The 124809-nt window shown below is 49.4% G+C and overlaps 2 protein-coding genes across 3 annotated transcripts; both read right to left on the reverse strand.

Moving 5' to 3' along the window:
* Positions 1-15954: 15954 nt before the first annotated feature.
* REXO1 (RNA exonuclease 1 homolog) lies at positions 15955-76238 on the reverse strand. Of its 2 annotated transcripts, none has more exons than XM_067557595.1 (16): positions 76024-76238; positions 54016-55814; positions 49972-50073; positions 46897-47098; positions 43177-43340; positions 40836-40973; positions 39793-39916; positions 38290-38403; positions 37041-37178; positions 34218-34331; positions 32096-32169; positions 27598-27708; positions 26551-26666; positions 23566-23704; positions 21055-21175; positions 15955-19800 (listed from the first exon to the last, which is right to left on the reverse strand). In XM_067557595.1, the coding sequence occupies exons 1-16, from the start codon at positions 76187-76189 to the stop codon at positions 19712-19714; spliced, it is 3711 nt and encodes a 1236-aa protein (XP_067413696.1). In that variant the 5' UTR covers positions 76190-76238; the 3' UTR covers positions 15955-19711. The 2 variants fall into 2 exon arrangements, with proteins under 2 accessions (XP_067413696.1, XP_067413686.1); XM_067557585.1 differs by lacking the exon at positions 76024-76238 and adding an exon at positions 69176-69401.
* Positions 76239-93611: 17373 nt separating this feature from the next.
* On the reverse strand, positions 93612-110651 carry KLF16 (KLF transcription factor 16). Its single transcript, XM_067554277.1, has 2 exons — positions 110064-110651; positions 93612-95983 (listed from the first exon to the last, which is right to left on the reverse strand). The coding sequence occupies exons 1-2, from the start codon at positions 110482-110484 to the stop codon at positions 95697-95699; spliced, it is 708 nt and encodes a 235-aa protein (XP_067410378.1). The 5' UTR covers positions 110485-110651; the 3' UTR covers positions 93612-95696.
* Positions 110652-124809: the final 14158 nt, after the last annotated feature.

Below are 124809 nucleotides of genomic sequence, written 5' to 3' on the forward strand. Positions count from 1 at the left end.
TCCGACAGAAGAGATGCCAGGACCCAACATCCCCAGGCTGGCGCTGGCTGGGCAGCCCTGGAGCCCTCTGTCCATCCTGCCCACAGCGCCCGGCAATGCGCCCTGCCCGGAGCTGGAGGCATCATGCCAGGGCTCAGGAGGGGAGCTCAGCCGCCATCCAGCCCTCAGCCTCTGCTCAGATAGCCATGGGGGGGCGGGGGGCCCGGCAGTGCCAGCAGGCACCAGCTGAGAACAGCCCAGGCCCCTCTGCTGCCAGCCACTGGGAGCAACTTCCGCCCGCGTCCCCCCAGTATGGAACAGAGCCCCCAGCCCCTCGCTGTCCTGGTGCTGCTCGCCGCCCGGGGTGGGGGTCCTGAACAGATGATCATGATTGACTGGGGTGGGGGGATCCCCTGTCTGGGGGCGCCTCTGGCCTTCCCCTTTACCTGGTAAGATGCTGGTTCCAGCGGCACAGCCAGCCTCTGCTCAGAGGCATCTCCATGATCTCTGCACAGCTCATCACGGCACCCACCTGCCCGTCCTCTAGGCTCCTGGGGGGCGTGTGGGGTACCTGCCCCCCTCCAGCACTGACCCAAGCAACCCTCCTCCCCCTCTGAGGCTCAGCCAGAGCCCTCTTCTCCGGCCACCCTAGCCTCTCAGCATCCGTGGAGGTGGCACTGTTCTGGGGCACCCCCAAGAACAGGTGGGGGAGGTTTCCTCCTGAGCCGTAGCCCTGGACAACCCTGGAATTGTTGTCCCAGGGCTGCAGGCTGGGAACTGGCTGCTGCTTTGTTTCACTGCATCCCCACAGCAAGCGTGGTCAGGGCGAGGGAGGGCACCATCCATTGACAGACCATCAAACACAGGTGGGGCCTGGCGCCTTCCATCTCATAGCACGCTGGGTCGCCCAGTTAACCCACTCAGGGCCACTTGACGCCAGTAGTCAGCTGGGGTGCGTGAGCCTGTGCACCACTGCCCCCTGGTGGAGAGACTTGGACCTGCTGCCCTGTGTGTCATAGGCACCGTACTGCTGGGAGCCTGACCCTCAGCGCTCAGGAGAAGATACCAGGTCCCTGCTTTGGAGGGAGCGAAGAATAAGGTTCTCCAGCCCCACTATCCCCAAAGGGGCTGGGGGAAGGCAGTGGAGGGTGAATTCCCCCCCCCCCACACACACACACACCCTAAATGGGCCCTGGGCTCGCCTCCCCACAACTCATTGGCTAGATACTCTCCCACTTCCGGTATCTTCAGAGAGGCGTCTCGGCTGGTGTCTCAGGCCTCCGCTGGGCTCACTAGGGCAAGGCCCCATCTAGCAAACATCTGCGCGGTGCGGCTGGCTGCCCCACAGCAGTGGTGCCAGGATGGCTCATCCCAGTTCCACGGCGGCCTGAGACACCCCAGAGTGCATCCCAGTCCCAGGGTCCCACCCGTGCCAGAGCCTGGGACAGCTGGGGAAAGCTGCCGCTCAGTGGCCGGGGCTGGTGCCTGGAACCTGGGTAAAGACGAGGGAGGGAGGGAGGAATTAACAAAAGGGGAAGGGACACGAAGGCCACGCAGGAGGGGCTTGAAAACCCATTTTATTGGGACACACGGAAAGTCCATTCGTACAAACCCACTAACCCCCCTCCCCACCCCACGTCGACACGGAGGGCACTGAACCAAACTCACCGGGGAAGGAGACCCCCCGCCCAGCCATTGCTGCTGGGCTCCAGGCCTGGTGGGAGTTCACACAAGTGACATGACTCTGCTGGGTCTCAGCCCAGCCTGACGGGGGGGCTCCCAGGGTTTGAGGCAAGTGGGCCTGGTGTGGTGGATCAGGAAACGGGGTGGCAGCTGAGCAAGCTGATGTAGCATGGCACCGGGGCAGCCCCAGACTGCCTGGCTCCTGCAGGTGTTTGGGTCGCTGCATCCTGCGTCCTGGTCCCTACCCAGCCGGCCAGTAGGGCGGGAAAGGGAACGTCGGCAGGAAAGTCAGTCTCAGATCACTCCTGGGGCCAGCCAGGCCTCCGCTTTTGTGTTCTGCCCCCAGCCACGTCCCGTCCGGAGGCCAAAGCCTGTGGGCTGGCAGAGGGTTCCCAGGGCAACACCGGGAAGGCAGCGCCATGCCACCCGGGACCTTCTTTGGAGAGGCCGGGGGATGCTCTGCTCCTGGCACGCTGCCCTCGGCCACGGGCCGCAGACTCGGCCCCAGCAGGGAACCCGCCACTGCCCCGTCTGCCCCCCTGCGGCTCGTAGCTTCCATCTTCTTCGGCTGCAGGCGCTGGCCCTTGCGGAACCTGGCTCGGCGGTTTTTGAACCACACCTGGCAGGGAAGGGGCCAAAGGGGTGATTAATGGCGCAGCCAGCATCGCCTAGGAGGCGGCACCATACACATGGGACCTGCCCACGCTGGCGAGGGTGATCTCCCCCCGCAACGGGTAGCGCGGACCCACCCAGAGGCATTACACACACATATGGCGCCCTGTCCCACACAGCGTAGACAGGGGGGACACAGGCCAGCCCCATGGGGTGGGGCAGGCGGAGGAAATGCTGGGATTGCCCCCAGTGCCTGGCTCTCCCTTCCCCCTGCTTTGCCCACACCCCTCCCCCTGTAGTCTCAAGCATGCACCATGCTGACACTCTGCCCACTCCGAGAGCCAAGGCACGTGAGGGGTGTAGGCGCTGTGTGGGGCAGAGCGCTGGGCAGAGATCTCTCGCCTGGCCTGGGGCACGAAAGGATAAATTCCTGAAAGAGCCAAACCTCCCAAACCCAGCTCCCATGGGAACCACTAGAAAGACACCCCACCCACCCTCGCACCCTGGCTCCAGCCAGGTCTGCAGTGCTCCGGGGTGTGAGTTTGGGGCGCTCACTGGGGTTACCTGGACCCTGGCCTCGGGCAGGTTGACAAACACAGCCAGCCGCTCTCTGGTCACCGTGTCAGGGTAGTGGGTTTTCTCAAAGGCTCTCTCCAGCGCCTCCAGCTGGTGGACGGTGAATGCTGTGCGGCTCCGGCGGTGCTTGTGGGGGAGCCCATATCGCGCCTCCAGCAGGAGCCCTGGGGAGCAAGGAAAGGGAGGAGAACGAAAGAACTAAAATCCTTTGCACAGAATCACGTGCTGGGGCCTGCCCAGACACAGAAAAATGATCACATGGCACCTTTCCTCGTACAGCTCCTCAAAACACTTCACTTGGTATCATACACCCCGCATAGAAATGCAGCCACCTCTGGGGTAGGGCAGGGCAGCTGTTTCACAGCCCACAGCAATGCTGCACAACCAGTTGGAAGAGAAGCTGAAGGAGACTACTGGGAACGGATGTGGGCAGGCCCAATCGCCCAAGTTGGAATTTGGCCAGGACTCCTGAGCTCAGGAAATGCCACAGGATCATTAAAGGACAAACCCTTCCAGCCAGACAGCACTCCCAGCACCACGCTGGGGCATTGGCTCAGTCAGACCCCTATCAGTAGCAGCGCTTCTACCCCAGCGGTTTAGGTTTTCCTTGGAGTTTCCCAGCAACCACCCAGAGCAAAGCCTGAGATGCTACAGCGGCTGGCCATCCAGTAAGAGGCTTGACCATTTAGTCAGACTGGGAAGCAGAGGGGGAAACGTTCTGACCTCATAGACCCGTCTCCGTCCACACTGCAGCTGCAAAAAACCACTCAAATACAGAACTGCATGGAGAGGAGGGGGCATGTCTCGGCTCCGGGCACCCCATCCGCCACATTTCCTATATGGAAAGTGAGTGCAATAGGCCGTGTGTGTGTCCGCAGGTGCTGGCCCTGCATCCTTAGATCACAGCACCACCGTGCTTGACTGGTCCATGGCCGGTCTTGCTCCGGGCTCCATCACTACAGGACCTGAGCAGCTCACAGCTTTTGCTGTGGCTTTCCTCACAACCCCAGTAAATTGTCTTCCATGCAAAGCCTCGACCCGCGCCCGGCCCGCAAGCCAGACCCCAGCTCCTCGCCCGCCCTACCTGCTAACCAATCCACCACGCTCACTGCAGGCAGGGAGGAGGGCTGTGCGGCCAGGGTGGGTGGCAGCTGGAAGGGCTCCTCCCGCAGCTGGTGCAGGCTGTAGAGCAGGGAGAAAGGATGCATGGTGCCGAGGTGGTGAGCACCCCTGCTGAGGTAGGACACGGAGGGGCCCAGCTGACAGCCGGGGGTTTCACACCAGGGCCCTGGAAACAAAACATTTGGACTCATTAGAACTGGTCGAAAAGTTGTACGAGGAAGAGTTTTCCATCAGAAAATGCAATCCCGTCAAAATCAAAACGTTTTGAGGGACTGTGTCAGTTTGGACTGAGTTTCTGATGGGGGAAAAGCAAGACGAATCGTTTCATCCTCATGTTGGACGATCAGGCACCGACGGCTCGGCTTCCTTTTGGCATTTTGCTGTTTGTCTTATATTAAAACACTGACGGGATGTGATGCTCTCTTGACAGAGCCCATGTTCAAGCTGATTTTAGTACTTTACATTATCTTGTAACATTTCCACATTATCGAGCTGAAACCTTCCCTTGGGTCCCCATCTACATCTTTTGGGATTCCCATTTTGCTGAAAACTTCAACTTTTCATCCCGATTTGGAATGGGAATTCCGTTTCCCAGCTGGGTCTCACGCTAATCCTGCCGGCCCCCTCTCCCGTTTAAAGGGCCAGCTCTCCTCTGCTCAGAGCCACCGAAGCCGTCACCTGCAGGACTGAGCCGAGGTGGCTGGAATAGCAAAGGGGGCTGGCCGTCCATGGGGCAGCCCTACTCCGGCGTAGAACCACAGAAAGAGGAAAGGTGGGAGGGTCTCCTGGAGACCATGGGGATAATGGCCTTTCACCTCTCAGCTGAGTCTCCGTTGCCCTACAGCAGCGCAGTGCGAGTGCAAAGCGGCGCCATTCTGCTCGGGACGGGCTCACGCCCACTTTGCACAGCTGTGACTGCGCGCGGCACCGAGCAATGGCAAAATCAGGTCCCTGGCCTCTCTGAGCCCAAGCGGATCAGGACAAAGGGGCATCAGCAGAGCTGGGGGGGAGGGCGGGCTGGCATGGCGGGGCTGAGGGACTGATGTGTACGGGGGGGCCCAGGATGGGATAGCAGTGGCAAAGGGCAGAGCTGGGAGAAGGGAGCCTCGCTCTGCATCTCCACGATCAGCCCCCCACTTTCAGGCGCGCCGGCTAACCCATGTGGGTTGAAAAGGGTCATTTCTCTTTAGGCGCGTGCACTGTCTCCCCTCGGGGCAGAGGGAAGCCCACAGCCGGGTGGTCTCGCTGAGCTCCATGGCGCTTCCTGCCGGGGAGCAGGGCTCTGCTGACTGTGTCGCCCCCCAAACACCCCAGGGCTCCCCCGAAATCCCAGCTGAACCCAACCCCCCGAAGGCTCTCTCACCTCTCCAGGAACCCCGACCTGCCCAGGAAGGATGCCGGCCTCCTCTTCTCCCCACGACAGAGGGTCCTGGGGCTCCGGGGAACCACAGCCAAAACGTCTCCCAACTTCTCTCCTCTCAGCTATTTAAAAGCCCGTGGCCTGCGCCCCCCTCCGCCTGTGCAGCCGGCAGCCAATGGGTCCCGGGCGAAGTCTCAGGCCAGATTAGGGATTTGGTTTTCTTCCCCTCAAAGGGAATCGCAATGGTTTCTCAGCTGGGCTCAGCTCGCGGGGGTCCCATTATTCCCCATTCAGGCTGTGGATTAGACGCGGGCAGGGGTGGAAGAATGCAGAGGGTCAGGCTGCTGCCTCCCCCCTTTCCCCCCAGCCTCCTGCCCCACCCGCCCTTTTCCTGGTTCGGACAGCCGGCTGGTGACACTGCCTAGCGACCGGGGCAGCCGAAGACTCCTGGGTTCTAATCCACTGGCTCCTTGGGTGACCTCGGGCACTTCATTTCCCCTCCGCCCGCACCCCCACGCCTCAGTTTACCCAGCTGGGGAATGGGCATGGTCAGCATGACCTGCACGGCTGGGGGTCGTTCATGTCTGCAGAGTGCAGCATTTCACTGCAGAGCATCGAGACCGCCTCCCTTGATGTGCTGTGGGGAGAGGGAATTTAAAAGCTGCCACACCGCCTGCGGGGCCCAAGGCAGCGATGGGCCTGAAAGGGTCTGAGTCATACCAGGTCTGCCTTTATACTCCCCCCCCCCCCCACACACACACACCCAGACCCTTCACCAGCTTTCAATGGCGCCTCTCCAAGAGCTGAATCATTGGGTGGTTTGCCAGCAGCATGGATCGGCTCAGCCAAGCCCAGGGTCTCGTTGTGCCAGGCGCTGCTCAGACCCAGACTGAGAGAGAGCCCGTGCTCCCCCCTTTCCCTCCCCGATCTTCCAGGCCACCCAGACAAGACAAAGGACTAACTAACTCACACCTCTCCTTCGAGGCCGACAGGTGTGCCCCGGCTCCACGGCGCGTTAGCAGACAGTCCGGCATCCTGGCCCTGTAATTTCATCACAGGACCCCGCACGCCCCACAGCGATCAAGCCTGAGCACCGCACGAGTCACCAAATTTTGGCTCCTAGAATTTCATACAGAAAATTTTGCTGTTTCCTTTTGCATTCCCTGAACAACCCTATGATAACGAACCACAGTACGTTTGGCTAGTTCTCAGGAGCAACCCTACGATAACAAACCAGCGTACGTAGCCTAATTCTCTTGAAAACGCTCTGATGACAAATCAGATTGCACAGCCCAGCACACACGAGTGACCCTACAATAACAAACCAATGTGTCCCTGCTCATCTAGGGGTGGAGGGTGGGGCAGGAAATACACTCAGGGAAACAGATTTGAGTTTCTGGGCGCCACAGTTTTTTCAATCACAATAGTAGGGGGAGGGCACAAACTCCAAATACCTTGACAGCTCCCCCCAAATGCCCTTTGGAGCTGCACACGTCTGGCATGGCCCCGGCCTCTCGGGCAGCTCGCATCTCCCACATGCCTGCTGGGTCACCCCCAGCGGCCGCTCATTGACCGGCTTTCTCCAGCCCGTTCTGGGGGCCACTCTTTGGCTGTCAGAGCAAATTAACTTCGAGCTAAATAATCATTTAGCTGATCGCCTTCTCCACAATCCCCTGGCCCTTTAGTGAGAGGTGGGATTAGGGGTCAAGGGGCTTTTGTCAGCCTGCCCCCCTGGGGGATTAGCAAAGATTTACTGGTTAAAAGGGGGGGCCAGGATTTCATCCCAAGGTCTCCCTGCTCCGCTACCCCAGGGCTGGGCTGAGGCAGAGGAGGGACTCGAACCAACAAAGGGCCTTGTGGACTAAAGCTCACCCCCTGGGTGGGTGGCCAGGGCAACCCTCTGTATTCATCCCCCCCAGCCCCGCGCTTTGGCATCAGAGGCAGCGGCCTGGAGGGGGCAGGAATATTTCAGCTGGATGCTGAGCTGGCCACGGTTTGCCACGCAAAAAAAGGTGCCCGTTGGCACAGGCGGTTTGGTTGAGCCCGTCCTTTTCCGCCGGGAAGATGCACGTCGATCTCCCGGGCTGAGCAGGGTCCCCTCGTGCCGGGTGCCGGGCACAGAGCGGCAGTTCCTGCTACAAGGAGCCTCCAGCATAAACGCACCAGGCAGCCAAAGGTGGGCGACGGGACGTTTCTCCCCATTTTGCAGATGGAGAACTGAGGCAGAGCCATTCAGGGCTCTCACAGCCATTCCCAAGAGCGCAGCACACCGGGAGCTGAGTGGGCCCTCAGCCCCTTTGACAGGCCAGCTCCATGTCACTGCGCCACGGTCAGCCGGGGAGTACATGGCAGCGCAATTAACCGGATCCACAGCTGCTGCGGCAGCCACAGGGTCGCCCCCACCCCTCCCGCTGGCTGCAAAGCGCTCGATAAACCCCCGAGTCTCTGCAAGGCTGACGATCTGGCTGTACGGAGGGAAACTGAGGCACGGGGCAGCTGGAGTGACTTGCCCTTGGTCACACTAGGAGTCTGTGACAAAGCCAGGAATAGAACAATAATGGTGATAAGCATATTTCGGGCTTCAAGGCTTCAGCCAGGTATTGGAAGAGGTCAGGAAGGAATGGTTTTCCCCAGATGCACATCTGGCCAGATGTATTCTGGATCTTTTTTCACCTTCCTCTGAAGCATCAGAGTTTGGCCACAGCTGGAGACGGGACCCGTACTCTGAGGTGACACACGGCATCCTCTTTCCAGATGTCTGGCTGCTGGGTCTTGTCACATGCTCAGGGTCATACTGACAGTCAGATTTGGGGTCGGGAAGGAATTTCCCCCAGGTGAGATTGGCAGGGACCTTGGAAATGCTCTGATCCGACTAAAGTCTTTGGGTTAATACAGGGGCTGCGGACGAAATGCAATGGCCTGTGATATACCTGCTGTCAGACTAGCTGGGTTCATGGTCCCTACGGGCTTAAACGTCTGTTAAATTGAACCCCAGTTCTCCCAGCACGGCCCAAGCCACAAACTCATCCATCTTCCTTGGAACTAGAAAAAATGAATCCAGACTTTCGGGGGGAACCACTGAAAATGAAGGGCCGGAGCAAGAAGCCAGCCTGGGGTGGGGGCTGGGGGAGTGGACGCAGCAGCTCGCCCGGCTGCGAGAAGGGAGAGCAGATGTGGTTGGTGCGCCCGATCAATGGGAGAATGGGCCATGACGTACCGGTGTCACTCAGTAAAGAGCTTACCCTCTCCGCCGTGCCGGGCCGAGCAGATTTCTCGCCAGTTCCCCAATTTCTGATCAATACTTTCCCCCTCTCCCCCCCTCCCCTTCTGTCACTTTCCCTTCACGGCGTCAGTGGGGCCCCTTCCAGCCGCTCACACTTCTTAAGGGACCAGACAAAATGAGCTGAAGGCTTTTTAAAGACGGGATCGATCATCCCCGCTCACCTCTGACCCCGCGAGCCGCTTGGCTCTATGGAAAGAGGTCAGCTGCACAGACGCCCTGTGAATGCAGCGCGGCGGGGACCCGGCTTCACGCTGAGCCAGCGTTCTCCAGGAGAGCCCCGGACAGGGCCCGCAAGGATGACGAGTTCGGGCCCCCCCGCCCAAGTCCCTCCCGCCTCGGCTGACTCCCTCCGACAGGGCATTAAACAATCAACCAGCCCCGAGCCCAGCTCTGTCTTTTCCAAAGGAGACAACGTCCCCACCTCTGTTTAACCACCTATGAGAGTGGCTATCAGGGCAGTGCATCTTCCATGTGTAACAAGGGCCCCAGGAAGTGCTCTGTGCTCTGCCCTGCCAGCCAAAGACACTTTGCAAACGTTCCCTGATTGAGTCCACCCATTTCCCCCATCGTCCTTGCTGCCCCCATTTCACCGAGGGGCCGAGGCTCACAGAAAGGACGTGATTCACCGAGGCTTATCCAGCAAGTCATTGGTGAAGCCAGGCATTGATCTCTGAGTTCCCCGGAGTCCCAGCCCCGGCTTTAAACATAGAACCAGACCAGTGACTCCACCACTGTGCACCCCGTCATCGGGAGGGAGAGAACTCCTGACCATCCGCCCCAAAGGCGCCAGCAGCTACTTCTTGAGCAAAAGCAGCAGCTAGCACCCAGCAGCGCTCTGGTAGTGGTTGGCAGTAAAGGGCCTGTGACACATCTGATCAGTTCCAATTCCAGGCAGTAGGGGGCAGTGTGTTGCTTTCTCACACACACACCCACACACCTGCATATGGTAGTCACACAAACATATGCCCTGTGCTGCATTTGGCCCCTAGCCGACGGTTTCAGAAGCTGCTAGTCCCCGTTCAGGGTCTGATCAGTCACCGGGGTTGTGCCGCGGCGACCTGACGCTTCCCTCCACAGGGCAGCTCTCCAGCCATGCAGGACTTCATCCCCTCCAGCTCTTATTTAAACCCGGCTGTTCCTTTCCCCCATCGGACGCCCCACACTAACTCAGACTCGGGGTCCAGCCCCGTCTCGGACAGTGGCCAACACCCGCTGTTTCAGGGGAAGGGGCGAGAAACCCCTAGGGGATAATCTGCCCCAGGGGAAGTTTCTTCCTAACGCTCATCAGTGCGGGGCTGGGCTATGCTTTGAAGCAGGAGAAGCGCTAATAATCAAGTCCCATCCAAGGTAACTGCGGCATTCTCGCCGGCTTAATCTTTGAGTCCTGGGACGGTTAATTGCACCAAAGGCTCAGTTTATTTTCTTTGTTTGACTGCAGTCCCTTCCCCACTCCTCCCGTAAGCAGGACCCTGGGGAGGGCGTCAGCCAGGACTGAACCAGGGACTCTGGACCTAAAAACTCACAGGTCTAGCGATTGCACTAAAGAACCAGTCCTGGGGTAGCTGGCAGCCGCCAGCAGCCTCACACCTCTGGCCTCGCTGCCAATTTGTAAGTCAAGGTTGGGTGCTTTTCGAGACGCTCTGCACCAGGGATTGCTTTGGAGACGTTCTCTGGCCTGTGCGAGGCGGGAGGTCAGACCAGATGATCACTAGGGGCCCCTCTGGCCTGGGGATCTAGGAATCCAGCCAGCAGCAGGGAACAAAGCGCTGTAGCGGATTAATGGGGAACACAGGAATTGCTATAAAGGAGCAGACCCAAGGAGCGTCCAGCTCAGTGTCATTTCTCAGACAGTGGCCAGCACCATCGGCTTCAGAGGAGGTGCCAGACCCCCCCAGGAGCCGATGTAGATGTGGGTTACACGTAGGGTGACCAGACAGCACATGTGAAAAGTGAGGCGGGGGTGAGGGGCAATAGGGGCCTATATAAGCCAGCGCTCTGAATATCAGGATTGTCGCTGTACCATCAGGACACCTGGTCACCCTAGTTACACGTCTATGCTCTCTGTGTGTGCAAGGCCCCACCCCGGCCCTGGTTCTGGCTGGCTCCGCGCCTGCTTTGGGTAGCAATTCCCAAGCACGTAGCTCTGCCGTGGCCAGCCGCCCTGCAGAACCGTCCGTTCCAAGCTGATGTAACCAGGCCTGGGTCTCGCGGCCGGGGGATAAGAGAGGCTGGTGGAGCAGGTTTCCTGTCTAATCACACCCCTAGGGAAGCCCTGCCAAAGCTTCTGAGCTTGGCACTTTTCCTTTCCATCAAATCCCCCGAGTGTTTAGCCCTGGGCTCGCCGGCTGTCAAAGGCCATTTCTTCGGTTTTAAAATTAGTTGTTGAGTTAATCAAGGCCCCCCACCCCCCCAAAAGGAAGAAGCAAATCCTCCGCCAACCACTCCAAGGGCCTCCTGGCTTTCCAAAACCGAGGCAAGACTGGTTCCCATTCGAGTGCCGGAGATCAGGCTGGTGCCGTCTGGTGAAGGTGACACACCACATCAATATTCCAGCCGTGCTCGGAGGGGGACAGGATCGTAGCAGTTCACGGGTGGAGCCTTTGTCAAGCCAGGCCAGTCCTACGCCAGCGCCAGGTGAGTCCCGGCCCTACCTAGAGGCTAGTCCCAACACAAGCATGGGATGAATATACTGTACGGGCCGCAGGGAATCCACTGCACAGCAGGACACAGCCCCAGCGTGATTATCCGGTGGGCTGATCAAAAGGCCAGGAACATTCGGCAGAGCTAACGAACTCTCCTGAGTCCAGTGCCCTGACTGCACCCCCCTAAGGGTGAAATCCTGGCCCCACTGAAGTCAACAGCAAAATGCCCCGTGACTTCAGGGAGCCCAAGGTTTCACCCTATTTTCAGTATTGCTGGGGAGACTGGACAATTCAGGGGATTGACTTTAGGGCAACACAAACAGCAACTCCTCGGCTGCCACTGAGGTCAGAAAGAAACAGCCTCCTGGCTTCAGCTGTGCTTTGGAAACTCTCCCCCGCGCTGCACTTTAAAAATATATTAATTCTCTCTAGCGGGTGATTAAGCAGGCAATACGTTGCAATGAAAGCTCTGCAGACAGCGCTCTGGCACCGGCCTCCCAAGGGAAGGAGGGTTATTGACAACACCAGCCCAGGTTTCCTTTGAGTAAGGGGCATTGTCCCCTTGGATCACGTGCCAGCCAGTCCCCTCCCCACACACACACACTTCACAACCAGAGACAAGCCATGACAGCACTACCAATTCCCCAGCAGGTCCCTGCGTCCATGACAAACCCGCGGACACAGGGATCCCAGTGGCACGAATCAGCCAGTAAAGAGCTTACACTGGGAAATTAACTAAAGATAGGCTTTAAATCAGGCTCAGCCTCCCGGATCGATACTCAGCACAATGTAAGGCTCTGGGCCCCGAGCCGCGGCACCCCACGGAGCGAGCACCAGCACAACAGGACAAAGGGGTAGGAGGTTAATACCGGGGCTTTGCAGCTCGGTCACCTCTGACCTCCAACGGAGCCCTGATGCCATAATCAACCGGCACATACCCAGGGGACAAGTGGCGTTATGTCGTCTAGGTTTGTTTCAGCCTCTCGAGTCTGAAGATGACACAAATCCTTTCTCCGAGACCCTTTGCTGCGTCTTCATCCTGTCAGGCGCTGTTTAGGCGGAGAGTTTAAAGCAAGGCAGGTTGCTCTTGTGGTTAAGCAGCAGAGCTGGGATGCAGGAGATCTGGGTCCAATTCCCAGCTCTGGCACAATCTGACTGTGTGACCTTGCGTAAGTCTTTTCATCTCTCCGCATCTCAGCGCCCCACCAGCAAAATGGGGATAACAAGCCTCCCGGTCTCTATTCAGACAGCTCTCCCAGGTGTTTGTCCAGCACCTAGCACAACAAGGCTGCCATCTTGGGTGCAATACACATAATAAATTATTAAAAAGGTGACTTGGAAAAGGCTGGATAAAGAACAACTTGGTATATGGCTTTTTGTTGGTGCCTTATGAAGAAAAAAGAACCCTGAATATTTCTACTCCCGCTCTTTGAACTTCAGAGCAGCAGGGAGATCAGGTCTTACCTCCCCAGGCTTTGCTGGAGGACCCATTGGAGGACCCAGAGATATACATTTTGGGAGCTTTCTTAGTCCTTCACTGAAAAAGGGAGGAGGGTTGGATGTATAACAGAGACCCTTGCTCTGAACTGTTACTCGGGAGTTTGAGTTAATGGGGTTTGGGTAAAAACAAACCAAAAAATGACAAAGGGCTTTCAACAGCTTGAGTGAACTCCTCCCCCTTTCCACTTACTTGGGTTTCACTTTGTTAACGATGTCAGAACCCATCTGGTTTTGCAGCCGATCCAGCGTCCCGTGCAAGACAGGCTGGACCAGACCTGTATTTCCAACCCATATCGAGAAAAAAAGCCCACTGCCCATTTGTGAACCAGGACTGGCTGTTTTTTTAAAAGCTCTGCTGTAGGAGTCGGTGTGGGGCTGTTCTCTGGCCTGTGCTATACAGGAGGTTGGACTAGATGATCCCAGGGGTCCCTTCTGACCTGGGGATCTAGGAATTAATCATCTTAACAGCAAACAGAGCAACTCCTGCACTCCAGTGGCCTGTGTGGAAGGTCCCAATCCTTGCTGATGACCCCTGATTATAGGACCAAGGGACTTCAGCATCTATAGCACCAGCTTCTGCCTCTCGAGCTAACAGCAATATAAGGTTGTTATCCTCTACGTGGATCAGCTACAAAAGGGTGACTCACCCCATTTTCCCAGTGTCTTATATAAAGGAGCAAAAAAGAGCAGAGACTCGGGTTTTGCCCCTTTAACCGTGACCGACCCACTGTCACCTGTGGACATTGTTTCTGTCTCACACCTCGGCAGGTGAGCGGCCCTCAGTGCAACTGCCTTTCTGGAGCTTCTCCTTGGGGGCTAGGAGAGCCGGAGAGTTCAATGCAAGTCCTCAAGCCCCTTGCCAGCCCATAAAGGCTGACGAGAAGGGGTGAGACGTCCAGACAGCCGGGGAGGGCGGAGATTGCAGGTGAGCCACGACTTTTATGACATCCTAAGTAACCAGTGATCTTGTCAAAGACATAACGAGTGCCTTAAATAAAACGCATTGCCGGTGAGGTCATCTAATGGCCTATTATTTTTAATTTGAACTTTTTACCTTAACCTTCTCTCGGTGCTGAATCAGCTTCCCTGACGGGCACTTAACTTCTCCATTTGCAAGATTGATGGGGCTGGAGCCAGGGCAGGTGGGCGGAGGGGCTCGTGGAGAAGGCTCCTGGGATCCCAGCCCAGCTCTGGGACAGGATGGGAGCTAGTTACTAGTAAGCACAGGCGGACTGGCCGTGAGAACTGGGCGTAGGGGCGTGCTCTGGGAGCTAAGAGCAGAGCCCTGGCAGGTTGGACTGTGGCATCTATTCCCTGCAGGGGGAAAGAGCGTGGCCTGTGGCTTAGAGGAAGAGGCAGTGAAGCCCACGCCTGGGGTTCTGCTCCCAGATCTGGGAGCGGAACAGGAGCCTGGGCGGCCGTGCTGTGGCTACCAACGCTGTCCTAGCTCCGAAGGCAGGTTTAACGGCACAGCAAGCGCTTTGAGATCTTTGGCTGAAAGGGCCAATTACTTTGGCCTCGCTCCTGCAGGCCCTGGTGCATTGCAAGTGGCTGGGGGGCGAAAGTCTCCTGGCCGCGGCACACAGCTGTCCCTATGGCACAGGGTAAACTCAGGGCAGGGCGGCAGATGGGTGCAGCCGAGGAGACGGGGGGTGATGTAGCATCCTGGGCTATGGATGCATTGAGCGCCACGCTCCCTCTGCTGATGGAGTAGGCCAGCAGCAGCCCTGCACAGCGCCCCACACCTGTGCTGCCCTGGATGAAGTCCTAGCTCACAGCTGAGCCTCTCTCTAATGCTGGCGGGCATCACTTGGGCCGTGGCCACACCTTACGTGAGGGGAGGACTTTGATGGTGGGGTCGGGGTACCCCACTTCCCAACGAGCTCCTCTGCGGAGAGCCACGAGGCCAATCACCCCCATTGGATCGCAGCCCATCGGTCATTCCCGCCTGCAGAGGAGTCCCTCCCCTTGCTCTCCTCCCGCTGCCCTTACCGCAGAGCAAAGGCACTTCCCCAGTATCCATCCTCCCACCATCCGGCTGTCACCGCCACCTCCATCGTAAACACACAACAAGGGGGAGCTAAAGTGCTACCCAAGAGCAGTGGGGCAGGACTGGGAGCAGAACCCAGCCATCCAGCCTGCCAGGCGAGGGCGGGACCCAACCAGACAGCTTGGCCGCACGCGTAACGAAGCCGCAACACTTCCCGTAACTTGGCCGCGTGCTGCAGCATGACGTCAGTGGAGGGAAGGCAGAAGTTCCTCTTGAAACAGATCACGGCCCACCAGCCACCTTGCCCATTAGAAGATGCATTTCCCCTCTCCGGCTCCAGCTGGGCTCTCATTAGGTAGTAGCACTGGCCCTGCTCAGGCTTCGACGTGAGACGTAGAAGTAAAATCAAGCTGTTGGGAGAGTTAATGACTGAACGTAGCACCGTGGCCTGTTATGAACTGACACTGGTAGGGGCGCTATCCTGGAGGGGACAAGCTATGCCAACCACGCATCACGTATCAAGAGCCGAGAGGAGGCATGGGGGAATTTTCTGCTGTTTACTAAAAGTCATGCTTGGAGTTTCGATTGGACTTTGTGTTCTTCACTCCTAGCTTACCCGTTGTGTACTGTGCTGAGAATGGAAGTTCCACCCCAGAGCTGGCTGCATTTCAGTCATGGGTGGAATGATTCTTCACTCCATACAGTTTGCCTACCATTGAGGGGGGGTTTGATGAAAGCTCACTTCACCCTTTTTCCTTCAGCAAGAAAGAAATTAAACTCCAGGCGGTTTATGGGGTGGGAGTCTCTCTCCAAGGACCCCTGACAGCAGGTGCTTGGTACAGACACCAAGAGCCCTAGACATACTTAGCTTAGTGGCTTGGTCAAAATTTACCTTCGGGTGCCTCTTGTGCAGAGCAATGTATCCCCCCCTCCACCCACTGCTCTGCAGTGGTGCTGAATGGACACCAACTGCAAGATACTTTGCAAACCCGTGAGATGACAAGTGCTATATAGTGGTGTCAACTGTCTGATCCGGATCTACTCAAAGGCTGCTCCAAAGGAGAAGTGCAGAGAGCAATGGGCCGGGCTGGTGGGCCTCTCCCATCCATAGTACTGAGTTGAGCATAGCAGCGTGGCAGTGGCAGAGGAACAGTTCAGTTTTGGAAGCACACACCATCCATGAGCCTCAGAGCGAACAGCTCACATGTCTCTTCATCACCTTTTTATTAAAAATAATTACAAAAAGTAACAGGTTACAGTGTTTGTACAGTCCAAAAACCTATCCACGCGAGGCCTTTGCCATTACAATGTTACAGAGTCGCACGCGCTTCCAAGAGTGCATTCCTGCAAGGGGGGGGAAGGGAAGACCCCAGGCCAGCTGGTTAACCTGCAGCTAAATCTACAGTCCTGCCACGTTCCTGATGGGAGGGGGGCAGAAAACAGGTGGTGGGGAGGAGATGGAATTAGTAACAATACAGCTGTAAAGCAAGAGGCCTGATTTTGCAGCACACAGATGACTGCACTGAATAGGGACTGAGTGGGAAGTGCACAACATATGAAACAATGTGGAATATGGCTCTCAACCTCCTAGCTAGATGAAGGGGATCCAACCCCCGACAATGAACGTAGCCAGAAACCTCCTTGTAGAGTATTGTTCAGTCTGGGCTACTGCTACAACTGAAAGATGCTGGACAGAAAATTGAAGGGGGAAATGGAAGCGCCACAATTTCCACTGTTGGAAACGTGGCCTAAACCATCTCTCCCAACAGGTTTCTCTCTCAACCCTCTGCCCTCTAACCATTAGTGATGGCAGCCCATCAGAGTAGATGAGCCTTCTATACCCCTCCACCTCCCCGCTACATAGGCCCACAGGAACTTTGCGCTGGAGGAGTATAGCTGGGGAATGAACCTTTGCGCCATTCGCCCTCCCGGGAGGCCGTCCACTAAGTGGTGGCGATATCCACGGCCAAGGCCACTTCTGCTCTGGAACAAAGGGATTTTAGCCTTTCTGGGGAAAAGCAGCCAGGGCCAGTTCCCAGCAAAGGCGAGAACAAAAATCGGAGGTTTTCCAGTTCCAGCCTAAAGGAAAAGCTGACTGGAAAAACGTCCTGAAGGCAAGAGCCTGCCTCGAATCCAATGCTGCTCCCAGCTTTATTGCTAAACAGTTCATGTCTCGGCAGTAACAGGAGGGCCGCTAGGCTCACCCCTCTGCTCTAGCAGGCTGCTGTCTATAGCTAGGCTGTTAACCACAAGGGGGAGCAGATGCAGGCTGGTAACAGTCCCCACTGGCAGCCTATTAGCAGCAAAGACGGTGTTAACGCCTACGTTTTAGTTACTAGTAAGTGCCTCCGAAGAGAAATCTGTCCTCCCCCACCAGACCAGCAGCACAGCTCTCAAGATGGGCCTTGCGAACAGAGTCGGTAATAGCCGGGGAGAGGGAGTCGGCCAAGGTCACCTGCTCAGAAGTGTGGTGGGGTTTTGAGGACCCCCCCTTCCCATGCAGGCCTCATACATACAGCGAGAAGCTGACTCAGCCAGGCAGAGCTCAGCAGAGGGGTCTGCACTAAGGGAGTTGCTGCGACACAGCATGTCAGTGAGGGGGGAGATGGGCAAAGCTGAGCCACTTGGGGATGGATCTTCAGAGAAAGCGAATCTAGACCCGTTAGCCCTGGTTCCCACAAAGAGCCGGGATGGGCAGGGAAGCAATGGAGCCTTTTGAGTCCCCTCCGGCTGATGGCTTTGCTCAGCACTGCAAGCGTCTAAGGGCAATGCTGCAAATAAAGAGCCATGGTCGCCCCGACCAAGCCCCCAAACCAAGCAAGCCCCTGGGGCCGATACAGTAAATGCGGTGGGGGTTGCTGTAGATGGAGGGATGCAGCAGGGTCATACAGTCTGTAACCTATGAATGTTAACAGAATCTAAAGTACACAGAGACTTTTCTAGTGTGTGGGGAGGAGGGGGAATACATCTCACCCTGAACACACACAGCTACTCATTCGTACAGAGTTCAACCGTCATATTCACAGCCAGCCATTTTAGGAGAGGAACAGTGCAGCGGGGCGTACTGCAGTAATGCACAGTACCACACGTCAGCCCAGCCACCCACGTCTCCCATGCACACGGTGCCCTGGACTCCAGAGAGCAGACAGTCTGGAGGGTAAGGGCCAGCGTGCTCAGCACTGGGGAAAGACGGGACGGGAGTTATGCATTCTAGGACAAACCCCCTTCAGGGCTGCAGAAACCTAGAACAAACTGATGGCAGCTAGTGGAAGCGATTTTCTGTCTGCTGTATTTAGCTCCTGAAGGGGGTGTCAGCAAAGCAGCGTTCTGCCCTTCCAAAAGCCAGCGACGTCTGGGCTCAGCTGCTCCTCCGACCTCAGTTCAGACAAGACTCGGAGTCAACGGCCATTTCTCTCTCAACCCTGCTTGAGCCCTGAATGCAAAAGGGACTAGAAAGGGGCACCACGGATATGCTACATTTGAAGTCAAGCCATCAAAGCCCTGGCTATTCCTGTCACTATTATCTGAGTTACTATTCATAAATAAATATGTCTAGTATATTGAGACTACAGAAAGAGATGGGGAGGGGCGCTGTAAGAGAGGGAGAGAGAGAGAGAACTGGAGGATTTTTAAAAAAAAAAACCCAATTTCAGCAAAAGCCAGTTTAAAAACCACCCTTTTCACCTATTGCTTTGATCTTGCTAAATCCCCCACTAAAGGGGTCAGTCCGCAGGGATCCCTGAACACTGGCCTACACAGTAACAGCCAGTGCCAACAGCGCCCAGCTCCCACTGGCAACCTTTCCGCCTCGCTTCTTGTAAGCAAAATGGAGATGCTCTGGCAGCTCAGGGCACAACCTAGAGGGAGCCAGCTCCTGCTGTCCTGCGAAGTCACCCAGCGGCTGCAGAGAAGGGCACTCGCTGGATGCCACCACACAGCCAGCCAGAGTGTAAATCAGCCCTTTTAATGCCACTTGCCCCCTCACCAACTTAGTAAGGCTAAATTCCTCCTGTCCTTGACAGCTGGAGTCGCCCTATGGCGTCACAGCCTTCTTCGTTGTCCTGCGCACCTGCCTGCCGTATCACTGAAACTGACTGCCACAGCAGCTGGTGGCTTCCCTGATGTCCGTGGAGCATAAGACACTTCCGGCTTCTTCACCTGCCAGCTTTTTTCTGGTCACCACCCAGGATCTACACAGAGCCCTGCACTTGTTCAGAAGGATCCAGGCACAGCAACTACGCGAGTCTCGTGACGGTCATCACCATTCCTCCGCCTCCTCTCCTGCCCAGCCCAGCTCTTCCCATTTGCTGCCTTTTAAGGTCAGCATCTCCTCCAACACTGGCATACTCCCTTGCGATGGGTTCTTGCTATGATCCTTTCTGGGTGACCCAATTCTCTATCCACCATCCTTTCTGCAATTCACATGCCAGCTACCAAATGTTTCCCATTTCACACCCTTCCTACTCAACTTTTCTGACTGTTTCCCACTGTCCAGCCACTGGGAGCAGCTGTTTGCTTCATAAGACAAAGGCAGCTGCTGTGCAACCCTTCAAATCTAAATCAGAAATAAAAAAAAAGTTATCTAGCTTCGTAGAAAAGATCATTTCTGATGTATCCAACATGCCTCTAAAGGCTTCTCCTAGAGAATAAAGAGCCTCTCTCTGGTTGTACTACTCAAAGCGGCCTTGTCATGCCTACAAGGCAACTACTGCATCACAGAACATCCCTCTGGTGGAGTCGAGAGGATGTCAGAGCCACTACCTGGACACGTGACCCTTGCCAGCTGAGAGGCAGAACCCGTCAGCTGTGCCAGCAGCAGTCTCTATGTTCCATAGATACCAGCGAGTGCATAGGGGAATCTGGGATATGCATGCTGCTGGGTACAGGTGAACAGTGTTACTCTGACTATTTATTGCACTGCTTCAAAGAGGCGAAGGAGGAACAGGAGAGAGAAAGAGCGCAAGTCATCGTTTCACTTTAGCATCTTCTTTGATCCTCCAGATCATCAGCTCCATGCACGCGCTGGCGTCCTCACTGGAGTCATGTCCTTCCACTGAGAACGAGAGACACAAATGCCACAGTTAGCCACAGCGGGACAGGCATCCTAGGCTTGGCCTCTGTGCACGGACTCAAGAGTGCATGAGGGTTCCAGTTTATATTCGAAGGTGGGAGGGGACTAATGCAGACACTTAATCGGGAGCTAGTGGCCTCAAAAGCCCCTGCAATTACATTGCGAGCGTCATTCTCGTTGCACAGGGAGCAGCCAGCTTCCGAGGTTCTAACAGGGAAACAAAGTTGTCAAGTGACTGCTGTTCTACACAGCACTTAACCCATCCTCGGAGGGGAGCGAATCCGTGCTGGGCACCTCATTTCAGTTGGAGGCCCCAGGATTGTCTCGTGTGGGAGTCAGGAGCAAAACACAGCAGAGACAGTTTCACTCTTAGGGGGAAACTCCAATCTGACAGATGCCAGTGGGAGCTTCACACACCCCAGAGCAGAACAGAAGTACCGGGGTGTGTTATGTGACTCAGACAGCTGAATTCCCCCTAAATCTCAGCACTGACATCAGCTTGCTAGACCCCTCCCCACAAGGAGAAGGCAACAGCTAACACTTGCTTTACAGAAATTGGTCATGGGGCCGGCAGCCACTTCAAAGACGGAAAGCGCCCTGGAGCCTGCATAACGGCCAGACCGGAAAGCAAGATCCCTGCCCAGAGGAGTTTGCAGTCCAGAGGTCCCGATGGCTATGGTGCAACTGGACAGAGACGCGTGAATGTGACTCAGCTAGCAGGCTCACTGAGTGGGTTTTCAGAAGAGGTTTGGAGGAGAGGCGCTGACATCAGCTTGCTAGACCCCTCCCCACAAGGAGGCTGGTCTCCGTGCGTACAGGGGCATGACGGGCAGCTTCGAGACATGGAACAAAGAGGAAGGATGGCACAGACCAGGCCTCAGGAGATGTGGGGTCAACCTCCAGCTCTGCTATAGATTCTATTGGCCTTGGGCAGGTCACTGACTCTCTCTGTGCCTTGTTCCCCATCTGTACTGCGGGGACAACCGCTCTTCCTTTCTCCCATCCTGTGTGTTGTCTCTTAAGAGCGAAAGCTGTTTGGGGCAAGGACTGTCTGGGTAGGGGTTTGCACAGCACCTAGCGGAGTGGGACCCCACTCTCAGCTGCGCAGAGGCAAAATTGGGGGGTGCACACGTGGAAGTCAGGGCAGCAAGGGAGACAGGAATGGAGGCACTCGCCCAGTAGCTGGGATTAGATGGGAAAGCAATGTTCCCGTCTCCCCCTTCTCTGCAGTCTCACCATTGTCCTGGATGATGCGCTTGAGGTAGTCTGCCATCAGGGTCCGGAGTGCTCGTTTGTAAGGCAAACCCAGCCGGTGGGGAAAGACAACTGACGTATCCACCACTGTGCCATGGATAAGCTGGGGGAGGAAAACACGGTTGTTTGTTTCCCCTCCTTGGAGCAGTCAGTGCATTAACTGAGATTAACCACACACCTCAGGCAAGACCTTGATCACCCTTAGGTACCACCACAAGGCTCCCATCAAACCATTTCCACAGGCGGTTCTGGCTGAACTGAACAGAAGTGTCCTGAACAGAATCTTCTGCCAGCCAGAACGTCTGCCCAGACCATGCACGAATTCCTCTCAGCATTCAAAGCTGCTTAAATCCAGTCTCAATTCAGCCATTAAAACTCCTCCAAACAACAGGGCCGCTAGTCACGCAGCCTGGCTCCAGAGACGCTCCCATGCTCCCGAAGGAGTCTTCACACAGCTCGTTACACAGTTAGAGTCGCTCCTTGAGATGGGCCCTTTAGAACAGACTACACGCTGCTTCGGGACTAACTGGATTTAACCCAGGCCATGCCACACCTCTGCACGAGCAGGCTCTTGCCTCTTTCAGACAGGTCCATTGGTCTCTCAGCTGTGGCTGGGCCTTTGGAAGGGAATCACTTAAGTGCAGTGATTCCCAACCCTGTGGCCCAGGGGTCTTTCAAAGTGGCCCGCTGCTCCTCTCTCCTGCTGGCTGCAGAAGGGAGCCGCTGCCTAAGGACCCAGGCGGAGCACGATGCCGTGGGGCTTCAAGACCAGTGCAGACGCCTTGTTGCAGCCAAGGGGACAGATCAGAGCTCCCCTCCCCCCGGCTGTAGCAGGGAGCACAGCAAAGCGCTCCACCTGGGTCCCTAGGTGCTGGGGTCCCTGCTGGAGCCACAGAGAGGGGAGCGCTGATCTCCTGTCCCCCTGGCTGCAGAAGGGAGCCACTGCCTAGGGACCCAGGTGGATTGCACAGGGCTACAGGACAGGTGCGGTTTCCCTGCTGCAGCCAGGGGGACAGGAGAGCTTCCTCGTCTGGCTACAGTGGGGGTTGGGGCTGCTAGCAGAGACTGGTGGCCCTCCAGGGTTGTAAAAATGATATTTGTGGCCCTCGAGCCAAAAAGGTTAGGAACTGCTGCTTAAGGGAGTTTCAATTAGCTTGACTGGCTCTGTTCCTGTTCTATTTACAGATGGATGTAAAGAGGGCTGGATATTTGGATCAGTTGTGTCTTTTGTAGTTAATGTAGGATGCAACAGAGTAAGCAGATCTTATGCTGCAGGGCACAAGCAAATCACTGCAGAGGCCAGGAAGGAATTTCCTGCCAGTCACGTGCATAACGGGGGGCAAAGAGCCTTCTAGTATCAAGCACTGATCAGAGGATAATGGCTAGACAGCGGGGTACGTGATTCGATCCAGCATGATAGAGCCCAGGTGCATTCAAACCAGTATGTGTTCAATTTTGCTATACACTGGAGAACTCACACATTCATCCTCTGCGCTGGCCAAAGGAGTGTTTAACATGGGTTATGAAGGAGCTAGGTGTGAGAGCGGTTAAGCATCATAAGGACTGGATTCAAGAATGGGGTGTTTACAGTACATCCCGGAGACTGACGTTACTTTGTACGTCTGGCCAGAAAGGGCGATTCCTGGAGGGCTTTTTTTCCCCTAGGTTTATGATTCATGATACAGGATGACTTGAACAGGATTTTGACTCTTCAGCCTCCCATCTGCCCCTTTACCTTTCCTAGGCACTTGCTAATGTTGCGTGACAACTTGCCACTTACTCATTAATAGTTTCGTCGCTGAGCTATGGAAATGCTTTAGAACAGCTGCAGTTTAATGGAAACAACCTGCTGCGCTCTTTGAAGTGTAAAACTGCCAAACATTATGGATAATCTCCTCTATAGCACAGTCAAGTCTGGCACCAGCCCAAGCAGAATAATTACTTATGTAGATCAGGGAGACTGAGGAAATGGGATAATGTGGCTTTAAATATAAAACTGAAATGCTATTGCTATTTGAAGCTTGCTGTGGCCATTACTGGGATGTCTTCGTTACTGCCATAGCCTTTAGAGATCATGACTTTACACTGCACTGCCTGTAAAGCTTTGTTATATTGCTTTTGGGTTAGTTCTCTTGGCAGATTCTGTCATGCTAAGAGAAAATAATGACTTTAAGAGGCCAACACAGTCATCTTGTGCTGATGAAACTGTAAATGACTTTTTTTTATTGTGATTACTGATACTTTAAGATCCTGGGATGGTGGGTGCTATAGAAAGGCAAAGAGCTTTACAGACATTAACGCAGTAAACTTTCCCAAGCCCCCGTGAGTTAGTTAACTCTTACCTCTTTATCAAATAGGGCTACATGGATAAAGAAAGGAGGGAAGAAGGAAAGCAAACTCTTTCCACGCTACAAAAGAAAGAGACTAGGCACATAACAGTAAAGCTGTAAACACAAATTAATGGAAAGGAAGGGAGGGTACAGGCTTTGTTACCTTTAGTGCAAATAAATCGCTTTCTAAGCTGTGTCCTATCAAAATAGTGTCTGCACTGAACATGTTTAACAGAACAGCTTGGACGTCTCGCAGGGTGATGCTCGCGTTCTCCAGGTCCTCTTCCGTCACACCTGAAAACCTGCAGTGAGACAACAGGGGACTTCTCTTTAGTGGGGTGGAACCTCCCATGTCCTAGCAACACTCACACATTTGAGGCAATGAAAACTTCACATTCTCAAAGTTTCTCAAGAATAAAGCGATTCAGACCACTGACACTTGGAGCACGACACGGTGAGTGAGTCACCCTTTGGCACTGCAATGGCTCGTGTTTAAGGCTGCGGTTTTAGTGCGGGGGTCATGGTCATTGTGAATAAAGTCCATGACCCTCACAGTGGCAGCTGCTTTGCCCTCAGCGCACTGCGACCTGGCCTATGTGGTTGCTGCACTTCATAGGCTCTAAGGTCAGAAGGGACCAATATGATCATCTAGTCTGACCTCCGGCACAACGCAGGCCACAGAAGCTCACCCCCTCCCCCACTCCTGTAATAGTTTCCTAACCTATGACTGAGTTATTAAAGTCCTCAAATCATGATTTAAAGACTTTAAGGTACAGAGACTCCATCAGCAAGAGACCCATGCCCATTGCTACAAAGGAAGGTGAAAAACACCCAGAGCCTTTGACAATCTGCCCTGGGGGAAAATTCCTTCCTGACCCCAAATATGGTGATCAGTTCAACCCTGAGCATGTGGGCAAGACTCACCAGCCAGACACCCAAGAAAGAATTCTCTGTAATAACTCAGAACCCCCCATCTAACATCCCTTCACAGGCCATTGGCATATCTACCACCAGTAACCAAAGATCAGTCCATTGCCAAACGAGGCTGTCCCATCATATCATCCCCTCCATAAATTTATCAAGCTGAGTTTTGAAGCCAGCTTGGTTTTGTTTGTTTTTTTTGTCCCCACTGCTCCCCTTGGAAGGCTATTCCAGAACTTCACTCCTCTGATGGTTAGAAATCAGTGTCTAATTTCAAGTCTAAACTTCCTGATGGCCAGTTTATATCCATTAGTTCTTGTGTCCACATTGGCACTGAACTTAAATAATTCCTCTCCCTCCCTGGTATTTATCCCTTTGATGTATTTATAGAGAGCAATCATATCTCCTCTCAACCTTCTTTGGGTTAGGCTAAACAAGCCACGCTCTTTGAGTCTCCTTTCATAAGACAGGTTTTCCATTCCACAGATCATCTTAGTAGCCCTTCTCTGCACCTCTTCCAGTTTGAATTCATCTTTCTTTAACATGGAGGACCAGAACTGCACACAGTATTCCAGATGAGGTCTCACTAGCATCTTGTATAACGGGACTAACACCTCCCTATCTCTACTGGAAATACCTTGTCTGATGCATCCAAGGACTGCATTAGCTTTTTTCATGGCCACATCACATTGGCAGCTCATAGTCATCCTGTGATCAACCAATACGCCCAGATCCTTCTCCTCCTCTGTCACTTCCAACTGATGCATTCTCAGCTTATAGCAGAAATTCTTGTCATTAGTCCCTAAATGCATGACCTTGCACTTTCCACTATTAAATTTCACCCTATTTCTATTACTCCAGTTTACAAGGTCATCCAGATCTTCCTGTATGATATCCCAATCCTTCTCTGTATTGGCAATACCTCCTAACTATGTGTCATCCACAAACTTTATTAGCACATTCCCACATTTTGTGCCAAGGTCAGTAATAAAAAGGTTAAATAAGATTGGTCCCAAGACCGTTCCCTGAGGAACTCCACTAGTAACTCCCTCCAGCCTGACAGTTCACCTTTCAGTATGACCCGTTATAGTCTCCCCCTTTAACCAGTTCCTTATCCACCTTTCAATTTTCAAATTAATCCCCATCTTTTCCAATTTAACTAATAATTCCCCATGTGGAACCGTATCAAACACCTTTCTGAAATTTAGATAAATTAGATCCACTGCATTCCCTTTGCCTAAAAAGTCTGTTATCTCAAAAAAGGAGATCAGGTTGGTCTGACACGATCTACCTTTTGTAAAGCCATGTTGTATTTTATCCCTGTTAACATCGATGTCCTTAACTACTTTCCTCTTTCAAAATTTTTTCCAAGACCTTGCATACTGCTGAGGTCAAACTAACAGGGCTGTAATTACCCGGATGGACCTTTTTCCCCCTTTCTTAAAAACAGAAACTATGTTAGCAATTCTCCAGTTATATGGTACAGCCCCTGAGTTTACGGATTCATTCACCTCTCAGGTTTGATGCATCCAGCCCTCCACAGAAGGAGACAGAAAGGCAGACGCACCACACTTGAGTAGCATTGCGACCTCAGGGGCCAGATGCAGCCCCGCAGGACAGGAGCTGCTGCTGCAGGGTGAGTGCAGGGTGGGGCTCTTTCCTGGCCCGGAAACCCTGCTCCTCCGCTCTCCATGACACATCCTTGTTTTCCCACACCTCTGCCAGAAAATGTAGTAAACTTTTCTGGGAAACTATCGTGTTTTCTGGGCCGTTTCAGCACAGTGCTCGTCTGTTGCAACAGGATCCACTGAAATGAGGGCTTCACTGGAGTGGCAGCCACAAGAGTCAGCATAGCAACTATGTGGCTGTGCTTGAGTGGACATCTCTGTGCCCTCCATAGGAGAGGGAAAAGCAGCCACAAGTGAACTTTGCTATTTCATATTCTAATCAGAAGCCACACGCTGCAGAGGCAGCGAACTTGGCTGCTGGAGAGGAATGGCTGGAGGGGGCTTAAAAATGCCTTGTCATCACTTCTTGAGTCAACTAAAGAGGAGTGCTGACAAGCTGAGGGAGGGAAGCCATGCCAAGATTTTAGTGTTGGCCTGCTGAAACCATTTGTTATTAAAAACCTCTCTCCCCAGAAAGCAGAGTCAAAAGCCTTTTTAATGGCTCTGGCCAGGCTCCATCCACCCCTCCCTCCATCCATGCAGGAGAGAGGCTGATTTACCTGGTGTTGTAGTCCACCACTTTGTTGTCAGGTTTGACAAAGGTGTCATAGACCACTTTCAGGTCGGAGTTGATCACGGTTACTCTTGTCAGCTCCAGTCCTTGCTTGGTGTAACACTGTCAGACCCAAAGAAGAAAAGAGAGCTGCTCTTAGCATGGTGCTTGCAGTCCAAATCTTGTTATTTATGTGCCAGCCCTGTCACCACCTCATTCATCTTAGCACCAGTTATCTCCTGAATTCCAACAGTTCCGCTGCTGCATGGCCAGCTAGCATACATTGGCTAACACTGGCCAGCTACCGGGTATTTTTCAAAAGAAATGTATCATCTTAAATAATAACAGCAGCTGATCTCAATTAAAAATACATCTCCCACTAACCCATGTGACAATCATGCAGCCAGACAATCACATGGGCTGCCAAAGGAAAAAAAGAAGTCTTATTTGATGGTAAACATGGCAAATGAAGGAGAAGCATCACACAGTACCTAGCAGCTGTATGTGAACAGCATAGCAAGGCCTATAGACAGGTAGTTCAACAGTATGTGATCTTTGGAGCACAGCATCAGGGGAGAGTTAGTTATTCCTACAGCAAGGTAACCTTCTGGTATAAATATTAATCAGAGCTTCACAAAGAAGATAGCTACAGTTTATAATCCACTTTTTAAAATAACTTGAGAGGCAGCGATCCTGAACAGGTCCGCTTTTAATAAACAGCATCAAAAGGATGCTTATAAGCACAGGATTAGATTATCCTGATCTGTTACATCCTGAACCCTGGCTCCTCATGCACATGGATTAGAATGTGCTGTTCCCACTGTGATGGATAAGACTCCCACTCAGAGTAACTGTTGAACAGCAGCCGGCATCTCAAGTGCGGCTTTTCTTCTGTACGTGCTCTCCAGCTTTCTGAGGGAGGCTGAAAAGCAGAAACAGATCTCCACAGAAGAGTGCTGCAGAGAGCTGCCCTGTTCCACCCCAAGCTTCCCACAGGCCCTATTTCATGTGTAAATTCCTCTTTCAGTTAGGATTTCTGCTCCCAGATACCCACCATTTCACAGTCTAAGGCAAAGATTCCTGGACAGCAATCGGTAGTAGGCAGCTTCTCAAAAGTTTTCACAAAACCCTCAAGGCTCTCCTTCCGGCCATCTTGGACATGTTGCTTTAAAAAGAAAACCACACGCACTCGTAAGACAAAAAGCAAGTCCCTGAAATCCCATCACAAACCAGACACAAGAGTCTCAGAAGCAACTGTACAACAGATGAAATCTCAGATTTAAATAAGAGAATTTATTTGCTTTTCCAACAATTAGAAACGAAGACTAGTATTGGCTGGCAAAAGATTGTAACTGAGCAGGTATCCTGTAAAAAGGCAGAGGTTTTGCAGCGGCCAGCGATTATACAAGTGTACAGGAAAATGTTTTATAAAGCACCAGTTAGTGCTGTTACACCTCAGCAGCTGCCCCCAGGCCTTCAGCCTTGTGCGTTAACAGACTGGGAAAATGCAGGTGTTCTGCAGAGCTGCACGCCACGTGGTGATCCAATGCTTCTGATAACTTTATCACAGATGGCAAACCCGGCCACGCACAACCAGAACCTCACATCCACATGCATCCAGAGTTTCTGGCATCACATCTGTAGCTCATGTCTGAGTGACAAGTTACACATTCTGGAACAGGTGTAAGTGCGGAGGAATCTCTAATAAATAACATTCGTTCTTTCTACCCAAAGAAAAGTTACGCTGGGAAATTCCATAATGAGTTTCTCATACGGAGCCACTCCAGCTTCAGGCTCATGGTTTAGATCAGTGGTTCCCAACCCATGGCCCGCGGGTCTTTCAAAGTGGCCCGCGGCTCCCCTCTCCCGCTGGCTGCAGAAAGGAGCCACTGCCTAAGGATCCAGGCAGAGCACGATGCCGTGGGGCTACAAGACCAGTGCAGGCTCCTTACTGCAGCCAAGGGGATGGGAGATCAGCGCTCCCCTCCTCCTGGCTGTAGCAGGAGCAAAGCAAAGCGCTCCGCCTGGGTCTTTAGGTGCTGGGGTCCCTGCTGGAGACAGAGGGTGGGAAGCACTGGTCTCCCATCCCCCTGGCTACAAAAGGGAGCCACTGCCTAAGGACCCAGACAGACAGCAAGGGGCTACAGGACACATGTGGCTTCCCTGCTGCAGCCAGAGGGACGGGAGAGCCTCCTCGCTGAACTCCTTCCATCTGGCTGATGTGTGGGGGGCAGGGGCAGGCTGCTGGCAGAGACTGGTGGCCCTTCAGGGTTGTAAAAATGATATTTGTGGCCAAAAAGGTTGGGAACCACTGGTTTAGATAATCCCTAGAATCCCTTCCATGGGATGATATGCCAATCTTGTACAGCTGGCTACCTATTCCCTATCTTCTCGATTTAAAGTTATGCATAACACATCAAGAGACATTGAGAGGAGTATTCCAGGTATAAGGGAATGCAGGGAAATCGAGATACTGCGCTCAGTCAGTGCAATTCAGTTACCTTACTTCAAAACCAGACCACTGCAGACAAACGGACAGAAACACTGACCACATAAAAAGCAAAGAGCTATGGGCCTTCCATTTAACTTCTGGGCCTTATAACACTTCGGAAATTTGCTCAAATTATTGTCCTTTTATGAAGCTATAACTTTATTCTGAACTAAAGCTCTAAGGTCAAGGAGTTTTAGCCCAGAATACAGTTATGATGATTTAGCAGGAAACCCCCTCAAACTATTTTGACACATTCTCTCCATTCTCAGTTGGCTTCTGTAATTCACTAGGCTCTGCCTGGCTACCACCCTCGACTCTCCATCTATATACCCACAGCAAACACGGCTACCTCAATACGTCATCTTCATATACCAACACCCTACACTTGTCTCCTGCTCTTCTTTGTCCCATAAAGAATTGAATTACATCTAGGCCTAGGTCTGGAGACAGGGCACGAAGAGATTAGAAATCAAGGTGACTGCATAGATGAAGAAGTCCAAAGACAGTAGGTTAAGCAAAGCAAACATTTAAAAGAAACCCAAGAAAAGCAGGGAGAGTTGCCTGTTTGCATAAACAAGCAGTTACTGCAAATCAGATACATCCACAGCGCAGGAAACTGCACAACTGGGAATGAACTATGCAGCTGTGCATCAGTGACTGGACAGCTGCCCCACACTGCAACTGACAGAAAATGTCTCTTCAGTATCTGTACTTTCAAAGCCAACACTACTCCTGTGTACAACAGCTCAACCATTTCTATCCAGTAAATGGCAAGACCTGCCAGCACTGCATCCGTGCACACACATCAGGTTTATTTTGCTAAGAAATTGGAGGATGCAGATAATTACAAAGGCCAGTCATTGGGTATCAAGTGGATTTTTTCTCCCTCAACTAGGGCTGCAATATAACTGAGGGTCTGTAAAATAATCTAACAGGTTTGCTGGGACCACTGACAGCTAACCATGGTCTGACTGTGCCTTTTCCCACCCCATTTGGGAGTTTACTGCCCCACGCTCTCTCACCTCCATATTTTAGATGGCGGAGAGAAACCAGCCCTCAACAATTACTGTGAAGTACAGCAGCTCCAGATGAACATTTATACGAAAGCTGAAGTCATCTGTGCAGCTAGTCTGCCATCTGCTGTTAGATTTGCTTATCGCAATGCAGCTTAAGACCCGTGTATCTCAAGTATGATTGGCAGGAAAAGATGTAGAAATTTCATCAGGGAGACAAACAGCCAAATATCCCATTCACTTAAACAAAGTCTTGGCTATAGCTATATGTTGTTTACAATGCCGGACTTCAGAGCTTCTGAGAAGAGTTCTCTTCCCTTTCATCTCAAACATGCATATTTTACTTTCCTTCATCACATGCAGGCTGGGGATTACGGATATCGGTACTGCCATCAAGGGATGCTGTGAAAACTCACCCATTTTGATTAGAAAAAAGGGATGATTGTCGTTTAGCAATAGTACAATAGCAACCAGGAAACGGCATTTGCAAGAAGATGCCTCAAACCCAGAGAGCCCTGCAGCATGCTTCAGTGAATAAGAGGTTACTGGGGGATTGAATATTTCTTGAAAGGCTGTGAAGTTTTATGGCTTAAGATGGCCTAGAACAGCAGTACAGAAGCCTTCAGAGAAGTCATATTTCTACAACTTCTTGTCAATTTCTTCTGACTTCCACAGTATTTCTCCTTAGAACACGGTCAGATATAACTGATGATTAAAAAACATTTTCTCTTTTCTATTTGAGTAATAAAAAATTATAAAGAACAAAAGGCCAGTTAATGTGCTCTGAGGGTTAGGGCAGGATAATTTCTTACAGTACACATCCCAGAAGCCTTTTCTCTTTCGCAAAACCTTGAGTTTTTGTTTGTACTTCCTGCTATCAAATACGGCTGTCTTTTGTTTGTTTCTATTCTGCAAACACTATAATCAGGTTAACAGGATGTACAGACAGACCTCTTCAGTCAGTATTTCATCATTGCTGCAGGGCCAGCCAGGGGCCTCAAAAACAGGGGGGAGAGAAAATGGGCTCTATTGCTACTGATTTTAAAAGACATGGGGCATATCAGGTATTTTGAAGTTGATTACATTTGGGGCCCAATATTACTTGATAAACCCCTTCTGTGTTCCCTCTTGCTTAGTTCTATATGATGTTGCTTTGTCCAGAAAGAAAATATCTAGCAACAACAGAGTACAGAGAAGCCAGCGAAACAAATGACTGAGAAGCAACCCAGCAGACCCAATAAGAAGAGCTGATGGGAGAAAGATGTTTGCTGCTTTAGATAGTCACTCATTCCCAAGACTGGTCCTATGCCAGGGCTAAGATTTCAGTTACAAGTTGCACATAAAAAGAGAAGCACCTTTTAAAAATAAGCATTTGGGAGCAACAGTCTGCTCTCTGAAGCAAGAGACCAGAGCTCAATTCCTGATCTGGTTTCCTGCTTACTTGGATTCCAGTTGCTATGCCCCCAAGATTTTAGCAGTATTTATGGATTCCAAAGGGACTCTCTCTTCCAGTACGTGTCCAGAAGGGGGAAGTGCTGAGCAAGAGTATGAAGGACAGAATAACAAGGGCAGTGAGGGGAAGAAAACCCCATATTCCCCACCCCCGAAACTAGAGTTGCTTTTGTGGGCATGTGAGGAAGGGAACGCAAGGGGGAAAGCTTGTGTGCGTGAGACAAGGCTGCTTTGTGCCACAGAGTTGTTTTCAAGCACCGGTAATAGCCATGATTGTGTTTGTAGCTCTGTGTACCAACCTTCTCAACCTCCCTTTTACTATAGCTCTAACCCCCACTAAAAGCTGACCAGATTCGAACTCCCTGAGGGTGTCATGCATGAGGGTTTGCCTGGAATCATTCAGTCAAATTCCAGGCAGAAACCCCTCTCTTACCACATGGTATTTTTAAGGAACATTTCCAACCTTTTAGTAGCTGAGTAAGTTTGACTAGATCATCGTTCTTCCCAAAGAAACAAGCTAGTCTTTTGAAAGCACCCACAAGGTAGCAAGCGACAGATCACCAGTGTCATGGAGAGGGGAAAAAAGCGTAACTTACTTTGGCCACCTGGCATCCCGGTGACCCCACAGCTCCTGAACAGCAGCTGTAGTGTGTTTCCCATCCCCCCGGCACTGAAATAACAAGAGACAAGAGTCAGACATCAGAGACAGGAAGGAACCTTGTCCGCTAAAGGGTACATCGACACGGCTGCCAGGAGATGTAACTCCCAATTGGGGTAGGCAGACGTGCTAGATCCGCTTGAGCCACTGCCTAGAAACAATTGTGGGACCACAGTGGCAAGGGCAGCAGCTGGAGTTAGCCATCCCACTACAACCCCGCCTGACTGCCTGGGCCCACACTTGGATGGCTACTACGAGCTGCCGCCCGGGCCACCGTGGCCACACCGCTATTTTTGGGCACTCGCTCAAGCGGAACTAGAGTGTGTCTGTCCACCTGAGCTGGGCGTCAGACCTACCAGCTGCTATGTAGCCACAATTCAACACAACGTTTTCAGGATCACATACTAACATTTCTAGAGCAGTTAAAGGAAAAGATTGAGGAGCAAAGTCCCAAAACCTAGAGGATTCATGTCTTCCCCTCCCAGCCAGTCTGAACCAAGTTCACTAGCAGGGTGCCAGAGAGCCAGATATGATTTGGAGCTTTGTTATGGATCTGGTTAGCAAACAGGCTTGAGAAACCAAAGTATGGATTATGAAGGCTCTGTGCGCAAAGGGATATTTTGAAAGTTACAGCAAAGATTCAAATTAGGAAGGTTTCTATCTGGGAAAGAATTCAATTTAAAACTCTGTGCTGTTTGGAGCAGTGACCACTACTTTGTATTGTTTGCATAGCACCTTACAAACAAGGACCCCAGCTGGGACCTCAGGAAGCTACTATAACAACATGACTGATTCAGTAGATACCATTAGTCCACCAGGAACCAGCATTATTTCTTGATAGACCATATTTTCACCCATTGGTTCTCCTTCCAACAGTTACTCATTCTGAAGATAGTTGTATCGCTAGACCTGATTAGTGCATCCTTCTATACACTGCCGCCACCTCCCTTCTAGAAAGGAAATGACAAGTTCCCAACTAACTTAAAGGCAGAATTCCACGCACAATAATGATCAGATTGTTGGTACAGCAAGTCAGCTCTGTCCTCGCCAGTACAGTACATGTGTTTGCACTGAGTCCAAATAAATTATAATCATTTTTAAAGTTAGCCTGACCCTATTCTGAAAGTCCACAAGCCATTATCCTAAAAGGACAATGGGTTTAATAAAGGAAGACATAAGACGTGGGGGAGAGAATTGCCACGGGGTAATACAAAATCATAGAAATGTAGGACTGGAAGGGATCTCGATAGGTCCTCAAGTCCAGACCCCTGCACGGATGCAGGACTATGTATTATCTAGACCATTCCTGACAGGTGTTTGTCTAACTGCTTCTTAAAAACCTCCAATGATGAAGATTCCACAACCTCCCTAGGTCATTTATTGCAGTGCTTAACTACCCTGACCGTTAGGAAACCTTTCCTAATGTCTAACCTAAATGTCCCTTGCTGCAATGTAGGCATACTGGTGGTGACTAATGAAAATAATTTATCACCCTCCCCTTTATAACAACCTTTTACATACTTGAAGACTTATCAGCCACCGCCCCCCCCCCAGTCTAAACAAACCCAGTTTTTTCACTCTTTCCTTGTAGATCATGATTTCTAGACCTTTAATCGCTTTTCTTGCTCTCCTCCAGACTTTTTCCAATTTGTCCACATCTTTCCCAAATTGTGGTGCCCAGAACTGGACACAGTACTCCAGCTGAGGCCTTACCAGTGCTGAGAAGAGTGGAAGACTTACTGTCTTTAAATTAAATCTTTGCTCCAGCTACTATGTTACATTTCACAGATCACACCACCACTTGCCAACATCACGTTTTGCCAAGTCCACACTGAACTACTATTTTATAATGTGTTGCGCCACCAAGCGGCAAAATTACATATTGCCCGTTTATAGCTACAGCACACAATTTTGGTGAAACCCATAGAAAACAAAAAAGTGACAAAGCACAAAAAAAAAAAACCCGGCTTCTGTAGTGATTCAAATTTAATAATAGATCAGATGTTAAATGCCAAAGCACAGCTAATGTTTTGCTGAGACCTTCATTGAAGAGACCCTACCTCTCTGCTTGCGTAACCTTCCCCAGTGATGGAGACATTCCTCTTTGCGAATGCAGTTTCCAGATGCTGAGACCATGTATTCAGTACCACAGCGGCAGCAAACCCTGCAGGAAGCTTTAAAAATAGCGGAGTTAGCTCACTGGAAAGTCAGTTTACACAGCCAGTTTACACAGGACAATCAGTAGGTTAAACTTGTTCCTATTTCCACTGTCAAAAAGAAACACGAGACAGATTTGCCTAGTGTTTAGAGCAGGGAAGACTGGGAATGAGGAGGCCAGGATTCATATGCCCCACCAAAGACTCAGTAGGTGACCTTGGGAAATTCAGTCTCTCTAGCTCAGTTTGCCCATTTACAAAATGGGTATAAGTGCCATTTACATACCAACTTGGAGGTGTTAATGAGGCTTAATATTGGTCAATTGCTTTGCATTATCAGTTCTGGCCCAAAAGTTTACAAATACTGTATTGAACCAATTTTCTTCAAACTCAGCTTGCATTCTTCCCTTATGACAGACTGTAACACAAGCTTTGTGTGAATCTTCTAAGTTACAGGTATTTGAAAGCACAAAGTCTCCAATTAGAATATGCAGGGAAAAATCAGTATTTCTCTCACCATGGTCTCATCATTCAAAAAGGTCAAACTTACCCCCCAAAAATTAATCTTGGGCTGAGACCAAATATGGTAAGTTTCTGCTCAAGAGGAACTTGAGAAAGTTATAAGCAACTAAAATAGGAGTGGAGGTTTAGAATTGAAACAGTCTTAACGGTGACATTTCTAACTACAAATGCTATAACACCTTTGCAGGCACATGGAAATGCAGCTCCCTCTGGGGTGAAACATGACTAACAGCACACCACAAACTACCACCAGAATAGAATTTCACAGGGTATTTAGGATAAGCATAACGTGAATGTCACCATTTGGAACTTGGCCCAGATTCCTGAAATACTCCCCTCTCCTGCTCTTTCCAAATGTATCATAGAATTGTTAATGAGCACAAGTGACTAAGAACTCAATTTTGTGCATCACCTGAAAGGAAGCATGTCCCAAAAGAGAGTGCTGGGTGGTTTTTCGGTTGTGGTTTCTGTAGTGTTCACTATTAAAAGACTACAAGGGAAATTCCAAAGCCAAAAAGTTGATAGCAGTACTTCTAACCCCAATACAACAATTCCTTGCATTCTAGTGCAAACAATTATCCCAAAAGCACAATATCATTTTAGTCAACATGCCTGTACAGCATTCGTGTGTACAATTATCTACTTTATATTTTCACTCAGCAGATTGTGATAAGCATAATGATGTATGTTTCCAATGACTTAAGTTACTGACAGCATTAAAACCAAAGCTCCCAACACATCTGCAAGAAGTTGCAGAGACAAACTAGATGCACTGTGAATTCAGGACTGCGTGAGGGTAGGTGATGGGTCAGCTCAGAAGATAAAACATTTAACAACTAAAGTGCTTGACAGCATTAAAGCCAGCCAACTTCATTGTGGGATGCGCCAGTATAGTTCCAGTACAAATGTGGACAGAAGGTGTTAAATGGGTGAGCACTAACCATGCCTGAGCAGCTGTCCCTCCATAACCAAAGGACTGACTCGGCTCCACAGGATACCTCAAGTCCCTTTTCTGCTCTTATAAAGTCTGATGATGCATTTTTATTTTTCACTTTGGCCTGACGTTTTACTCACTCTATAGGACTCTGGTTTCCTCTTCGTTTAAAAAGAAGTTTAACTCCTCCTAATGGACACCATTTTTCGGAAAATCAGATCCATCCCTTATTAAAGTGCCTTTAAAATTGGCATCCCCAAGTGGCAGAATTGAAAACTGCACTTTTCTAAATCACGCTGGAGTGTTAGTGGGGACCCAGTCAGGCACATCCTGCTGTTTATTAAACCATCCCAGCAGTTCATGGGAACTGCAGCTGTTTGAGACAGTCCTAAAGTAAGTCTCCCTTCATTCCCTTGGATATGAACGTGCTTTTCAATGACCACAGGGAAGTCCTTAGGCCGCTCGATGAGAGGCTCTCTGTGAAACAATTTTGCTATTTGCTCTCCTCACATGCTGGATGGTCTGCAAGCCCTAGGATATTTAGAATTCCAACCAGAGAAACTCACTATTTCTGAAGAGAGAGTGAAGTAGACAGGTAGTCCAGGGGACCCGTTGGATGAGAGGAAGGGCAAGTGGGAACTCAATTAAAATGTGTTTCACCCCAACACTGAGGTCTAAACACATTCCCAAAAACACAGAACTTTTGCTGCCTTCAGGATTGGCAGAATACCCGCCAAAACTGCACATCAAATCAGACACTGACATACACTAACCTCTGGGGAGCTAACAAACTGGGGTTTTTTAGGTTTATAACCCAGAAGTGCTCCAGGAAGCAATGGAGAACAAGTGACTGCAATCGTGGCCATTTCCTCTAAGGACGTGTGCATCAGCTGGCCTAGGAAGGGATAGCAAAAGATTCTTGCTGCTGGCAGCACTAGAACCACTATACAAGGCATAGAAGGCTGTGGTGAGGCCAAAGGACATACACCCTGTACTGCAAATAGTTTTCCAGTACATGATGCCTTAGGAAACTGGTTCACCAGAAAGATAGAGAGTCATCTGCGGACACCGTCATCTTCAATATGAAGGGGCAGCCTGCAGGGACATTGGATCCTGGCATATGAAATTCTGTCCTGATGGAAGTGAATGAGCACATGCTGGGACCTGTAGTCTCCTCAGGCTGCACCTTCTTGAGGGACGAGGGTGGCTGCAGGCAGCACAGGGCGTACAGGCTGTACTTTGGCTATCAAACCTTGCTGAGCGGAACTTACAGTCAGTCATTTTCTTCTCTTCCACAGTGAAGACGACAGCACGGCCGGGTTTCTCTGGGTGTGGCATTGGGTAACCATTTTCCTTCAACTGCTCCTCCGTCAGGAGATATTCCTTCAGTCTCCTGTACAAAGCAGCTCCTAGGAACACCAAAGAAAACGCTGATGCCACACCACTGAAGCGGCAAGAATACCAACCATTTTCTTAGCAGCAGCAGCGCTGCTCATCACGTCTCACATAGAGAGTCCCATTGGATCAAACTTGTTGCTACATCTTCTGTTCAGTATTTAAATGATTCTAAGTTCAGGGACATAGAGTTCAAGGGCAACATTTTTCAAATTTGGTCACCTACATACATGATCTGATTTGTAGAGCTGTTCGGCAACTAGTTTTCGGCACACACTGTCTCAGAATTTTGGCCTACGACTGTTAAGGCAACCCAAAATGGAATGCCTCTGACGTGTCAGACTTCAGAATATCTCACTAGCTAGAGAGTGCACTTGGGAGCCTGATACATTATTTCAATCTTTAAAATGCTTTCACCAGTACGTGGTTAAGTGTGCCAAGCCACATGCCTCCCACCACTACCCACAGCCTCCTAAGATCACTGTCAGGAGTTTTTTTCCTTATATTAGCCTAGGTTTTCTTTCTGTTAATTTCATTCCATTATGCCAAGTTATAAGTTCTTGCACCACGCTCAGTAACTCCCCTCTAAGCTTTGTGTTTACACCCTTCGAATACTTGAACGGTTGTGTTTCCTTTTGACATTGTTTAGCTGAGCTATACAGATCCATTTACGTTTTCCTCAAATGTGACTCCCTAGCAGTTTTTGTGGCTCTCCTCTGATCTCCCCAACAGTCTGTCTACATCTCTTGGCAACCGAGGTGTGCACAACCGATTTGACTCAACAACGATAACGGCTGTGACACAATCCTTTGCATACAGTGTGACCTTTTAGTACAGTGTTAGTAAGCCATTTGAAAGAGAGTCCCTACAGAATATATGGAGATATTAACACTGAATATAGAAGAGCTGATGAGCTCAAAATAACCACACGCAAAGCACACACTGCTGGGGCAAAAGCAATTCCCAGTGCAGAAAATGCACTGTTCAGTAAGTGATAACGTGAGACATGATGAAGGAAGTCTCTTTGCCTCATGGATCAGCAAGATGCCGTCCATCCCTACTCCAGCTCTGTTTTACTCACACCTCTGACTTGAAAGATATAGAGCTAGAGAAAAAGGGACTTACCTGTCAAGTCCTCCGCCCGCAAACTCCCTGACTGGTTTAGTGTAAAGCTCGTCTTAGCCGCGAGTTTCCCTCCTAGCACAGCTTCATGGGACACCACTTTCCTGTTACCGGTCTCTGCAGTGAGGGGGGGGGAAGAGAAACAGGAACAATGAAAGATCAAATACTCATCCGCCACCTTTTGACAGCGGGAGTCTTTATTTCTGGAGTTTGGGGCACGACACAGAGCGGGAAGTTTGGGTAACTGGAAGAAGGATGGTTAGATTTACCCTCTTGAAATGTAGGAACTGGAATTTGTTTGGTGCTTTCAAGGCTGGCCTGTGCATTGGAATACTCCAATCTGTCGCAGGAAAACTGCTGCCTATACTGTCAGCCTACTGTGGTTTTCCCACAGGCAGCCAGGATGTCTGTACAATTCTACAGCATACTTCCTTTAGCTAGACATTCACGCTGCTCTACACCACACAATCCCGTCGGCTAGGTTAGCACAATCTGGTTTGTTTGCGTACAAGGGACATTGCAGCCACATTGCAGGCTTTATTTCAGCCCCGGGGACCGTGACCTCTTCTGCTGCCGAGCATCCTCCCTCATTTGGTAGAAACACCCCAGGAGTGCAAGCGGGCAATGCAGAAAAGAGAACCCACTGCAGCAGATCTGCAGCTAGGAAAGCGAGACTGTTTCCTGGAAAAGCTCCCCAGCAGGGAGGAGAGGATGAATTCATCTCTACAGCATTTCTGCCAAAGACCACCCCCCACCACCACCTTCTTTCCTGTCAAACAGCATCACCTCTGTGATGGTCCCAAGGCAGGTGCCACTCCACAGCAGGCAGCTCCGCCAGGAAGCCCCTGCTGACTAGACTTCCACACTGAATCTTTCACCCTTTTTAAAAAAAGAATCTAATGGCTTGGGAATATGCGCAACACATTAGATAATGGTTCACAGGTGCTTTTTACTAATCATTAACTGGCAGCTCTCCACAAGGACAGCCTCCCAAAATTCAGCCTCTCTGACTAAGGCTGTGAAAGTAATGGGAGGAGGGGGAGAGGGGAAGAGGGGAGATCGGAAAAATTTTTCACAAGAACAGCACAAATTGATTGTTTAATGTACCCTCTTGAGAGCCAATAATGAAATGTCTTAACCTTCTTCTGTTCTCTCTTGAAGCTTAATGCGTGTAACAGATTTCTGTGGTGATGGACGAGTCTTATCACTTTGAAGGCACCATGTGAAAGTTACTCCATTAGCAGGACTTTTCATTTAAAGAGCTAAAAAAAATCCCTATTCTTGTGGCATTATCTCCATTTAGGTATAGACCACCACCAAAGCATTGCAGGACCTTCCTCTTGAGGTGGTCTATTAAAGCTTGCAAGACCAAAAAGCTAGCTAGAGCTGCTTGTCTTTCAAGCACAACCCATCTGAGAAATGGGTCTGTCTTTTCAATGCATTTCACTCTGCTGCCTCTAAGCCCATCATGGTTTTGGATTTTAAAATCCCCAGCGCAGTACGTACTGTTTATGCAAGGCGGGGAATTGGGCACTAGACTTCTTAGCTTCTTTAACGTGTTCACTGCCACATTCAGATAGATGTTCCGGCTGGTACTGCGCTCATAAGCCACCTTCTCCTCAGACAGAGCCTGCAAAACACGTAGTTTATTACACCTGCTGGTTAACAACTGGTCATAGAGAGGATGCATTTGAACTCTATGAATTGGAAGTAGCCTTTTCCTATGCAAATGCTTCCTTGTCAGCTAGATTCATAGTGCAGCCCTAGACTCTGTCGTAGGGAAAGTTGCTCACTAGTCCTTCTGCAACAGCAGGAAAGTACAGAGGTCTGAAGCAGGCAATAAGGGAGAATATCCAGAATGACAGACCCTCAGAACTCTGTGTTGGTTGCAATATGAACATTTCCTACTGGGAATGGGAAAGGGGCAATGCCACAAAGAAAGTCTTCACAGAGTTTGTTTTGCACCATACAGACCAATGTGGCATATGTTGTTATGAATTTACCCAACTGACCACAGTGGTCAGGGTTTCTCAAAGTAAAGTACATTATTTTCTCAACTCTGCCTCAGGAAATGCTGATGTTATGTCCCAGGGTACTGTGCGGGTCCTTAAAATCAAGGCACTGAGACTCAATAGTGAGGTAACATGAATTATGATCTTTACAAATCACGTCTGCACCATATACATATCTGTACAAACTGACTAAAGCTCCAGAAGGCCTTTATCAGCATGCTGTGGGCTCAGGATAAAACTTAGGAAGGATTTTCTAGAGTCTGACTTTTTGGTTGTTTCAAAGTCCCTTCCAGGTTCCTGACTGAGATTTCCCTGGGACCATGCATGGATCTCCCAGCAGAGAGGAAGGTGAAAATCCACTGGAATTGTAATCTTTGTCATTTTTCTAAGGATCACGAGTTTTTAACATACTTCACTCCTGAATAAGTAGCACTGGCGGCAGCACGGCTAGAAAACATAACCCAAAATGATCATGACTGAAACAGAAAAAAATTCCCATGCCAAATTTCATACTTAAAAGCGAGTGCCAATACAGACCTTGTCAAACGCTTCCTGGGAGGAAGAGCAGAACTTCAGGCACTCATCAATGAAGAGATTGAGATACCTTTGGCGAATGTTGGTTGGGACTTTGGCACCAAACTCAGTGGGAATAACTGGCCTCTTTAAACTAGGGCTCTAAAGAGAAAAGGAAAGGAATAAACGGCTGTTGCAGGGCTCGAGAAACAAATTGCTTTGAGTATCTCATGTTTCCCATGTGTTATTAATAGTGTTATGACTTCCTTTCTGAAAATCTTCTCAAACCCCAGTATAATGTGTGTCATTTGCAGTCGCAAAAATAACACTTGCAACTGCTTTGCTCCCCCACAGTAGTTTTATTATAAAGAGGTAGTGATATTTTTAGGGTGTTTTGGTATAGCTGAGTGGAATCGGGCTTTAAGATTCCACAAGGCAGCCAAGTAGCCTCAGTGCTGTTAGACACAAAGCTAGTATGTCTACATAGAAAAGCCTCCCAGATCATGAAAATTATAGCACTTACATTAAAAGAGTCAAGGTTAGTGTGGTGACAAAGCATCACACTTCGTATCGGAGACATGACTGTATGAAACCAAACATAAAACCAATGGTCTGTGGTGCACATTTCCGATACTCCACCTGCAAAGAAGGGAAAATGGGAGGCTGGCAACACGCTAAGGGGCTGAGTTAAGATCTTTTGGCAACCTAATTGAACTTCCATACTCGCAATTTGGGGTTCTTGTAAATCTAATTACGCCACTGAATTTCCTGTCTTTGTACATTTTTGTGTGTGCCAACTACAAAGTTCTTGTAAGGACTTTTACCCTTAAGTAACTGACATGAACTTTCTATATCCTAAAGATTTTTGTCTTGGAATAAAAATACTCTTTGTATTTGACTATGGCACAACAAACCACTGCAGTTTTCCTACAAAGGTCTGTCTGCACTGCAATCCGAGGTATGAGTGCAGCACACGTAGACAAACCCACGTTAGCTTTGATCTAGTTATGATTGAATAACAAAAGCAGAGAAGCCCCCACAGGGTGGGCTGTGACACAGTCTAGCTGCCTGAGTACAACCTCACCCAGGATCCTGCGAAGAGGTCATCTGTGCGGCCATGGCTTCCCTGCTATTGCTGTTTAAACAGGCTAGATCAAAGCTACATATGCTGCAATCACAATTAATGACTACTTGTAGATATACTCTAAATACCAGCTTCTATCATAAGTGATATGCTTTTAGTCTTTTCCCGTGTCCACATCACAAAGCCACCCAACATTCTGGTACTGTTTTTGTCACTCTGTTCAAGAGAAGCCCAGGAACAAAATAGCCCACATGTTGCAGGTTAAGACCGAGGTGCACACTGGGGGGTAAAAAGGACCTGCAGCAACAATTGCTCCAACAAGAATGAGTTTGTTTTATGTAGCGCCATTGGCCCTGTCTTGGGAGGCAAAAAGGATGCTTCTGTCAGTTGTTTGTTCAACCAAGTTAACTAAACACCACTGAAAATCACTCTTACTGCTAGTTACGTTAGAGCCTTATCTACCTAGGAAAGTTTTTCCAACATAATCTAAGGTTTGACTTTAAACAGATGTAGCTATACCAGTATAACTTCCTCTGTGGACACCCATTCAATGTGCCTTTTTCAAGTTTAGTTAATGTCCTTGGGAAGGAGTCTGAGCTAAACTGAAAAAAGCCACTCTTATTCTGAAATAGGAGTATCCACAAAGAGGGCTATACTGGTATAACTAGACCAGTTTACATTCACATCTTAGGTAAAACAAAAAAACCCAAAACTTTTCTGTGTAGACAAGACCTCACTCAAGTGAGCTAACAAGACTGAAATGCACCCTTTTTGCCCAACAACAGAGTTGTAGCATATGTGGTACTTTTCAAACACACGGGATGACAAGGTCTGTGCCCCAAACAGCTACAAGTCTACCCAGACAATACAAACAGGGTACAGGCACAAGATGGGAGATCAGAATTGGAATAAGGTTACAGTATATTTAAACATTAGAATTCAGTTGCAGATACAGCCAGGTGGCTTTCAAAAGGTTATTTTTAGGACAGAAACCACTTTTGCCCTCAACGTCACTCTTAGCTGAATGATCAGAGGAGTAGTTGCTGAAGTACTTGTATGTGTATTGCAGCCCCACTAAATGTTACAGTTATGGTGTAATCAATCCTGTGTAGGACACAAACAATAAGAATGAAAAACACAGTTAGAACATAGCCGCTGCTCGCTGAATTTCACTGCTCCGGGAGTCTGCAGCAGCACAGTTACATACAATCAAACCAGCGTGGAACGAAGGGAAAAGCCATACTATGGAGATGGGTTTGACATGCCAAGAGTTTGTTTTACCTGCAGAGTAGGAACGTGTGCTATCCTTCTATGTACGGCAGTAGTAGTGGTCTTAGACGTCATCCCAGCTAGCGTACGGGCCTTCAAGGTAAGAGCATGTGCCTCAGAGTCATTGGGAGCTGTAACACTGCTGACTGGAATGGTTTTCTTCATGCCTACATTGACTACAAGGTAGAGAAAACAGGATTTTAGCCAGAAATCCCACCCACACCACTCATTTTCAGGTTTCAGACGGCGCACCCAAAGCTTAAGGACAGCGCTGCGAATAGGGATTTAGGAATGTTGGCAAGTTTAACTCCTTCTGCTTATCTGCCATGTCAATGGAGAAAACACTCAGAAGGTCTGTTAACTTAGGTGATGTGTCCAATCTGTGTAGTGATGATGGTGGAGGTTTCTGCTGGAATGTGCTACACAGTTAGTTAGTCTTTGACTTGGGAGCTAGTGTCAGAATTACAGACATCTTGGCTCCAATGCAAAGAGCCCTGACAGAAGTTAAATGCTGTCCCACTCCTACTCAGTGTGATCAGTATAAACGCTCCTGGGTTTTTCTTCTTCCACACTACCTAATGTAATAAAATAGCCACTTTTAGTTAATAAGGAATGCATGAATGTGATGACCTCAAATGGTGTGGGAAGGGCAGTTGAATCACAGTGAATAAGCGTTAACAGCATTAGAAGGTGTTCTGAAGGTGGACTCATTCATCACCTGACCAGAAGAGTTCTTGATTGCTATTGGAAGTACCTGTCCCCCTCCTAAAATAACACCTTCTATGAATACAGCAAGCAGAAGGGGACTCAGAGAGGCTAACTCAGCCACTACCAAGGACACTCAGATATCAGAAAAGCCATTAAAAAAAGATCTTACTGAAGCCACAAGTGCAGGAGAGGAAGGAGACAGAATACCCTGACATCTGTAACATGAAAGTTACATAGCAGAAACCACCTCATGATGAGTCAATACTATAACACCAGAAAAGCAAAAGGGCAAATACACTGTGTGAAATCCTGCCCCCACTGAAATCAATGGTAAAACCCCCACTGACTTCAGTGGGGCCAGCATTTCACCTTCCATATTTCTTTATATACAGATGTTCAGCTAAGTAGATTTCATCTTATGACTCACTTGTGCAATAACTGGGTCTTGGACAAAATATATGCCAACATCCTCCTAATCATAAGTTTATTAATATCCTTAATGGACTAAGAACTGTTTTTGGTAGTTCCTCTTCCCCAAAAATAGCCTTTCCAAAACACACCTGCAAGAGGAGTATCTTGCCACTAATATATTGGGGCAATTTTTTCCTCTTTAAAGTGTTTTTAGAGGATGCTGCTTTCACACTACACATGGAAAAGTGGCTGGCTTTCTTCTCACACATGGCAGGGTAGTTTTTATACGCAGAAGGAGAAACAGATGTCAGAGTTTGTGTTTCCAATGAACTAATGTATTGCAAGCTGCCTTCAACTTGTTAAGTGGCAATATGAGAAACACCTGAAGTATAGTGAAGGAAAGTAAATCTTGTTAAGTTTCCTTTAATATAAATGCTTTCTCTAACTTCAGTTTAATGATTTAGCATTTCTGACTTAACCCATTTACAACATTAGTTTGTCTAAGACAATGATTTGTCTCTAAAATAAAGAGTGGGGAGGTGTGATTTCAAGTCCTGTACTCCCAAGGACAGGTTTACAGATTTCAAAGGGTAAGAGCCTCAATAATTCCTACTATACCATGGTAACATGGAGGTGGAGTCCATGTTCAAACCAAAAAAAAAAAAAAAGTTAGTTTCGTAATTCTAATTTTTCTTTATCCCAAAACAACTGTATTTGTTAATCCATAGGTAATCCTTTAAAACAGAATACTACACCATCAAGGATGTTAGGTTAATATACCTTAATAATGTGGCATAAAAGGACAAAGAAAATAGGGCTCTCCTAATGATGGAAGTGTTAGAGATGCCATACGCAAAAAGAACCAGGAAGTTTTATCCCCACTGTCCTACATGCCATTCCCATGTCAAAGTCAAGAAACAATTTTTAAAAACTCTTTTTTCATCCCAAAAGTCCTAATTGGAGGATTCTGGATTCTAATCTGCAGATCTCCTTTGCCGTTGGCATGGGCTAGAGGTATCTATAGTACTGACAATACCCAGAATGGTCTTATAGTGGGGAAGCAATGCTTATAGAGTCGTGAAAGCTTTTCTCCCCAAAAAAAAAAAAAAAAAAAAAAAAAAAAAAAAAAAAAAAAAAAAAAAAAAAAAAAAAAGGCAATGCAGATTTTTCTCCTTTTTGAACTTGTGGCACTCTGAAGTATTTATATGAACCTGGAATGGGCAAAGTCATTTGTGACTGGAGAGAGAAGAGTAGCTAGTAGGAGTCACTGAATGTTGAAGAGAACGTCATAGGTGGACTTATGAATTGTTTGGGAGCTTGGTTTGCGAACTAGCTTTATAAAGAGCCACACCATCAGATGCCCTGCTCAGGGGACTTCGCATACTGGCATGCAATTAGAATTACTATATTGAAATTTCCAGCGAACACAAAAACTTATCAGTGCATAACACATGTTTTATACAAATGAGGAACTCAACAGAAAGGCACTACATTTCAAAAAGTAGATGTTTCAGAAGGACTTGGGAGATTAAAGGCTGATACTACTGTAACAGTCTCAGTGAAAATTTGGCTTGAGCAATTACAAAAGAATTGGAACTACATAGAAATAAAATCAAAGAACCATTCAGAGAAGTTACAGAACTCTTCCATTATTTTGCCAGTATTACTGATCCCAAATACAAAGATTATAGATTGAACCCTGGACAGGAGAAGTGACCAAATCACATCTAGTGGAATAAAGTTCATTCCGTCTCTTCTAGCACTTAAAACTGAAGATCCAGATTTCTACCACATAACTATGTTTGTGAAGGCATTAGTGCCACAGGTCATTGTATTAAAATGATGGAAAACTGATGAAGTGAAGTCACAGAAGACAGGACCAGCTGCATTCAGAATTTTGTCAGTTTTTAGAAGACCTGAACTCCTGTCCAGCCAGCTTAGCATCAGGCCAGCATGCTTTTAGAACATTCAAATTGGCCTGAACTTTGTAAAAAGGTAGATACTGAAAAAGCAAATAAGTTGGTAAAAATGCATCTATATCTAATGGCAGATACAAAAGTATGTCAGGCCTAACTAGTCAAGAGAGTGGAAACTTGATAACTACATTCTTGTTTTACTAATGGAATGGCAAAGCTTTTCATTCTGGACAATATGTCATAAGCATATTTATGCCTCAACCACGGATCATATAGCATGCATTTTGTGTTTCATTTCATAAAACTTGTGTGCACTTCCCAGAGTTTCTTACTTTTCAGAAAACAAACAATGGGATTTTTCAGTTTGGGGGGAGAGAGCAGAGGAAGGGAAAAATCACAACAGCCCTGACTGCTGGTCCAGCACACACAGATTTGAACTTGGCTAATGTTACCTCAAATGGAGGAACATTTATGTTTTCCTGTATTCTTGCTGTGAAACACCTAGAGTTTTACAATCTTTAACAAAACAGCAGGAGTTCTGTGGCACCTTAAAGACTAATACATTTATTTGGGCATAAGCTTTCGTGGGCAGAAACCCACTTCGTTGGATGATCTTTAAGACATTCTTAAGAAGATGGTGTCATTTTAATAAGAGGAAGTGAAAGGACAGTGGCTAACGGAGCTAGCAGTAACTTACTCTGTTTTGCTGCTGCGGAAAGCGCTGCATTTGGTACATGAGCAATCCTTTTCTTTTCTCCTGGCAAGGCAAGAGAGGCCCTTTGAACGGCCACAGCCAGCTGTGCTGCCTGCTGCTGTGCCAGCTGAATCCTCTGGTAACAGACCTCCTGGGCAGTGGGTGGGCGGTACGGCCGGATTACTGGCTTGCTCGGGACATCTGCCTGTACAGATACAAAGCATTCTAAAGCCAACTTGTTTGTCTGCTGAAGTCCACACCCTTTGGCCTTCATTCAGAGTAGAAAAGGGCAGAAGCTCCTTTACAACTCTAAATCTCTGGATTTAGGAGATGGCTACACTTCAGAGCTTACAGTAGCGCTGCTAGTGCAGATGCTTGAAGCCAACAGGAGAGAGCTCTCCCGTTGACTTAATTACCCCAGCCCCATGAGCGGCGCGCTAGCTATGTCAGGAGAGCTTCTCCCACCGACACAGCGCTGTCCACATCGGCACTTAGGATGATTTAACTTACGTAGCTCAGAGGGGTGGGTTATTCACACCCCAACTGACATAACTTATACCAACGGTTCCCAACCTGGGGAGGCAGGACCCCCTTGGGGGGTGCCAAAGATTCCATGGGGTCCATGAGGCTTCAGTAATATTGAGGTCATTTAGCCCCTCAAGCACCACACCAGGCACAGAAGCCTCAAGCACCGAGCCAGCTGGAGTGGAGGAGCAGCCCCCTTGCCCCAGCCCCGCACCGGCCAGGCGCCTAGCCAGAGAGGAACAGCCCCGCACCGGTGGGGGCCTGGAGTAGCCCCATCCAACCCGTCAGAGCCCGCCTTCATTACCCTCAGTCCATGAGGAACGGGAAGAGGTGGGGCCACAGAGGGCATGTGGTGGTGGCTGTGCCAGAGAAGGCTTTGCTTCTTACTCAGGTAAGAGTCATTTATTATTATTATGTAATTGAGTGTTATTATTATCATAATTATTTGTGTTTATAGGGGTTACATGTTTTTATGGCCAGTGAGGGCGCATGTTTTACCTAGCGTTAACTAGTGGGGCTTTCACTCAAAAAGGTTGGGAACCACTGACTTATACCAACCTAAGCGTTAGTGCGTACATAACCTTATTTTGTTTATAGAGGTTTCCATGTGTCAACTGATGGAAGTGGAGGTCATGCTAGTCTTCCAGAATAGTTATCATTACAGGCAGCTCCCTTCAGTTTTAGTTTGTTTAAAAACCCAATTCACTTGTGTTTATGGGATCAGAACAGAACAATTAGAATTCAGAGGTCAGTTCATACATAGGAACTTCTGAAAGCACATGGATCATTTCAAATAATACTCATGTACAACAAAGTTATATATGCGTTTTCTTTGGTGTGGGAGGTAGTGTTCAGGAAAGGTGCCAGAATGGACAGCACTGAAGACCGAAACCTTCTAGCAAGAGAAAAATACAAAAGTAGCAGCAGCAAGGTAAACTTCCCCATTGATGTAGCTCAAACTTGACTCTCAGTGACCACATCTAGTGTCTTTGAGAAGGGAAGGCAGATGCTATAACCCATTAAGTATGGACTCTTTGCTGAGACTGCAAACTAGGAAGTAAATTAGCATCTACTGTGTTACTAGTGTCTGATGTGGACACCCATCTACTGGAACCTGGAGTCAGAGTAAACAGCCAATAGATGATAACTTTAGATTACTACTGAACTGGATGTGAATGGCTTTCTACCTCCTCACCAGTCCCTTGACTTTGCACTCGAAAACTCAACTAAAAGACACCTCCTTTTTCTTCTATTTTTACTTAAGTTCTTTAAATGTAAGTGGCAAGGAACACTATGTGTACAAAACCATTGGGATGCATGTAGCAATATCGTGAATCTAACTCTGCATGCACACACACAGTAAATGTTTTCTGACAAAGGAAAAAGTTAAGAATCCTATGGCATGACATGAAAGCAGAAGGCAATAATACCACCTTCTAGACAACATTCTCTTTATATGTCAGGTTCTGATGTCCGAGTCTGGATGCAAACTGTTGCTGAGCACAACAAGATTGCTGTTTGCCTAGACAGTGACTGTACTATGGCTACCTCACGTCTTTGAAAAGTGTTTGGGGTCAAGAGCTGCATTAAGAAAATTTATCAAAAGATATGTAAATGCCTAAAGTGTACATATTTACAATGAATATTTGAGTTAATGAATTTCCAACCCATTTATTTCAATCTCTTATCTTGTTAGTGTATAAAAAAAGAGCCTTATCAAACAAGTGAACTGGCTGAAGATAGGTCATTAACTAAAATGCACTGCATTGACCTCAGGCCCTAAAATGTTAAAAACACCCTTTTCCAGGCTGACTGTAAAGGAAGAACAACTCAGATCAGTCAGTCAGATCAGTGCTTAAACCTCCACTCTTCTCCTGCTGCAATATAAAACTGAATAATCTGTTTTCAGCAGCTGGAGGGAAAAAATTATGGCAAACAAATGAAAAATCTGAAAGAAAGAAAATGACGACGTCTTTATGGCCTATTTTCTTGTTTTCTGAAGATACTTTTAATTCCGATGTGTAGAAAAAAGGTGTAAAATGAGATACTGAACTGGTTAAAATGGAGCAAATACAAACAAGGAAAACAGCCCCTCAGACTTGCAGTGCTTCAGAGTCAGGCAAATATGCTATGTTTACCTTCTTACTTTCACAAGACAAAAACCTAAATAAGCTGTGTAAAGTCAACTTTGATCTAAGAAAGCTACATTTATATTGATGGAACATGAAAATCCTAAACTGTTTCAGTGCATCACAACATGCAGAATGCAACTGCAGTTAAAGGGCTGGCTTTTTTTGATGGTCAACAGGAGTTTTGCCATTAACTTTACTGAAAGTAGAACTGTATTTCAGAGTGAAGTTATTCAGTGTGGAAAAGAAAAAGCTTCCATGAAACAGGGTTACACTGCAAATATTTCACAGTCAGCTGCCCTATGTTTTGGTTGTTCAACCTGGAGTGTGTGTTGCTTCCTAAAACATTTTGGGTCATATGATGGGAGAGAAATCCATTAACACTTTCTCAAATTATATTCTTGTTAAGGAGGTTTACACTTACATTTCCTTGCTTGGCAAGATGAGAGATTCTTCTTTTTTGGCCAGGAAATAGAGTGGTTAAAGTGTCGTCCATTTTTTCTTCACTTGCCTCCTCTTTCAGTGACTACAAAACAAAAGAGCAAACTTCCAAAATTGAATCGACTGAAGTTTTTGCTCCATGGGGATATTTGGAAAGCCTCCCTCTGGGATAATGGAATCATAAAAGGAAATTGCTTCCAGACAGCAGGTGAGTACAAACTACTACCAGCTGCTAAACTACTGAAAGAGAACTAGCTTTCAAAATAAAAGGCACCAGTGAAGCAAATGAATAACAGCATTATTGTTCCCAACCATGCAGCCCTTTCACAGATCTTACAATAGGATGCCTTAGTATAATCTATTACAGACACTATTCTCTTGGCTGCCCTTAAAGATTGAATGCTTTAGCCGTGCTGTTCACCTGCCAACCACTTATATACCTCAATGTGTTACCAACATTTTTTAAACTGAGGAATTTAATTAAACTCTAGATTAGTTAATTTCTCAGTCCCACATAATGATCTCTCACAGAGCAGGCCCTGAAAAGCTGCAGAGCATTGAGCCACAATGCCATCGTTCTGCATTTAAGAAATAATGCACCCCTGCAGCTATATACAAGACTAATCCATTAAGGGACTCCGGTGTCAAACCCAGAGATGCTTTGGTCACAGGGGCAGAAACCCAGAATAGAACAATAGCTTTGCAGTAGAGGAGATGTTTATTAAAGCTCCTGTTTCCAGACACTTGATTTACCAGATAGAAAGCCACTTTTGGGCTGACAACTCAGACTTGTTCCCAGCAAATAAACAACCATGTTTAGAAATGTTGATAACTCTATTAAGCTGTTTGAGTTATAACTGCATGTACAATAAGCGTTTCAGACTTTAACTTTTTTAGAGTCGCATCTGTGCTCTGATCATTCTTATTTTTAATGCTCCAAAAGACCACTGGCTGAGTTCTCAATGGAGCCAAGTTTGACATTTGTGAAGAAATGTTATTTAGAGACAAAGCTACAGCCTTATCTTAGGAAAAGCTCAGTACTCACTAAAGCATCTAAACAAGGGCCAGATTTTCAGAAGTGCTCAGCACCCAGCAGTTTCCACGGTGACACTTATGACCAGGTTTTCAAGGTTGCTCAGCTCCTAATTATTTACAGGCCTCAACAGATTTTTGAAAAATCTGACCACTTTCACAGAGTTTAAGGTCAGAAGGTCCTCTCAGATCATCTAGTCTGACCTCTTGCATATCACAAGCTATTAAATTTCACCCAGATATCTCTATATTGAGCCCAAATACTTTGGTTAAACTAAAGCTTTCCAGTCCTCAAGAGACTAAACTGTGTGCCATAGACAGAGGACAGGAGAGACCTCTGCCATGGCAGGGAACTGATTAGATGAGAGATTTACCCAGCTAATCCCAGCAGGATGATCCTGTTAGATCCCTAAATAGGAATTGTTGAGTGCTGAGCTCTTTTAAAAATCTGGCCCTATAAATATCTGAAGATTTCATACTGCTCGTAAGTATGTTCCTTCAAAATTAACAACTCACTGAGATCTGGGGCTCCAGGCTGCATCTGGAAGCCAGAGCCCCACACACAGAAATAAAAATAGGTGTTATTTCAGTGTGAAATCTTACATATATATAATTTTTTCTAAATAAAGCAGACCACACCTAAATAAGCCCCTACTCAGAGGATCTTTCCCTCTTAAAAGACAAATTCTCAATAAAATGACTCTCTCCCCATAATCTTCAATAGATAGAGTGTGCAAGAGAAGGAATCCTTCTCCAAAAAAGGAAAATTAAAGCCTTAATGCAGGAATATAAAATGCTGCATGTGCCAGGAGCAATTACTTGCTGTGGAAACCATATGAATGTTGTCCTATGAACATTTCCATTCTGAAGCATAATATTGCATTTACACAGTTTCATTGCAGTGAATTAGAGCCCTCACTTCAACACTTTTTTCAGAGGAATAAGAGTTCTAGGAACTCCACCACTTTTGTGCTGTCCAACATTTGGAAAGCTCTAAGAAGAGGATAAACATTTCTTGCTATAAATAAACTGGCATGCTGTTAAATTGTTTTCATTTAAAATTAGCAATTTAGAGTTTATTGCTATTGTTGTGACCTTCTTATTAAAGCACGAGGCTTTTGACAATAGGAGCACAAACAATTAAACAACCCTTACCTAAATACCATAAAAAGAATGCCTGTGTTTAAACAGTAATTATTTTTTTCTGAACTATTAAACCAGCAGAATCAAGTAAACTGAAAATTCCTTTCCAATTCTTTCCACCCAGGCTTCAACATCAGTGTCACAAATGTCATTACTTGTCAGCAAGAGACTGCATTAGGCTCTGATCAATGCCATTACAGCAAGTAATATCTGAAATCAGAGGCTTTATTAGCCAATCATTCTTTCATGGGGTAAAATTCTCTTTTCCATACAGCAATGGTGGCTTCAGCTGATGACATTCAGCAACTTCTCAGGCGCTTAGGAGCATTAGTCCTTGGTGTCATGCTTTGTTCAACACACGTCCAATGCATCTCGTTATCTCAACTTCGTCTATGAAGCCTTACTCCTGACATAGTGACTCCATACAATGCACCTGTTTCAGCTAAATGCAATTCTTTGGTACTCTCCATTGTAATTAGATGTGCCTAAAAGATAACATTAGCAATAAAAATGTCCTGGGGTTCTTTAAATAAAGGAAGTAACATTTTTTCTAAAGTCCATTCCCAGTTTGACTTCCAGAAACACCTGCTATGGTGCAAATGAAATGATCCCCAATAGTAAACTCAACAGCATTATGTCTGACATGAAATCAAGTGCTTCTGTTCATTTACAGCCAGCCATGCATTTCGTTGAAGGTTTGTTCTCATTGCCTAGTTAACTCAGATGTCAAAAAGACGGAGGATAAGATTAGTTTGTTTCTACCCCATCATCCCAGAGGCCATTAAAAGATTATTACTGACAGTATATTTTCTAGTTCTTTGCCCTACTTAGTTTTAAACCTCCCCATGGATGGGGCTTTCTACACTTCATTTGGGAGACTATACCACAATCACAGGGATCTCACTGTTAGGAAGCTTTTAAGACAAATGGTTTGTTTTTTTCTTTATTTTATTCCATTCCTGCAAATACCTTTTGTATCGTGCTAAGTAATCCTTCCCTCCACCAACAGTTTACACCATTCATGTATTTATGGATGGCAATCCTTATGCAGGAATTGAACTATGAGAATTTAAAATGGCAAACATATAGGCTTTGAGAGGTTCCCTTTCAAAGTATCAACTAAATAATATCCCAACATCCAACTAAATACTGATTATGGGCTAGGAAATACTATAGGAGGCCTGAGTGAATTGTTTAGGTCCTGGGCACTCAATTCAGTAAGCGTCAGCCATACTAGCCTACCTACACCACCAATTTATTGCTTTAGCGGTTGCCCTGCTGTTTGTGGTCCTATTTGCCATCCACCTCTCAACAGAACCTGTTGCATGAAGAAGTGAGGGTTCCCCAGGCTGTCAGCAATGATGCTGGCCTGAGTCACCTCTGAAAGGCCCGGAAACTCTCTCAGAAGCTTTTGATGTATCCAGCTGGAGTTGTCATTACACCTGCTGGAGACACAAACGACTGCCAACTCCGCTAGGGCAAAGCACTCCCAAACAGAAGGAGGTCAAAACTCAGATTCCAGTGCTGTCTCCACCCTGTGGCATGGAGGAACTTCCCCCAGACTTCTGGTCTGGTACAGCAGAACAAGAGTAACTAGATACCAAATTAACTACTGGTGGGACAGGAATGGGAATAGTTAGCACTCTCAAGCCACAAATGCTTTCAAGCATTGGTCAAAATTACAACTGGAATAGCAATTCACACTCTGTGGGGAAAAATCCCCGACTTTCCCTCCAACTCCTTGGGAGAGGCAACAAAAATAGAATTGTGACACTAAAGGCAAGTGGATTTCACATCTAGATTTGGAGGCATGGGAATGACTGTCTAGCACCGAATTCAGAAACAGCATTACCTGCTTCCCTAGTCTTCCCTTGTCTTCTGTTTTCACATCAGTGGATTCGTTAAAAATCCTGAGGCATTCTTCCATGGGGTCAGAGTCATAATCCAAATCTTTCTCCAGGACAGAATAATCAATGTCATCAGAGGCTGAGGAGGATGAAGGTGACTTGGATAGTTTGGAATGTTTAATGCTCTTTGACCCTCCATTATCACTCTGAACATCATAGGAGTCATCATCTCCATCTGAGTCTGAGCTCACGTTTGGAAATGTACCCAGGAGAGGTCGGCCCACCTTCTCCTCCTCCCCACTCTCGTCTCCAAACAGGTCAACATGGCTCAACGTCCGCTCTTTCAGCTTACGCTTGCCCTTTGATTTCCCCACTTCTGCAGGGCTTGCCTTCTTTTTTGGACGATCAGATGCAGAAGTCTTGCCCCCTTTGTCTTTGTGTTTATCACTAGAGACTTGTTTGCCATTTTTCAGATCAGCTGTCTTTAGTGTGGAGTCTTTCTTGCCACCTTCCAGCTTCTCTGTGCTAGTTCCCTTGCAGAGGCCCTCACTCTTGCCTTTCCCTGAGCTGGCTGCACAGCTGGTGGACTTAGACTTCTCTTTCTTAGCCACTTTTTCCACTTTCCGTTTTTCAGGTTTCTTTGAATTCCCATCTGGTTTTGCTTTGATGCTTTTCTCTTTACAGTTTTTCTCTCCATTTTTTATTTTCATTTTTTCTTCTTTCTTAACTATTCTCTCTTTCTCTGGGTTTTTACTTTTTTCCTTCTTGCCTATCTCTTTGTGGCAAGGGGACTTATTGCCACCCATTTTTTTCTTTTTCATTTTGTCTTTTGCAATCTCTTTACTATCTTTGTCTTCAACATCTTGTTCCTCCTTGCCAGAAGATGCCTTTGCCAATTTTGTATTCTTCTCCGACAAGTCATTGACCAGATTTTTCCGTGGACTTTCAATATCTTCCGTGTCATACTGCACTGCCATTTCTTTCATCTCCCGTGAATTTAGGTTTTCCAATTTGGTGCTTTTCTCTTTGATGGATAACCCATCACTTGATTCATTTTCAGAGCTGACTTTAGATTGTAAACGGCTAACAGAAGTTGGCTGGTATTTCAAGTCAACATCCTCTTCAGAGTCAGAGAATTTGGCATACGTTCCATAGTCATTTGATATATTACAGTGCTTCTTGCATGAAGGAGAATAAGATTCTCCACGACTAAAGACCCTTCTCCTTTTGGTCCCCTTCTGGTCTTTTGTGTTAGCTTTGCTCAAAAGCCTTGCTGAATAATTTGAAAGAGGGTCATATTCCAAGTCCGTAGAAGGCTTGGAGTCATCAATCACATACTTATTGTTAGTGACAATGTTGTTATATTTTTTAGGCTGAGCCACAATCTTGGGAACATATTCTAGTGAGCTACCTTTGGATTTTGCATTATCAAAAGTATCCAAGGTGTATTTACTTGAACGACTAGCAGCAGCCAAAGGCGTAGGGTTGTAGTCTGTGTTATTATTCAAGTTATAACCACCTGGGTTATATTCTAAAGAGTCTGTTTTTGTCACAGCAGCTGACACAGGTGTTTTGGAAATAAGCGAAGAAGCCTCAGATGTGCTGTATTCCTTTGTCGTCTCCAATAGCTCCTCATACTTTTTCTGCTCTCTCTCAACTTCATTTTTGACCTCTTCAATGGCCTTGTTGACCAACTCCAGCTGCAGAATGCTAGGGGTTGACACTGTGATGTCACCCAAAGCACCATTCTCTATTCGAGTCGAAGGCTTGGGAAGCTCAGGATTATAGGGATCATAACCAAGCTCTGTAAGGGAAGGAAAAAAAAGTATCTTAGATTCAGCAATTTTTCTAAAGTAAGATTATCCTTGATTATGAATGAAATTTCTACTAAAGTCTAAAAGAGAAGCTCCCTATAATCAGAACTCAGCATTGGAAAGACACGTAACAAAAAAACCCTCAAAAACATGCTCTTGCATGTGAAATGGGACACAGAGTCTGCTTGACATTCTCCAGCTTATGTTAAGCGGGAAGTCAAACTAGATGATCACACCGGTCCCTCCTGGTCTTAAAGTCTTTGAATATTATGTCTTTGTGAACACAATGCCTTCGTTATTTACTACAGTTTTGAAAAGCTCTGTAGGTTAAATTTTCATTTGGGGAATTTAAAGTTCAGTTCTCATCCAATAGCTAGAACTCCATCTTGTTACTGCACCTTTACTCCTTCTATTTCGCCTTGTCCTATCTATTTGATTTAATGACTTTTTACATTATTTTTCATTACTGCATGCACTGCAGAGTTAACATGATTGCACAACAGCAAGCTATATTTATTGTGACAAAAATCGCCAGCTACATTCTAATTACTTTTTATTGTTGATGCCAATGTCTGAAGCACCAAACAGCTCCAGTTTCACTTGCAGTACACTGAAGATTGTGATGGGGTGGGAGAAAACCTTACCCCGACTGGTAAACTGAGAAAATGTGATACAGAAGTCACTGAAATGGAACAAAGTACCACCCAACTAAAGGGTCCTTTAGAAAGGTAGAACTACACTACAATTTCATAGAGAAAGGAGATTAAGACAGGTGTATTAAGTACTCTCACAAAATTTAAAAGATAACCAGCAACGTTTGATATTTGTCTTTCCACAAATCTCTTTTCAGATGTTGCAACTTCCTCAGACAATTATAACATTAAAACTGTATGAGAATTTGGGAGATGCAGACTGAACAATCCACTTTGGCAATTAGACTGTCATTTCAGTGATATCCTCCCACTTCCTTTTATCTTTTACATAGAAATAGAGAAGAAAGGATTGCTGGGGAGAATTTTTTGGTGAATGCATTTTTACTCTTGCTGTATAACTAGTCTGCACACCACTTGAAAATTTTACGTCTATTTATCCAAGTAGAAGATAGCAACTTTCAATTCAGACAAAAATTCAGTAATACACGGCTTGATGTGGAATCGGCTCACAAGGCTTATCAAGGATGGACTACTGAAGTACCTGTATTCTAACCAGTGCACATCATTTTGTGGCAACTATGTAAGTCAGCAAGCAACTTGCTCCTTCGCTAACTAACAAGCACAGAGAAAGATAATTTTCTCCTGTATAATTAACAGAAGTTCATGATAACAATCATGATTCAGGGCCACTAAGCACTACTAAATTGGCCTGTTCATCCCCATACGTTTCTAAAAAATGAACAAAGATCTCAATCAAAATGATTCTGCTGAATCCACAACATTAACTTAAGAAAAACTTACTGCTTTATACTGAAAGCAGGATGTATTTTAAAAGTAATCAATAAAAATAATGGGTTTGTTCACGTTGAGAAACCACTGGCTAAGCTTTCGTGCAGAACATGCGGAGCTCAGGGCTCCGTGGAGATAAAAAACAAGACAGTTTTTCATGTTGCTGCCTGAACAATGCTTACTCAAGGTAATACATTAAAACAAACTGCAGAAATTGAGACTGAATGAGTGCAAAGACTCAGCTTACATTTTACTCTTGTCAACTGACTCAAAACTGGAACAGACAAATTGTATTTTCTTTCATGAGACTTGTTTATGGCCAATGATACGAATATAAGAGCTGCCACACTGGGTCAGACCATCGTCCATCTTGCCCAGTATCCTGTGTCTGAGAGCAGTCCATACCAGAGCTTCAGGGGAAGCGTACAGATCAGGGCAATTATGGAGTAATCCACCCCTGCTTTCGACTCCCAGGATAAATGATCATGCTTTTATTTCCGTATCATAGGATGGAGGCAAATCCTAGGTAATAAACTCCTGGAAAGATCAAAGTTGTCACCCTACTCTCATGCTATTAATCTGTTTCCAAAGTCCTGTTATACTTGCTTGCTGTTGGTTATTCCCAAATTAGTCACATTGCTCACGGTGTGTGCAAATGTGACACTGCTTCTCAGGCAACGTGGAAAAGGGGTGGCATTTAGAAGGGGGCTGTCTACTGTGCACCTTAGAAATGGAATGGATTTTGGCAATGATGTAGCATTACTTCTGACTGAACTGCAGAGCAGCACGTTTTGGGAAGTGCAGTCCCACTCAATGAAAACATGGACATAGGAGTAACCTGTGCGACTGTTTGCAACATGATACATTTCCAAAATGACCGGGTCAGCCAATGGATAGGACTGCTCTAGCAGCAGCCGAAGGAGCAACCCAAAGAAAAGAGGAGGACACACAGATGGTTGGTTGTCAAAAACCTACGCTCTCTTCTCACTGCCAAATCTTCAACAACAAGAACATATATTCCCCTCCACCCACTCCCACAGGCCTCTCTCTCTTTCCCTGTGGAAAGATGAGGTTTTATAGCTTTCATATATACAGCATTGGCAAATCCATAGGTGCTTTCCCTTCCCTTTCAATCTAGGGTGTCCAAACTTGGCACACTTTTTAATGGCGGGTTCACAATACTACTCCCCCATTTCAGAATTCTAGCTATGATGCACTTGCTACTAAACAGACACATTTTACAGAATACTTGAAGCTGCAGGAAATTACACAAATTGGGTGCGGCCGTCGGGCTCCTGACAAATCCCCATTGTGGCTCTCTTGTAAAATCCGGATGCTCTTATTCTAAAGGCAGCCCTGTCCTGTTCTCCTTCACTAGAAGGACAGTAACAAAGCTGGCTCTGACGAGTGGGTACATAAAGCAGGAGAAAAATCAGGGCCCTAACAGTCATGCAAAGGACTAATAGAATTTTTTTTAAAATGAACAAGTCGATATGGGCAATTTCCATCTCTTCCTCAAATGCTTACAAGCCTAACCAATCAAGGTTGTACGCTTCCTCGGAAAGGTGCTGAGCACCCTTATCTCCCACCGAAAAGAAGAATAGAGGGGGCTTAGCAACTCGCAGAATGAGCCCACAAGTGGATGGAATAGAAAGACTAGTTTTATGAAATACCTTTCGTACTCCAAGTCTCTCAAAGTTTTTTACAAAGTAATTAGTCTGATAGCACAGGGACTGTAGGGGTCAAGGCAGTATACGTCACTATGTTTCCAGTGACAGCTAAAATTGTCTTCAACATTAGGAATGCAGGGCATTTCTTTGAAAAAATTAATATTATTTTACATTTACATAGCATACCCTCCCGAAAGATCCCAAAGTGCTTTACAAATCAAATATAGAACGCACTTCTGCAATGCAGCCATTTTTGGGCAAGGGTGCCAATCTACCAGCCGTAAAATCTTTCATGTCCACACATAGTGGACAGGACTTCTGTTTTTAATACTTAACCCACAAGACTGCCATACAATGTGAACCAAACTCAATTTATCTTCCTCGGGAGGAGGAAGGGCTGAATCAGCCCTACAGGGATTTTAACTTGTAGTTATGGAGAGTCTCGGGCTAAGACTACGCTAAAAATGCTACAGCGGCACCACTGCAGTGCTTCAATGTAGACATTCACTACAGCAACAGGAGGGGTTCTCCTGTCAGTGTAGGTAATCCACCTTCCCGAGAGGTGGTAGCCAGGTCAGCAGAAGAATTCTTTCATTGACCTAGTGTTGTCTACACAGGGGTTAGATCAGTTTAACTATGTCTCAGAGAGGTGTGGATTTTTCACACCCCTGAGAGACATAGCTATGCTGAGGTAACTTTTCTTTGTAGACCAGGCAGCATCCCCCTCTCCATCAGCCAGCCCAAGCTTCTGCTCAGCTGCTGCACTTCAGAAGGAGAAACTAAGGCCATGTCTACACTACCACTTATGCCAGCAAAATGTATGTCACTTAGGGGTGGGGGAACACACACATACCCAGCAACATACATTTCACCAAGTGAGGTGGTTTTATAGGTCGATCGGACAGCTCTCTCCTGTCGACATAGAGCGCATAAGCAATCCTACAGCGGCGTAGCTGCATCGCTACATCTGTGCCACTGAAAGCTCACTAGTGTAGACACGGCTTGACTCCTGCTCCTCCTCACCAGTACTTTGAACATGATGCCTCTTCAGAGGGTCCGGATAAGACTGGAAGGGAGGACAGGACAAAGCAGAAGACTCCTCAGAGGAAGGTGGTACATACACCCAAAGTCTCAGGCTACCTCTACACTACAGAGCCTGTGCCAGCATAGCCCCCTAGTGTAGACACAGCATAAACCAAGAGAAGGCGTTTTTCTGCCAGTATAGAACACCACCTTCCCAAACTATGTTAGCTATGCTAACGGAAACCCTCTTCTGTCAGCATAGCTGTGTCTACACTGGGGGTTTTGTTAGCATAGCTATGCTGCCGGGAGAGTGGAGGGGGGGATTTAGGAGGAGGGGAAGAGTTCACACCCCTGAGCAACATAGCTAAGCCAGTGTAAATTTTAAGTGTAAACTAGGCCTCAGTCTAAAGGGAAGAAACTGGAAAGAGACTTGGATTGAAGAGGAAAAACAAGAGTAAAACCAGAAGCAAACTGTTTAATCTTTGGGGTGAGAACTGTATTTGGAATTTAATGTGGCTACTGATCTAACTACCACCAAAAAAACAAAAAACACAGAATCCTGGTAACCAAAAAACACAGAACTCTCTATGCACACATTTTTGTGTCTCAGTCCTCATCTACTCCCCCCATGCCTATTCCAACGCCAAAGAGAAAGAATGAGGTGGGGAGGCCTGAGATGCTAGCAAAGTTTTTCTTTCCAGTTTTTACACTCTAAAACAAGATGAAGACCCAGAGTCCAGTGTACACCATTTTAAGAAGAATGGAGGAAAACTGGCAGTTTGCACTAAGATAATATTAGATGTCTAACAAGCAACAAGGAAAGATGTGTGGGGACAGCAACTGAAAATTTGCAAAGGAGTCACTGAAACAAGACAGTTAATGCTTTGTCCACACACAGGAACTGTACTGCTTTGTACACACTATCCCTGTGTATTTAAAGCAGTACAACAATTCTTTGGTGTGGACATGGTTATACCACTATAAAAGTGCTTATACCAGTACAGCTTATCCCTGTACAGGACAGCGAATAAGCTGCACTGGTGTAAAGCATCTTTATGCCAGTATAACTGCATCCACTCTAGGATTGTATAGATAAAAATCACCTCCTTAACTGAAACAGTTATACCAGAATAAAATCTGTGTGTAGACCAGGTTTTAGACTAGCACACTCTAATTATGTTGTAATAATCCAGACTTTGTCTACACTTCCACTTTTGTCAGTAAAACTTCTGTTGGTCAGGGGTGTGACGCTCTCCTGCTGACATAGCTACCGCTGCTTGTTGCGGGTGATTTAATTATGCCGGTGGGAGAACTTTCTCCCGTCGGCATAGAGCGATCTTACAGCAGCGCAGATGCAGCAATATGGCTGTGCCACTGTAAGGGCCGTAGTGTAGACACAGCCCTAATGTACAAACCAATTTAATGTATTTGTACATCTTTTACTTCAGTGGAAATATCAGTTTGTGAGCTATAGAATAAATCCTGAAAATACCAAGGGTCTTGTGAAGTATCTTCTTAAAAGAGCTCTTTCGTATGTCAGTGGATGGTTTGATTGGATTACATAGAAAATGTGTTATCTGATCAGATTTACTCCTATAGAAGACACTTGCTGAAATGAGCTCCACTATACTAATTAGGACTGTTACCGTGATGTGTTTGCTGATAACGCACTAGAAATACAAGCAAAGATTTTTTTTTAAAATGAATGCCTAGAGTAAGGCAAACTAAATATGCAGCCTCAGGTCAGGCCACTTATTTAGGCATTATACTGCAGGCTTAATATGGAGCCTAACTTTAGACACTTACAAATCTTGGCCATACTATTAAATGCAAAAAAAGAAAAATCCTCATTTGCTTTTGCATTTGTTACTTTCAGTTTAGTACGCAAAACATTTAAGAAAAATCTTTATGGTAAAGGAGGATGATAACTGCAAAATGAGTGATCTAGTTTCTGTTATTTCGGCTACACAATAACCCTATGATAATTTGGGCAGATTAAAGGTATTACTTGATTAAATTTCTCTTTCTTGATTAGAAGTTAAAGAGAGATTCCTCCCAGGAATATCACAGGGCAACCAAACTTGAGATGGCAACTCTATGTCCGACGGTTAGTTTAATTATGATCAAGACTCTTTTTTAAAAAAATTCAAATTATTTTAAGAATAAATACATCTTAGAATGAACGTATTTAAAAATACATCTTCCAATGCATCAAAAGGCAAAGTAAAGCAAACAAAAAAAATAATTCCTTTAAAGAACCAAGTTATAGCCCTATATAAATGCTTATCACTAAAAACAGAAAATATGCTAAACTCAGATATATTCCAGAGAGACTAATGTCCTCTGAAATGAATTCCACTTAAAACAAACAACTTTTCTGGGCAAGAAGAACAGAAAATGTGGAACAGGCTTCCACAGAAAGTTAGTTTTTTCCTCTAGTTGAAGTTACGATCGGTTTTTTGGAGGGTAGAGGAGGTAAGATGCCAATTCTGCAATGGGGATGTTATTCAAACAGCTTCATTTAGGCTAGGAGCAAAAGGCAGTAGCATCTTCTCAAGTATACTGGTCATTCTAGTTTTTGCAACACAGATGAAGATAGTAAACAAAGACTGCCATTATTCATTAAACATGATGCAGCTAGTACAAGATCTGCTATTTAATTTAAAAACTTACTTTACAATGAATCATTCTGCATCAATAGATGCTTTGTTTAAAGGCAACCTAGGAGTGTATATATAACATGCCTAACGCAGAATACAGAGCCCTGCTGTTTGATCAATTGCTACCATTTAAGTTTATAATTTTGGAAGAAAACATACTGTTTTTTGCATCTCCACTGCACAAGGGGGAGCATATATGTTGCTCTCAAAGGCAGCACTAACTATTTGAGCTAAGAGGAAGCTGTAGGGTAGGAGGGAATCAGAAATATTAAAGTTTTGGGCAACTAAAGTCACAAAATGTAACACTTGTAAGCAAGACATTCCAATGACTACCAATCTCAGACACTCAACTGTTGAAGGTAGCTGTTCGTAGATTAACAGCATATAAACATATGTACTGAGCATACCAACAACCACCGTTATTACCAGAAAAAATTACTACTACTGGAAGATTATTTTTGAGCTTTGTCTTTAATAGTTCTAGAAAGAGAAAAGCAGTTCTCACAAGAAAATATTTTCTCACAAGAGGCTTTGCTTTTCTGTGAAAATGGCAAGATTTCTTCCTAGCAACAAAGGCTTTGCTCAGCAGGTTGAATTTAATCAAAAAACACCAAAAGTGTGTGCTGGCAAAAATGGTGACTTCTGGCAAAGACCTGATTCGCGAATACCCAAAGCAGAATTTGACAGATTTGCATCGCTCCAATGGTCACCTATAAATTCTAAAGCTTAAATTTCATAAAAGGCAGAAAATAATTAATAGTAGAACATTTCAAATAAATGGCTCAAGATTTAGTAGGTTTGGGGGATGGGGCATGAGAGGAACCAAAAGCAAGTTTTTTTATTTAAAGTATAATTGTAGTCAGCAAAATCACGCTGTATCCCTTCTTACTCAATGTACTTGCTTCCTGTGTGAAAGTCTTACCGACATGTTTATTTAATTCATTTATAATGCACCTAACACCATAGCATCCAAGCACATTACAAATAAACATTCAATTTATAAACAGAAGAATGAAAGAAAAGATAATGCATTAACAAGAGATTTGGCAAAATTTCCTCGTGTACTTAAATTGTCTGATTTTTTTTAAACATACTATTGTTACAAATAACACAATGTGTCTAAGTGGAAGATTGGAGAAATAGAGCTTTTTTTTTTTTTTTCAAGTTTGTTTACCTAGCACATCTGACAGCATTTAGTTTATAGTAGGTTCCATGGTTTCCCCTGTACAGACAAATAGTTTCTCCTGTTTGTGTGGATCTTTTACACAGTAACAGGGGACAGAGAAACACTTAAAAAAAAAAAAGGCAAAGTGCAATTGTAAAATCATTGGCAGGGGAGTTGGAGCAGACATGGTATCTAATTTATTTAACGTATGTTTTAAACTGAGTCAATTTCAAAGTGGTGCCCCCTTTAAACTCAGGCTTCAAGGGTGCATCCACACTAGGAAAAAGGTTAGTTTGCGTCTCCTCATCCTCCTCCGTCTCTCATCTTAGCTAACTTACGGTGGACAAGGCAGGGTTTTAACATGTAAGCAGGTCAAAATAAACACTAGATTTTACCACATGCTCACTAACATGTGGTTAAAAACCACCTTTTTTTCCTAGGGAAAATAAAGCCTAAGAAGCTACCAGAGGGAGCAAGGTTAACAGCCTCTACCAAGAATGTCTCCTGACAGTTCTCTCTTTTTGCCTCCAGTTCACAAGAGGGCATATCTAACAAAGTGCTTGCTTTACTCTCATAGCACTTTCAGACAATACTGCTGTGGAAGAGGTTGCTGGTTTCTATGCTGCTTCACACAGTCTCAGCAATGTCAGCTAAATCTTTATTGCTAAAAGATGCAAGAGGCCAAAATAACAGATAAAAAAAAGCAATAGACAGCATCCACTGTTTGTCAGGTAGTGACAACATCACTGGTCCTAACCCCATCAATCACACCATAAGGGGCTCATTCACCTGTACATCCAATAATGTTATATATGCCATCATGTGCCAGCAATGCCCCTCTGCAATGTACATTGGCCAGACTGGACTATCACAACGCAAAAGGATAAATGGACACAAATCAGACATAAAAAATGATAACATCCATAAACCAGTGGGAGAACACTTTAATCTCCCAGGGCGCACTGTCACTGACCTGAAAGTTGCTGTACTTCTCCAAAACAACTCCAAAAACAGACTTCAAAGAGAAACTGCTGAGTTAGAAATGATCTGCAAACTTGACACATTCAAACTGGGTTTAAACAGAGATTTGGAATGGCTCTTAATTACAAGAGGTAATTGCTTTGCTCACCCATTTTCACCTCCTACTCAATGACTGTCATTAGCCCTCAAGTACCCGGCTTTCATCCACCTCCCCCATTGTTCTCTATGCACTTGTATATCTATGTTTCCTATTTACTGTATCATTCTACCTCTGCATCTGACGAAGTGAGCTGAGTCTCACGAAAGCTTATGCCTACAAAAATTAAATTTGTTAATCTTTAAAGTGCCACAGAACTCTCGTTGTTTTTGCTGTATACAGACTAACACGGCTACCCCTCTGGAACAAAAACAATAGTTTCTGCTCCTTCCACTGCAGCAGTTATTAAACAAACAAGCCCCTAAGCTGTGATGATTCAAATAATACAAATATACAAGAACTACCAGATTAATGTCAAGCTTTATAGCAGGAAATAATCTTTCCAAAGGGGAGACTCATAGCAAGAAAGAAATTTTCAAACTTGGCAAAAGACACCACAAAGAATTTAAAATTTAAAACTATATTTAAAGAATGCTGGGGGAATTAACAGTAAAAGAGTGCACAAAGGGAAGTCTAGTAACCTAAATACTGGGACTATTGCTCGTGGATCAAAGAGGCCTGCCTATTCTAATCTTTTGTACCAGACTGGCTAGTAGTTGTCTGATAACTTTTTTACGCCCTGTAATAGGATATTAAATATGTTTAAATTCTTAAAGAGGAAATCTAAAGACCTTCAATTAGTCTGGCTTAAAAATAATTATTTTCCCTCTGGTATACAAAAAGAAAGTTTAAATTAACTATGTTGAAAAATTCCAGAGGGGTAGCCGTGTTAGTCTGTACACAGCGAAAACAACAAGAGTTCTGTGGCACTTTAAAGACTAACATTAAATTTGTTAGTCTTTAAAGTGCCACAGAACTCTTGTTGTTTTTAATGTTGAAAAAGCAGGAGCTGAGAGTAACTTTCTGATTCCAGAAAACAAAAGCACCTGTAAAGTTTACAGAGCCCACTACAAAAATGACAAGTCAACTTAAAACAGCTACTTCAAATAATTATTAGTAAGTTAAGTCTTGTTTACAGTTAGCAGAACCAAAATAAGTATCTTTTAAATATTCTGATATACTCTCTTCTCGTTCACATCTCTCCTAGAAGTTAACTTTTGCAACAACAGCCACCAGAAGCAATCATTTTCTCTATTTGATCTTCAAAGTCAATTCCTCCCTCTGGGTTTCTCATTATGTCATATCTTCTCAGTACTTGCTCTTCATTTTTTAAACTCTTTAGGGCATAAACAACCTTATTTTCTATGTCTTGTACAGCATGTAATTAAAAAGATGTAGTATTTCAGAGAAAAGTAAGTTTTTCAGACTTCTAGAGGAGCAAAACTAAAGTTAACTGACATAAAAAAAGAAGTCATTTTCAAACTAGAGGGTGTTACACGTTTTTAAAAAGTCAATTTACCTATGACAAAGTTTGACTAAAAACAAAACTCAAAAATGTATTTAAAAAATCCCACATTTCACTGACTCAAAGCCTATATTAGAACAAAGTAACTGTTTTACAGTTTTCAAACACCTGCAGCTCAAACTTTGCTGAAACCATGATCAGTTAGTACAACATTCTTCAAGTGGTTTTAAGGAGGGAACCTACAAGTTAGTTTCTTAGAAAAAAGGTCAGATCTTTAAAAATAATAGAAATATTATACATCTGTAACCTCCAGAAAAGGACTGAAGTTTTGGGTAATCTATTTATTCAGACACAGGATTCTATTCTTAGGGACAGACGTATGATATTAACACACAAAAATGCTGCAATAGACAAAAGCTTGCTTGTAGAAAACATTTATCTATACTGCTTCACGCACTGAAATCCACACCAAAACACAAACCAACTCCAAATATACAATAATAAAAATTTCAAAGAATTACCTGCTCTCTCCGGGGTTAATAAATAATGAAGATATTTGTTCATGTTTTGCTTGAGAATTTTAATATCTACTTTTTATAGTCAAGGCACTCAAACAAATGCTTATGTCACAATGTACTGCTGACCAGTACACTGACAGCATCTCCTGGGTCGCAAAGATAATTGTGGCAGGAGGGCAGGACATAGTAATTTGCTGAAGTCCCCGCCCTCACCCTCATTTACTCTAAAGCAAAATGATCGTTTCTACTAGTTTCTCCCTCCTCCTGCCCAACCTCCCAGTTTCCTTATCAGTGTTATTAATATCATCTAAAGGAATTTTTAAAAACCTAAATTTATTTTCAACATTTACTCTACTTACTTTTTATATTTCACTCAGCTTAGACATGGCAAATTGACTAGTCAATTTCACTTCCTGGTTCTCATGCATTAATGCAATGTTGCAAAGTTTGACTTGTGAAAATTACAGGGGAACCTTTTAAATATGAAACAAAATATTTCTAATTAGTGGGATCTATAAAAGCCTTTTTGTTCAAAAACACGCACAACATCTAATTACTGAGCCTAAATTACCTGAGGGTCCATTTAACCTCACAGGACAGGTCTCAATGGACAACAAAATACAAAATGTAAACATAGTCTTGTTGAGCTCAATGGGGCTAGTTACCCAAGTAAAGCCACGTATGCACGTACATGTTTGGAGGATTGGGGGCTAAATAATGGACATTTTACAATGCAGAAAATAAATTTAGGATAACAGCCTCCTTGATAGTACTGAGTAAATACTTCCAAATGAACACTTGCCAAAGAAGTCTTTAGAACAATCAGAGTTATACTGTGCTTGATTTTATGCAAGTGTGCAAGGCAGAGGGTGCGGGGGAGAAAGAAATAACACAATGAGCCTTCCTCTCCACCACTCCCCTACAGACCTGAGAAGAGGCTGCACATAATCTGCTCCTTGCACGAACTTAAGTACAAGGACTTCATGAGGTTAGCTGTGACAGCAGGACAAGACTCTGTAAAGTGAGTGGGGAGACCAAGGATCTGCCTCTACCAGAGACTGCCCTAGGGGAGCACACATTGCGGGTTTGCAAAAGGCGGCATAGTAATGCTCCGAGGAACTCCAGGAAGCATCATGTCTGCACCAGCTGAAGAAATTTTGCTTCAAATAAGTTTCACCTTGGAGCAGAGATCAAACATGGAAGATTTCCTCCCCCAAAAATAAACATTATAGGACATTATGAACACATGAAAACAGAAGTTTGAATGGAAATTGTTTTGCATCTTTACCAATTGAGGGTGCTACCAGCAGCCACTCTGAAAAGTGAGGTATTTTAAAAACTCCATATATTGACATTCCCCATTTACAGGAAAGCGAAAAACATTACGAAAGAATAAAACATTCTAAGGTGCAAGCAACATGTTGAAATCTTAACCGTTTTGCCATGTAACATTGCTACATAATTTACCCTATCTGGCAATTTAATGAAATGACAAGAAATCTCTGACTACTGGAAGACCATATTAAGATCAGTTTATTAAAAGAAAAGACATGCTCCTGACCTCGCTATCAAGTGGTCTTTTCATTCTTCATTTCAAAACTCACAGCTGTAATGATTACCTATCTCAAGCTGACAGTATTTTGTTAATTACTTTCTTGAATGCTAACAGAAGCAGATAATAAGACTTTAGAGCTACCGGCCAGCATGTCTTCCTAGAATCTTTAGAGCGCCTAGACAGAAGAATCCACCCAGCCTTGGAATCCACTTAACGTATAGAAATCCACAATAAAAGTCTGCATTTAATTGATTTGAACTCTATTCTATAGTTACCTCTACACTACAAGCTAAAGATATTATTTCCCTGTTTTCACATACACATGCTGGCACAAATACAAATAGTAGTGTAGCCACAGTATCATGGGCAGCGGAACCAAAGCTTAGCTGTGCCAAGTTCGAATCCACCTGAAACCAAGGGGAACGCACTTGGCACAGCTAAGCCTATGCCTCTGCTGCTGCTAAACATGCTACAGAGGCTATGCTACTATTTATACTCATTCTACCTTGAGAGTTAGTGCAAGTATGTGTCCGCAAAGAGGGGAATCACACCCCTAGTTGGTAGTGTAGACATAACCTACATTTTTTGCAATAGAAAAGTTTACCATTTCTGTTCATTCTATTTCCCTTTCCCTATAGAGCAAAAAAAAAAAAAAAAAATTCCCTGGGAAAAACAAAGGGCACTCCCAAAATACATTACTGAATGTAATAAGCCAACTGAGTATTAATTCAGATGCTATTGCAATATGTGATGTTTTAGAAACCATAGAGATTAGCCAGATAAAACATAGGCCTCAGTCCTGAAAACATTTATGCATGTGCTTAGGACTACTTACCTATGTGCTTAACTTCACTTGTATAAGTGTTTGCAGAATCAGGAAAATATTTTGTACTTGGCAGCATGCTTTTGTGGATTTCCTCACTATTCATGTTTCTTCCTCCACACTGAATACAAGTTTTGTTGTTTGTTTTTAATATGAGCATTTTACTCATTTCTTCCCTAAAGTTTATAAGAAATTTAAGAACAATATTTAATTTAAATATGAGAGAAATGCTAATGTTCATCAAGCTTTTCCATGAAAGAAGCAGCTATTTCCCTGCTCCGTATCCTACCTAAATATGTAAGAAAAGTGTTCTTTTAAACTTCCCAGTTGTGTTACTAACATCATCAGTTATTAAAACAAAGCATTTACATTTATCTCTCTCTCTCCCCCAATTTTGCATTTCATTCACCAAAACCAGGTCAATTTAACTTCTTGGTTTTTACTTTAGCAAAATTCTACAAAGCTTCCAATAGAGAGACTCCAAGAAATCGTGTTAGTATTTTCATTGACATTCTTAAAATGTAGTGAAAATATTTCTATTAATAGTTGTATCCCTTAATATTTTGTATATTTAGGTAATGAATAAATAAATAAAAAATAAATACCATGGCTGCTTCTATCACCATGGTAACTGAACACCTTCTATGTAAAACTGATGAGCAAGACAGAGTTCCTAAGGGACTTATGGCTCTCCAGATCTTCTCCCTTTGTGGTTTATTAAAATTTCTGCTTGGGGTAGAGTTAGGTTTTTGGTTGGTTTATTTATTAATTTTGGATGTCTCTGCTTGTTTTGAGGAGGGGAGTTTTAGGGAGAAGAGGCAGGCAGAAGGAGAGGTTATTGTAGTGTCATTCTTGTGATGACTGAAAGTCTTGGTCAAAAAGGAAGGTTCTGCACCATCTCCTAAAGGGAAACTGCCCAGTTGTTTTAATATTTAGGTTGTTATCTCCTGTTTTTTATTAAGTATTACCCTGCTCTTCTACAATCTAAGGCTCTAGCATTTTGCATTTGACCCTCAACCTTTCTGTGAGGTAAGTATTTGTTTTACAGGTAAAGAAACTGAGGAACAGAGACATGAAGTGAAGGGCACACCGCATCAATGACAAAGTCAAGACAAGAGCTAAACAGCCCTGGCTCCTACTGTCCCCAGCTTTAAGCACTAGACTATACTCCCTCCTTTAAAGGAATTCTCAAGGATGTGTATTATCTAAAGAATTTGCAAAATCCTTGAAAGTATTCTAAACAAATAACCCACACAGCACAAAAAAAAAAACTACCACAGGTTTTTGAACTTTGTTTAGCAAAGATGCTTTCTCATGGCTTAGTCTGGTCCACTACCATACAGATGTTCCACACAATGTAGCTATCAGTATATATTGTGCTACTGTAACTGCTTCCAGGCTAGAAGCTAAAACTTCTGCTCTTTCAATCCTACACTGATAGCAAAATTACATAGGTGTTGAGACCCTCAGAAACCCACAGCCAGTGTAGCTTTGTTTTGAAACCAGTGCAGAGCACACCAGTCTTCAGCATGTCTTCACCTGGTGCTATCAAAAAAGTCATGTAGAAATAAGGTTTGTTTGTTTTTTTAAATATTCGCAAACAAAATCTTTATTATGTTTTATGTCTTTTCAGCTCACACGAGCTCAAGATTTTCAAAAAACCTGAACAAATACCTGAGGGTTTTTTTTCCCCAAACCACAGCTAGATAAAGCATTGTTTTTGAAATAAAAGACAGTTCCTTGCATCCTGTATTTTCAAAGCACTTCACAAACATTCATTAATCCTCACAACCCTCTATATGGCAGGTGGATATTACCCTCATCTTACAGATGGAAAAGTTAGGGCAAGTCATTTCACTTACGATCACACAGCTAGTAAGTGGCAAAGTCAGGGTTAGAACTCAGAAGTTCCTGATGCCCAAATCCTGCACTCAATCCTTCACACATTGCCTTCTCCCAAAAGGCGTATCTGATCTACTATTTCAAGTGTATTACACATCACCTCCAGTAACTTACCCACCTTTCAGGTGATATTTTATAGCTACTGCCCTCAAGTCAGGTACTATTTCTATTATTGCTCAAATGGACCCTAATAGTTAATAAACAGAAATGAATATTTCCACTTCCAACTATTCATATACTTCAGTGTCCAGTTCAAACTTGCCCTCACTGGGCCAAATCATACATGGGTTTTTCCCCACAAGTAAGGGGACAGGAAACTCCCCAAGTTTCCATTTGCTGAGGTGCTTTTACGTCATGGAGGGGGATGATTGGCATTTGCAACCTCTGTGCAAGGGCTGGTGAGAGTTCAGCCCTTAGAACCAGTAGATATTAGGAGCTCTTCTTCTGGAGGCCAGGGTTCCTCCTTTGGTCACCCTAGAGATTAAATGTTCATCCCACTGAGTGTGTGCTATGTAAATTAGAGATATTTTATTGCTGTCCCCATCAATAATTTGGGGGGGAGAGGAGGGACACAATACTATCCGTGGTTGAAGAGGGAAGGAGAATGATACCATGAAGCAAGTATTCCCTCTTATGTCCTCCCTTCACCTAGATCTGCCTGAGGTTCAAACAGTCTACTCAGGACAGAGAAGTAGATAATTTGGCCCCTTGTTTTAAAAGCTCAGTGAACTTCCTGCAGTCAGTCAGTTGGACTCTCTCTCTCTTTCCCCACCTCCATCCCCCATGATTTGCCCTGGATAAACTACTGAATATTTTTGGATGGCACAATAATAATGGCATCCCCAGTGTTTTCTTGGGCATCGTGGTTTATCTCATCATCAGAAACAAATGCCCTTTATAAGCTGGATTCATTAGAGCATTTGTATTCTTTATCCTAGGTAGCACCCTTGGAAAAAATCCTGTTTGCAGGCTGCTTTTTTACTGTTCTTCTTGTCCAGGGCTTACTTTTATGGGAGGTATGCAAAATATTTTTTATTTTATTTTATTTATTAAACATCATGACATGGGCATGAAAGGAAATATTGTGTCTAGCCTAATAGGTTTTCATAATATTTTATAAGGTTCCTTTGTAATGCAAGCAATTTAATTGACAGGCAGCAACTCATCTTGAATAAGAGAAACTGTTTGATCTCAAAAGAGATGGTTGCTTGCTAAAGGAAGACTAAAGACTGCATCTGAAGAAGTAAGCTGAAGCTCACGAATGCTTATGCCTGCTGAAATTAAATTTATTAGTCTTTAAAGTGCTACAGAACTCTGGTCGTTTTTAAAGAAAATCAGAATACAATGGTGAAAAACACTACCCCCTAGTGTCAATCTTAAATGTAACCTCACAAATCAGGGGAATGACAATATTGCACGTGAAAGGAAACGCTAACAAAAGCATAGTCTAAATCCGATCAAATGAGCTAAAACAAAAGGTGTGCCCTCCCTTCCCCCCCATTTTAAAAGTATACAGTACTTTTTCATTACACACACTAACAGTAGCAGTGCCAGCAGCCTCCTATTAAATGCAGTACCTTGGAGTCAATTTATAATTACTCTCCACTTCTCAACCCAAGTCCACATACACCGGAAAGAATCCCTCACAAGAAGAATGATCAAACAACCAAGGTTCTTTTTCAGACAAAATGCTATATAAATGTATAGATCCTCAATCACCCAAAAAGAACTAACTCTAAGTGCTGTACATACTACAGAAATTGCTTCACCTACCACTGCACAAATACCTGAATAAAGTTGGATTTAGATTTTTTTTTGGAGGTGGGGGGGGAAAAGAACACCTAACTCAGTTAGGCTTTTTTGAAAATGCCAGCCTAAACCTTTTGGTTCAAGCTTTACACACTATAACCTTTACTTTTCAAAACTTCCCCAAAGGCTACAAACAATAAACAAACCTCTCTCACACTCCCAACAAATGCTCCAACAGAAACTTGGTTTTTCTCTGGGTCACCAGTGCATCAAACCTGTGTCTGTTTAGGCTGGTACAAGAATCACGTCTTATAGACATAAGTGTCTATAGTGTCAATCACACTCAATGCTTATATTAATGATTCCTTTTTCTATCCAATACATAATGACTGCAGAGACTTTCCAAGTTTTAGTTTTATACAAAATTTTCAAATACCTTAACATGTGTCAAGACAATTCATTAAAGACTGACTACTTCCCCGTGCCTTACCCAATAACCAGAAGCCATTCTGAAAACAACACTGGCCATCAACTTTGGGTTAAGTAAGAGACCATCCAGACCATGGTGCAGAATGTATAAATCCAGTTCCAAATAGATACTCTCAGACAATTCAAACTATACTGGGGTGAGCATTTGCACCAAAGATTATTATAATATACATACAGTTTTTTATACTTACCAGAATCCTTGAGATAAGGAAGTGCTTTTCAGACTTAAATGGGTATGCAAACAAAGTGAGAAAATGGAAAGGAGCAATCAACATTATTTATAAAGCATTTGCCTGTCACTCAAGCCCCTGGGCAAGTTGACTTCCCCACCCTTTAAACAATTCATTGGAACCATGGTAATTTGCCTTAATGCCTGGGAGACTCTGAATTACTTAATTTTGCAAATCTGTGAATAAGGAACAATTAAGCAAGCAAGGAAAAGAAATCATGAGGTGTACTTTATTTTGACAACTGCAATGCCTTAGCATACTAGCACCGGGTACTACATTTCATAAAATAATGTGCTATTAGTAACAGGAATGAAAAGTAGCATTTTGCTGAGAAACAGAAGGAAGCTTTTTCTTTGTGAATACTAAAGAGTACAAATCAGTAAATAATTACTCTATGTATATGCTTGGAAGGTTTAGATTTTTAAATGGTAAAAGTTGGTAAACATTGATTTCACATTCCTACCACGATATGTGATTATCTCACCCAGTGTAATAAAGGCCCTAATAACTATGTAGGTGAAACGAGAATCACTGTGCTCTCAAATGAGCTCACACAGAAAAATTATAAAAGACAGAAACACTGTATCACCCATAGGAGAACGCTTTTCACAGAAGAATCACTTTCTCTGATCTCTGAGTCCTTGCTCTCAAAAGAAACCTGCACACCTTTAAAAGATGAGTCTGGGAGCTTAAATTCACAACTGCTAGACACTAAAATTGTGGATTTAATAGAGACACTGGATTTATGGCTCATTACAACAATTTGTAACCCAATAACCCTCCTTTGTTGTACCACTCACTGCAGAGTTGATAACTGTCCACTTCACCTTGAACAATCTCTTGCAACATGTGTTAAGTCCTTATTTTGAACAATCTGTTCCACCTTGTATTTAGCTGTTACACTCTGAGTACTTTTCCCAGACCTGAAAAGCTCCCTCTAAAATCAGACTTGTCTCTTTTGCCAACAGAAGCTGATTCAATAAAAGATATTATCTCACCCTCCTAGTCTCTCTGATTCCACCAAACGCACACAAACTGATGAAAAAATATTTCCAACAGTAAGAATAGAAATTTACAGATAGACAAAATTAAAAAAAATTCTGCTTGAGAACGGAACGGACGTTTTATATTTTGTTTGTTATATTTTGTTACACATTGTGACGTAGGCAATTCCTTTTTTTTAACTGTTATAAAGCTTTAACTTTTTGAATCTCGACATTTACTTGCATCTGAACATTTAAATAATTACTGTTTGACACTCCCCCATAATTTCCCACAACTGTGAAAATTTAAATTAATAAAAAATGCTTAAAACCCATCATTTTGCACAACTGAAATTTTTAATTGATAAAAAATTTTAAGATGCTTAAAAATAACCATCAATTTTATCCATCAAAATTATAAAATAAAAATCAAATTCCGTGGAGTCTATGTATATAAAAAGATCACAAGAACAGTAGGAAAAACAGACTAGATGACTTAACAGGTCCCCCCTCTATGTCTAATACCTACGATTACTACTAAAGGGCCCTAGGAGCATAACAGGCTGGGGGCTACCCTCGGTGGGATTGCAGTTAAGAAATAAAAGGAATAAGGAACCCCGTCATTAGGGACAGGGTGACTGTGGATGAGGAAGGTGACCCTAAATGGAGCTGTCATTAGAGTGAGGGCTGGCAAGGGGTGAAGACGACTGTTCAACAAAGCTGTCACTCTGGAGAGAGCTGCGACCTATCACTATGTTGGGAGGACAAGGGGAAGAAGAAATCTGTGTTTTTATTTGGGGGGAGATAAGGAAACTGTTACTAAATTTTTGGAAGGGATGGGGGGGGGGGGCGTAGATTTTGGGTGCATGAGGCGGAGAAGGAACCTGCCACTAAATTTGGAAGGGGGATGGAGGGAGAAGGAATTTGTCAGTCTATTTTTCGGGGAGTGGGAGGAGAGATGGCACCTGTCACTATATTTTGTGGGGAAGAGGGAGAAGGCACCTGTCACTATATTTGGGGGGAAGAAAGAAGGCACCTGTCATTACATTTCAGGGATGGGGGAGGAGGCGCCTGTCGCTATATTTCTGGGGGTGGAAGATGTCACCTGTCACCATGTTTTTGGAGGGAAGGGGGGAGCACCTTTCCCTCTATTACTGTGCGGGGGAAGAGAAGGCACCTGGCACTATATCGTGGGGAGTCGGAAGGCACCTGGCACTATATTTCAGGGAGGTTGAGAAGGCGGCACCCGTCACTGTATTATGGGAGGGGAGACAAAGGGCCCATCACCGTATTTCGGGGGGGGGGGGAGGCACCTCTCACTATATTTGGGGGTGGAGGGAAGGCACCTGTCCCTTTATGTGGGGGGAGAAGGCACCTGTCCCTATACGGTCGGGGGGGGGGGAGGCCCCGTCGCCGTGTTTCGGGGGGCGGGGCGCGGCTTCGGGCCGCGGGCGGAGGGGTCCCGGGGCGGAGGGGTCCCGGGGCCGGCCGGCGGGCGGGGCGATACCTGCGCCGAGCTGGGCCCCGGGCTCCGGGGCTGCGCCGCGCGCGGCCGGCGGCGGGTGGCGGAAGTGGCAGTGGGGCCTCCTGCAGGGCGGGCCCGCCGCAGCCCGGCCGCCGGCGCCGAGGAAGGGGCAGTCGATGCCGCGGAAGAAGCCGCTGGATCGCAGCATCCCGCCGGCTCGGCGGGGCGCCGGGCGGCTCCGGCCCCGTCTCACTCGGACGACACCGGCCGCGGCCCCGCCAGCGCCGCCATCTTGGGGGAGCCGGGCCCCGGCCGGCCGAGGACCCCGGGGAGGCCGCTGCCAGGAGAGGGCTGCCCTCGGCGCGCCTGATTGGAAATCCGCCGAGGGGGGCAGTGAGGGCCGAGGAGGGGGCTCAGGTGGGGGGGAGGGACATGAGGTGCAAGAGGGGAGGGGAAGGGAGGGAGATGAGGGGCTGAGGGGGAGTTCAAGGGGCAGGGGGGAGGGGAGAGGGGGAGTCTCCACCCCATAGGACCAGAAGCAGCCAAGAAAGCAGGGCCTGCTGCACTAGCAGGGGGAAATGGGCCCCAGCGCCCCTCTGGATTGAGGTCTGCAGCCGGTATCCCCAGCTCTGGGGGCGCTAGCAGCCAGGCAGCATCTTTCCCCTCCTGCCCCAGCCCTGTGGAGTTGGGGATAAGCTGCAAGACGAGCCAGCCAAAGGCTCCAGCCAGCTGCACAATAATATCCCAATTTCACTCCAGATCCTCCCATCCTCCCGCAGGACCGGGGAAGGGACATGGCTGCAGCAGCCCCCAGGGGTGGGTATTTCACTGCTGGGCACGGGTGGAATCTGGTTGGAGCCCTTTACAGGGAATTCATGCTGGAGAATTATGTGACTGTGGCCCCGCTGGGATCCCCCTAAACCCCACCTGATCTTGCACATGGCGAGGAGGGGAAGAACCAGGGCTCCCCGATTTCTGGGGGGAGGGAGATCCTAGCCAGCACAGCAGGTGACCGGATGGTGAACTCCCCAGCCAGGGACATCCTGAGTCAGCAGACCCACACAGGACATTCTCGGGAAGATGCAAGGGGAACATCTGCCAGGAAGACAGCTGCCAAAATCAGGGCAGGTTGGAGGAGCACTCAGGAAGAAAGAAGATAACTTCCCTCTTTGGGAGTGGATTTTCAAGGAACTTGAAGAGCTCATTGTTCTTAAAGAGAACCACAATGGAGAGATGGAAAATGCAGGCACTAAACATGGACAAAGCTCGCAACAGATGAGAAATCAGGGAACCCATGGGGGAAAGACATCCTACAGATGTGGAGAAAGTTTCCATCAGAACTTACCCAACAAAAGAGCATCCCCATAGGAGAGACACTCCATCAATGCCCCGGCTGCAGGAGGAGCCTCCATCAGAGCTCAGAGTCTACATGACATCAGAGTAACACTCAATGGCTGCCCAGCCTGGGAAAAGTTTCTGTTGGAGAGAGCGCCTTCTGAGGCACTGGAGGGGACACACAAGAGAGAGACCTTCCGAGTGCAGGAGAAGCATCAGTGCCAGCTCACCCAGGATGGCCTTCGGACAACCCGCTTGGGGAAGAAACCCGAAAAAGAAAACTTCAGTCACAGCTCCAACCTAATTACACATCAGCGGCTCCACGCCGGTGAGCAACTCTATAAATGTGGTGACTAAGGGAAAAGCTTCAGTCTCAGTGCCTACGTGGCTAAGCCCAGGCAGATCCACGCCGTGGAGAGACCCCACCTCTGGATAGAGCTTTGGCAACACCTCGGCCCTGATCAAGCACCAACACATCCACTCGGGCAAGAGGCCCTACAAACACACCTGCTGCGGGAAAGTCTCCTGCTTGCTGGTGTATCTGGTGAAGCACAGCCAGATCCAGTCCGCTAAAACACCCAACGCTTGTGCTGATTGTAGGGAGAGATGTGCCAACACCCAAGCCCTGATCAAGCACCAGCGTGTCCTAGTGGGAAAGAACCTACAAATGCATCGCAAGTGAAGAAAGCTTCTGCCTGTGCTCCCAATTAGCCCTGGGGAGAGATCCTGTCCCGACTGCAAGGGCAGCTGCATGAACAGCATAGCTCTGCTCAAATACCACATGGCAAAGAGACTCTGCTAATGCCCTGATTGCATCAGGATGTTTGGCAGGCTAGTGCAAGGTAGATTTACACCCTGCTTGCTGCTCATTGACTGTTCGTCTAGAAAAGCCTTCAGAGCCAGAACTAGCTTTAGCCCAGTTACAGGAGCTCAGTGTGACCCCATCCACATTACAGATGCAAAGTGCATTGTATGTAGCTGAGTTGCAGGAAGCATGTTCCATCATGTGTCCTGTAGTGTAGATGGGATCAAGTTTCTCCCCTTACGGTTGGAAGGAAGAGCTTCTGAGTGTGACATGATGCAGTGCCATCATTTTGAGTCTACAGAGATAGAGTTCTGAGAGACATGAGCTATCCCCATTCATATCAGTTGGTTGTTGACTCTGAAGCCTAATGACTACAATGTAGCTCTCAATAGTAAATATTACTTTTCTGATCTCTTTATTAGAAATATTGAGTCTCTGTGGAATTGTTGGTGGATTTTGAGTAAACTATCATCAAATTGTCCACCCACTTCACTCTCTGAATATAGTGATATTTAGCTACCATTTAGGGCTGCGTTGAGCAGGGCCACTCCATTCGAACTTCATGGTCTTCGAGTCCAAGCCTGTGAGATGGTCCTCCTCAATACTAGAGTAGGTCAAAAACCACCAATTATTTTTCACAGGAAACAAACAAAAAAAATGTTTCTCAAACAAATTTCCCTGAAAATATTTCATTACTCCCTCAACCAAAATGAAAGCAAAAATATTTGGTTTTCGAAAACCAGGTTCAGTGAAAATATTCAGTTTTCCAAACCAATTTTTTTTTCCTGAAAGACAAATATTTTTACTACAAAATTTTCAGTGCCCGGTTTTTCTTTCAAGAACAAACTTTCAACCAAACTGTAAATTTTCTGCAAAAATTGTTGGAAAATTTGTTTTGATGAAAAATATTGATTAGTTCTCCTCAGCACACAACCGAAAGAGCTAGTTCCGATTGGATCCAATTCAGGAGTGAGGAGAGTTGCCATACTTCTCCAAAAAAACTTCAAAAACAGACTTCGAAGAGAAACTGCGGAGCTGGAACTCATCTGCAAACTTGACACAATCAGACTGGGTCTGAACAGGGACTTGGAATGGTTCTCTCATTACAAGAAGTAATTGTCACTGCTCACACATTCTCACCTCCTAATCAATGCTTGTGAATAGGCCTCAACTACTCTAATTGAATGGACTTTGCTTATACCTACCTTCCCCATTGTTGTTCCTTACCCTTGGATGTGTATATATATACCTCCTATCTGATTTCTATTCCTTACATCTGACGAAGTGGGTTACAGCCCACGAAAGCTTATGCCTGCAGAAATTAAATTTGTTAGTCTTTAAAGTGCTACAGGACTCTCCATTGTTTTAGCTTCAGTTCAGTTTCCAAAGAGCGCGTGTCACAAAAACATCCCCAAATGGGGACTGATTTTCAGTCTTGACTCCTGAAGCCGGAGCTATGAATCTTTTATGGCCCTCCATTATTGCAGTATCTGAGCACCGCCCTGCATTTAATGCATTTATGCTCACAATCCCCCTGGGTGGTAGTTTAGGGCTATTATCCTCATTGTAGAGATGGGAAACTGAGGTCCAGAGAGACTAAATGATGTGCCCAATGTCATGCAGGCAGTGTGCAGCAGAGAGAGAATTGAACCTGGGTTTCAGACTAGTGCTCTAACCACTGGACAATCCTTCCTCTCCTTTAGGGCTACTGCCTTCCCTCCAGCCCAAATTGGAGGCACATGGATGAGGCAGCATAGATGAGCACAGCCTGGCACTCCCCAAGCTGTGCTTGTCTCTGGGAATGAACAGAGAACTTTAGTTCTTCAGACAGGTTTTGGGAGATGAATCAACAGATGGAGTTCTGTACTTGGATTTACATGGCGTATTTTTATCTAAACAACATATCACACACCGCCAGCATTCGTGTCTGAGCGGGCAGTGTTTCTAAAGCATTGATCATTGTGATGGCTACATGCTGAGTACAGAGTTAAAAGATGCAGTGCAGTAGCCCAAATGCGCCCCCTGTTCTTAACTCCTTCTTCAGCAGAGGCATGTTTTCAGGGAGGATACCAGGCCTCTTTGTCTTCTTTGATTGGGCAAAGTCCAGAAAGGCCATCTGTTCTTAATGCTTCTACATCACCATCCCATCCACCCACCTCCACTGTAAAAGAAAATGAATCTCCCTACCCTGGACACAGACAAAGGATTTTTATCCTTCAGGAGGCCGTAATGATTCACCTGCCTAGGTTCCCGCAGGCCATCTCACTACCAAGCAATGGAAACCGAGACTTGCAGCTTGGTATTATGGAGCAGACGGCAATCCTCAGCGAGGCGGGAGATGTCACGAAGTAGCTGGAGATTTCAAAGCTGTTCTGTGAAGTGGTGCTGAATACACAGTGCGTGGGTAGGTGGACCTGACAGCTCCTTTATTGTCTGGAGCCACCAGATAAAAATAGATACACCCTGCTTGTATAACAGACCTTTCCTGCACACAGTGGTAACGTTATTCATTCTCTTTCGAACTGTGTAATCTGCAACAGGTGAAATAGATCTTCTCAATTAATACACTGATTAGAGAGTTCTCTACTGCTTTCTCGTTCGAAGGGTGGGCTTTTCCTCTTCATTTATGTTTCCTCTAATCCAGGTAAAGTTTGGGATAGTTACTGCTTTTGCAGAGCACAGAACTGCTGTGGCACATGCAGATCCCAGCTATTTGGATCTTAAAACTATGACCAGCCATGCTTCATGTACATTATAACACTGTAATAAATCTCTGGCCACCTACTAACTTCCTGGTTGTCGCTACACTGCACCCCCCAGCTCTCTGAATGACACAGGAGTCGTGGCAATTGAACCCAGATCTCCCTGGCTTGAAAATGTAGGCCTCTCACCTCAAGAGCTGAAGGAGAATCGCCATTAGCTGTTAGCAGGGTAGAACAGGGGACACTTAGAATCCTAGAAGATGAGGGTTGGAAGGGCTCGCACAAGGTCACCTAGTCCAACCCCCTGCTCAAAGCAAGACCAACCCCAACTACATCATCCCAGCCAGGGCTTTGTCAAGCTGGGCATTACAAAGCTCTAAGGATGGAGATTCCACCGCCTCCCTAGGTAACCCACTTTTTTTCCTAATATCCAACCTAGACCTCCCCCACTGCAACTTGAAACCATTGTCTGCTGCCCCCTGTGGCCATTCATGGGAACAGCTTAAATTGTTATCACCAGCATTTATAAGACACCCATCACCTCCGTATCTGGGCAAAATTCACATGGTTTAAACCAAGTCAGTGAATTGGATCCCAAATGAGAGAAACAGGAAGCCAGACACTCAAGCAGACACACACAGTATCACAGCTCCCACCTGCCAGCCTCCTCCTGGACCTTTGCATTGGGGCCCTCTCGCGTTCTCAGTTCTGTACTGTATCTTTATTCATCCCTGGGCTGTTCTATTGGGAACACAGGCATTGTCAGACTGGATCCAGTCCTCTACGCCATCCCCAACAGAGGCCAGGACCAGATGCAGCAGAGAAAGGTGCAAAAAGCCCTGTAGTGGCCAGTGTGGGGTAACCTGCGCCCAGGGAAAGAATCTTCCTGACCCACCTTAATTGGAAGTCAGCTTATGCCTGAAGCAAGAGGGTTTATCTCCCGGCCAAACTCCTGGTTATCTTAATATTTACAATTCTAGCTCTGGTTGTCCTCATTATCCATAGCAATCGCTTTTTGGAATCCTGCTAGGGTCCTGGTTTCTGAGCTCACTTTTGGCAATGAGTTCCACAGGTTAACTGGGCATTGTGTGAAAAGCTAACCTAAGCCACAACAGTTTCCCCTATACTGGTTCCAGTGCCAAAAGATTGCCCCAAGTTTAATGGACAAGGATGCCTGGCCTTCTATCGCTTCCTTTCCAAGGATCAGAGCAACATGCGGATTTGCCAGTCTGGATTAGATCATTGGATCATCCAGGCCGGTATCCTGCCTCCAACAGGGGCCAGAACCAGATGATCTGAGGAAAAGAAAAAAACCCTTCAACCGGAGAAGGAATCAATTCCTGCTTGACCCTTTTCAGTGATCAGTGCTTCAATGCCTTGATCACATGGGCCATTTTGTGTCCCTGCCTTTCCAGGCCAGATCAGCTAAGTATGCAGCATACTCAGGTCCTATATTTTCAAAAAGGAATAATGCTTTTGGGTACTGATCCAGCGCAAATCAGACCTGGCAACCAAAATCTTGACCAAGATAAGCTCTAGAAAGAGCCAAACTACCATTCAGTGTTACAGGCAAAAGGTGGTAAGAAAACTTTCTAGCAACAATTTTTAAATTCCTCTTTGTGTTTTCTTTTCTTTTTTCTCTTTTCTCTTCCCATTTTCTACTTTTCCTTCTAATCATTTGTCTCAGCCCAATCCCAGGAGATGCATAACTTTCTGGTAACCATTTTGGCTTTGACTAAAAGAAAGTGTGGTCTGACTACACAACCAGGAACTCTGATTCTACTTCCGCATCCAACGCTGCCTCTGTCTGTGACCTTGAGCAAGTCACAGGAACAAAGTAATTGCCTCATAGGATTGGCCCCAGGGTCCATCTAACCAGCTGTACTGTCTCTGCCCACGTGCTTCAGAGGAAGGTGCAAGTACCCCACGGTAGCACACGGGGAGAATCTGCCACCCACCGTTCTCGTCATGCTCTCTAATAGTGCTTGGCTTAAGTCCTCAAACATGAAGTTCAAAATCCCTTCCAAATTGTCTGTTGTCATTAATTATGATATCTTGTTATTTTCTTGGCTTCAACAAATTCCTGCAGCAGAAAGTTCCACATTTAATCAAGTTGGGTCTTACACACACCCTCACCATGCCTCAGTTTTCCCATCTGTAAATTAGGGGTAATATCACTTACATTCGTTAATGTTTGGAAAGTAATTAGGACATATTTCCTAATAGTAATAGAATGAAAACTTGGCGATGGAGGCCACTTGTTATCTTTTATTAATTGTTATCTGTAAAGCACCATTTTTGGGCCAGGCCTTTTACAGACAGGTTTGAAACCCAGCTTCCTGTCCTGGAAAGCTTGCAATGTACATAAGGAGAATAGATATGAAAAGCTGGATGGAATGATTTGTACACAGTTAATTTCCACAGAGTCACAGTGAGTAATAAATATGTTTTACTTTTCACAAAGGCTTTGGCGAAGAGTCGGGATCATTACATCCATTGCACAGACGTGGCACCTGTGACTGGCACAGAACAGTCTGACTCCAAAAGGTGACTATGGGAAAAACGGCATTGTGGGATTGCGTGTGTAGTGCCCCACAGTGACTGATAGAGAGGCAAAGTGACTCGCCTAACATCACACAGTGACAGAGTCGAGAGCAGAACCCAGACATCCTGAAACCCCCAGTCACACTCTAGCATGGTGTAAAGGCCCAGCCTTTGATGTGGCCGACGTGGGCAGTATTCCCAGCTCAAAAACCAGCCTGCTGGGTGACCTCAGACCATTCTCTCTCTATTTCCCCTCTAATCCTGGATCCATTTTCTTTGGCTAATAAGCCTTTGGGCCAGGGGTTGTCTCTTACTGTGCATAGGTGCAGCACCTGGCACAATGGGCCTTCTAGGTGCCACTGTCATGCAAACAATAGCCAGTGTCCCTACGTTGCTGGTTAAAACAGCCAACACTCATATCAAAGATGGGGCAGTCAGAATGTACCAGCTGGCAAGAAAGAAGGTTGCAGGCACCGGAAGGAATCTGCTCCTCCTCCGAAGCAAATTCCACACTCGGCTCCAGTTGGCTTTGCCTGGAGATGCACGTGAGCAGACTCCGCCCCCCTGAGTATTATCTAGAGTAGAAGGTTTCAGTATGAAACCACCTTTAAGCCTCTTACTTGGACTCCTCAACAATGGGGACAAACTGCTGCACTTCTCTGCTGCCCGTTTCCAGCACACTGTGGCTGGTGTGAACAGGCAGGGAGCAGTGGGTGGAGACGGCAGCTGTGTGATGGCGAAGTTCTGGAGCAGCCTGGCTCCAGAAATGATGAGGGCCTGCGTGAGTCCAGAACTACGTGGCAGCTGGCTGTGAACGCAGGTATTCGCCATCTACAAAGGCACTAATCCCAAGCTGTGGGCAAAGAGCATATGGTGCCCTCTGCACAGAGTCCATTGCCCTCCCCCCATCCAATCCCCCTCTCCCCAAACCCAACCCACCACCACACTTCAGCCAAACCTTGCTAACTCAGCCTGGCTGATCATGGTTTAATTTGCACCTGCGACCGTTGGCCGAGATCCACCGTCTGTATCGATTTAACGGTTTCAGTGAATGCAGTAAAATCTGTACAACCCCCTCCTATGGAGCCAGTTATATACAGTCAGCTGTAGAGAGGCTGAGGTGTAATATACTGTCTAGCAGCATTATTGTCCTTAAAGGAATAACTACACCAGCAGGAGAACCTCTCCAGAGGCAGAACCGCACCTGCGCTCAGGGGAGATGGTAACAGTTTAGCTACACCGCCTCGGTAAAGCCGTACTGTTGTGGATGTGGATCTACTGGGACTTGCTAAACCACGCTAACCCCTCCTAAACCCATACAAGAGGCCACACACAAAAGTTGCTCGGGTTTAACTAAACCCATTTCAATTTAACCGATGCAGCTTGCGCGTGTGTAGACAAGCCCGAGGAAAGGAAACGGGGCAGCAGTCAACCCACCCACCTTCGCAACAGGCGAAGGCTGCTTTCGGTTGCCTAGCGACAGGCGAGGGAAGCCTGCCTGTTGCCTAGCAGAGGGGCGGCATGGGTGACACTTTCACACAGGAAGGAGAGACTCTCAGGCTGCATCTACACTCCAGCCGCTACAGCAGCGGAGATACCGTGCTGCACCTTTGCCGCTCTAGTGCCGTAGCGCCCAGGCTCCCAACGGCAACGGAGGAGGGGGCTTCCCACTGGCGTTGTTAATCTCTCTCTCTGAGAGGCACCCACCAGGGGGGTCTATGGAAGAATTGATGCTCTCAGGGCACAAAACTGGCCCCAGCCGCGAACGCCGGCGCTAGGTTGCTCCAATGTTTAAGCGTAGACCTGGTCTCGCTAGCGTGCCGCTGCCCACCCCGGGCTCCCTGGTGCTCACTGAAGGAGGTGGGGTTTCCCTGCCGCTGGCCTGGCTCAAGTGTGGTGCCAGCTTTCAGCCCCCGCCATCCTTAGCAGCTATTGTAACCTGGGGCCAATGCACCCCAGAAAGGTTCAGCAGCTGGGGCGAATCTTTAAGCCCCCCCTCGCTGTGCAGCATTTGTAAAGGCGGCCAGGCAAAACCTGCCACTGATTAACAGAGAACTGAGTGTGACTGAAGGATGCTGGCTTGCCCGCCTTGCAGAGCGAAGTCCTGTTTGCCCACAGGACAGGTACAGCCCAGCCAACAGCAGGGCCGACTTCCCTCGCTGCTGTGCTGAGACTCACCTGCAAGGCCCATCTTGGGTGGAGAGGTCTGTTCTGTGCCATTTGGTCCCTGGCCTCGTGGGTGCCAAGTTGTGCCATTGGAAGGAGCTGTTTGCATGTGGTGACATCTCCACTGGGAGCTGCCTTAGACCAGCAGATTCATTGTACACAGGGCACGGAGGGCAGTTACTTGCAATCACTCCTGAATTTGATCTGGTGCCCTAGAGTTCTTTATCCCCAGGCCCCCAGTTACGTTAGGGCGTGGTCCACCTCTGGGGTCTTTGCTCTGCACTTGGAGATTTCGCAGACTAGTGTAACAATGCTTGAAGCTGCCTCTGCCAACCGTAACTCTGGTCACAAAGTTTTCTGGGGGGCATTTCCTAGGTTCTCTTTTTAAAATAAACAGGATTTTATCATATGTTGCAGGAAACCTTCAACTGCCCCCTGGGACACAGTTTAGGCTCGTGTGTCTATGTTTGGATAAGACCCTCTCCCAGCTGCCCTTGTCTAGATGTAAATACAAGCCTCCTAGCAACAGCACACATGTTTCTGTACAGAGGGTGCGCTCCACTGGCATGAATGAAGGTACCGATATGGCCCCCAGTAACCACAGCGTCTGAGCATCCCATCATCTCTAGTGGATTTATCCTCAATGCCCCATGAAATCGGAACAGTATTATCCATGGCAGTGGAGATACTGAAGCACAAAGAGACTAAGAATCTATGTTCACAAAAGGTCTTTAGCGTCCAACTGCCACTTTCGGCACCTAAATCCCAGAATCAGGCTCCAGTCGGATTCACAAAACATCTGCTCGGCTGCTGCCACGCCCTGTCGGTGCCTAAACTTCCTTTTACAGATAGGGAAACTGAGGCACCAAGCAGTGAAGCTACACAACGAGGCTGGGGTGCAGCTAGGAACAGAACCCAGAGACCTGCCCTGTGGGGGGCCAACCACCCTGAGCCCCACTGAACAGGAGAAAATGCACAGCAGCTTTCAGGAGGTGCCTGGAGTCTTTACTCCCCAGGCAGAGGGAGCCTGTCCCACCACCCAACTTCCAGTGAGGAAAGCTGTTACCAATTGGCACCACACGGCCTTCAAAACAAACCTGCAATCGCTGTATAACTGCAGGGCTCCATGAGCAGACGCGGAGCTGCTCAGCTGACTTGTACCCGCAGGCGGAGCAGAAGGGTCCCATCAACCCCAGTCCAATCCAAAGTCCTGGAGCTGAGAGCTGGAGCCAGGATGTGCTGCAGAGAGAAACGCCACTGAGCCTGCTCTCAAAGGAGCTGCAGGATCTGTCTGCAAGCGAAGGGAAGCTCTGCCTTGGGGATTGGTTGCTACCATTAAGAAGGGGTTGCAAACACACAGCAGGGGCTCCTTATGTTCCTCCATTTCCACCCTCTCAGGGACTCCCTGCACTTCCCCTGATCTCTCCCCTGCCAGTGGTTTGTGTGGCCCCATTCATACCTCCTCCCATCCCAGTGTCATCCCATGTAAGCAGCTGTGTGCACCCCCACACCCCCAACAGCAGGGCCCTCCAACCTTCCCCAGGGGTTCCATGTGGCTCCCATTCCTGCCTCCCCCCCCCCATAGCAGCACCTCCCATGTCAGAGGTTACGTGCACTTTCCCTCCTGGCTTCCCCCATAATTATTATTGTCTTCCGTCTGGCAGCTACACCAGGGTGTTGCCCTGCGAAACTCCATTGGGACGATGGGCAGAAGTGAGAGATGTTGTGATGCTGGAAGGTGACAATAGCTACCATCCACTGGCTGTTTGATCTACAGCCGCTTACAGAGCTGATTGAAACTGTGTGGCTCTGTATCCCCCGCACCCACACACGTATTTTTCTGCTTTTGGTCTTCTGACTTTTCCTGAAACCCAAGAGGCTTCCACCCATCGCTGCCCCTGACGTTTTGAAATTGATCCGAGGTGGTGTTCAGAAGCCTCTGCCTTACACACTTACAGAGACGTGCCATCACGTTGAGGGCAAGCCTCATGAGCTCGGTCAATGGCCAGCGAAGGCTGGGCGTAGAAGCAGGCTAGTGCACTACCCTGGGGGGAGGAGGATGCGGGAAGAAGGGACAGACCCTCGAAAGAAGCTCCCCAAATCCTGGAGCAAGAATTAAATGTGGCCACGAGTCAAAATACTTCATTGACTTTTTTATTTTAAAAAAAAAAAATTATTTTAAAATACAGCACCAAGACAGTGCAACATTCTCAACCCATTCTTCCACGCGCAGCTTCCAGGACAGCAAACTGAAGAATGGACACATGGTTTAAAAAGGGACCCACCAGCCAACCACCCATTTTGCAAAAGTCCAAGAGGCCTGCTCTGTCCCAATACCCGCACGAGAAGAGGACACCGGCTCCCGCTGTCCTGGCAACGTCCGGATTCGTTCCCGGCCGAGAAGCGGCAGGTCAGCAAACAAGACATTCCTAGGTAAGTCACAATGCTTTGGCTGGATTTGCCCAAGCTCCACCTGCCATCCCACAACTCCGATTCTCTTTCCCCGTCCTGTGCCCGAAGCGTCTGCCGCCGTTTAAATGTATTTCCGTGCGTTCTGAACACCTGCGATTGTTGAAACTGACCCTTAATGAGTGGGGCTCCCCGCTCATGATAGCATCTGAGCTAGTTCCACTTCGCTCAGCAAACTACGCTCCAGGGATGACATCACCCACCGCTGAAACGCGGCCTCCTCTGCAGAGGAATGGGGCAGCTGCTCAGCGAGACCATGCAACCGATCGGGAAAGGGAGTGAAAAAACTACCTCTCCCAGACAATGCTGCTTGGAGAGCTCAAAGGAGGATGAATGTAATGACTCCTGTGGGAATTTGGGCCAGGACACCAAGGTTAAACATCTGACTCTCATCAAACAGCATGGTCTCTAACAGGGAGAGTCGCACCTAGGACTTGGGATACCTGGGTTCTATTCCCAGCTCTGACCTTTGACAAGGCTCTGTGCCTCAGTGTTCCCATCTATAAAATGGTCACAATGATATTGACCTTCCTTCGTAAAGTGCGTTGAGATCTAGGAGGATAAGAGCTAGGTGATTATTCATATAAGGGCCACAGGCTCTTGGATGAGCACGAGTCACCCGGCCTGGTTTTTAGGTCTCATCCCAAAAGAAAGCTCTTCTGTCAGCGTAATTCTCCTTAACAGGCTGGCAATGGGCTCTGAGGGAAGGGCACGGCCCATCAAATCAGCTTCCTGCACTGCACAGACACTCCTAGAAGTCTCTGTCCTCACATGGACCCCCACCGACGCTGCTTAGCTTGTTGGTCGAGAGGATCATGGGAATGGCTCCCTCATGCCAGGGCCACTCTGCTGCCTTCAACACGCCAGGCCAGTTGACAGTAATGCTCAGACCCTTCACGACCCTTTGCAGCCGAGGATCCCAAAGCACTTAACTAGATTCCAGGTGATAGGGACAACACAGTCATTTGTGACCTGGGGGTCAGGCCTGGAGATTGGACAAAGGATAGGACGGGGGACAGAGGAGACCACCTAGGTTCATGAGGTTGGCCAGGATCCGCTTTGCTACAGGGAGACAGGCTGCCATCTGAGTGGCATTTCTATAGTTCTGTTAGTTAACTAGAGTAGGGAGGGTATTTTACCTCTGCATTTGGCCCTGATGCAACAGCTGCTGGAAGCACCAGATCTGGTGCCCACAATTCGAGGAGGATATTGATAAATTGGAGGGGGGTCAGAGAAGAGCCACGAGAACGATTAAAGGATTAGAAAGCCTGTCTTACAGTGACTGAATCAAAAGTCAAGGGGTGGCTTGATCACCGTCTACAAGTACCTACACAGGAAACAAATATTTAGTAATGGGCTCTTCAGTCTTGCAGAGAAAGGGCTAATACGCTCCAGTGGCTGGAAACTGAAGCTAGACAAATTCAGCCTGGAAATCAGATGCACATTTTTAACGGTGAGTGGATTTAACTATTAGAACAACTTAGTTAAGGGTCATGGTAGATTCTCCATCACGGACTATTTTAGATCAAGATTGGACGTTTTTCTGAAGGCTCTGCTCTAGGAATCATTGTGGGGCAGGTCTCCTGCCTCTGCTATGCAGGGTCTCAGACCAGATAACCCCAATGGTCTTTTCTGGCTTTGGGACTCTATGGGCTTGATCCTGAGAGTTCACATCTGCAGAAAGTAACAGAGCCCAACAGGCTGGCAGATGGGGTGGAAAGAGAGGAAGCTCCAAATTAAGGATGGAATGGGGAGGGGGAATTGGAGAGGAGAAATCTAGCATTATCAGGGCTCTAGTTATTCCCTTGGAGTGAAATTCCACCCCCGTGTAATCCCGCGTCTATGAGCCACTGAATTCTCCGAAGGCCTAAGCCCCAATTACGTCCCGTTTAAGCCTAGGCTTCCTGTTATCTTCTGCCTAAGGGGTCGATTTCACATATAAAGGTGCCCCCTCTAGCTACACCCACTTAGCAAGGGCCTCTGGGGCTCCGATTTCTTACCTCTCCCTGTCATTGGGGGGTGGGGGGATCAGGGTAGGAGGATCTGACTTAAAATAGAGGCTACGCGGGTTTTTTTTAAAGCTACTTTTCAAAGACGAAGGAGACAAAAGAACTGATCGACAGCTTTACCCCCAGCAGAAATACACAAAGAAATGCTTTCCAAACAACTCCTCCCATCACCCTCCCCCCTGAGAGCACAAAACGAGCTCCCGTCCCAACCACACTCCCTGGCCAGCCAGTTCCTCATCGCCCAGTCAGTCCGGGTTCCAAATAGCTCTGTAAAAGTCACACTAAAAAAGTAAGCTATCCCTCCCCCCCCCCCCCCCAAGCAGCATTTTATCGTACTGTATAGAGATCTATTTATATAACTTCAGCTCTGATAGAGAAGACTCTGTAGAAATGTCATGCGCACACGGCATAAAGTTATTCCCTCTTGTAAGAAAAGAAACCATCTCACCACGCTTATTAAAAAGCGCAAGTCAGAAAAATACCCATTTTGCATGGAATCTTGGGAGCCCGAACCTAAACCTGCCTTTTCAGATGCTCTTGGTTGAGACGGATCTTGGTTACACGAGGTGCAGGTTCTCAAGTCTCTTCCACACTGGAAGCCCCCTCCCGTGTAACTGAGACACATCTCCCCCACTTCCCATTTAGCAATACGGGAAGAGAGCAGAACCCCCAGGATAAGAATCCCCTGCACTCCTCTAAATCCAAAGCGACTCCACTGGAGTTATTCTGGTTTCTCCCCCCCCCCCATATAAACAAGATCAGAATCCAACTGCATAGACAGAAAAACGGGGGGAAGGGAAATTGGAGGAGGGGGAAATCTAGGAGGGCCCAGATCTTATGAGAACGCTGCACAACTAAGTGTGGCAGGGATGGACCCCTAGCGAGGGTTGCTCCCAGGAACAGCAGTGGCAAGATTATGCCCCCATGACAATGGGGTCTGTCCCATTTTCCCCCCAGATACTGGTGCCTTGAGGAACATTCAGGGATAAAGGAACCAGATAAATAAAGACACTGAAAACCAACCAACCCCTCCCAAGAAAATGCTGGGGGCAGAATATAGAAAACAACCCAAATACACAGCAGCAGAGAGACAAAAGCACAGCAGCTTGGGGCAGCCTCACGGCAGCCCCTGGGGCAGCGACTGTGACGTGTTTTTAAAGGGCCTAGAAAAACAAACACTGCCCAGCGCCAGAGAAGCTGCTCCAATGCACGGGGCAGAACATCCAACGGGCTGGGTTCGCCAGCCAGGAAAGGTGGCATGAAGCCGTGTTACTAGAGATGTCCCAATGCAGCCTCCCCTCCCCAGTCCAGGATTTAAAGGGAGGAGACGGGGGACAAAACACTCCAAAACGTGTTTGCCTCCAAAGCAGGAGTCATTGGTCTGGGTGGGGGAGGAGAACGACCCAATTCCAGTTCAACTCCTTCAGGAAACGGAGAGGGCGAGATCGGTAATAAATAAGGAGGAAATACGTGCATGCAGGTGGGGGGGAGGACCCCCATTGGAGCAGGAGGGGGAAGGCTAGCATCTGGCTCTGCTGGAGAGTCCCCACAGAGAATCTCCCCCATGCACTAAGGGGATATCTGCTGGTGGAGACAGTGTAGCCCTCCCCCACCCCAGCCAGCTAGGTCCCTTCCCTTTGGTGCTCTGCCAGGCCCTATCCTTGGTGGAAGGGACTACCCGGACCACACAAGTTAGAGCAGGGTCCTTCCTGATCTGGCTTAGGGAGAGGCCAGGTGGCCATGCTCCGTGATATGGCCGCCCTGTGGGAAAATCGAGGAAATCTTGGCTACGTATTCCTGCAGTGAAAGGCCAGCAGGGACCCAAAACAGCCCACAGGCTCCAACAATGCTTCCTGAGATCACCAACATCTGTCCTCGCGGGTGCCGTCTACACTAAGCAAAACCAGCCCGGCCTATGAGGGCCCCCCCACACACACACACACAGGAAGTTACCCCCGGAATCCCTGCACCCTGGCAATGATGCCAAGCGCTACAGGACACGGTGCATCGGGGATCCCAGTCGGCACTGGTACAGCACGGCTAAGGCGGACTGGGCCGGGATTGCTCCAGGTCAGGGCTATGAACCGGGGACACCGCACACTGCTGCAAGGCAAAGAGCAAACGACAGCCCTGCACCCACTCCCAGGCTTATCTTAGGCAGGGACGTGCCAGCCTCATCCACACCAGCGTCAGGCCACTAACCGCGGCACGCCCCAGAGCTGGAATCTCCCCCCCCACTCTGATTCCCAGCACGTTCCCCCCAGCGGCCATTAGAGCCACAAGCCCTTCCCATAAGGTCGGCTGGTTGTTCATAGATCACCTGGTTTTCCCTTTTCCCCAGAAGGAACCAGCCCATGAACTGCCCCACTTTTTCTTCCCCACTCCATCTACTTACCAGCCATTCCGTAAGCCACCCCGCACGTCCCTATCCCTGTCACAGGGGCTCCGGGACCTCCCCTGAGAATACCCATGCAGCAACACATCTGCAGGAAACAGCTGGTGGAAAAAGTTGGGCTCCTTTAACAGTTCTTGCTGGAAACATATTTCCCCTGGAGCGTAAAAGCAGAAGAGACACGCAACTCCCACAAGCCCAGTAAGTTTGCAAGCCTTTAAAGGCCGGCCTGATGGGCACAGACAAGAAAGAATCCAGAGTCCGAATGCATGACAGCTAATGCATTACGTTTCAGTGTATTCTACCCCAGGGGGGCCTTTCGCTCACCCGCTGCTCAGGGAGCAGGAGCCTCCAGCCGGGCTAGCCAGGACAAACCCAGCCAGAGGCGCTCTCCGCCGTCCTCTGCTTCTGGTGCTGGAACCCTGGCCGCTGTGAGATGGGGTCCGAGTCCCAGCAAACTGCTAGGTCCTTCAAGGCAGTCCAACGGCCCGCTCCGGAGTGTCATTCGAGATACTCCGACATCACCCAAGATTGATCCTGGGGAGCAGGGACCCAGGGGCCACACGGAATACGGAGACGGGGCAAGGAGTCCGACTCCCAGCCCTGCCGCGCTTGAGGTATTCCCGTCAGACCCATCCCAGACACGGCTCTGAAGCGTTCCAGGCGGCGAGGTTCTCTCCATCACCTGTCCCCCACCCTGCCCAGGGAAAGCACTGGGGGAGGGAGGGAGTTTGCTTCTGGATCTAAAGCGCATGGGGATTTTAATGCTTGCAAAAGGTGTGGGGCTGCAGCAGACTACCCACAAAACAGGTACAGCCTGGGCATTGGCATGGCAAGTTTCTCCACACGCTGCCCCATGCCATTTTCCAGGGCCGGTTCCCTCCTTGGTCCAACAGAGGGGAGAGCAATGCCAAGCAATGGCGATGGCTTTGTTTTACAGGCAGTGAGTGGAACACCGGGAACTGCCCGAGACCCAACAAACTCGCTCCAGGAAGACCAGTCAACCTGGGCTCAAGCCAAAGCCCTGGAAGGCTGCAGGCTTCGGTGGCAGCAGGCAAGACTTAGTGGGAAAAGCCAAAGTTCAATCTTTTCAGCTGCACGGCCTGCCCAGCTGGTCCCCCATGCAGGCAGAGCAGCCGCCCAGGCCAACACAGGGGAGCTCCTTGTCCCCCTCTCGTGGTCAGACCACATATAGTCTGCTACTGCGGCTGAACGAACGGAGCTGGGCTTTTAGCTCAGGCAATAAACTCACTGCTTTTAGCGCCAGAGGTCCCAGGTTCAACCCCTTGCAGCTGACTCAACCAAGAGCATTATTGCACCTCACCCTGCAACTCCAAGATAGCTCAGGGCTGGGCCTGCCAGGGGAACTCACATCAGCGTAGCCACCTCTCCGAGGGATGTGAAAAATCCACTCCCCTGCAGCGGCGTAGTTAAGCCGACCAAACCCCCCGTGCAGACAGCACTAGGTCGATGGATGAATTCTTCCGTCAGCCTAGCTACCACCTCTCAGGAAGGTGGACTGCCTACACTGATGGGAGAACCCCTCCCGTCGGCAGGTGGTGGGGGGGGGTCTACACCGAAGTGCTCCAGCAGTAGAGTGGCAGCAGTTTAAGTGTAGACACACCCGTAGTGACTTCGGTGAAGCTACTTGCCTAAAGCCAGCAGAATCAAATGGAGCATCCCACTTGGCAGCGGCGATGCTTGGGATGCTCCATAAGTGCGCTGGCCAGCACCATTCCAGCTGTTGTACCAATCAACTCAACGCACTCGACCTAGCGCCGTTCTGGGTCAGGCCCGCTCTCGATGTACTGAAGGCACTTGGGGCCTGTATTTCCAGCAGCGACTAGTGATTTTGGGGGTGCCCATCTTGAGCCACCGCCAAGGGGCCCCCCTGTGTCTTTAAAGAGCTGAGCACGCTCTGGAAAAAATAAAATGACAAGTTTTCAGGTCTCCGGTGGAGCACGGAAAATCCGCGGCACCCCCAAAATCACCAAGAACTGAACTGCAGGCCTGGGCTTCCCCCAAGACAGCTGCATACAGCAGGGTTCCAGCAGCAATATGCTGTATAGACAAATATTCAATCCACACACACACCCCCAGGGTCCCTCCCGCCTTCAAAGAGGCCGGCTGGGGTGCCCGTCCAACCTCCCACAAACCCTCGAAGGATGAAGAGCTGCTCACAGGAGCATCACCCTCTTTATCCCCCCGGATTCCACAGCTATAAAAACCGATTCTGTCCATAAATAGATTCCTGCCTAAAAACCCCAGCCCCATCTCAGGACAGGGGCTGGGCCGAGAGTCACTTGAAAGGTACATGCCCCCCAGGTCCCACTTCAGCCCAGTGCCGGTCAGTCAGGCTGTGTCCGTCGGCTTGCAAAGGCCTCCGAAGGTTGCAGCTGGGAGTGGGGTGAGTCCGTATAAATAAATATTCACGCTGTGAATGCACCTCTGGGGCAGAGAGAAAGACAGGTGTCGGGGCTCCCCCCTGAGGCAGGGGGGAGAATGTCAGGGGAGCACGTCCTGGTTTCCAGAAGGGAAGGGGAAGGGAGCCGGGAGAGGCAGGGGACTTCAACCACCGGCCGTCTCCTCCCTGAGCAGCCTCCTGTCCCAAGAGCAAAGTAGTCATGGCCTCTGGGGACTGAAAGCAGAACTGGCCTGGTTTGAGCTGCCTTCTTAAAGGGGTTCCCAGGGACAAGTTAGAACCATCCCTTGGGTGTCCCCTGCTGGAGGAGGGACCTGAAGGGCAAAACAGATAGGAGCCAAGGGCCTTGATTTGCCCCTCAGCATCTCCAGGGAGAAACAGTCCCCCGCAAGTCAGTCACTGGAGTCTGGCATCGCAGTAGCTAGAGGCTCCCGGGGACGCGCCACATCCCACCGCCATGCGGGAGCCTGCCCCGGGGAGGGGCTGGCCACAGCCGGGGCGAGGTCAGAACCGATGCAGCCAAGCCACACATGGACCTCGCCTTCCTCCTCTTCCACAGCCGCCCAGGGGGCGCGGCAGGGCACACGGGGCTGGATCCGTTGCGTCACGCAGGCAGGGGGGACGGGAGATGCTGGACGCCGCCGTGAAGCCAGGCGGGGAGGGGCTGCTGCTCGAAGACGCCCAGAAAACGGAGCAGAAGGGCCTGGCAAGCAGGACCCTTTTGGGGGAGGAGCAGGCGATTCCCTCACCTCGCAGATCCAAGGGCAGCCGGGACACCAGGCCCTCCCGGCGGCTTCGCAGGCCAGCCTGAGCCAGGCGGCACCTTCTGGGGTCCGTGCTGCTCGCTCCCTGCCAGAGCAGCGCCCCGCCCCTACAGGAACTCGGCCGGGCTGGGGGCAGGGCTGGCGACGGGGCTCCCCGCCAAGCTGCCGGGCGCCGAGTGGCTGGGGCAGCCCTGCCGCTTGACCATGGAGGGGTGGAAGGCGGGGTGGCGGCGGGCATGCTTGGTGAGATGGTCGCTGCGCATGAAGCGCTTCTCGCAGAGCGGGCAGGCGAACTTCTTCTCCCCGGTGTGGGTGCGGTGGTGCCGGGCCAGCTCGTCCGAGCGCGCAAACTTCTTGCAGCAGTCGGGCCAGGTGCACGGGAAGGGCCTCTCACCTGAGACAGAGAGAAAGGGGGAGGGAGGGTGAGACACAGCAAGGAGCCCATGGGGGATGGCCCTGGGCCCCCCACCCCTGACCCCTTTGGACTCCCCTCCGATGGACTCTTTGCCCCCTGATCCGCGACCCTGTTTTAGACTCCCGCAGACTGGCAGAGGGGCACACACGGGCGAACACACACGGCAGAATCCAGGCTCTAACTCCCCCCTCGACGGCTGCAGCCGGGGATCCCGGAGCCAGGGACACAGAGGTTTGGGATGCAGGTTTCCCAGCTGCCTGGCAGGGACAGCGGAGAACCCCCGGCCACACAGGCCTGGCTCCGGACAAGCCGTCGGCAGGGCTAGGAAAGGGGGACGTCACTCTGCCTGCAAGGAGCCGGAGGTCAACCCGGGACCCAAGCTTCACCCGCTCCCCCTCTTCACTCCTCCCCACTGTTTGCTTTGTCCGCTGCCCCCCATTCCCGACCAGGAGTCCCTGGCCCAGGTGCTGCAAACAGCTTCCCCCTTCATGGTCCCCACTGTAGGACACACCCCAGCTGTAACCACCCGGCCCCTCAGAGATGCAGCCCCGCTGAGTTTGGATGGGGGGGGGAAGGAGGAGGGGGTTGAACCTGGCCAGAGTTCAGGGCCCATTGCATTGTGGCGCGCCGTATCATATCCCCTCAGGCCCAGAGCCACCGCTTTACAGACGGGCAGTCGCCGGGCACATCTCACCCGCTGTGCACGCAGGGCGCTGTACAAATATCAGCACCAACCCCTGACTACAAGACAAATTCCTCGTCATCTCTACACTGCCCAGCCAGGCTGCTCTGGGCTTCACAGCTGCAGTGGGGATAAGAACCCAGAGCCTCCTGCTCCAACAGCACAACCTCCTAACACTTCAACTCAAGGAGACTCTCCACTAGCTGTTCACCCTATAGGGCCTATGACACACAGCCAAACAGTTCCAATTCTACCCAGGGGAAGGCAGTGTTACACACACCAGTCCGATACAGTGTGGGACAAACCACCCAAGTGCATTGTGAGGCTGGGGGCTCCAGCATTTACTCTAGCAGCAGGCTTGGCAGGCCAGTGACATGATCTCCGGTAGCAGTGCATGAGCTCCAAGCCCCTGGACGGATCCGGGGAAGGGGGTCACAGCAACACAGATCCCCTAGTTCCCGCAGGCTTCTGAGCACAGAAGCACCCTCTGAGAAGGATGCAAAGAGGAAGCGAAAGCGAATCATTCATTTCAACGCCTGCCCCTCCAAAACGCACCCCGCTCCAGCCCTCTGTGGGGCCAATCCCAGGCGTCCCGGCTAGGTGGCAGCACACTCACTAAGGATCCAGACACGCAGCACGTTTCCGGAGGCAAGGGAAGCTGCTTCACCAGGTTTTGGGATAATTCTGCCACGTGAGCCTTCCCCCGGCAGAGCAAGAGCTCGGATCCCGGATGGCTGCAATTAGCGGCTCATGGCTTGCCTTACCAGGAGACCTGGAGCGCGCACACGCCTCGTTCTGCTCCTTGTGTGCCGCCCTGCAGCAGAACTGGGGACAGCCGGTGGCGCGGGAACAGCAGGGGGGCTGCGGGTCAGGATTGAGGGGCAGCAGCAGCGCTGGGTCCAAGGACAAGTGCTGGGACAGTAGCAGGGGCTATGAAAAGGCCCCTTCTCTGGCAAACCAGGCCCCGGTCCGGCTGTTGGGGTCACTCCTCTCTCCAGGAAGGCATAGTTCAGTTCTCCTGGAACAGCCGCTTTCAGACTCACCGCCCCGGCTGTGGTCTCCGACACTGGCGCAAGCGACACAGAGACGCTGGGGGGTGGGGGGGTAATGCTGGAAACGCTCCAATGCCCATTGGCTCTTCCAGTGGAGGAGTCGGACAGACAGCCCTGGAAACACAACCGGCGCCTGCCCCCACTTCGCGGGCCACTCACTCTGGCGAGGCGAGAGGGCAGCCATGGGAACCAGAACTGCACCACAGAGCGATTCAGTCGAGGGCTCCAAGCCACCCCCCCCCCAGGGATTGTTTTCTGGTTCTAATCCGCCCTCATCTGTCTAATCCTGACACAAAGCAAACTGACCTCAGCAAGAACAACAACAACAACGAGACCCAGCGAGGATGAAGGCAAAATTAAACCTCAGATTAAGATGCTGCCGGCTCCAGCCTCCCCGGAGATTAATTAGACGCTCCCCACAGTGCATTCAGCCTAGCCCCGATTCAATCTCTCTACCAGCCGTGTCTCCTGCACCTCTTACTCGGGCTTCCCCTGCTGGCAGGTACAGACTATGCCCCACATCTGGACTGAAGGTATTTTGAAGAGAGCCGACACTCCACTGAGACCAAGGGAGCCAGGAGCATCACTACCAAAAGCACCAGGGCTATGCGTTCCCGGGGGGCCGTCCCAGGGGCGGGTCAGTTGACACAGCTGGGAACCACTTGCAAGGAGATACTGAGAGAACACCAGGGCTTGGTCTGACTGGGCTCGGGTCTGGGGAACAGAAGGTTTTTGCAAGAACAGGTGTGACTGGATCGTTAATTAGATCAACAGTGAGCACAATTCCACCGCAATCCCCCACTGTATCACTTGCGTCTCTATCCTTTCTTCCACTTTAACCCACCCAGCCCCCCACCCCTAGCAGACTGGTCCCGAGGTCCAGGAGGGGAATGTCACGTCCTGGACCCACGGCTGTTTAAGGTCTGATTCTTCGTGCCAGCTATCAGTGGGTAACATCATTCCAAAGGACCCCCTCCCCTATTCCCCCACTGGGAGAAAAACACGGCTCGTAGCCTTGGCAAAACAAGCTAGTATTTGCTTTATTGCTGACACCTGTGCACAGAAAGAGATTTCATGATCAATTACCCCCACCCTCCGAGGCCTGTGTGGTTGGACCCTTACTAAGGTGCCTATAGGGGCAGAGGCAGAAACTAGGGCCAAGTTAAACGTCTTTAAACAGGGTTTTCCATAACGTGCGACACAGGACCTGCCGGATTGGATCAGATCAGGGGTCCACCTAGACCAGTATTCTCCTTTCTCAAACAGTGGCCAACACCACCTGCTTCAGTGGGAGGGGCAATGGGGTAACCTGCCCCCAAAAGAGCGGTCTCCTGGTCCCTACAGTTAAACCCAAGTCAGGATATGAACTGGCCTCTAGCTCCCTTCCAAAACTCTTATATCTTTAAACCGCACAGTTGAACTCTGGATGGTCTTTTTTTAGTCTTGCAAAACTCTTGACCCACATAATCCCTTGTGGCAAGGAGTTCCACAGGCTGTTTATCTGCAGGACCTGCAGAAAGAAGATACTCCAAACACATCCATCAGCGCTAGGATGACGGGGTGGCAGAGTGTCAAGGTTGTAAAGTCAGCACAGATCTGGGGCGACCAGCCTCCCCCCACACATAGCTTCATCCCCGGGAAGCGACACAACCACCCCACACTTACAACTCTGAAACATTTAAACCACATCAGCCAGGCCGGCCTGCTCCGTGAACCCAGCGCACAAAAGGATTTCCCCTGACTGCACAATCACCAGCTGGGATGATCTCACGCAGCAGTTTTCTGACGGGAGAACGCGGCCCCCGGTTGCTGGTCACAAATAGCTTCTCCTGACTGCGTAAGCCCAGGGCGAAGGAGCTAGGAAAGTAAAAGAGTCAGAGGCAGCTTCAATTTCCTGAGAGCTTTTTCCCAGCCTCGGAATGAGTCACAGCCCACACTCGGCAGAGGAGCGTGGGATGTTCAGGGGACCCTTTCAAGATCAAATCAAATCAAAGTCTTCGCATATTCCTTCAGCCCCCGTCTCTGCAAACCGTTCCTGGCAGGCTTAACCGCACTGGCACTGACTTAAGAAGGGCTACTCACATCAGTCATGCCAAGCGCACGTTTGTGGGAGTTGGGCCAACGAGGTCTGACAGATCTTTTGCCATCACTGACCAGAATTGAATCGAGATATTTCTTGGCATTACAGTAGCGCCTGGCGGCACCAATCAGAGGCCAGGACTCCTCTGCCCCTCCAGAAAGAGAAAGTCCCTGCCCTGCACGTGATGCTGTGTTATGTGGTTTGTTATTCCTGCCTGGAGTTTTGTATTAGTAACACCACCGCAGACGATTAATAATGAATGCCTTGAAAGTCGTCTTTGCTCCTCTGTATTCACAGACTCCTGTGAGCCACTGATCACTTTCACGCTGCACTTCTCCAGCCCAGCCCCAGCCCCACAGCCTTCTTCATTAAAATGCTTCTGTTCCAATTAGGTTCTGCACAGACAAAAGGGACAAGGCAGCAGCTAGCCGGGGGCAGGGGTGACAGAATTCCTGGGGTTTATTCCTGGCACTACCCCCAACCCAACGGCATGACCCAGGGCAAGACACAGCCTTTCGGTGCCTCAGTTTCCCCCTCTGTGAAGCAGGGATACCACTACTTCCCCTGTGTTGAAACGCTTTGCTCCCTAAGGTTTGGAATGTGCTTTGAAAACCCCGGCACTCAACGGGAAAGGTATTCCTTGTTCTGCGCCCACCGAGACCGCAGCACCTGGAGCGGGTCGATGGGCAAGTCTACACCTAACAACTAGAGGGGGAGAGGTTCTCCTCTCGCTGTGGTTAACCCCCCCTCCCCAAGAGTTCGATCGGCAGAAGAATTCTTTCCTTGCTCTCATGATGTCCACACTGGCGATGAGGTTGGCAAAGCCACATCTCTTGAGGGGGTGGATTCTTCACACCCTGGGAGACGTAGCTCTGCCGACGTCCGTTTTCAGTGCAGACCAGCCTTAAGGTACTGGCCGGCGTCCCTTTGAGATCTCTGGGACAGACCCTGCCTCTCCAGCGCGATCTGTGACCAGGCCACCCAAGCTCTTTATTAGGGAGGATGAGCCCTGCCGCCCCCGGCCAGCACACAAAGAGAAACGCCCGCTGCCGATCCGTGCCCACCCGGGCCTTCTATCACACTCCAGCTGGCCCCCAGGGGAAACGCATCCGCTGCTTCCGTGGCCCTGCCTCAAACTGTCATGGGCCAGACACACAGGGCAATAAGCAGGCAAGAGAGGGGGATGGGAGAGCACACGCCAGGCCCCAGGATTGGCAGCCCAGCCCCCTCCCGCCCTCGGAGAACAGCTTGTCTCATGCAAGAGGCCGGGAGATCCATGGGGCCTTGCAGCCGGCCCATCACTCCGCATTAAGTGTCAAAAGCTTCTCAGGTCAGGCGTAACCTCCCGCCCCTCCTGAAATCCAGCATGGCCCCAGCCACGCAGAGCATGCTGTCTGCAGGGACGGGGGAGGCCAACAGCGTCGCCAGCAAGGGGTGGGGGGGGGCACAGCTTGAGGGGGGCACAGGCTAGGAAAGCCACCAACAGAGAGCTGGGTGCACGGGTTCGTTGCAGGGGTGCTACTCAGCAGGGCTGGGTCTGGACAGCTTTTATAACCAATGTTCTGTGCAAGTGCCTAAATCCCTTGGGGAGCTGGGGTGAGGAGAGATCTGCTCTGATCCACCTTCATCTCCTCATCTCTACCCACATAAAGCTCACGGCCCCACCCAGAGCATCCTGCCTGTACAAGAGATACCCACAGCACTTCCTCCGCAAGGCGCTGAACGGACACCGAATCACACCCCCCTTCCCGAGGTGGGCAAGTGCCACTGTGGCTCAGCCGGGGGGGAGGGGGAGGGCGGCAGCCCAGAGGTCTGCTGCTGGAGGCCCAGAGGAAACAGGCAGCAGAGCTGCTCAAGGGGCCCAGGCATCCGGAGCCATGGCTTGCGGCCCCAAGCACACGCCTGGCCCCGACTCTGCTGCCACGCCAGCGAGGTGGCCCGCAGTTTGCCAAACTAAATACTCGAGCGTCCCATTGGCTAAGACCAGGGAGTCATTTTAAAGCTGGGGGCCCAGGCAGGGGGCAGAGAGGGGGGCCTAACCTCTGAACGTCGGAGGCGTGCCACCCCTGCCCCCCCACACACACACGCGCGTGCACGCGAGGCAGGGGAGAGGCTGACGCAGGCAGCCTGAGGACTGTCCCCATGACTCATCTTGCCAGCCCAGCTCTGCGGGATCTGGGTGCAGGGCTGGGAAACCCTTTCATCAGGGAGCCGAGCGCAAGGAACAAGAAAGCCTCACGCGAGGCCTGGAGCCCTGGGCCAGATGCTGATGCTCAGGCTCATCCTCCCTCCAAGGGGTGGACACAGGAGGCCTAAACACAGTGCAGCGATGGCACAGAGGACCAGTCCAGGGGGAGAGCTCTGACGGCGCCGGTGCCGGGTTCTGTGCGCTCACAGAGGTACAGCTGGGTCCCGGCAGCAGCCTCCGGGATTAGCAGGTAGGGGTAGCGGCGGTGCAGGCAGCTGCCTTAGGAACTCCATGGGTTAACTCCACACGCAGGCAACTCCCTCTTCCCCCCCCCAGGCAGCAGCTCTGGAAGTGACAGGCTCCCGGGCTCCAGAGACGGCAGCGGGGATCTCACATGCCATCTGTGCCGCCAGCGCGAGCTCAGTCACAGCGGCGGGGTGAGGCGAGGACAGCGGCTCTGCCGGCGCGGGAACCTCCGGCTCGGTGGCACAGCCGGCCCCTCCAGGGCACAGCGGCTGCCTCTCCCCCGTGCCCTGTGCTTTAATCCAGCGAGTCAAGGCATGCTCCAGATCAAGGGCACCCGGGGAGGCCGGGATTGTGCCAGCAGGATGGTCAAAGGGTCACAGGAAAGGGGGTGGGAAGTGGTGTCACGGCCCAAGCCAGGTGGCAGAGGGCAGCTCCGGCCCCCGCAGTTCAGCCCAGGGCAGCGATAATCTCGCCGCTCCAGAGGTTTAAACGGGACATCGTCAATCAGTTTCTACACCTCTTGGACATGGGCTCAGCACCAAAGCATGCCACCCCTAGACAAGCACACACCAGTCACCACACACCTCCTAGATCCCCCCCAGGCCAGGGACGCGCCAGCTGCCTGCCAGGTCGTAGACAGCGACTGGGACGTACAGAGGAGCTACAGGAGGTAGGCGTCCAAATCACATTGAAAGTCGGGGGGAGTTGACAGCCTAACTCTCTTAGGCACTTTGAAAATTCTGGACAGCACCTGCGCAGCTTTGTTTATCTGCAGGACCTACAGAAAGCAAAGCAGAGGGCTGGGAGCAAGAACTTCTCCATTCAATTCCTGGCTCAGCCACTGACTCACAGCACGATCTTCAGTGAGTCACAAACCGCATTGTGGCTTCTGGGGAGGGGAAGGAGAGTGCAGTTGTGGATACAAACTAGGTGTTCAAAACAGGGGACAGCGTGGCCTAGTGGATAGAGCACTGGACTGGGATCCCGGAGACCTGGGATTACTGTGGGTATGTCCAGGCACCAAATGCAAAGACTTTCAGCTGGGTGGTCTCTGTCGCCCTCCACGCCTGGGACAATTGTTCTGTAGGTTCTCGCCAGTGCGTGGTCGCCACCTCTCCGGGGGACGGGCTTGAGCAAAGGAGAGATGGGAACATGGGGGGCGGGTGTCTCCAGGTATCTCCCACTCACCAGGTGCTACCAGAGGAGAGGCCCTAGCAGAGAGCTGGCTCGGACATCGATCCACGGGCAGTCAGACCAGGCCTCGGCCTTCCCCTCCTCTGCTCTGGAGCACCTCCTGCCACCCTGGGTCTGAAGCAATCTGCGGTCCCATCTGGGACAGGCCTCTCTCCAGGGGCTTGCTCGGTTGTTTCTCCAGCTGGCTGGCTCCAAGCCCCCATCCTCCCCCACCACCCCGCCCAGGGACCTGGCTTTCCCTCCCCGACAGTTGCTACAACAGGCTCAGGTTACAAGCCGCCCCTAGCCCAGCCACGCTGGGCTCTGCCCACCCCAGCTCCTAGGGCCTCTTTTTCAAACCACGCCGCCTCCGCCTCGTCAGGTTCAAACCACCCCGAGGTCCAGCCATCGCACCACAATGCAGCCTTTCATCCCCCAATTACGCGACAGCAGGCCGCGCAGCTCAGTGCCCCACACACAATGCCCCGGGCCGCCATCCAGATGCATCTCCGCTGGCTCGCCTCAGCCAATCTGCCGGGTGAGCAGCGCCCCGGGGGATGCCCTCAAGGCAACCCCCCCCCCCATCTGCCCCAGCACGGGACCCCGCGAGGCACAGCCAGCCGACAGAGGCGTGGGTGTCCCTCCCAGAGGGAAAGGGGAACGGCCCCAGCTAAATACAAAAGGGAAAGCGCCACAAGGCGTGGGGGCATCCGAGAAGCTGAGGCGTCGTCAGTAGCTCAGGCAAGACAGGGCCGTTTTGGATCAGGCCCGGGACCAGAAGCGCTCGACCCGAAGGGCACCCAGTTCAAAGCCTGGACTTGTTTCCAGAGCACCCCCAATTCCCACTGACTTCAACCAGAGTCACGAGCGCTCGGTGGCAGGCCCCTCATTTCTGCCCTCCTGGTTACCGGCTTCCTGGAGTGGTAAAAGACGGAGTCAGGGGCCTAATTGCTACAATTTTATCAGGTGTCAGCCCAGCGCTGAGCGGCTCCTGGCATGCTGGTTCCACCCGGCGAGAGCGGAGGAGATTAAGGACAAGCCAGCGACGCTTCTAGCTCCCTCCCTCCCCCCCCCCGGTTCTACAACCGCAACAGAGGAGGAATCCGGCAGATTAGCTAGGCCAAAAGCAGCACGACAGGTGTCTGGGGCAGCGTCGCTGGAGCAATCCACACACTGCGTGGAAATGGTGAAGCGGCGAGGTTTCTGTTGGCCTGGCATTCAGTGAGTGCGCAAGAGGACGGAGTGTACATGCAGGGGTGCAAGGCGATCAAGCTGCGCCCCAGGGGCACATGAGGGAAGAAGTCGGGAAAACCAGGCAGAACCTGTCCGGCCTGGGAATTTCAAAGAGCTTCAGAGGCGTTTTAGTAAAACTGTACACTCCAGGACAGAGAGTGTCTAGCACTAGGGACCCCGATTTGGTTGGTCCCTAGGAACTGCTGCAATCACCCTAATTAATGAGCCATTTTAGCTCCAGGGGAGGGAGGGGGGAGAAGAGTTGGTGGATTTTCCTTTTAAAATGTCGTTGGCTCACTGGCAGAACTCCCCGCTGGGTACACACTCAAGTGCACCTCAGCGAGATACCGCACAGGACTATTTTCTACCCCAGGTGGAGCGAGTGCACAGGTTTAGTTACGGGGTGACTTCCACAGGTTCTAGCCATCCTCTGGCTCCCCCTTGCAGAAGGTTTTTGGGTTCAGGGCCAGATTCCCCGCACAAGCTCAGGATCAAGTTTTCAAGTGCTCAGAATCCACAATCGAGGCCAGCTGTGCAAAGGGTTTCAGCACCCAACAGCTCCCATCGTGTCACTTGTGAGCAGATTTTCTAACACTCAGAACCCGCCATCCCTTCCCTCCCGCAAGCTCCCTGCAGCCAGAGCTCCTACTCGGATAAAAATCCTCTTCCTGGAAACCAGTGTCTGCGCCTCCCCATTCTCCATGTTACATTCTCTTGGCCGAGAAACGAAACGGGGTCTCTCTAGCGCTTGCTGCTGAGTGCCCTAAACTGGGTGAAATCTTTAGGCCCTGCTGGGAAGCAACAAGCCCCATGAGGCAAAGCTTGTCACCACCATGACCCCCCGGTCCGTGCTGGTGGCACTCCACCTTACCGAGGTCTGCAGGACTAAACCTACCAGCCAATGGCTGATGCAAGAGATGGAGAAGGGGCCACAAGTGAGGTTCAGGCGCCACAGCTAAGAAGAGGCACGATGCTGCCCTGGACCTTGCTCAGGTCTTTGATCCTGATCTCTGGCTAGCAGGTTGTTCTTACTGCCTAGCAGCCCCAGCCATGGACCAAGGACCTCATTGTGCTAGGCGCTGCACAAAAACGGAAGGGTCTGAAATCTGGTCGCAGCTGAGCAAAAAGGTACCCTTCCTCCCACTACATGCCCCAGCTGCCGTGAGGGAGTTGGCACAGGGAGCTGTGTGCATGACACTTCTCCTACTTAAATTCTACTTCAGTTTTCACCCCCACCTCCAGGAATAATTCCAGTCCCCATCTCTGCTATGGCTGCTCCTCAGAGATTTCCCCCCAGGCCTCGGCAGCCTTCCTGACAGTGCCACCCAACTCAGCAGCACCCTGCCAGCGTCCCTCCACAGCTGCTACTTGGTAAAACTATGAGCTGCACCTGAAGCACTGGACCCAGCTGCCTGCAGGCTGAGGAAGATAATGTTGCCTCAGGTCACACTGACTTCCCCATTTGGATGGTTCTCTGCATTGCCACAACGCATGGAAACTCTGGCCTCGTCCATCACAAAACCTGTATCACTCTAGCCACACCAGTACAGTTAAAGGGGTACAATGCCCCTTCATGCGGATGGAGTTATACCAGCATGAGGCCAGTTCTACTCCTACAATTTAGGGCTACATCCCGAGTGACACCGCTATGCTGCCCCAATCTCCAGTGTAGACACAGCTAGGCTGAAAGAAGAAAGCTTCCGTTGACCTAGCTACTGTCGTTCGGAGAGGTGGGGACCCCACATTGACAGAGGAACCTCTTCTGTAGGCTGCAGCTACGCTGGGGCTTATGCAGACCTGGCTATGGAGCTGCAGCTATTCCGGTATAGTCCCTGCGATGCAGACATACAGGTTTTGTACTGGCATAACTCTGGGTATAATCCAGACCTCAAACATGGCCCGTAGCAAAGGCCAGACTCCCCAGGGAAAGTTTCCTACTAGGGGTAGTGCACTATGGGTATGCACTGGTGCAGCAACATCCATGTAACTACCCCCCTCAGGACGAGGCCTGTCTTACAGAGGGACGCAGGTCAGGCCTCCCACCGAGCCGCACACAGATCAGGAACGGCCACTCCTAAGGACCCCTCTTCCTTCGTAACTAGGCGCCCGCGAACCATCGTGGCAGTTCCACACTGCACTCAAAGGACAGTCATGTCTCTCAGCAAAGCCAAACGAAGCCCCCACCAACACCACCAGTGACTACACACCCCACTGATCAAGGCAGTGCCCGTGGGCCGCACGGGATAGTGGCTATTTCCAGTCAGTTGCTCACACCCAGGGCTATCACACCACGGTGCCTAAGAAGATTTGGAGTGAAGAAGCCAGCCACGGCTTTATACACATCCTCACTGGGGCATGGACTACGGGAGCGACTTTGGGAAGACGTTGCCGACTCCGTGAGACCCTCTGCTCCTCCCAAAGTTGGGCAGAGACATTGCACACCCACTCCCAGCCTCACACAAACCCACGTGACCCCACAGACTTATTGGCGAAAGTCAGAAGAATCAGGCCCTATTCCTTTGGCTCTCTGTATAACCACCAAGTTGGGCCTGACCCCAAACATCCATGACCTCTGGGCTAGTGGCAGTTTGAACTCTGCCAATGACTCCTGTCAAGACTGAACATAAGTTCTGGATCCAAACACTTCCCGACTCTGGGTTGCAACTCCAGACACACACAATGGGCTGGTATCTATCCTTCTAACCATTAGCCATCTCCCCTGCCCCCCCCCCATGTTTTGGCGTTGTTTACATTAAGTAAGGGGCCCCTTTGACAGTCCCGCAGCCCACCACAGCACAGTGATGTGTTAGCATCTCCAGATACCGTGTCAGCACAGCTCACGGCTGTAAGGGGGAATGGGTCATTCAGGCCAGATCAACACAACAGACTTCTGCCCGCATCACCATGTCGGTCAGGGGTGTGATCTCTGACCCACCTCAGCCGAGCTGGCAGGAGCTCCTAGCGCACTGGTTCTCAACCTTCCCAGAGTACTGGGCCCCTTTCAGGAGTCTGATTTGTCTTGCCTACCCCAAGTTTCACCTTGCTTAAAAACGACTTGCTTATAAAATCAGACCGAAAAAATACAGACGTGTCACAAAAAGCACAAAAAATTACTGAAAAATTGCTTCCTTTCTCATTTTTACCATACAATTATAAAATAAATCGATTGGAATATAAATATTGTACTTACATTTCAGTGTATAGTATGTAGGGAAGCATAAACAAGGCATTGTCCGTATGAAATTTTAGTTTGCACTGACTTTGCTCGTGCTTTTTAATGTAGCCTGTTGTAAGACTAGGCAAATAGCTGGATGGGCTGATGTACCCCTTGGAAGACCTCTGCGTACCCCCAGGGGTACACATACCCCTGCTTGGGAACCACTATGCTAGTGTAAATGCAGTTATAGCGGCAAAAATATAAGCTGCATCCACACTAGGGGCGCATTGCTGGAGTGGTACGTATATTGTAGTGTGCCCAAATGCCACATGGTGCACAGGTATGGCCATATTACCAAGCACGGACCTGGCCTGTCTCCCTAAGCCTCTGCCAGTAAGGCCCAGTGATCCAGTCCTTCAGAATACAGTATCTCAGACACTCATTCAGTCCCTGCCCTGTTCGCCCTGCAGATAGAACCAACGCTTATTAATACAGGCCTCTTATCTACGCCTCCCCCACGCTGCCACCCTGCTCGCTTGGAAACAATAGAGGTGTGTGTGTGTGGGAGGGGAAATTAATCACACTCCCTCCCTGATCTCCTCTGCTACGTTCGGTGCCAGCGCTCCACCCTCCCTGCCTGGCGCCAATGGGGTCTGCCCCAGGGGAGCGGCCTCCCCACTGCATCAGGGCAGAAGAAGCAGGAAACCAGGCAGCTTTGGCCCTGCGCCGGGATTGTGTGTCCCCCCCCCTCCTTTTCCATTTCTGCCTCCTGTCTCTCACCAGCCCCACCCACCAGCTGAGGCAGAGAGAGGCACCAGGTGGCCTTTCCAAGAGACACGTGCCCAGGAGGAGGGCTGCCATCCGGATTCCTGTGACCCAGAGACATTCGTCTCTCCCACCCTGTGTCCTCACGGAGGGCCAGCTGCACCACGCAGACTCAGAGCGCAGGAAACACCAGCTCCAGGATTTGGGGGCAGGCCAGGTCCCCTGCCTCCATGTTAAGCCACGCAGGCCGCTTTCAGAAGCTGAGGACAGGTCCCCATTTGGGCTTCAGACACCCCCCGAAGGTCACCCGGGATGGGGCCATATGAGGCTACTCCTGAACCAAGTGGCCAGAAAGAGATCAGCGGGGTGGAGGTTATGCAGGGAAATAGGACCTGGTGCTGACAAGCACACACACACTTTAGTACCACCCCCCCCAACACACACACAAAAAGAAAGCTTCACGGTGTAGCAGGGCAGAGAAGGAAGCGTGTCACATCCTATGGCCACGCCCCCCGATAGCCTACGCCCCGCCCCCTTCCCTACAGAGGTGTAACAGACCCGGCTCTTTAGCACCATGACGGGGGTGGGGGGGCTGCAATTGAAGCATTTGAGGTCAGGGAAATGAAGTACGCTTTGTTCCGCCCCCCACCCCCACCAGGTGCCAAGGCGGGGGGGGGGGGGGGCATTGCACACACAACTTCAGCTGGCTTGACACACACCCCAGAAAAAGGAAAAGTGACATCATGATCCCCCCCCACCCCACCCCCGCACAGCCACCGCCGAGATGACTCAGGGGAAGGCCATGTGGGTCAGAGGCGGGGGGCGGGAAGAGGAGATGCCTGAGTGGCCCCTGGGAAGAGGGGTCACCACCCCCAGGGCGGAGGAGGGAGCTCGGTAGGATAAAGCCACCATCTGGAAAAAGCGACGGGGGTTCCCTTCCCTGTGGGCAGCGGGCGGGGGGGGGGCAGAAGGGGCTCGGGGGCGATGTGAAAGGCCTGGAGAGGTGGGGTGGGGGGAAGGCGATCAGGGAAGGGCAGGGCGAGGTGGGTAAAGGCGGGGGCCCCGTGGCCGGGCAGGAGGAAGGGAGGAGCTCAGGGCACGCACGCAGGATCCCGGCCCGGGGAGAGGAAAGCGGGGACCGAGGAGGAGCGGAGCTGCCCGCGATCTACAGAGCGGGGGCGGGGGGGCGGGGTCCCCGCGCAAGGAGTGGGCAGGGTCGGGGGGAAGGTGGGGGTTGGGGGGTCCCCCCCACGCAGGGGCGGGGGGAGGTGGGGGTTGGGGGGTCCCCCCACGCAGGGTCGGAGGGAAGGTGGGGGTTGGGGGGTCCCCCCCAGGGGCGGGGGAGGTGGGGGTTGGGGGGTCCCCCCACGCAGGGTCGGAGGAAGGTGGGGTTGGGGGGTCCCCCCACGCAGGGTCGGAGGGAAGGTGGAGGTTGGGGGGTCCCCCCCACGCAGGGGCGGGGGGAGGTGGGAGGCTGCCTCACCTGTGTGCGTCCTCAGATGCGCCTTCAGGTGGGACGATTTGCCGTAAACTTTGCAGCAGCCGGGGAAGTGACAGCGGTGCCGCTTGCCCGGGGAGGCGAGGCTGGGGCTGGGGCTGTGGGCGGGCAGGGGGGCGCGCTGGGGTCCGCCGCCGCCCCCGTCGGACAAGGTGGTGTAGCCGCTCTCCAGGTCCCCCCCGCCGGCAGAGGAGGACGAGTTGCTGCTCTCCGAGTGCGCCGAACCGGGGCGTGCCCGGCAGCCGGCCACCGCCGCCGGGGCTGCGCCCCGAAGGGTGTCCCGCACCTCCCGGTCCTCGCTGCTGGCGGGATCCGGGCTGGGGAGGCTGGCGGCGGCGGGGTGGATCAGAGCCCCGCTGGAGATGGACATCAGGCACTCGGCGGCGAGGTAATCCAGGCAGGACATGGCTCTCCAAAGCGGGGGCCCCGGCGGGACTGAAGGGGGCGAACCCCGGAGCTGCTCCGCTCGCCTCGCCCGGATCCAGGGAGGGGATCCGCCGCCTTTTGTGTCTCCAGGCGGCCGAGGAGGAGGAGGAGGAGGGCGGCGGCGGCTAATGCTCGGGTGGCCCCTGCTCCGCCTCCGAGAGCGGCACCGACTAGTGACTGCGCCGCGCCGCGCCCTGGCGCACGGAGAGATGGGGACACCCTTCCCCGCCCTGCCGGGAGCGCACGCACCGCCCGCCCCAGGGCGTGGGCGGCAAGGGGGGCGGGGGAGGACGGGCCGGGCCGGGCCGGGCCCCGCCCCCCCCAGCACAGGGCTCCTCCCCCCTTCCCGCTCGCTGCCGGGCCCCGCCTCTTGGCACATCGGCCCACCACAAGCCGAGGGGAGGAGCGCGGGAGGGGCCCGGGGGAGGAGGAGGAGGAGGAGACGCCAGGTCCCCGGCCCGGCCCCGCGGCTGCTGCCGGCCTGCCCCGCCTCCTAACTAACTCGTGCGTCGGCTGCTTCAGCACAGGGCAGGGTGGGGCTTGCCCGCCCGCCCGCCTCTTCCCCCTGCTCCAGCCCAGGCATGGGCCGCTGTGCCCCGTCCGCCCTGCCCTCCTCTCCCTCCAGCCACGAGCGTCATGGATGGATGGTGCGCGCCCCTTCGCACCCCAGCCATGCCGCCGCCCACCCCGCCGCTACAGCCCGCACCGCCTCTGTTTCCATCTCAGGCCAGCCAAGTTGTGGGGACGCGGATCCCCTGGAGCCTACCCCCTCCCTCCCCCCAGGCTTTGGCTTGGCTCTCCTCCCGTCTGATCGCCACGTGGAGCGTGTCCCCCTGCGCTCTGGCCCTGCTCCTTCTGGACTAGGCACCTTCCCTTCCTCTTTCCCCTTCTCTCAGCGGATCGAAGGGGCCCACCCCCTCTGCCCCAAATTGTGTCACAACCTCCCCCCCTCCTCAGTGTGACCCGGGATACCCCACACGTAGGGGGAGATCCCAGCGTTCCCCCATCAGCCCTGGGCCTTGTACATGCCTGGCCAGCCCACCAGGCACCCAGTCCAGTGCCTGCTCTGGGCCTGTGTTTGCAGAGTGGACAGACACAAACGGGCACAGTGGGGAAACAGCCCCTGGGCCCCAGTCACACTTCCTAACAAACCAGGCTCATTCTGGCACAATCAGGCTAGCCAGGGAGTGGCTTTAAAAGGACCTGAGGCAGAGCAAGAACTGGAGCGTAGCCATGCTGGCCATAAGCCTGCTTTCCCCCAAATGGGATGCCACAAAGATCGGGCGGTGAAGACAGGAAAAGACACAGGATCATGGTGGTTCTGCCAGGATCCCACTAAGTGATGCTCAGATAGGCTTCCGGGCAGGGCTGAATGAAGGCAGGCTCTTGTGCCCAGGGCCCTGTCTGCCAGTCATGCAGTGGTGTCAGAATCTAGAGCCTTGTCCACACACAGAGCTGTACTGGCACAGGTGAAGCCGTACAGCCCTTCTAGTGAGGACACAGTTATAGTGGGACAGAAGGGCTTATACCAGTGTCACTTATTCCAGTGCAAGACAGGAAATAAACTATGCTAATAAATTGTACCTTTATACCCATAGGACAGCTCAGGGTTGTACCAGTGTAACCTGATTGGTTACTCCCCTTTCCTGAAATAGTTCTACCACTAACTCCATGGGGAGGCTGCAGACCAGGCATTAGCAGTTCTTTAAAACACATTGTGTCTAGCCCTCCTGTCCGCAAAGAAAGCCTGGAAGCGGGGGACGTGAACCAGGTGTAACCACTACAGTGATGCGCGCCTGAGTCTGCAGACAGCACCCCTCCTGGCTCCCGCACGCCCCACCACAGCAGACCAGGCTCCTGCCACATGGGAGAAGGCATGGATGCTTTCTGGCTCCCAGGGTTGGCACGGGGGAAGCACAGGGGGTCTCCTAAAGGCCACCAACTACATGGCACCAAAATGAAACAGCTCTCAGGGGAAATCTGGCAGATCTGTGACTTTCCTTTCTCATGTGCTTCAATCAGCGAAACAGTTAACAGAGGTGTGAGGACTCATTCCTTGGGTATCGGGGTAACACCCCATTGAGATGAAGGGGGCACATCACACTTTTCAGAGGCCCTGTTTCAGGCTGGTGGGCTGGAGTCTCTCAGACCTCACTTGCCATCATTACTCTGTCCCATGTTCATGCTTTTCTCTGCGACCCTTACAATTAGGGGGCTTTTCCCCCCGTCATGGGAAGTGGAGATTCTAACCCTTCTACTCCTGGGCTGAAGCCAACCTCTGGAGGAACCGTTCCCTGGGGACAGGTCACTCCATTCTGCTGCTGGGGGGTTCTTGCACCTGCCTCCGAAGCAGCTGCTGCTGGCCAACTTTGGAGACGGGAAACGGCTGGACAGAACGCTGGGTAGGAGATAGCCTGGATGCTCTCATCCATCTGGCCATGCCTTTGGAGAACAAGACGGCAGCCTCAAAAGAAGGCCACTCACCCAGCCCAGTACAAGCCCTGGGTTCGGAGATCCTTAAGATTTCCTTCAGAGTTTGACAGAGGATGTAGGAGTGCCTGGCCATCCCTCCCTGTCAGTCTCTGAGGGAGGCCACGCCCCCGCGAGGAGGGGGAATAGGTCCCACTTACGCTGCCTCTTTACGCTTTTTTGCTACCTTTAGTGACCTAGGACTAGGGGCAGTTATTAAGCCATCTGGGAGAGGGCTAGCAGCTGGGCCTGGCTCTTTGATGGCTGCCTGCTGGAGCCAACATCCCCATCCCACATTCAGAGGTGAGACTATCCTGTGGGCGAGAGTCTCGGAGACCCCTCGCCATCTGTACAGGGACTCTGCGCAGGGATTCCCGTGCTCTGGCCAATAGGCTCCGTGCCAAGCTTGCCCCAGCTGGGAGTCACCTTTGGCATCTCACCAGGGTGCCGTAACCTCGCCTTTCAGAGCCGCTTGTGGAAGGGTCGCACAGAACGCATGCAGCAGCTCTTACAATCCTGACACTAGCCCAAAGCTTATTAGTGAAGGGGAGAGGAAGGAAGTATATTATTGTGTTTTATATATTATAGAGTGAAGGGGAGAGGAAGGAAGTATATTATTGTGTTTTATATATTATAGAGTGAAGGGGAGAGGAAGAGGTACTCAGGGCCCATGGCGTCCTGCCCCCTTAGCAGTTATTCAGTATCTCATTTACCGTGCAATAGCCCATGCACACAACGCCACAGGTTTGTGGATCCCTGGTTTCTTGGGTAGTAGACAGAAAAGTTAGTGATAGACACCAGGCAGAGAGCCACCAAAGGGCAGCCTTGCTCTGCTACAGGAATCTGGTAGCATTTGGGGCTACCATAGCCTAAAGCAGGGGTTCCCAACCTGTGGGTCACGCTCCCAACGGGGGTTGCACCACCAGCAGATGGGGTTGCAGCGATCCCTAGCCTGCAGCGGATGCCGTTGTGCCCCGCCCAGCATGCCCTCAGGTGGATGGTGCGTGCGAGGCCATGGTGCACGATGCACGGCGTGACCTCGCACGCGCCCTGTGCACGTGGTCATTGTACAGCAAATGTAGAGCAAAACGCCCAAGGTCACCGTTGAGCAAAATGGTGTCGTTCATGCAGCCTGACCTCACGTCAAGCAAGGCCATGCTGTGCGGAGGACGCCATCTTGCTCTTCAAAATGGCACCCTCCATGCCGTCTGTGGTCCCGGCGGGAAGTTCTCCATTAAAATGGGGTCGCCTTGATCTAAAGGTTGACAAGGTCACCACCAAGCTGCTCTCAGCCTCTGGATGTTTAAAGTTGGTATGCAGCTTTCCAGCCCTGAGATCCCCCCTTTTTTATTGGCAGCAGCCCCTGGGTTCTGGGACAAGACAGCCGCGATTCCAGGGCAGATCTGCAGTAAACTGTCCTCACTCCTGGCTGGTAGTGGTGGGGGTTGTTAAATAGCTGCAGTTAAACCCCAGAGTCAGCTGTATTGCAGAAGCAGATGGGATCCCTACATACGTGCTCAAGGGGTTTAAATGTCAACACTGTTCACGGTTGTGTTTCTCGTGTAAGAAAGGAGAGAGATGTCCCGGATCTACACAATCTTCTCTGACCAATGGCTCATTTTACATCCACCTGCTCGCTGGTCCCTAGAACACCAGCTCACAAGCCTCACTCGCACTACGAGAAGGATGGGCCTAAATCACAAAGCCTGGATCCAGAACCAAATCCGGGGATGTTCAGACCTGGGCTTCTGGCTCAAATAGGGCTGGGCTGCTTGTTCAGAACCCCCACTTCCCCTGCCCCAGTCTGGGTTTGGATCTGGAGCTTTGGTCACACCCATTTACTTTCTGGGGAATGGGCACCAGCGACTCAGACCAGCTATTCTCAACTTGGGGGGGCAGAATCAGGTTTCAGAGGGTCCCAACCACCCTCCTCGGTTTATGATGAGATGGGAGGGGGCTCCCAGGTTGTTTGCCTGTTGTAACATGGCACAGAATGGCCCTGGTATGGAACATATCAATAGCCGTATTAAGACCGCCTCCTCAAGTAGCACAGTGGTCTTCACAGACCGCTCAGTCGATCCAGAGAAGTTGATCTGAGGGTGGTGAATTTGCCACCGTCATTGTAGACGTAGCCCTTTTCTCCCCCTCTGGCAGGCAGGAGAATTGAACCTGGGTCTCCCACATCCGCACTCTAACCGCTGGGCTAGGAGTTACAAGGCAGGCACCTCCTCTGTCCGTTTTGTGTGGCGTGGGGGTGCCAAACTCAGTCGCACAAGAAACACCTAGGCACCTGTGTCATTTGACCCCAGGAGAGGGGGGGTCCCATTCATGGATTTCTAACAGATCTACGCACCTCCTTGCTGCTCAGATGTAGGTGCCTGTCTCCAAGAGAGAGGTGGACAGGGCTTATCACACACTCACCCCTCATCGGCATCTCCCACTGGCGAATTTAGGCTTCCCACCTATCATGCTGGTTTTGTGGATTATGTTCGTAGCTGCCTGTCTCTCCCCATTCATTGGTTTGGGAGCCTGGGTGTCTAACTCGGCTTTGTGACAACCAGTGTGTCTGTGATTTTCTAGGCGCCGTGATGCCCAGATTGCAGTGCCTAAATCCCTTCATGGATCCACCCTAATTGACTAGCCCAAGGTCACAAAGAAAGTCTGCAGCAGAGCAGGGAATTGAGGACTCTAGCCACTGGACCATCCTTCCTCTTCTTCTTCTTGTGATGTCACTTTCTTAGTCCTCCACTGTTTGCCAAAGTCCTGCAAGAGAAAGTTCATCTGGACCTTATGCTTCAAACCCAAAATAAACTTTAGGGTTCCCCCCCTAAAGGAAACCGAAACAAACTTTGAAGCCATCAGTGCAGCTCATAAAGCACCCGAAAGGGGACATACAATCCAGGAGCTTGCTTTGCAACTCATCTTTATAGGCAAAATAGCCATAGGACCTGATTTTCAGAAGCGCCGAGCACTTGCAACTCGAACAGGAGCTGCTGCTGGTGCACAACACCCTCCAAACCAGGCTTTGAGCTGCGTGGAAAATCTTGTCACACCCAGAAGGGGTTGGCCCTATTAGAGTCCACGGATGAAACAATGTGGCACTGTATGCAAGGGGCGGGAAGGAGGCTTCTAGGCAATGAGGGAAGGCAGGGCAGGCATGAGGGTGTGCGGCTGTCACACCGAGGACTGTTTTGCAATTGTGCAAACCACGGACGGAGAAGGGGCCCAGCATCGACTGGATGCGGCAAGTCAGATCCCTGGGTGCGGAATTTCCACAGGCATCCATCAGCCTTGCTAGGAATTGTTCCTTTCCTTCCTGACCCGAAGACGTCCAACACCCCGCATGGATGCGCTCATTCTGGAATAAGAATGCCCTTTTCTGGTTTAGCTTAATGCACTGCCATGTATCTTGCAATAGCTAGTCTGGTCAATTTCCACGTTAGACAAACCCCGACATCCTTCTACTGGTCCAAGCCTAGTGTGGACACAGTTATATTGCTATAAAGGTGTCTTATCCCAGTATAGCTTATTCCCCTTCCCATATGGGAATGACTATATCAGCAGATATCTCTATAACTGTGTCCACACTTGATGGGGTGTGCTGTTTTAACGCTACTGCTCTAATTAAAGTGGGACCGATTCTGTATGCAGGTAAGGCCTTAGGATCTGATCTTGTGCCCCTGATGTCGCAGAGCTCACTTCAATGGGCGCAGAAGCTGACCCGTAGAGCCAGTCACTGCCAAGATGTAGACAGGTGCTTGGCTTCACGCACAGTGCGCAATCCCACCGGCGTCAGTGAGACTCCTCCCTTGGGCAGGGTTTGCACACGCTTCAGCCATAGGATTTGGTCAGACAAACCGTCAGCGCGCAGCCAGCTGGGCTGTGAGTTTATGGCGTGCTAGCCTGCCGTGCAGCCACTGTTCGTGTGGACCCAGCCACCGTTGGACGTAGTGCGCTTTGAACCGGGAACGAGTTATCGGTCAACCTCCCTGCGTCTTCACTGGTCAGCATGGCTGCAGTGCTCTGGGGTGTGGATTTTTCACATCCCTGGCGACTGGACTATGTCAACCTACATTTGAAGCATAGACCAGGCCCCAGAGCATCCACACAGGCATGGAATGTGGTTGAGCTAACCCATTTTCAAAGTTAATTCAAATTAACTTGCCTGAGTGCCCCGTGTAGACATGGCTAGTGGTGGGCCAAGCCAGCTAGAAGGGGACAGAGAGCCTTGCTGTGTAAGCGGATAGCAAACCCCTTGGCTGGTTGACAGATGGGTGACATCAGCCAAAGGTGCTGGGAGCTGGGTGATTGTCTGCCTAGCTCCCCTGGTGCGGGGAGTTAGCCAGACAATGTAAAGCCTGACAGAAGGATCAAGGTAGGGTCAGATGTTCCTCCCCTTTCCTGAGGCTGCTGGCTCATCCTCAAGGTTCCTACTAGCTTGTGCCCCTGCCTCAATGGTCCCTTGCAGCATGGAACAACAGCCAGTGTCACAGGCTGGCCATGCATCCTCAGGCCCCAGGACACGTTGCAAGGAATGCTCAGAGCTGCCCCTAACACCAAAGATGTTCCTAAGATGGGGGCTCCTGGCTGCAGAGGGACCATTGAGCACTGATGAATTTCCCCGGCATATACAGCTCGGTCAGCATTAGCCCTGCTGGCTGTGGCTCTGGGATCCCCCATCAGTAGCTTCCACCCAGGCCTAGGCTATGCTAGGGAAGGTTTGCGGGTATAGCTGTACAGGGAGAGGCAGTATTGGCGCAGTCCCTCCTAGTGGAGATGCAGCGCCAGCAAAGGTTGGTCTTTGCTGGCGTAGCTCAGTGGTTCTATGGGATACATCAGCTCATCGAGATATTTGCCTAGTTTTACAACAGGCTACGTAAAACGCACTAGCAAAGTCAGTACAAACTAAAATTTCACACAGACAGTGACTTGTTTATACTGCTCTATGTACTATACACTGAAATGTAAGTACAATATTTATATTCCAGTTGATTCATTTTATAATTATATGGTAAGAATGAGAAAGGAAGCAATTTTTCAGCAGTAGCGTGCTGTGACACTTGTATTTTTATGTCTGATTTTGTAAGCAAGTCATTTTTAAGCAAGGTGAAACTGGGGGTACACAAGACAAATCAGACTCCTGAAAGGGGTCCAGTACTCTGGAAGGTTGAGGAGCCACTGCAGCTTATACCAGTTTCCCCAGACAAAATAACTAGAGCCAAAATAACCAGTCGACAATTTTTCGATGGAAGATTATGCCTTTGGAAAATGGAGTGCGTCCAAAATCGAAATGTTTTGCAGGAATGTGTCAATGTTGAAGAAATTTTCCATGTGAAAAAAAGTCTAAACGAATCCTTTAGAATTTCTCGTTTCATTTCGATAATGTCAAAACGCTTTGTTTCTATGTGGTAAAAACATTTCGTGTCAACCTTATTGTCTGGCTTCATTTATTTCAGTTTTGATATTAACTGTTCAAGGACTGGGATTATATGAACATTGATATTAATAATGACCTGCTAATGTTGATATGGTATTGTATTTTATGCCATCTATATTATATTTAATATTTTCTAGTACAGTGTTGAAAGGAAATGCTTTTACCTAATAGAAATGGAACGTTTCAATGAAACAGATCAGAACTGACATACTTTTGGAATTTTCATCCGATGGACATTTTGGCTTTTTTGACTGTTTCAGAATGAAAATAAATGTGGAAATGTTGGCATTTTCTGCAGAAAGGAGATACCCTTTGCCAGTCAGCTCTAGAAATCAGCTATACCAGTAAAAGGACTATTTTGCTGGTATTACTGTGTCTACACTAAGGCTTTGGCTGATATAAACATGTTAAAAAAACCACCCCCCGAACTGACATTGCTCTGCTGGCAAAAGTTGTAGCATAGCCCCAGCTGCCTCGGTTTCCATGTTTCTGGCTGCAGATAAGCCCCTGTTTGTAGTCTGGGTGCAACTACACTGAGCTGAGAAGCGGCAGGCCCCCCCAGCTCCATGATCCTACACAGGGATGTCCTGCCACCCCAGACGCTCCAGGAGCTTCACCCTCCCACAGGCAGGAAAGTCTGAGGCTAGGAGGGGAAGTCACTCGCTGGGCTTTCATCAGGGCTGGCTGCCACCGGAAGGCAGGTCCCAGGGCCCAAGATGTGAACGTCTCTGAGCCATCACTAACTCCCTCCAAAGATAAGGAGTCAGGAAAGGAGAGCGGGACTCTGCATTTCTGGAACAGCAGTCTGACAACACCCACGAGGTCAGTAAATATCATTGCGCCCCATTTTCCTGATGGTTAAACTGAGGCGCATTGATTTATTCAAGATCCCCCAGTAGGGAAATAGAACCCAGGAGTCCTGACTCCCCGCCCACTGCTCTAACCACTAGACTTGCATCTTCTCTTTATCCAGCAAGCAGAGAAAGGGAGGGGCTGTATGAGAAGGGCAGAAGAAGGCAAAGCTGAAAGCGGCACGAATGTGGCGGTGACGGGGCTGGTTTTCTGACCAGACTCTGATGCTTCCATGGGAGCTTTGTGGGTGTTTGGGGATGGGAGCAGAGCAGAGCAGTAGAGCCAAGATCTCTGTGTGAAAGGATAAGAAGGGTAAGGTAAGAAGATCGTGAGAATGAATTTAACAAGGGGCTAAATGCAGGGGCAATGGCCAGCCTGGATTTGTACCATTTTCTCTCTAGTCACCTCGGTCCTGACCTGCTGCACTCACTGCTTTCTTGATCAAAGAATCAGTGGGTTTGTGGAGCAGTAAGTGAGCCTGAATTCACCGGGCCAGGATTTGAACTCAGCCCCCCAGAGGTGAAGCAGGAGCCTATAAACACATGGTGCTGAGCTCCTCACGCACAAGCCTAAGGAGGATATGCTGTATATGTCATGGTGACCCAGCTATACTGATACCTCTGTCTCTCAGTAGGGTAGCAAGAGTGAATCTGAGAGGTTGTTGTGATTGCCCTCTGCTGGATGGAATCAGTACTGCTCAGGTGTGTATCATAGGCCCTGCAGTGATAGCATCAAATGGAGCTTTTCCTTTAATTCAAGTGGCAGAGGCCTGATGGAAGTCAGTAGGAGCTGAATTGGTCCATTACTGCTGAAGTTTCCACAGTTTTTCCCCAATGTTGCTGTGACATGCTTAGGTGGATACGGATTAATTACAATATATATTTTGACCAAACAATCCTGAGCACTGTAGCCCACCCTGGCTACATGCTTAAAGATTTTTAAAGGGCCGTTCTCACACTGACAGTATGTATTATAATACTTATTGCCTTTATTTATCACACTTTAGATTATTAATACCAAAATTCCTAAATTTGTAACTTTGTTGGGACAAGGACTTTTAAAATGACATGCATTTAAATTTCCTGATACACTGGTGTCCTGCTCTTTATATGGGCTACCACAATACAAATGGTAACTGTAACAATCCAATGTTATTTTCACCAGCAATGCAGTTTGTTTGCTTTTTGCATTTCAGCCAAAGCAGCCTGGTCAGTTTCTCTTTCTGTTTATAGTCAGTTTCATTTCTTGATTCTCTGGTAAAGCTGTCCTCTGCAGTGGGGAAATGAAGCCAGGATGTCACCCCAAGTGTTCAAAAGCATGAGACTGACTTAAAAAAAAATCATTATTTAAAAAAAATACTTTATGAGGGAGAGGTTATTTGCTTTTGGGTTTTTGAGGGCTAGAGATAAAGTTTTCAAGCTTTTCTCTGCAGCAGCAATGGCTAGAAATTAACTTTGTTTTTAAACAAAATCTGAGATTCTCACATAATCCCATGACTTCAGGAGCTGGGACTTGAAGAAAAATACCAAAGATTGCAAGATTCAGTTACCTTTTTAAAGCATAGACATTTTCTACTCATATTTACTTGTTAAAAACACCCCTTTAACACACAGCCTGAAGGCCAGATCCTGCCACCCTTACTCACCCTGAGTAGTCTCTCCTCTGAGTAGTGTTTCCATGGAGGTGAACAGGGCTACTTTCCCATTGCTACTCACTGGGTGCCTGGCCTGGTCTCTATTCAAAGGACTATCAATCAGTTTAATTTTAAATCGGATTAAAGGTCAAAAACCAGTTTAGCTAATGAGGTGTCAGCCACCAAGTGAACACACTTAATTGGCTGCAAGCCAGGCATATACTGATTTTGTTTCCTTGGCTAAAGAATCAAATTAAGCTGAATTGATATAAGGCGAGTTTAATTCCGATTGAGAGTGTTCACACTGGGGCTGGTCGAACACCTGTCGAACTAAATCAGTTTAAAAATAATCCAACCTTACCTTAAACTGATACAATTTGGAACACAGCCGTGATCTAAGAACAGCAGCGGGATCTAGCTCAGGACGACACCCTGAACGGCTCATCCAATTAAAAATTACTCTGAAAACAGCCTGCTTTTGTAAAGGTCCATTTATTGGCATCATGGGGGAGCAGTATTTACCCCCTACCCGGCTCCCAACATCACCCCAAATACTGGGGAACTCACCTTCCTTCCCTCCTCACGAGGGCTCATCCCAGCATTGGCACTTAAGCCCTGGGCCCCAGATCACTCCCAGAGATCGGGGCAGGGACCAGGCCTGCTCTGCAGGGGGTCACTGTGGCCTGCCTGGCCTGGGGAGCCCAGCTATCTCCATGGCTCTATATCCGCCTCCCGTCCACTCTTTCTGGGTGATGCTGAGGGTGCACTGCAGACCTGGAGGCCAGCCGGGGAGGATGGGGACAGGGTGGGCTGGGAGCGGGTTGGGAGTCTATCTCAAGGGAGCCCTCTCCTTCCGGAAGGCCAGGGGCAGCCACAGCAAGGGTATTCCTGGCAGCTTACGTGCAGGGCGGGGCTGAGCCTGGAGCATTGCTGGTGCCCAGGATCTGCACAGATTCTTGCCTGCATTGCATGGGGTCAAATTCCCCTTGTGCAGTGAGGCAGGGAGATTCTCGCAGCCATTTCCACCCCCAGAGCAGCGGATCACTTCATCCCCCCCTGCCCTCTGTGCCCCACAGGGGTGCAATCAGCCCCCATGGGAGACAACCCCACAGAGCGATCGCTCGCTGCCTTGGGGGCTTTCCCATCTGTGTCCCTCTTAGCCGTGCCCCCCAGACCTCCTAACCTGCGCCCCTGCATCCTGGTTTATGCCCTTCCAACGTCTGGCTCTGAGCCAGGCTTTGCCCAACCCTCCTCACATGGGGTTGCAGACATGGGATCCCCTGTTACACCCGTGCCGGTCACACCAGCCTACCTGATGCCATGCTGCCGACTTCGCCCCACTCTCCCCAGGTGGGTACTGAGGGAAGAGACCCCTTAGGAGACACCATTTCCTGGCGGTGGCTTTGTGATCAGGCAGCCCCCCCCCCACCTCCCCCGAACGGCACCCAGTGATTCACCCATTTCCTGGGTAGGGCAGTGCCAACACAGTCTGAGATCTTCAAAGGGAGTGAGGCATCCACTTCCCACTGAATTCCAAAAGGAGCCGGACGCCTGACTCCCCATCACGCCTCTGAAACTCCCCCCAGAAGCGTTAGCACCCCAGCTCCTTCCTGAGCTGGCTGGTGCCACCCAGCAGGACCTCCAGTCAATTGACCCGGGCTCTGAGACTCGGCCCCGTGAGTTTTTCTTTGCAGTGTAGACGTCCCCTCTCTTGCCTCGAAGAGACTCCCGGGCTTTTCTGCACCCAAGTGGCCTCAATGAGACCCACCTGATCCGGCCACCAAGGTGAGTCAGCGGAACAGCTCCGCACCCCCCTGAAGCCTGATGCCCAGTCAGGTAGCCCTCTTGGGTAGGGCAAACCCTCCAGTGGCCAGGATGGAGGGAGGCCCCTACTGCTGCCCCTCGCTGGAGGGCTGGTCTCGGCTGGCAGGGAGGCTCCCATGCTCTTCATCCCGGGTCCTTTCTGGTGAGGGCTGTTGGCAGCCACGTGGGCTTCCCTTCACCGTCCCAGCCTCCAGGCATCTCTCAGGCATAGGATGACAAAGGGAAACTCACAGGGCGCAGGGGAGAGGCCTCACGCGCTCCACTCCACAGATGAGGGGCTGGAAGGGCAGGGATTGAAGGGAGGAGCCGAAGAAGAGAGTCAGAGCCCCAAGCCCGGCGGGGAAGGCGAAAGAGGGGCTGGGGGAGGAGAGAAAACGGGAGAGGTGGGGAGGCCGGGGGAGAAGGGGAGAAGAAAAGGACGCAAAGGAGGAAGGGGACGGGGGGGAGGAGAAAAGGCCTTTCAGCATCATAGCTGCAAATGACAAAAACAAAGGACAAAAAATCTCTTATTTCCTAGAAATGAGACAGGTTCAAAAAACCAGTGAGAGGTTGTTGCGGTGACAGGAGTGCGCAGGTGTGTTTGTGCATCGGCCTTCCCAGGGGCGTGTGCGTGCAGAGATGATGTGGCTGTCCAAAGGGGTGTGCGTATGCACGTGTTCAGAGGTGTGTCTTTATGTCCCTACAAAGGGCTGGCCAGGCATGGGGGGGCGGGGGGGGGGTTGGTGGTGAGCCCCGTGCCAAGGTAAGGGGCACCGGGGCCAGTCTGTGCGTCGCTGGCAGGAATCTCCCCCCGGCAAAGAGCTGGCTGACGGAGTCCACCGCAGAGGGCCCCCTTTGCTCATGCTCTCGAGGGCCTCCCACGCCTGGGGGGGGAGAGGGGGTTACCCCAAAGGCTGGAAAGCAGAGGGCTTTGTTTGCAAGGACAAACCTTTCATTTTCAAAAATGAAAATCAGGTTAATTTCCACTGGCCGTGACCGAGTGACCCCGCCACCAGCCCCTGGGCGCCTGGGCTGATGCGTGGGTTGACCGGGGCGTGTCATGCTGGGTTGGAGGCCTCGAGGTTGGCTACTAACGACCCCCCACCGAGGCGGGGTTGGATTTCCAATTAGCCGCAGTAGGCAGGTGCCGAGGGGCACCGGCCTTCCAGGGGCGCCTAAACAGTGGGGCATTACCAGCCCGGCCAAGGGGGGGCCCGTGCCCAGGGGCCCTGGCCAATCTGGGGGCCCCGCAGGAGGGCTGTAACTCTGGCCCCGTCCCCTGCTCCACCTCTTTTCCCCTGAGGCCCCACCCCCTGGCCAGGCCAGGGTGAGCATATTCCCCCTGCCCGGAACTGGCTGAGCCAGTCACCCCAGAGGCTCTTTCTTCTGTGGACCTCCCAGCCTCAGTGCAGAAGGCCATTATAGATCGCTAACTCTGTTACAGATGGGGAAACTGAGGCACAGCGCAGTGAGCTGCATCTGTCCGGAGCCCCCCGCAGGCAGCAGAGCTGTGTGGGGCGGCGTCCCTGAGATGCTCTGTGAGCCTGGCTTGTGGGGATCCCAGCAGTTCCCTCTGCCCTGGTCTCCAGGCCTCAGCGGTGAGGCAGAGGGCTGGGTGCCTGCTGAGGAAGGGGCAGACGCTGAGTTATTTCCATCCCCCGCTCCCATCTCACGGCCTTCACGGGCAGCCGGCTGCTGCTGCATAGCCGGGAAGCTCCGGGGGACCATCCACCTGCCTTCGCTGGACCACCCCGTCTCCCACACGAGGACAGACATAACTCATGACACAGCTCCCCCCATCAGCAGGGAAGGCGGAGGTGGGAGGGCGACACCCCCGGGGAAGGGATGGTGACTGGTGGCAGAGGTGCACGGGTGCCGCTAGAGCCGGGTGAATGCCGAGCCGCTGGGTGGCTGCGCCGCCTCGTGCCCCATTCGCACGGGCGATTGGGGAGCAGCCTCGCTTCACACTGACCCCCACTTTCTTCGCTTGACCCGGCTGTCTGACGCTTCCAGAGAGCGAGTCACGTTATGGGTGCCAGGGAGTGGGGAATAATGAGGGGCTACATTCACCCCGAATTATCTCCACCCAGCCCTGGCCTTCCCGCTCCGAC

The sequence above is a fragment of the Emydura macquarii genome, unplaced genomic scaffold, assembly GCF_026122565.2.
Source record: "Emydura macquarii macquarii isolate MOO-44397 ecotype Brisbane River unplaced genomic scaffold, CSIRO-AGI_Emac_v2 contig_306, whole genome shotgun sequence".
Classification (NCBI taxonomy): domain Eukaryota; kingdom Metazoa; phylum Chordata; order Testudines; family Chelidae; genus Emydura; species Emydura macquarii.

Excerpts from the sequence above, each read along its gene's own strand:
- REXO1 (XM_067557595.1), bottom strand. The coding sequence starts at position 76,189 with ATGCTGCGATCCAGCGGCTTCTTCCGCGGCATCGACTGCCCCTTCCTC. Across the intron at positions 39,917-40,835 it reads CCCAGGAAGCGTTTGACAAG|GCTCTGTCTGAGGAGAAGGT; the intron begins GTCTGTATTGGC and ends CGTGTTTTGCAG. Across the intron at positions 23,705-26,550 it reads GTGGTGGACTACAACACCAG|GTTTTCAGGTGTGACGGAAG; the intron begins GTAAATCAGCCT and ends GTCTCACTGCAG.
- KLF16 (XM_067554277.1), bottom strand. The coding sequence starts at position 110,484 with ATGTCCTGCCTGGATTACCTCGCCGCCGAGTGCCTGATGTCCATCTCC. Across the intron at positions 95,984-110,063 it reads GCATCTGAGGACGCACACAG|GTGAGAGGCCCTTCCCGTGC; the intron begins GTGAGGCAGCCT and ends TCTCTGTCTCAG.